Source organism: Gasterosteus aculeatus, chromosome 15 (genome assembly GCF_964276395.1).
Source record: "Gasterosteus aculeatus chromosome 15, fGasAcu3.hap1.1, whole genome shotgun sequence".
In the NCBI taxonomy this organism is placed as follows: domain Eukaryota; kingdom Metazoa; phylum Chordata; class Actinopteri; order Perciformes; family Gasterosteidae; genus Gasterosteus; species Gasterosteus aculeatus.
The window spans coordinates 5611265-5751778 of record NC_135703.1 but is presented as its reverse complement, the minus strand read 5'-3'; the positions used below and the strand labels follow the sequence as shown (position 1 = coordinate 5751778).

Genomic DNA, 140514 nt, shown 5'->3' with positions numbered 1-140514 from the left:
CCTTTTGAAAAAAGACAACCCCTTTGATTCAGCATTTACCCCAAGACTCAAAGCTGGAAGGAGCTGACAATCCGGCATCACGCACCAGACCTGCATTCCCATTTTAACACCTTAAATTTACTCGAATAATCCTGCTCGCAGTGGTAATTTTACAGTATATAGACCAGATTTACACATATACCAATACGCCAGAACAACATAAATCACTACAGTATAAAAGGGAATTGCTGTGATATATTTATCGCATTAATGTGTGAGGTGGTAAGAAATAAAAATGATGTTTTCAATGGATCATTGCCCCTGTTAACATTTAGCATAAAGGCCATTCCACCATTGCTCCGACCGCTGGCTGTGTATGACTGCAAACAATTGCATTTTACTAGAAAGCCCTCCTCCTCTCCTATGACAGGCTTTTATGGCGTGACAGTTGCACTATACCTCCACAATTACTTTTCAATTAGCGCGATGAACATTTCCAACACTGCAGCGCAATTATTTTATAGCCCAGTGTCTTAGCCCATTAATGGTGCTACCAACAGCACGGGAAGTGATAAACCATCTGGCCGGGCTCCCAAAGAGATAGCGCACACTTAATGGAGTGAAAAAGTAAAAGCAATTAATGTCACATTAATATAATGATAATAATGCCTTCCCTTACAGCTTTGGCAGGCTGAGCAGGGGGACTGCGACGGCGCTTCCACGAGCGCCGCCAAGCCGTGGAGAGCAACTCTGCACGGTTCCCCAAACCGTCCGGAGGGCCGGGGAGACAAACGCACAGCTCCTGCAGCCGCGATGTGGATGGAGACGTTACTCCAGCCGCTGAAGAAACAGTCCGGATAGAGCCGGATGAATCGCATGTGGGCGCAGGTAGTCGATGCCTTTAACGCCGATCATCAACTGATTTAAGTCCTCACCCAATCGACCGTTAAGGTCCGCCATTGCCTTGTAGTGTAATTCCGGCATAGATTAGCCGATGCTGTGTGTTAGCATGCGTCCCTGCAAATCAATGTGTGTATCGATGAAGTGTGAGTGCATAAATAAGTAATAGAGCGTGTATGAGTATGTCTGTATGGGCAAAAAGCTCAGAACCACCATCGTGGGCTTCGTTTCATCTGAGCCTGTATTTATGTGTGTGTGTGTGTGTGTGTGTGTGTGTGTGTGTGTGTGTGGCAGCGCCTGTCTCAGGAGTAGCTCCCCTGTCCTATCTCCTGACCCCTCTGTGTTCCCGCCGCCCTGCTCTGTTTGTGTTAATTCCTCTACATCTCCAGGGTGGCTTACATTAGAATATCTTAACCACTAGGCTGCATTAGCATAGCGTGATGGATGCCGCTGAATCTCCATGCCAGATAATGTCCACATTTTGCATTTTAAACTAAGCTACGCTATGGACGTGCTATCCATTTTCATAGGGGGAAATTAGGTCCTGGTGGGAGAGCGCCTGGCACTCTGTCATCCCGAGCAAAGCTCCCTGCCCAGGTTTCATGACACCTCTGGGGCACCACGCAGAGACAGGTTGAGGGTCATTGTCTAGCACTGGTCAGCTGTGATGTCACATAAACACTTAGTAAACTTGGGTGTCAGTTTACTTGTTTGTTTGTTTTTAAAAGCTCGCCAAAGTTAGGGATGGAGTGCAGTCGCCTCCTGCACACACGCGCCCCTCTGCACCTCCACCTATCCAGCCAGTCCTTGTTAATTCATGCATAATATCCATTTTGATCTGCATAGGCAGACTATGTCTCAGTGCAGCCAGACTGCCTCTGCTGTGAGGGAGTGTTGATTTCCGTTACAAGGCTGTCGCCCCCCCCTCCTCCGGCAGTTGATCAATAGGAATAAATCAGCGGGCTCTTTTATGTGACATGAGATAGTTGTACATTTATAAGCCTCTTTATGAGATAAGATCTCAACACATGAGCTTGCGTCATACACACACGCACACAGAGGGTAGATGCAGAGAGCCGGGGCCTGGATTCTTATTAAGCAACGGAATCACATCATGTCCTTATACTTCGCCCGAGGTGGGATGTTCCTCAATAAATATCCACATCCAGATTATTATTTTTTTTATCCTTATTGGCAGTAATAACAGTACTCAAATTACAGAGTGGAACTCTTAAATATGACAGTGTAGGAAAGAAACAAATATAAATTGCTATGCTGTTTGAATAAATAAATGCTCTTTATTGTGTTACACTAGATCATCCGGAAGGTTTGCGGCATGTAAATTATCAATATATGTCGAATTTGAAGCTCATTGATTTGTCGTCGCCTGGCTTTCTCTTCATACAAGCATGAAAGGCATCGCTGTGGAGCACCAGTGATTCCGTAATGTTCTGCTAATTACGTTTGACTAATTACGATTCTTTTATGTGGCTGTATAAGATGGGAGTTTCCCCCCTTATTACGATACAGGTCCTCGCTCTGCGATTTTCAGACCGAGCACTCCGTTTTCTGTTTATTTTCTAATTAAATATTAGCTTTAACCACTTTGGGGCGAGATAATTAAACTATTACACCACCACCCCACCACCCCCACCTGCCCCCCACCAACCCATTGACCGCTCCGGAATGTGATCAAGTGAGACTCGAGCTTTAATTAGATGCTTTGGACATTACTGGGCTGGGATTTTTTTTTTTCAGGGTTAGGAAAACCAGGCAGGATGCTTTCAACACCGAGCACATTGACTGAGCTCGAATTACATCCGCCTTTAAGTAGCGGATTGATTGGGTGAGGGGAGGCTGTCTTTTACGAGCTAAGTGTTTCTGAATGGAGCGTGGGGCGCATACCTCCTCTTCTGTCCTTTCACGGGCTCCATAAAGAGAGCTACCCCCCACCCCCCCCCCCCCCCCCGCCCCCCCCGGAATGGAGTGTGCAGTATGTGAAGAACTGGAGGGATAATTTAACAACACACGTGTAGATGGAAACAGCAGCAAAGACAGGATGTCTCAACAGAGAGAAAAAAGAAAGGAGTGTGCAGGGAAAGGTGAGTGTGTGTGTGTGTGTGTGTGTGTGTGTGTGTGTGTGTGTGTGTGTGTGTGTGTGTGTGTGTGTGTGTGTGTGAGTCAGGTAGGGGGGGTGCAGGAAAAGGGGGGAGAGGGGGGGAAGGTGGAAAGCAAAGTGCCACTGCGCTCTTTTTCTCTTTCTCCACACATGATGGATAGCAACAGTGGGGAGAACAAAACCAAGCATTCCTCATGCTGTCACCACAATGAAACAGGGACATAACAGGATTTGGTCACAATGCGAGCGGAGCACTTCAGAGAGATGCCAGGACCATCATGCCACTTCTGCTGGAAGTCAAAGACTCCATCCATCACCTGTAACGTCCCCTTAGCGTTTGACTGGGGCTGCCGCTGCTGTCTTCCCTGGGACTTCCCGATCCAACACACGAGATCAATTTATTGCAGCGGCCATTGTTTTGCTGTTCCGTTGAGGAGAGGGTTGTGAAAGGACGTTTGATGCAACATAGGAATTCAGAAATGAGGCAATTTGGGTTGTTTGATTGGTGGAATAAATAATGACTTTTTGGAAAATACACTTATTTTATTACAATTAGATGAAACGATCAGTATCACTTCAATATTCTTCTGCTAAATATGTAAATAAAGCAAAGTCCTGGTTAACTTAAGCATAAAGAGTGGAACCGGAGAGGGCGTCATCGATTAGAACCTCTAAAGTTGACTAATTAACACGGGTATTTCTTTGTTTAACATAAAAATAAATAAATAAAATAAAACATGTGAAAAATTATCAATTATGTTTACCTGTGAAATTGTGTGTTTGTTTGGCTGTTTCTAAGCTACGCTAACCAAAGCTAACAGGCTGAAGGTGATGGTATTGAAGCCAGTCATGTTGCTCTTCTCTCATAAATCTCCCACAGAAAGAACATTTGTTTAAAGCTGATTTGTCATTTGATTTCAGTGTAAAAAGTATAAATAATTAAATGATTTCTTAATACTCTGTTATAGATCTTCACATTTGAATGAATATTGAGTAGAGGCAGCGCAGGGAATTTTCAAGTGACATCTTCTCAGTACATCTTGTTTTATTAGTTGTATGTTGTTTTTTTTCTATTGATAGGTTTAATCTCCGGCCGGCGTGCTGGGGTCTCTCGTCTTTAATGGGAAGCCCCCCCACCCCCCAGTCACACAACACACAAAACGTCGACTAAGGGAGAGGACAACACGTGCAATCAGGCTCTTGAATGGCTGGCACCAGGTGATAAACATGATTGTGTAATACTGTAGGTGATAATATTGTGCAGTGAGCAGAGGGGGCTGGGTGGCTGTTTTTTAAGTTGGGGGGGGGGTGACTATAAAATGAGGGATTGGAGGAGGAGAGTGTTGAAGGGGGAGTTGCATTCTCAAAATTAAAAGTTGTAGCCTATTAGTCTGTGTTTGGTAGCTGAGCACGCGCCCATGCCTAACACGGCTGCTAATAGGAAAAGATGTGTGGAAGTGTATGATTTATGGTTGCACGCAGGCAGGGGTGGAATAATTTGGTGCAGAACGGGTACTTACTGAACGGCAACAACTCGGCTACTTATCCGTACTTTCTGGTGATAAATTAGCTCTTGTTTAAAGTAGCCGGAGACCCATTTTTCATTTTGATTACTACACTTGATATCTCTTTCTTTCCTACTCTCTCTCCCTCTTTGTCAGCAGTGGTTCTTAGCATTTCTTGTGTATGGTTTGGATGCGTTTTGTGTGTGTGTGTGTCCAGGCTTAACCCCTCGGTGGCTGGACACTGCATCACACCTCCCATGTAAAAAAAACAAGGTACCGTTGTTAACTGTGAGGAGACCCGATACGGCCGGAGTGACATGGCTTTTCTCATTGACCGTGAGCTGTCCTGCTGCCAGCTGGATGCAGGGCTCCTGTCAATCAGCGGCCGACCCCTGCCGGGACCTTCCCCTGCTCAGACAAGGTTCCCATTGATCCCCCCCGTCGCCCCTCTGACAGGAAGCCGCCTCAGTGGGGGAAATAAGCACGTGAAATATTAAGTTATAAGTCAGCTTCCAATCAATAAACAGAGCCCGGAGCGGGAAGGGGCAGGGCCAGATCCCCGCAGCGGGAGCCTCACCGGCCGGAGGGGGGGCGGCGCGGTAATGCGATTGAGGTCTGTGGATCACCCCCAAGGCCCGCAGGCAGAGCCGAACTCATCTTTTTCCCGATTCCCTGACTGGGATCATCGCGGGCAGCTCGCTGCCAAGTCCTGCAGCACTAGCTGGCACGCGCTCTCATTGTCCTCTTCTTGGCAGTGCCACCCATGCCGTTGCCCGGGCAGAGCTGGACCCTCTACAGACGGCGTAAATAAAACATATGAAAGCTGTAATGAGGAAAGAGCTGCGGGGGCCGCAGCCGGGCACATGAGAGCGCTGCTCGTTCGGTGTACGCACACCGGTGGTTTGTCTGCCAGCGCGCCGCAGTTGTGACGTCGATCGCGCGTTCCGCACGCGCCTCGCCTCCGTTGTCCAGAGCAGTTTGCTTGAATCGGGCCTCTGGCCCTGGGGTTGGGGAGCTTGGCAGGTGTCAGCGGTTATCTCGGGGCCTGTCTTCGGCGGACGGGACGAGTGAGGAGGTGGCGGCGAGCCCCCTCCTGTCAGCCCCCACCCTGTTAGTCCTGGAAGGGCCAGGGGCGTGGAGGGGTGGGGGGGGGGGGGGGGGGTGAGGGGGCAGCAGGGCAACTGCGAGAAAGCCCTTTTTTTTCCTTCGGGGGCTGCATCTCCGGGGCCTGATCCTCCTGCCCCCTCAGCTCTCATGCTGCTGACTGACAGCTATCTTCCAGCTGCGGGACACGCGCCCCCCCCAACCCACCGCTGATAAAATGTTAATGTAATTAACAGATAATGGCTGTTGTTTTTAGCTGTCAATACTCGGACTGGGAAGGGATAAAGGATTGGAGGCGCACAAAGTCACATTCAGATATCTGCCAGCCATTGTAGAATTCAATTATTTCAGCAACGCCACCCCCCCACCTGTCTTCAGCTACTAACCGCCACGCCACCATCAAAGGCCCCCCTTCACTTCCCTTTAGTGCGTAGAAGCACACATGTGACTGTCTTCACGGGATATCGGCAGCGTTTGACTGGCGGGCGGTTTTGGGTGACGGCTGTGGAGCGAAGACACACTCGCTCTCGGGCCAGTTTTGATGAACTTTTTTGTATTCAACCACGTCTCCCTGCTCGCTGTTTTATGATCATAAATCATGTGACTGCGGCGCTCCTCTCACCCCGGACAGCGCGTCGGACAAAGAAGCGCCCAGCCCGGCCGCCCGCCACAAGACAAATGTATTTATGTTTGTAACCAAAAAACCTGACGCCTATCGGGGGAATGGCCAGCGCTGCTGTGGACATCGGCTGCCTGACTATTCTGGTATTTTAATAAGTATCAAGCCCAAACAAGATTAGACGCTTCCAGTTTACAAAATGTCAGTGAAGGCAGCGCTATCACTCATAATAAATGGGTTTATGCAAACACTGGGTTTTTTGCCATGCATAAGAGCTTGTTTGGTGCGCACCGCGGTGATGCTGTATGCTGATATGCAATTATTCTAAAGAGTATCAAAGTTCAGTTGTGGACTACCATCTTGTTGTAGCAGTGGGGGGACGCTGCGAGCTACTCCAGATTGCCACAGGCATATTCCATGAATAAAGAGGAAAAAACTTGGACGATAAGGGGAGAGCCTGAGAAAATGATAAAATACATTCCATAATGGATGGTTCTCTGTGTATTCCCATTTTTTAGTTTTCGGTCCAGCTGTAAAGCTGATATGACTGATTATTCTGCAGCCCTAACCCGCCGCTGGATTTGGGCTCAACGACGTCAGACTGGAACTTTGATCAGTCCGTCTCAAGTGTTTGTGCTCCCGCGCCCTAATTAACCCAGTTTGTATGTGCTAATGACATCTAATTATCATTTGTGTAACAAGATTGCTCTCGTTGCCGTAATGAGAAAAACTCCTTCAAATGTTGCGCCGCTTACAAGGCGCGTTTCTGCAGTTATTAGCAGAGTGTTTGTGCAATCACATCTAATTGTAGTGTTAATTAAATTAGGAACACCATTTTGCTAAACAAAGACGCTAAGTAGTGGGAGTTGTGCTAATAATCCCAACACCGTCTTCCAGAGCAGCCATCACTGTAGGTACCCTTCAACCCCCCCTCAAGCAGCAGCCACACCAGAGGAAGAAGAGCCAATCAGAGCTGATTGGGTCTTTGACTGGTTAGTCAAATCAGGCCCCTCCCTCCCACTGCTTCAACGTTAATTGCTATGCACGAGAAGGTGGGAGGGCCGCTGGCTCTTGACCTTGTCCACCCGTCAATATTCGCACAGCTCTGGACGAGGGCAATCTCTGGTGACCAGATACGCACAGGACACAAAAGGCGCCATCAGTAGTCGGCAGGCAAAGAGGAAACGCGACAGGACATTTCGTTTGAGTGTAGTCGATTGGTGGGTTTGGATAATATTCATTGTGTCTTTGTTTTTATTATGACCTCCTCGCTCCACAAAGAGGCTTTTTACACACTTGTTTTTGTGGAAGGAAACGGGAACTTGACCACTGTACAATGGCAGTGGCCATGATGAGCTACTCACATGCACTAAAAGGCAGGCGATGTAAATAAAACACAGTGAAGCTCGGATTCAACCGGACACACACGGAGAGTGACTTCATTCCGTGCTCAGGTAGATGTTGCTCCACTATTTCCTGACGCAGCAAACCGTTGTTTGCTGCCATATTCTGAGTGTTTCATGGAGAACCTTTAAACCCAAATGGACACGGTCATGTCAGCCGACACTCCACATAAATTGTCAGTCAGACTGATGTGTTCGGTGGGCGACTCTTGAGAGGCACTCAACAAACAGAGCTGGTGAAAAAAGGGTTGGAACGGTGTGAAAGCAAAAGCTCAAACTTCAGGCACTCGTATGTAGAGGAGAAGTCCATAGTGTAAAGGCACTTATACAATATGTTCCGCATAGTTGTTTTTCTGTAGTCCAATTGATGCTCTTTGGCAAATAAAATGACCAATTGACACAATCAAATCTTGATCTATTAGTCAAAAGATACGTCACAATGATGAGGAAATCAACCCAAATAAATCTACAAATGAAGGTTGTTTTGGGTGTCTCGTAATGAGCTTATTTTCCAGTTAATTTGTAAGATTCAACATTTTAGTCAAATTAGGTATTAACTTCAATCAAACCTTTTTTTTATCTCTTATCACTAATTGTTCTGTACATCATTATTTATTTTTTTCTGATGCACCAGGGAAATTAAATTAAGAGGTACATGCCTTCCCTTCAACACCAAGTGTTGATGCTACATGCGTAGCTCCGTCTGCACCTTTCTCTGCCACAGCAGGATGATCAATTTCTCTCCTCTGTCTTTACGTTCCCCTCCTCCTCCTCCTCCTCCTCCTCCTCCTCCTCCTCCTCCTCCTCCTCTCAATCTCATTTCATACCCCAGTCATTATGTCTCTCCCCCTTCTCCCATTCTGCTGCTGAACAGGACCCATTGGCCCTGATTAATCTGTTGCATTTGACTTAATGAGAGGTCATTCACATATCTGATCACAATGGCTACAGGAATCAATGATAGATGGCCACTTGGCAGAAATACTGAGGTGCTTTGAAGAAAAAACAACTGAATCTCTGAAGACTTTATTAGATATTCTTCCTCCGCACCGTGTACCCGAGTGTGTTGTATCACCGGGTGTAAAATTTATATTTCAAACCTTTAAAAGGGCTCCGGGATCGTGGTCAATTCCTTCAACGCAGCTGTGCTATTTGGATTTCCCGTCCACCACTCTGTTGTGACTGGAAAGTGTGGTGAGACTCGATGCGCGATAGGTCGTCCAATAACGTAGCATCATGATACACACATCTAGAAGAAGATGGAGGTACGGCGAGTACACACGCACACAGAAAAACCTTCAGTTAGGAGATTATGAATTGATTTTTCCGCCCTATAAAGCCCATGTCTTCCTCACTGAATGCAGTAATGTGTCCACTTGACCTTTCTTGGTGGGCTCGTTTCTGGTGAATTGACTTCTAAGTGTTTGGTCCTGGCCTTTTCAGCACCACGGGCCGTCCTTTGTCCGCCGCGTGGTCCGGCTGCCAGACATCGGCAGCATCACGCTCGCCGTACAAATGCGTACAAATGCTCTCTCACTCACTCTCTCTCTCTCTCTCTCTCTCTCTCTCTCTCTCTGAGTGACGGAGCGTGGAGCTGAGAGCGATACTGTTTTCCGTGTGGATATTTCCACTAGTTAATGTGGAGAACCTAGAGAGTTTGTGTGGACTTGGTTTTTAGAGGTCTGTGTTTGTGCAGTGCGCGTTTTTTGCGGCTGATCGGCTCGCGCTGGTCGGCGTGCTAAACGCCGCCATGGACCTGACCCGACTGACGCGGAAGCACGGCGTTAAGGTTCCGCCGGGCTTCCCGTGCTCGGTGGAGGACTGCAGCCTGGCCGTGGGGGAGATGGTCGGTCACGGCAGCGTAAAGTCCGCCGCCCGCATGAACAACGCGGTGGTGATGTTCATAGACAGCGTGGACAAAGCCAACATGGTGGTGGAGAAGGGGATCGTGGTGAACGAGACGTTCGTGCCCGTCCTGCCTCTCGCCACGCCAGCGACCCGAGTCACGGTCTCTAACGTGCCCCCGTTCATCAGGGACGAGATGTTGACCAGAGAACTGTCGAGACACGGGGTGGTCGTGTCTCCCATTAATAAGGTGTCCTCGGGTCTCAAATCCCCTCTCCTGAGACACGTGGTATCTCACAAGAGGACGCTCTACATGATCCTCAACAAGAAAAACGAGGATCTGAACGTGGTGTTCAAATTAAGGGTGGATGGGTTTGACTATGTGATGTTTGTCAACTCTGACAGCACGAAATGTTACCGGTGTGGCAGAGAGGGACATCTGAGCAGGACATGCCCAGAGAAGACCTCTACTGGTCACAGCCAAGGTGGGCAGGAAAGACAAGAGGGGACAGTTGGGGTCCAACAGGGAGGTGAAACGGGGACAGGTCAAGTCCAGAAGGGTGCAGTGAGTGAGGGGGGGGGGTGCAGAGTCCAGCTGGTGGAGAGAGGGACTGACGGGGTAAATGAAGACACGGGTGGGGCCCAGCAGGTGGGGCAGGCGAGTGACGGAGTGAATGAAGGGGTGAGTGGGGCCCAGCAGGTGGGGCAGGCGAGTGACGGAGTGAATGAAGGGGTGAGTGGGGCCCAGCAGGTGGGGCAGGCGGGTGACGGAGCGAATGAAGGGGTGAGTGGGGCCCAGCAGGTGGGGCAGGCGAGTGACGGAGTGAATGAAGGGGTGAGTGGGGCCCAGCAGGTGGGGCAGGCGAGTGACAGAGCGAATGAAGGGGTGAGTGGGGCCCAGCAGGTGGGGCAGGCGAATGAAGGGGTGAATGAGGAAGCAGACGAGGTCCAGCTTGCGGGTCAAGGGGGCGTAGGGATGGAAGAAGGGGCGAGTGGGGTCCAGCAGGTGGGTCAAGGGAGGCAAGAGGAGCCGGGAACGGGTTTGGGGACCTACATTGAAGGGACCCTGTCCACGGACAGCGACATGGACATGGAGGGAGAAGAAGAGGCGTTAAAAGTCCCCCGCCTGAAGAGAAAGACGGAGAGCAGAGGGGGCTCTCAGGCCAAGAAGGGGTCAGGGAACAGAGAGACAGAGGGGGGAGGGGCAGCAGGAGCGGAGTCTTCTGCGCACAGCGTCTCCTCCGGCGAGACGGCCACAAATCGGTACAGCGTGGGCAGGGTGAAACTCTTCCTGAAGACCACCAAGAACATGAAGGGGATTAAGCTGGAGGACTACTTTCCGGATATGGAGAAATTCGGTCGTACTGCTCGGGAGGGTGCGAGCAAACGAGGCAGTTCCCGATACACGCAGCAGGAGGTCTTCCGGCTGCGAAAGATTGTCCAGAAGATCAACAGTGGCAACGAGAGGGCTGCTGGGGACTGAGTGGAGTACCGGCGGAGGTGAGGAGCCAGTGACCAGATGGACTACCAGTTCATCGGCGGAGTGGGCGGTGTGCGTTGATGCTGCAGAGGAGCCTGGTGTGGACTGGCTGATAGGAGAGCGTGGCGTTCTTCTGTGTATTGATTGGACCTTTATGTCATCAGGCATTATTCTTGTTTGTGTTTGTTTTTTATAAGAAAATAAAGGTTTATCAAAATCAAAATCAAATCTCTCTCTCTCTCTGTCTCTCTCTCTCTCTCGCCTGTAAATAGGAAAAAAACACTTAACTGCAGAGACATTACAGAGAATGCCTCAATGCAGGAGTAACCATCTCAGATGCATGCAGACCTGCCGTGTCGGCAAGAGGAGAGCGCCTCATGACATTTTACTTGACTGACCCACGCCATGTATGTAGCCTATTCTACTGCACTCCGGGGGTAATTCTACACAGCACGCCAGCCCGTCACTGATCCATTCCGCTTCGTTAAGCAGCGGGAGACACGTGTATGGGGTTTGTGCTGCCATTGAATTTCCTGGTCTTCGTCCAGGTGCCATCTCAGGTCCGTGGAGTGCGGTTGGAAATGAGACTGGTCAGTGACACCGAGGTCTCGGGCATCTGAACCAGCATCTGTTGCAGACGGGAGCGGCACAGCAGCCGCCCTGTCCTCGCCGTTGGCCCGACACCACCCCGCACCCCGTCCACTGTCTGTCACACCAAGGCGCCCTGCGAAGTTAATTGTGAACTAGAGTGGCGCGTTGGGGCCCTCTCGCTAAGCAGCCCCTAATGACAGGCGGAGAGACAGCTACACATGTTCGCCCCGGCTCTCCCTCTGGAGGAGGCTACAGATAGCGCTCCGGCAAAGACGCTGACCTGTCACAGAGCTGTCAGCGGCCAGCCTGTCAGCCCGCGCAGCCCAGCACGCAGCCCGGCTATCCCAGGTGCTCGGCTGACAATCTCCACACCCTGTTCTGTCGGCTGCTCTGCCAAGCCTGCTGCCTCCTGGGTTCATTAGGGCTTTATTCAAAGCGGCCACTTCGTCAGGAACGCAGGGACGAGCGCGGCGGGGAGATTAACAGCACTTTTGCCTTGCTTTGAATTGCTGGTCCAGAGTCTTCCGGAGTCGACGTTGTTCAGTCATCTTGTACTCTGGTGTTTCATTTCCAGGAAAGCTCTCGCTAGCACTGTTCCACTTGGTCACCCTGGTTAAGAGACTCCTGAGGTGTGCCTTTTGTGTTTATGAAGGATTCTCCTAGTTTAATGGAGCTCAGCGCAGACGTACGGAACACATGTGCTAATATCTCCTCATAGGAGCCCAAATGAGCCATTACAGGAGATAATCTGACAGGCGTACTGCATTCAGTTCCCCATCTGCCAGCCTTGGTGCTGAGAGCCCCATCGTGTTCCTCCTGAATGCAGAGCCGGGATGGATGGGCCAGATGGAAAACACCCTACTTTAGAAGCAAACCACTGACCATGGATGCAGAGAGATGCAGGGAGGAAGAGGACAACTGCGAGCGCGGTTACACACCGGTTAATTCACCCGGTGAAAGCGACAACAACATCCGATTCGGCAATTTAGTCGTTATGTGAAATCCTTTTTGTCTGGTGCCGTTGCACGTTGGCCCTCTGCCGCTGCCTCTTCCACGCCGCTCCCCGGGTTCTTCCGCCCTCTTAACCCGCGGAGAGCAAGAGGGAAAAATTGCGGGGGGGGGACAAAAGGCCAATATACTGCAGGCTTCCGCCTACCTCTTGGGGAAGAAGACATATAACATTAATGGTATCCGTTAACATCTCCTTAACCCCAATCCCCCTCGCTTGCCGAGCACCTCTCATCCCCTTCTTTTCCCCCCTGCAGCCAACCGCAACCCACTCACAACCCCACCGCCCCCCCCCACCCCCTTCCCCCCCTCTGCCTCAACCCCCCCCCAGGCGCCGCTCCCTGGGGGCCTGTTTGTTTCCCTGCCAGGGGCACAGGCGGCGGAACACTGATGAGGTGCTCAGGCCACCGTGAAATGCGCCATAACCTGCCAGCGCGGGGGCCTGGTGAGATTGCCGTATTTACTTTTTAATCTGGCCGCCTTAATACATGTGATAAAAACTTTGTCACATTAGATGGTGACAGATGGGCCCGGAGATGTTATTACTGGTCGAGGGGAGGCGGTAGGGGAGAGGCTGCTGGGAGGAACGGGGGTGTGGGCCGCGGAGCACAGGGCGGCGGGGTGGATGAGAGCGAGGCGAGGCGATGCCCCCAATCACGATAATTTTTCATCACCCCAATTACATTGTTGAGTGCGCCTCGGCGGTGGCATGTGCGCGCACCCGGTCTTGCTGCTGGGCAAAGAGCGAGGCAGAGAGACATAAATAAAGATAAAATGAGGTGCCCTGGGTCTTCTGTCCCGCTGACTACTCCTCTGCCATCTCTCCAAACTGATGGAGGCCCCTGTTTAAATGAAGGGTAAATCTTATTTAGATAAGAGAACCCAACTGCTGCCCGGGAACGAGGGCGTCATTGTTTGTTCCTGACGGCTGGAGAGCTGGAGAGCGGCGGGCAGGGGGGGCTGTCTTTGCATGTTCTTATGCTGCATGAGAGATTGATTGTTGTTTTGTGGGTTTGCAGGAGCGCAGGCGTACAGACCACATGCACAGGATATCTGTCACTATACGGATAGACAGGTACGCGTAGGGATCTGTAAGTGCACATTTGTGAACTGAGTCCCCTGGTAATACAATCTCACTGTAGTATATCCATCCTAACGGCGTTCCCTCTGAGCTCGTGGTTGTGTATCGCACGTAATCACAATATCAAAACACAGCCGTTGTTTACGCCGCCTCTTTACAGCTGAACCTCCGAACATGCAGGTTTAGCACGCGGAACTCAACCCCCTCAAATCAACACAAGTTTAGCAACTGTTTTCCTTTTTTAATTGTTGTGGAAATTAAATAAGAGTGTTTGTGACATGGGTGTTGTAGGTAATGAGAGCCAGAGAGCAGCTGGGAGGCTACGGTCCTGCGTATGCATCATTAGGGACTCAGAGGCTCCCAGGCTCCACGCTAGCGTAAGCCGCTAATGAAAAGAATGTAGTCACAGATCTCATTTTTCAGGCAATTCTTGTGTAAACTGGAGATTTTCCAGTGTATGCACAGTGGAACAGGGCGCCCCACATAAATCACACAGGCTGGCTGCCCCCGGTGAAAGAAAGAGGGGGCTTTCCTGCACATGCTAACCACACAGACATATGCTGCGGGAAAACTGGAAATCTGCGGCGGCGCGGCTGGAGAGACAGCGCCTACACCTGCCTACACCCCCGCTCGCTTCTCCCCCGTCCCTTCCAGCTCTCTATCCATCTCCACGGCGCTGTCCAACAGCCCAGCCCCCCCCGGCCCCCCGCCCCTCTCCAACACCCCCATCCTACCCGCAGGCGGAGCAACCGGCAGCGCCTGCATGCAAGCCATCGAAATGGGTCACTTTATAATTAAATACAATATTAATTACTGCGAGCATCATTACCGATATGTGAGATTTGACTAATTAGTGTAATAGTTTTGGAGTCACGCTCATTAAATATGAAAATTACAGCAGTAGAAAAGATTGGTTCCGCGATCAATCTTGTATGGACAGAGAGGAAATGATTTAGAGAATAGCTTTTATTGTACAATTAACTCCATTACAACCTGCCAGACAAGAATAAAGTGAGCAGGGAATTTGGTCGGTGTTAAGAGTTCCACACAAGTGCTGCCTTCGGCTGCCGCCTCTCCCTCACTTCAAATGCAATCTTTTGCCTGTAACTAGATGAGACACTTGCCAAAGCACACAATACCCTCCAGAGGAGCCGTAGCCTCATCACCCACTCAATTAGGACAGCTGCCTAATGGAGGACTTGTTGATCCCTTTCCATTTGACACCCTGAGAGCTCATTGTGCTTTAGTTTGGCAGCTTAGCTCAGATAGGAAAGCAGGTCATTGTCAATCGAGGGGGCAAAGCCGTCCTAGCGAGCTGGAACTCATTTTGAGCTTCGCGCGAGCATTTTTTTGGCACTCGAGCGCTGATCTCTTACCACTAAGAAGAAGAAGAAAGCGCTGACATACGAAGACCATCGCGTTGAGTTTGGAAACGTTGACTTCCTCGTAAACAGAAACAGAGTGTGGACGTTCTCCAAGGCGGCCAGTGGGCGCCGAGCTTCCCCCCCGTTGTTTGCGCGGGTCAGAGTTTCTCTGCGGTGCTCCAGGGTAAACACATTGCATAGGACCGCGGCCAGAGCGCAGGAGCTGAACAGAGCTCCTCTGTGTCCTCACCGTGTGTACGACTAAACACCGAGCGACAGAAATTGGCCCCTTTGCTGGAGTGGATTTTGTGTGTTTAGCATATCAAAGCTGTGAAAATAACCATGTTTGCGTTGCCCGTCCTCTTTCCAGGTGGTCCGTCATATCTGGGTCCTCAGACCGGATGGCACCGACTGAGTGTTGATCATCGTGGCATCTGGGTGAGGGGAACACCCCCGGCTGGCACCGCAAGTGCGTTAGTTTCAATAGAAGTGATGGCAGCCGCGAGAAGGCAAACATGGCGCAAACCACAAATCAGGATACTTTTTACACAAATGGGAAAAAAAGGGGTAATAGACAAATGGCATCAGGTACAGTGCTGAGCGTGCCCTTGTGGCGGTAGTTTTACCATTTCTTTTTTTATTTTAAATAACCAGATCAACCAGCAGTTAATTATTGAAATGTTTTTGTAATGCATTGATCCCTCCTCATCGATACCACTTGAATTGGGTCGTCATTTAAATTAAATTACTGTTTATGAGGATCATAAGTGTTGATGACAATTAAAACCTCCATTGCTTGTGACCTTGGCTCTTGAATGTCTTTGTGAACCTCTGCTTGTATACCTATGCACCATAAACATTTCCCCCTCTTTGAATATATGCAATAATCCTATCTCCAGCCACATGAATACTGGCCCTCCGTATTATTGTAATGCTAACCTCCAGACTGCATGCCTGATAGCCAATACTTTATCACAGCTTTGCCTTTTTTATGGCTCTGGTGTCTCTTTAAAATGATTGCCCCTGTTTTGATCTGATTAATTTTGTGTGAGCACAAACAATTACTTTTCATCTTTATCTGCTCAAGGAATCACCCCCTTTTATGGGTATCATTTATTACGGGTGGACAGCTACTTGTTTATTAGAATTTCAAGCAGCCTATCACGTCCGAGATCTCCCGCGGTCTATATTTACATTTCAACTTCAGCTAAACAGACATGACAAACGCACACACACACACACACACACACACACACACACACACACACACACACAGCAAAGGGCCGGCCGCAGCCACTCTTCATTTTCATATTGCCTCCACAGAGGCCAGACACACTGGACTTACTGCAAAAGTTCCCGGTGGCAGGAGGGCGCCGAGCAGGAGGGTGAGGAGGAGAAATAGAAACTGAGCGAGCGAGGAAGCGAGAGAGAGAGAGAGAGAGAGAGAGAGAGAGAGAGAGAGAGAGAGAGAGAGAGAGAGAGAGAGAATGGGGTAGGTTGTAGGATGGGAGGAGAGCAGGTTGACTAAGTATGTATTTGAGTTTTCAGGTGAGTGTCCATCATTCAGGGAAAGAGGATGGGTTCATGGCCTCTGAAATCCATCCTGGCAAGGGGGTTCTTCACAGTGAATATAAATATATGTCTGTGTGTGTGTGTGTGTGTGTGTGTGTGTGTGTGTGTGTGTGTGTGTGTGTGTGTGTGTGTGTGTGTGTGTGTGTGTGTGTGCCAGGGCCACTCTTGACAAGCCAACAGCTGTTAATTATGAATTGGCCTGCAGAGAGGGAGACAGGCTGGTAAATATGTAGAGCTAAAGAAGCGCGCAGAGCCCATGCAACACAAGTGTCAGACCCCCATTGCACCCGGAGTGTCAGCAGTTGACCTGCGTGTCAATCACTGGCACCGGCCAAGCAACACGACAGGGATTTGCTTGGATTTGACCCAAAAAACTGCAGTTTGACTCACGAAGAAATTAACTTTCCTGACAAATATTGGGATTTGGGAAGGAATATTACAAGACAATCTAGCATCCAATGTACTATCAAAGGAATATAGAAATTTCTTTTTGTATTACCTATGGTTACCTTATGTGTAACCCACCGCCAATCCACATTGCACTACATGCAGGAAGGTTGATGATATTATATATTTACATATATCTGTATATATAGATAGATAGATAGATAGATAGATAGATAGATAGATAGATAGATAGATAGATAGATAGATAGATAGATAGATAGATAGATAGATAGATAGATAGATAGATAGATAGATAGATAGCGGGCACCTGTTGGATGTGTTTCATTCGGATCACTTTGGGAATTTGATTGGAATATAAAGTGTTATAGTATCATGTAAGAGAACAAAACTGGACAAATACAAAGGTTTCTAGCACCGAAACCCCTAATAGCCCCAAGTGAAGGGAGGATTCATGAAGCTTATTTCATTATTTATTTCATTATTGTCATCACTTGAAGCCCCATATATCTCCCTGCAGTCTGCAGAGTTCCCACGTGTCTCCACGAGAGCCATTCACAGTAGGACCAGGGTGAACAGGGCCTGTGCCTTTAGTGACAGGGATTTCTCCAGGAATTTTAATTAATTTCCCACTCTTACCGGCTGAATATGCGTTAATTTCCCCCTGAAGGACTTTTATAAATTTCATCATTAATAAAATCAGACATTCAATTAGTCCCAAAATCCAGATTGCCAACTGTTTCATAACAGTCCCGGTCTGATTTTCCCTTTTTCTATTAGGTTTGGTGAAAAAAAGTTAAAACTAATTTCATTAATCTAATTGTCATAACTTTCAACCATCTCTTAATTAGTTCAAATTAATATGATTAATCACAATAATGACAAAAACTCATTCAATTACAGGTTTTCAATGGCAAGTGGATGTGTTGGGGGTGATAGGGGCATAAAGGATGAGGGCGGGAAGCAGAGCTGGCTGCGAGGGACGGGATTGGTCGTGATTATTCCAATGACTGACAGGTTATCAATCATGCCGCACTTTTAATAAAGGCTGCTGGAACTTGAGCAAAAAGGCCCCGGCTCAGTTGCCTTCTCCCCTGTTTTATTTCTTCTAAATCCTTTGGAACTCTCCTCATTCCTCCATGAAATATGATCCTTTCGTCGAATGACTTGAGCTGCACATTTTAATGAAGAAACCGATGTGCATAAAAACCAAAAATGGACTCATCCATATGTAAATAAAATGATGGCAGTGCACATGCCCATCTCCACTACCCCATTATTGCAGAAAATCGCATACGTTTATGCGCTGGAGTGATATCACTTTATTTTCATTTGTCTGAGCGTTTGTTAAAGCTGCAGATGAGGCCGTCCCTTCTCCTCGTTCCTGTCCCTGCGTCCCTCTGCAGACATATGGATCTGAGGGATGCCTGCTGCGCTGCTTTCAATCAGGGCCACCAATCGCACAAAGCAGGGGAGCAGAAGCATGTCACCATTTGTCACATGCCACCGGGGCACAAGCTGAGCAGCAGGCACACCCTCGGGTGGGCGTGCTGCAGCTGCCCGTCTCGAGCAGGTTCCCTCTTGTCCCCGCGCTGTCCCCCTGGGACCAGCCACCCAAATGTCCCCACTCAGTTGTCTGGGACGATTTGACCTGTGATCCACCCATCTGGATGGAAGGCCGCATGCATTGAGAGGGCTGCTTAGCTTCCATCACCCTGAGGAAGGAGTCTGACTATCGGGAGGCCCATCTGGGGGTAGACACCCCCCCGCCCCCCGCCCCCCGCCCCCACCCTTGAAGAGTCCCCACCTCAGAGTCCTGAAGACACCCCGGTCTTTCTCTGTCCCCGTTTTTCAACCACTGCTGCTTTGATCCTGTCAGTCCTGAGCTGTGGCACGAAGCGGGAGGGATTCACCTGCCACCCCAGGTGAAGTCAAGCACAGCTTGCTGGAGCGTTAGGCAAAGCACAGCATAGATACATATGTTATGTCTCGTTGACAGTGCTTATCATGCAGCTCAGGGGCTCCAATCCTTTACCCAATGGTTATATCTCACACAGCATTGGATCCGTGTCACATCTTGGCTGACAGCACGGTTGAAAGCCCGCAGCATGACAGACATGTAAAAAGTGCGCCACTAAAAGTGAGCCGAGACTTGAACTCCGCGGCTTTTAAATTCCAATGCTAGGCCCGCGGCGTGTGTTTACTAGTGCATTGTTTGTGGAGCCTGGTGGTCGGTGGCTTTTTGGAAGTGGTGCCGAATCAGACAGTGAGCCGCGCCATACTTTCAGGATGCCGTGACCACATGGGGCAGCATATGGAGCTATTTCCTCTTCTCTCTCCAGGACGTTTTAGACATGTCGGTTGGGCCTTAATCATGCATTTTTCTGCATGAGGGGAGAACTGGAGTATCTGTGCCGAGCTGGCTTCTGTGCCCTAAGGCTCTCCACCAACACAGTCAATCAATAGCGGCCAGCTCCACTGTGTGCACAACATGCGCGCACACAAACACGCACACAAAGGCAGAAACAAAGAGTTCACCCGAGTCCCATTTAGGAGCGCGTGCTTATTCCGTCCATTATTCAGGCCGACATGCTTCCGATCATTTCCTTGTTGCGCTTAGAATTAGAGGAGAGTGGAAACAGGCGGACAGGGGACCATACCTTAATAGTTCAGCCATCCAGAGACTCAGGGACAAAAGGGGCATTTTTCAAGGACTAAGCCCACCCTCCCCTCACATGAACCGCCATCTCTCTCCGTCCCCAGCCACCCTTGACAGGGAAGCACAGACTTCCATGTGCATAAAGTTGAAATAAACTGCAGTCTGTATTTTCATTGGGGAAAGTGAACCCAATTTACACGCTGCTCCATTGGAGATGAGCACTGTAGCGTAGCCTAGCTGGTAATCTCGCCCAGATTCCCTCTTTGTCCTGCATTATTGTTGAAATAAATAACCTTTCTGCGCAATCAGTGCGGGGATCTTCACTTAAATTATCACCCCGCAGATAGCTCACTCATGATCTGCTTCTATATCCATTAACTATCTGGGAAAGTGATTTATTGATGATGGGTAAAAAAAAAAAAAAAATGAAGAGGAAAACAAAGGAGTCAGTTTGGTTAGACAATAGTGCCCTCTGCTGTTTGCAGAGAGGATGGCTTTTCAAAGGCTGTTTCATGTGAGCCTTTAACCGGCCCCTCTAATTACAATGACCAAACTAGGGAGGGGCCTTTCAGAGGCCTTCCTTTAAGAACAATTAAAGGGCCAGTTTGGGCAATAAAAAAAAAAATACAGATAAGAATAAAGCACCAGAGAGCCAACAATTTGTTTTCTACCAAAAGCCACCCAAAGCACGTCAGATGGATGTATTGGCATGGACAGTATGCCCTTCCTCAGTAGCAACCCCCCCTCATCCCTCCACCCTCTTCCTCCGTCGCCCCTCCTACCCCACACTCCCGTGATGTGTCGTTACACGCTCGGCTGGCCCCTCTTCCATGACAGACTGTTACTTCCTGGAGCGGAAACGCATTTGATTGTTAACATCTGGGCCATTACAATTGCAAACTAGGGCTCTGTACATCAATCAGGAAGTGATTTCAAAACAAAGAGACCGTCCTCCAATCAATCTATCGGGAAGCGGGGGCATTACATGCTCCTGTAATCCCGGCTAATTAGCGGGATAATGGGAATGAGATTTATGAATCTGCTGAGATGAGTGGAGGTGCGAGGGCACACTCAAATTAGCAGGGATGCGCGCCAGCCAGGGCTGCAATAAGGAGGATGTGCTGTTGGTTTTTAGCAACTTCTTGCTTGCCGGGGCCACCTTTGGCTCAGTGTCAGCTGCGAGGGGAGCATGCTTCTGTTAAACATCTGGTATTTCATCAAAGGGAGTAATCACAGCATAACAGGTAAAGGTAAAGGTGGGAAAGTTCAGCTTTGTTTTCCTGAACAACATGTTCCTGTCTCCCGTGCACGGACACCCTTTAAATTTAGAATGACATCATGCATGTTTGTTTGAATCTATTATTACATTACAGAATCTATTTAAACAAACCCACAAAACGAATATCTCGGTAGAAGGTATACAACGAACATGGACTGAATTTAGCACGAAGTGCAGTAATATTGTTCTGACGTTCTGAATCACCCAGAATCGACGTGCGTCACACCAAGTTGTCGGTTTTTGGAAATTGAAAAGGAGAGACTGAATCTGAGCTCTTTTTTTCAAGCATGCCACAGTTTGCCAGCCACAGACGGTGTAGCTGATTGCTGATTACGGATGCACTCTTGGATTATCCCTGCGGTAATGCCGGGGTGCATTGCACCCATTTCATAAACCACTGCTTTGTCAGTCAGCGTTGATTTGAAGGTATTACGGTTTTAAACGCTGCGCAGTATTGCGTTGGCTTGCTTGCTTGCCTGCAGTGCAATTGGTGTGATGAAACATTCTGGGGATTCTGACCTGAGAGTTTTGAGTCGTTTTGTTCTCCATCTGTTTTCCCTGAACTTTCCCATCATCCTCCGAAATAGACAAGGAAAAAGGGCACAAAAAAAAGGAATTCGACAGTTCTCCATTAAAAGTTCTCCCAGAATGATTAGTAGACTGTGTGAGCGGTGCAGAGCTTCTGTACAGCACGGACTACGTGGCAGTGTGAATACGGCACCGTGTCCCTGCAGGCGGCTGCTGTTGTGCCACCCCGAAGCCTCTTCCTCCCCAGCGGGGCCCCGGGGCCTGACCTTGCCCACTGGTGGGGGACATCTCCCATTAAAGCAGCGCATTGTGATAAGGCCATTTCTTTTCCTTCAGCATCCCTTTAATGTCATCCCTGAAATATGAAGTCATTAAGCGATATTAAAACAGTGCTGACAAACTAATTAACAGAAGACATTATACGGGATGGGCTCGATTAATCCGCTTTAATTGCTCTTTTAAATGGGGGCTCCAATTAAAATTAATAAAGATTTACTGGTGATCACACCAAACTACACCAAGAAGTGATTGTCTGAAGGGCAGCCTAAAGTCAGCGGTCTCCATTCTCAAGTTGCACTCCCCACTGCTCCCTGCGCCCTCCCAGAGCTGTGAGTGGGAGATTAAACAGAGCAACCGTCCCAACGCGCCCCCCCCCCCCCCCCCCCCGCCCCCCCCCAGTCTCCCAGCTGCTTTTGTCTGCAGCTCAGGGGTGTTTGATCCTGCCTCAGTCTCTCCAGGACCCTGTTGAGGAGACGCTCAGTTATTAATGTCACACCACACACACACACACACACACACACGTTGTCACGCTTTTTTTAAACCTCAAATGTATAAAAAATACGATGTTGACAATTATGAAATATTTTTCGCTTCCCTGAAGTTCTGGCTGGGAGGAAGAAACTAGTTCCCTTCTCTGCACAGCGACAAGTGCGCCTCTCTGTGGAGACTCTCGTACTGAATCCGATGGTATTTAATAGCTGATTTAAAATTGATTTAATGGTGAAAGAAGACCAGCGATTGGCTAGAATGTCAAATCCAAACAGTTTGTCGACAGCAAAGCGCGTGGCAGTGCGAGGCCGTCCGAGCTGTGTGCACTACAGCAGAGACTCACTAGATGATGCTGTTACTCTGTTTAACTACCAGAACTAAGCGATTGGTGTCAATTAATTTGCTCTCCGTCAGTGTGCGACTGAAAAAAAACTAAAGGCTTCCTTTAAAAACTGTTCAATTGGAATGTTCATTTTAAAGATGTCAAAAGCTCGACACGACGCATCTGTTCCAACACGGTGTTTGTTTGAGATTTTCTGTCGCCTTTCACTTTTCATTTCATCTTCATTACTGTGTTTTATCTTTGACCGTAGAGAACATAATTTCATATTGCCCGTTTGAGTTGAAGCCTTGTCAGCCAGAGGCAGTGGAACAGACTGAAGGCATTTCACTTGTTTTCTTTCATCATATCAGAGGTCACCAAGTCTTGTTCCGAAAATGTTACACAACAAATTAATTTGATTAAAGCACTTTGGTTCTACCAGAGGCATTTTTAATTGCGTTAGAGAATGTAAATCAATTTACTGAAGAAGACAGATCTAATTGAAAAGAAATATCTATTAAAAGATTAGTGGGGTTTATTGTCTCCAGTCTTTGTCATCAACCAATTCAACTATTGTTTTAATTTCCTTAATGTTATCATTTCTGATGTAATTGGTGCTTGGGTGCCTAATTGCTTTTCCTATTAAATGTTTGGTTTTGCGCACTGACAATGTAGTCTAGTGATAAGAAACAAGGTACGTTTGTAAAAGTGGCCAACTTTGTTGTGCATTCCCGTCTGTATTCTCATTATTTCAAAGGCACCTTGTTGCTTTTGTTCTAAAATGCAAACGCAAAATAACGGTTTTAAATGTGCCGGAAACATTAACGCGGTTCATTCACGATACAACGAATTCGAATTCATCGCATTTAATTCACTCCTGCGATTTTTTGTGGTTTATATCCGCAAAATCCGGTGCCGGACGAGCAGACCGACAAGAAAGAGAAGAAAAGAGTCAACGGGTTTGTGGAATTTTGCTTCGGTGGCACAAACTGTGATATGAGGTCACCTCGGGCGTTAGTCATGAGGAGGGAATGCATTGTGGCGGTTTTTAAGACATGGCAGTTGTCCGCATCCGCACCAGCCACACAATGAATGCAGGCCTTAGAAAGTTGACTTGAATTGGCTTCGGTGAACAATGTGAACGGCATAGTTTGGGGGGCATTTAAACTGCTGGCTGCTGGACGTGGATTAGAGGCACCTTAGGGGCACGGCACTGGCTCGCGGTATTTTCACAGGGAGAGTTAAACCATTGCAACAAAAAAACAAAGCTTTTACTGTGTTTGTTTTCTTTAAATGTTGAAATATGTGAGAGCATCATCAGAGGGAACCATAACACACAGAATGTATATTATAATTTAGTGCATATTTCATTTTAATAATCATCCAGTACAGTGTCGATGAGCGAAATATCTGAAAACGATCGTACCTTACATGAACTTTTATACAAGATAATAAAACCCACAACAGTCGCTTGCATTATTTCCACATGCACATTTTACAACATGATTATAGAATTGTAGAACTATGCAACATCAAAACATCAGCACATGTACAGAACACACAGCTCTGAAATAAAAATGAGCCAAAAGCAAACTAATACTGATCGTAATTCCCCCCTAAAAAAATCCCTCTTCCAGTTCAGCTAAACCCGGCTAGGCTGGCGTCATGATAACACGTTTTTACACACCTACAAACTCAGCAACTCTCTAAATGCGTTGAGGCAGATTATACAAGTACAACACTTAACCATAGAATAAACCACAGGCGCATTAATGTTTTACAACAATTGGTTGTTTGTAAAAGTACAACATACAGCATTTTAAAACTTATTATATCGAAAACAATGCGTATGTGTGTGTTTTTACAAATACAAAAATGATTAATTATCCAACATCTACAGCTCACCTCACTAAAAAGCACTACAAGAAAGGAGGATTCTGGAATTGTTAGTGACTAAATGTTCCTTCAATGTTATAAGTATCCACTCATCCGCCTATAAATAGGAAGATGTCTTGAACTCCTCCGGGACGTCACTGTCCAGTTTACAGATCACCTTGTATATGGCCTTCTTCCAAGAGGGGTCTGAATCTTTGGCTGCAGAAATGGCCGTGTAAAACTCATGCAGGGTGACCTCAGAGACCTCCAGGAATCTGTCTGGAACCTGGAAAAAAGGGAAAAAGTGCAAACCCAATTAGGTGAATCAATCCAGGTAAAATCCTATTTTAATGACTTAAAAAAATGCTGGTTGTGATGTTGTGTTTCGAGCGTACTGAACAATGTATCTCGAAAGACGTGTCTCGAGTTTGTGTCTTTGTTCTCTGAACAAATACAATAAATGCAATGCTGCCATCATTTGGATGCCTCTTTCATTAGCGAGTCTAGTTTTCTTAAACCTAACCTAACTACTCTGGGCTTTCTTTGCTGTCAGGGTCCGTCAACAAAGCATCAGTGTGAATCCCGATCAGAAGATTAAAATAACTCAGTTTAACACGATTGGGTATAAACCTGTGATTAGGGCCTATAACTACAGCGGCGTCCGTAAGAACCCACCAGACAGGAGGGATGCTGGGAGAAAACCGCCCTGCGGACCTCGATTCCCATCCGCTGACCAGTTAACACAGCAGTTGTTGGCACAAGTTATTTTTCTTTCCCCTCATCTCCTGCCACAAAAGCAGCCCTGGGAAAGGAATGTCTTGGTCCCAAGGTAAAGACAACGCTCCCATCCCATTCCCACCAAACGGCCTTCTCCCTCGGAATCCACAGCGTCTTTCTCAGCATTCCGCATCAGTAGCAATCTCAGTCTCGCTCAGGCGTGCCGGTCCTCTAATCCTGAGTTGTTTTAGTGGGATTTTGCGGCTTCCTCTTCCCACAGTTTGATAAAGCGTCACTCTGGAGTTTAGATAATGGCCGCGGAGGCCCGGCCAGCCACAGGTGCGGTGTGACACGCAGGTCACTGCGCGGTGACAGGAGGACGCACTTCGGCGGGTCGGAAACTGCCGTGAAGAATGCGTCAACGACAACGTTGTGGATGAAGAGTTGGAGGTTTTGTAAAACACGCTCTTGCTTCCACTCTCACTATACGCACCCCCGCAGCCCCCCTGATTAAAAGCTTCATATCTCTATTTTGATTTGAAGAGGAAACAAAGAATTCAACATGTTTTTCTGAACAACCGCTACGAAATGTAAAAACGTTTAATAAATATTTTAGAGGGTTTTGTCGCCCTCGGTGGGCTAGCTGTTTCCCCCTGCTTCCAGTCTTTATGCTAAGCTAAGCTCATCGGCTAGTGGCTGTGGGTTCCCACCGAACTGACACCAATGAGAAATCAATCTGGCTGCCAGAAGGAAAATAAAGGGATGTTCACCAATGTGAAATGTGTGGTGGATGAAGAATAAAAGTTTAAATATGTTCCTTTGGTTTAAGGAAACCCGGTTCATCCGTTGCACACATTGTACATACGGAATGCACGAGCTCAGCAGGTCAGAATCATCTCGACGAAAGCAAACACAACCGGCCACATAGAGGTGGAATGACTAAACACTTACGTGGAAGTCGTTGGCTTTATTGTAATGCATGTTCAGTGCCCGGAACAGCTCTGAGTCCCTGCTGACCGTCATGTCTTTCACATCGCTGATGCCGTCGACGATGGCCTGCCGGGCAAACTTCTCCATCTGGATGTAGTAGAACTCCCTGAAGTTGCTGAACCATTTGATGAGCTGAGAGGTGATGCAGCGGTTGAACTGGAGAGAGAAAAAACATATATACAATCTACAAATTTGTGGAAATCTGTCCAAATAGATTGTCCTTGAGCAAAGCAATGAATCCCCGTCAGCTTCGAAAAGGGCTTTTCTGACCTTAAGGGAAATGAAAGCAGGGATCTTCCTTTTTAAGACAAAAGATATATGCAATTCAATTTCAGACATCAATTAGAGCAGAAATTTAAAAAATATGAATGCTTTTCATTTAGAAAATAATTAACTGCCGCCTCCCGTTCCATAATTGACTGAACCCCATCATTTGTACCCGTAGGGCCAAATGGCAGCAAATGGTCTGTCGCTCTACGTGACGTTAAATGCTCTGAGCTTTTCCCACCAATGTCCAGGGTGAAAAAACGTCTGTCGGGGCTCTGTGTTTCTAAACTCAGTCTTGGTATTAGACTTGTTATTCTATCTCCTCATCCAGAAAGACAGGAAAAAATGCCCAAGGGCTGCGCCGGCATCAAAGACGCTTCTTCTCTCTGGTGCGCTGGGTGAGAAAGCGGCGGCGTAAGGACAGAAGGAAGCTTCCCTCTCGTTGACTCGGGCTGATAGGATGGAATCAGACACTGGGATTAGGTGCTCTTTTGTTCGCCGCCACTTCCCACCGCGGGATTGTAAGCAAGGAGGAGACGTCCGCAGAGCTGCAGCAACAGCTTTCCCCCTCCCCAACCCATGACCCCCCCTGACCCCCCGGGGGTCAGGGCAGATTGAGAGGCAGGGGCCCGCACTGGCTCCGAGAAGCCCAGGACCCGCGGTGGAAGGAGAGCCGATGGAATAGGGGATGGAAGGAGAAACTCGACAAGAGCATTGGGAGTTTGTGACATTACTGGAAAAGACTAAAAGCAAAGGAAGCGGAGATGAATCTGATTTATGAGAAGAGCCAACGACGGGAAACAGAGAGACAGATGGGGAGACAAGAGAGAGAAGACAAAAAGAGGAGATAGAGGAGGAGGCGTGACACGAGCCCAAGGCCAAAACACACAGGATGTTGTGTTTAGGGCCGGCTCAACGCCGCCTGGTTGCTGCCGCACAAGTCTAATACCAACTCTCTGTTGACACTCAATAGCAATGCCTTGCCTACAGAGTCCTTTGTCACTCCATTTGCTGACTGGAGTGGCTTTTTTTTAAAGAGAGAATGCCCCCGTATCTCCCTCTGCCCCCCCCCCCCCCCCCCCCCTCCCCCCAGGACATACTAGCAGCTCAGCGGCTTTGCTATTTAAACCCTCTGCGTTTTTTGTTTCTCTCCTCCGACACACTGCTGATTTTTCCGTCCCAAACACACACTGACAAGTCGATGCCGGGGAGTTAAACACGGGACAAACAATCCTGCGGGTTGTTGACCTGGTAAAAAAAAAATGTAAAGAAATTACCTTGACATCGGGGAAGAAGGTTTTCAGCACATTGGAGCTGGGGTAGCGGGTGTAGAAGAACATCAGCTTTGCCTTCTTCAGATGGCTCGGGGTGAGGCCCTCCTGGATGTTCACATTGAAGTTAAGGCAACAAAAAAAAAAAAGAACTAAATACAGCAGACACAGCATCAAGTTCTGTGCGCAGTGGCAGCAGACCGGAGTATTGTGTTGCCTCGATCTTCAGCTAAATTGAATTTCCCCAAAGAACAGCTCGGCATTAACCAGGGAGTCAATAATGACCCTAACATGTGCTTATTGGCAAAACAGAATTACGAATTAGATTAGGGATTTTTAATTAGAGCGAGAAGCACTTCATGCCTGGCAGTTAAGGCAGCTTGTTTTGAAATGTTTTTGGGGAAAAAAGGAGTCGATTTTCTGATATAATTAAGTTGATTTAAAGAAGACATATGGCACTGTATTTTCTTTTTTCGGGAAATAGGAAATTTGCTAAACGTGACAAAAAAGTAAAAGGTTACAGATTCACAGTTAGTGGTCATTTTATAAAAACAAACAGTGTGCAATTTCCACATGGACCGATATTTCCTCAAAAATCAACAATGAATTCAACACCTTCTCAAGCTTCTCTCTGATGCTCAGGAGCATTTCCTCTGTAGTCCACCACCCCGCCTTAGGTCATAATATTTCCCCGTCAGGTCACCACGTCATACATTTATTAGGGGAGCCTACCTTTGAAATATGGAAGTTGGGATGAAAGATTTATGTGGTATTGTTCAAAGAGAAGCGGAGCTCTTTGCTCTGTAAAGATAAAGCGAATCTGAGAGGCACCACATAATAGTTTCATCTAATGCGTCGCAACAAGAGAGGCAACATTTTAGGATGATTTACCTTACAAAGGCCGACGGTGAAGGGATTATTTATTTCAATTAATCTAGACGACGAATGATGCAATGCAGAAATGATCTGATATGAATGTCAGCAAACACGCGCTAAAAAAAAAGAAATAACGCATTCTCACCCTGTAGAACAGAACAACTTCTCCCAGAGGGATTTTCTTGTAGGCTTAAAAACTGTTATCTTGCACTCTATTTCAATCATGTACATTCTGACAAAGGTATCCAACAACAAATGCTCAAGACAAGAGCTCAAGTGTTATGGTTGGGAGGCACTGTTGGCTTCCACCAGCACTCAGATGTGACCTTTTAGATGCACCCCTATCACTCTGATGATGGAGAAATAGATCCACCTTTTCAAGTCTGAAAAAAAAACGACGCTTCCTAAAACAGAAACCGATGCTTTCTCTGCCTTTGAAAAATTGGCTTTTGTTCCTGGCAATTCTTATCAAAGCCTTGTATTCCTTTTTATTTGTCTTTTTCTAAACTTAAAGTCATTACTCTGCTCAGATTAAAGAAGACGCTATAATTTTCTATGGGGTTAGCTAGATCAAAGAAAAAATTCTCCTTGAAGTTATTGCAGCACTGCCCGTGCTGCATTAAAGCCCAACCAGCCATTGTTTGAATAGAAGAGCTGGAATATAAGGATTTGTATATAATAAAAAGAAAGAATATACTACGTCTGAGATATTATTAAACAAACCATGCTATAGAATATTATGATGTGACAAGTGTCTCACTGCAAAAGTCAATTTTTAATAACTAAATAAAGGTATATAAAATGTAATCATTTAAAAATAGCTGCTTTGTATTTTTACAGTTGTTTTTCAAGTCACTGCATTTTCACCTACATATTAGAAGAAAATATAAATAATATTTTGTTGTCATTATTAAACATTATATTTCTATATCCTGCATTAGGAAAGGGCACAACCCGAAGGCGCTTTCCCTCAAGCGATTTCTTTTTTAAACGAAAGGATATGTTGAGGGACATGTAGGGGTTTCGCTCCGCCATGCCCTGCAGTTCGCCGCACTCGATCTTGACGTGAGGGAGACACAGGTTGTCCACCGTCACCGCCCCCAGGGCCGAGGCGCGAGCGTGGTGGCCCAGGTGGCCGGGTGTCACCTTGGACCTCATGGCGATGGTGTCCCAGGGCAGGTCCACCGAGTCTGGGGAGGTCCTGTCCATTGACGGGGGCATGCAAGGGAGAACCCCAAAGTTGGAATGGGGCCCGTACTTAAGGAGATGCTCTAGGATCTGACTGTCGTGCAGAGGGGTGCTGTAGTTGAACTGAAACGGCGTCTGGTGCACGGGGTAGGGCCTCTTCACGGTCGGGGTGACTGAGCTCAGGGGGGCCACGGCCGGCTTGCGGACCACCAGCGACAGCGCCTCCGTCTGGTCCTGCGGGCTATGCGCCTCGGAACTTTGATAGTACTCCAAAGAGCGGGGTTTCGCCGCCGCCTCCTGGTCCTGGGGCTGTTCCTGTGTGGAGCCGGCCCGCTGGCTCTTCCCGTCTGCACCCGCGCTGACCTCTGGAGACGAGCACATGCGCTGCTGGGGGGACAGATCCAGCCCCGTGGAGGACACCTTCTTGAACACCCTGTCCACGCAGTCATTCACGGCCCTGGAGAGCTCCTTCTTCAGGGCTTCCTGCAGGTTCGGACTTTCCCTCTGGTGTGACACATTACTCTGTGCTTTCATTCGGTCCTCGCACTCTGCAGTCACTCTGCTGTTCTTCCTGTCCAACTCGTCTTCAGTGCTTACATCAACAGCGACTTCTGCCTCGTCCCCGCCGTTGTGTTCGGGGTCTTCTTGGTTGTAGACTTGAAGGAACTTCTCCTGGAGCTGACGCAGGAGCCTTTGCATGCTGTGGAGCTGCTCCTTCAGCTTGTGACACTCCTCGTCCTTGGTGTTGCAGTTGTTGTCACTGCTGCTGCTGCTGCTTCCGGGTCTTCTGTTTGCCGGTCCTGCTGCACTGTGTTCCTGATGCTGGGGCAACCGCTGCTTGCGTTTGTTCTCCCTGTATGCCTCTCTGGCCTCTCTGGCGTCTGTGTCGGACCTCTCGCTGTCTCCATGCTGCCTGCTGTTGGGAGAGCCCGCCATGACCCTGATAATGTTCTCCACTCGGGCCCTCTTGGCCTGCAGGTGGTCCGGCACGGGATGCTCTGCCTCCGCGCTGGCTCCAGTAGCGACGTGGGCACTGGGAGACTGAGCTTCCACCGTGCTGTCCTTTGAGGAGACGCTGCACTGGTCCTCCTGACCGGAGTCGGCGGCAGTGGAGCTGGAAAGGTAGAAAAGGCTTTCATCTAGTGCCCGCTTGTTGTGGATTGTCTTGCGGAGTTGGGAGATGATGGATCCGTTGGAGTACAGGGCGAGAGGCTCCTCGTACATGTTTCTTCGGAAGCAGGGCAGCATGACGTCGGGTTTGTCGTCGTCCAGGCAGCCTTCGCTGGAGTTGTGCATCTTTCTCGCCGGCAATGCGGAGCTTCAGGCTCAGTGAGAAAAACTTGCTTTCGGCTGCACAGTCAGTGTAATGAAATGCAATAATCTGAAAAAACAGAAATCCAAAACACAATTAAGATGATGAACAGAAATGTTTTTTAAATGCTCTACCACATTATTGTTCTTAATTTCTGTATGTGTATTTCTTAAATTGTTTATTTAATGTTTTGAATCTTATTAGTCTATATGCCTGTTTTTGAAAAGTGGCATTTAAATAAACAGTGATGTAATATCCTGTAACGTCTCTTTCTGCTTTAAAAAGAAATACATTCTGTTGAGTAACGATCAGATTAATTTAATAGATGTCTCTTTAGAAAACCTTAAATTACACTTCGACTTAACAAGAAAAAACAGAATTAAAATTACATATGACAGAAAGAATACTACATTATTTGTTGAGCTCTTGAAGAAGAAAAAAGAGAGAAAAAATGAATCCTCAATCTTACGCAATAAGGGAGTGCGTTATTTTGTGTTATTTCATCTCGGGGTTGTAATAACGGACAACACAAAGGATAAAAGAACCACCTTTATAATTCACAAATTACAGCTTCTGAAAGCAATAGATCACCGCGGACCAGAAACGGCTGTGTGTACATTATTTACAGGAGTATCATGAAAAGCTTTTTTCTGCGAGGCATCTAGAGGAATTATCAAAAGATGATCTTAGTAAGAAACAGACAAAAGCTCTGATGGTCACTTATTTCATTTTCATTCCTTTTACGTTTTTTCTTTAGCTAATATGTTCACATGAGTTGAATGATCCAAACAGATGAAGTTGAAAAAGACAATATACCATTTTTATTTCTCTGTCAGTGGATTCTACATCAATTAACTAAGTCTACTCTTTCTTTTGATTTAATTAAAAATTATACCCCATGAAGCAAAGTTTGTACTTTAAATTGCCCTATTAACTGTGAACAGTATATGATTAATTCCAGTGTATTCTTTACTCTTCTTCGCAGTTTCAAAATTGCCTTTAAGTATAACATGCAGTTACTTGTTGTGGAAAAATGTTTAATAAGCAAATGTTTACTGGAGAAATTATTATTTTTTTATTTGAAAACAAATTTAGAAACTATTTTAAAAAATTAAAAAACTGAACAATTCAATAAACCCTTGATAACTTGAAACTAAAAACAACTCACCAAACATTAGATTGTAATTCTCAGCTGCAGGCTGTTAAAACACGCGTGGGAGTTTCATAAAACACAAAAAAACGCCAAAAGTGATGAATTTTTTGAAGTGGTGCGAGCTTCAGGGGTGCACGTACATCATCCACACTCACAGACGGGACCTTACCTGTTGCGCCTCGACGTGGTGCCGCGCTGACGGCCTGCGCAGACTGTCGGGTGCACCGCGGGAGACGAGAGGAGAGTCGGAGGCACCGGACGGAGGCGGGGCGTGGCCACGTGCAAAGGCAACGAGGTGGACGCGCATCACCCGCATATAGTGTGTCAAGAGGAGGAACATGTCTGTCAGCTGTTGGAGTGAAAGACTACTCACAGCGGTTGAAAAGGGGGGTGGAGGGGGGATCCGAAACGGACAGATTGAAGCCCATTGAAATGTAGAAAATTACAATTGAGGCGACTGGGAGATATTGATGGGTCAGTAGTTCTGATTGTGGTTGTACACGCAGGCTTACACAAATCAATATAAACTAATGTTGCAATCCTTGAACCAGTCATTTTTAGTAAGCACAAAAAAAGCATTACGAGTTCAAACTAAAGGAATCACGTTAAATGATAAATAAAATGTAAATTGTAAAAAAATGTAATGTTAAGGATGTATCATGTACACCCTCGGGTTGAAGTTAATGCCATAAAACTTCTGAAATGTTAGCTTTGAAAACTCATATTCTATTCTGTCTGTTCTCTGTAGCCTGTAAAAGTGGATAAATAATTATTTTAAGTTTTGAGAATTTGGATTCTTTAGTGTCCACTGTTCGTCTGGAGGGATTCAGACGGGACCATAATGACCCCCCCCCCCCCCTCCGCACTTGGTTTATCCCACGATGTTTCCCAGCTTCTTCCGGCTTGTCGCTGTGACCGGAGATCCTTTCCGCTGACAGGCTGCTGTCACACAGCCATCATGTTATCCCATAGCCGGTGTCTCACCAGAAATTTCGGCCGTTCCCTCTCCGCCATCCGTCAGGTAGGCGACATGCAAGTAAACGATGGTCCGTCGCCACAACGACAGGACTCTTCGCGTCCTTCGGCTGCCCGAAGAGGCGAAGCTATGTGCGCGGCTCTATCGGAGCTAGCATTAGCATTAGCATTAGGCCACGGTCGGGCCGTAACATTGTAAGCCAAGGACAGTGTGACACTTCCCTTCACGAGTGCTGGTGCTGTCGGTGTGATAGTTAAAAAGGCGTTTCCCTTTCTGGGCCCCTGGTCTCGCTTAATGACATGAATGTTAAAGGTATTTGACTCAAAGTATCTTGTCCATTGTCAGTTAAAACAAACCTACACAATTATACGAGGCTAGCAGGCTAGCAGGTGCTAACTAGTAGCTAAATGAACGGACAGGTTAGCTAGGAGCTCCTAGCTGTCATGTTGAGGTCATGTTGTGGTAATTCGGAAAATCAACACGGAACATTTTAGCAAACTTAATGCGGAAGTCATATGTTGATGTATTTTTGTAAATATGCATTGTTGAGGGTGCAAAGTAAAGTGTTTGTAAAGCTTGGAACTTGTCACAAAGTACTTGTCAGTCAGATTAACGTTAAAGTTAGGACGAACGGTTAAATTATTCAGCTGTTTATGTGACGTTATCTGCTAAAACATTATTTAAAATGATTATGTATTTTCTCGTGCGTCTTACTGTAAAACCGCAAAAACCCGTGTGTGGCGGACAAATATATTGATCCTGACTAAAGTCATATTTGAGCTCGTAGACGTGACCTTTCACCCCAAGCCTCTTTTTGACTCCCATTGCCTTTCATGCAAAGTGTCACATGTTATTTCTTACAACTGTTCTTGATGTCAATGTTCTAGACATTGAGCTATTTGCTTCATATTTAAAAGTTGAAGACGTTTTGTAATCCTCTACTGTATCTTGTCACAGGGGAATAATGCATTCGCCCGTCAGGCCACGGCAGGTATGTGTTGTCACTGTTCAAGTTTAAAGTCATTAATCTCAATCTGTGATTGTCGTGCTGCAAGAATTTAACTTGATGTCCCTGCGTTTGTCTTACAGCTCTATCAGCTAGCCATGCTATAACTTTAAACAACAATGTGTAAGTATATTAACCTATTAAAAAAAACTCTTTAAAGGGACAACAATGTTTAGGATCAGAATTTAAACTCTCAACGTAGATCTGGAGAAGGTCATGGACGGTCTTCAGTCCCTCAGGTGCCGACACTCACTCTCAAAGGGTCATAAATTTGATTAGGATTTAGACTGCAGTGCCTTGCAAATGTATTAACCATCCTTGCTTGTTTTGCTAGTTGTTGCATCTCAACCTTGTTGATTTAGTTTGATTTGATCTAATGTAGAGCTACACAAAATAGTCAAAATTGGTGTAGTGAGAAAAATAATAAAAAGTGTGTGCAAATATATTCTGCGCCTTTGCTGGGAAATCTCAAAATACGTTCTGTCACCACAAATTACCTTCAGCAGCCACCTACTTATTTTGATCAAGTCTGTCTGTGTGTGATCCCAGTATATGTACACACACACCTGTTCTGCGAGGCCATAGAGCCTGTAACACGACTAAGAGAGCAGCACCATGAAGACCAAGGAGCCTTCAGAACAGGTCAACAGCTTTGCAGAAAAGTTCATGGGTGGGTTGTACAAAATCTGCAACAGTGCAGAAAGCACAGTGCACCACTGGGTTTTAAAAAAATGAATATAATGTGACACTACAACAAACCTGCTAAGGGAGGGTAAACCACCAAACGGGTCATTGCAGTGGGGCAATTAATTGGTGATGTGACCACTCTTGGAAGAACTTCACAGAAGAGCCTTTTTTTTTTTTTTTTAAAGCCAATGGTTTTATCATAACCCAACCCTGGTTTCTATTTCCCCCAAATTCTGTCTGTGACCTATTTGGAGAGCTCCTTGATCTTCATGGTGCTGCTTAGTGGTTTGACAGGTGATGGTGGTTGCATGTGTGTATGTGTGTTTGAATATCCATATAAAATACATAAGATGCATCACGCACACACATATGTGGACTTTATTTGACTAATTGTGTGAAGGTGATTGGAAGCACAAGATCATATTTGGAGACCTCAAAGCAGTGGGGGTAAATACATAGCACACTCCTCTATTTTGTTATCACAATAAAAATAAACATGCCAATTCTACCTCACCATTTTCCACTTTTGTGTGTAGGTCCATTTGCAGAAAATCCAAACAAAAATCCATTTAGATGACAGGTTGTAATGCAACACAAGAGGATAAACCTAGGGAAAGGATGCGTTTCAATGGCATTATGGGTATATAACGTGTCCAGATGTCCCATACACACAAGCCACATCTGAATCCGTCATGTTTTTAGACTGTAAATTAAGTTTATTTATTTTAAATTTCTTATTTTTTCAGAAAATCTGATCCCCGGTCCAGCGTCTTCCAAATCCAGTACTTTAGGACGACTGCAGCCTACAGTATGTTTTAGCCCACTTGCCTTTCATATCTGCACCTGTGTGTGGAGTGAAGCAATACATTTGACTTTTGTTTGTTTCCAGGAGATGAAGTTGTCACAGTAAGGACCCCGGCGTTTGCAGAATCGGTCACAGAGGGGGATGTGAGGTGGGAGAAAGGTAACTCTTTCTACTTTAAGCTGATCAAAAGGTTGTCAGTTTGCTCTCAGACAATAAAATTAAACTTTCTACTCACAGCTGTTGGAGACACCGTCTCTGAAGATGAGGTGGTGTGTGAGATCGAGACTGATAAGGTAATAATATAAATGTTAAATGTGATACAAATTCACATGTGTTTGGGGTAATTATTCTTCCAAATAGTATTCCTCTTTACCCAGTAGAAATGTACGTTTGTCGTTGCTTGGGTGACTGAGAAAATGTGCAAGTCAATGCTGACAAAATGTAATTATTTTCTTTTATAAATTGGTCATTTCTAAAACTGTAACAAAGACATTGAACTTGAGACCAAGTTTAAGCGTGAATCCATTTCGTCATTCATTATTTAGGCACCTGGCAGTATTTACTTTTCTTTTAACACAAAATCTATTTTTCTGCCTTAAGACGTCAGTGCAGGTTCCCTCTCCTGTTGCCGGGGTGATCGAGGAGCTTTTGGTCCCTGATGGAGGGAAGGTCGAGAGCGGAACAGCGCTCTTTACGCTTCGGAAAGGAGGTCTTACATATTATATTTTTAGGATGTTAATTAAGATGCTTCTCTAAAGCATCCGCCTATCCTTACTGTTCACCTCTGTACCTTCAGCTGGTGCTCCTAAAGCTGCAGGAGCTCCAAAAGCCGAGGCCCCGGCCGCTGCAGCCTCTCCGCCACCTTCTGCTACTCCGCCTCCTCCCCCCTCATCTGTGGGCCCCATTCCCACCGCTATGCCCCCTGTGCCACCTGTGCCAGCACATGCTATGGACACCAAACCAGGTTAGTTGTCACTAGACAGACGGGCCGTGTCATGTGAGAACTGTTTTGCGTGACATCTGTGCTCTTGACCTCCAGCTTACATGATTAATCATTTTAGCCAAAGGCTTTCACCGCTTCCACTGAACTGAAGTCGACTAAGCGCTTCGTCGTCTTTCTCATAGTTTCAGCCATCAAGCCCACTGCCGCTCCAGCTGCGCCAGCGGCTCAAGCTGAGGGAGGGGCTAAAGGAGCCAGGACGGAGAGCAGGGTAGAGTGCAAAAATCCCCACAACACCCAAATAACATTGAAGAGTTTCTCCACGACTTTTAAAGTTGTTGTTTTTTAGTTGGGAGCTTTTGACTGAATCTGATCATTCTATTTTTTTTGTTTTAGGTTAAGATGAACCGCATGAGGCTTAGAATTGCCCAGAGACTGAAGGAAGCCCAAAACACCTGCGCTATGTTGACGACGTTTAATGAGGTCGATATGAGGTAGGAAATTCTAAATTAGTTGACCTACATAATTGAGCCCTCAATGCTATTCTAGATAACAAATGTGAAATGTACTCCACGTACATCCACAACATGCAAATTGGAGCCATTGAACGGGCAAAAAGAAAAGACCTCGTAGAGTGTACGGTCCAAATCTGTTTAAATGCCTATCAACATGTTTGTAAGCAGTTTGTATACACTTTACATAGTGTACATTAAAGGCCCGAGCAACACTTGCACAAATGGTTATAGATTGAAAACTGACAAATGGGAAAAGCTTTTTGAAACCTGATATCCTCTTAAACACTAGAATGTAAATATTTGGTGGTAATTCCATCTAAAACGAAGATAAGAATTGTTAAAACGGGTTTTATTAATTTACAAGGAAATGTTATTGTCCGCTCTTGCCCCCTGTGCTGAAGAGGACACTTTGAGGATTTCTTTTCCCCGCAAATGTGTGGTGTCGGCTTTCGGCTATTCAGGGTTTTCTATGTATCCTAATTAGATTGACATTGACGGTCTGGAGCAAGACTTCCCATGCTAGGGCTCATCTGGAGCCGAAGGAGCTGGTCAGAGCAGGAGGCTGGAGCATCTGTAGGGGCCCACAGAGACCTGCGCTCTGAGTGGAAGAGCTGCCTCAACCGATATGGGCTTTTATGACAGCCCAATAAGATTTACAGGCTCTAGAAAGTGAAGATTTTTATCGCTTCTTCTCTCCTTTCTCGGAGAGTCTGTGTCTTGGGAGGGGCTAATTATGTTAGCGGAGAAACCCTAGAGCTTCAACAGGGTTAGAGACAGGAAAACAAACAATTAAAAAAAAGCGAGCGATATACGAGAAAAATGAGCAATGATGAAACGATTAGAGGGCCGATTTCAATAGCTTTAATTCACCACGCTCTGTAACAGCGTTCTTTTATGCCACAAAAATACCTGCTGATTTGAGATTGTGACCTGGATCTTTCACAACACTGTTACGATACAGTTAATACATGCCATAGGTGGTTTTCAGTCATCATTCATGAAAACATTTGTTTTTGCAAAGCGGTAACCAGCTTAGTTGATCTCTCCAAAGCTATTGTCACACATCATTGGCCTTTTGAATTTCACATCTGTACTTCCCATATTTTGTATGAATGTGTCATACAAGTCTTCAAGGCCCGTCGATTCTTTTTCATAACTACCATCATCGAAGTCCCACATTCGATTGATCTATGTGTTTCTGTATTCTTTGGTTGATTTCATTGCAGCAACATCACAGAGATGAGGAAGACTTACAAAGATGCCTTCCTGAAAAAACACAACATCAAGTTGGGCTTCATGTCTGCGTTTGTGAAAGCTGCTGCCCACGCGCTCGCTGACCAACCTGCTGTCAATGCTGGTATAGACCTCCGCAGACTGAGAAACGTTACTTTGTGGTGGCACTTTGACTTTTTCTTTGCACGACTGGCTACAAGTTCCTGCAAGAGTCTGTGGTGAAAAAAAAGATGTTAGTTTCAGTCCGTTTTACTGCCAGACCTCAAAACCAACACCAACTTATTTATTTCTTTTCGACCACCATGACCTATAAACATAGCCCTCAATGAAGGGGAGTGGGGGAGGCTTCTGCTGCATGCAGAAAAACCGCACACATGAAAAGGAACTTAATCTCTGTGGAAATATAGTGATTTACAGATATAAGCTGCATATGTAATTGTTCTACCCTTTTTCTTTTTTCAGTTATTGATGACACAACCAAAGAGATTGTGTACAGGGACTACGTCGACATCAGTGTTGCCGTGGCAACGCCAAAGGTGAGACAAGTGCATTATGTTGTAATGCTAAAGTGCTTGTTAGCCCACTTGTCCCTAATGTGAAGGGCAAAGCATTCAGTCATGCAACTTCTCTCTCAGGGTCTGGTGGTTCCTATAATCCGAAGCGTGGATGGAATGAATTTTACTGATATCGAGAAGGCCATCAATTTGTTGGGAGAAAAGGTAATAATCTTCAGTGAGTGTGATGACAGATTTAGAGTTGTTTGTAGCTATTTCTTTTTCTTAATCCTGACATTTCCTCATTATGTGTTCGTAGGCCCGTAAGAATGAGCTGGCTGTTGAAGACATGGACGGAGGAACTTTCACCATCAGCAATGGCGGCGTGTTCGGGTCCATGTTCGGCACACCTATAATCAATCCACCGCAGTCTGCTATTCTAGGCATGCATGGAATATTTGACAGGCCTGTGGCAGTTGGTGGCAAGGTTTGTTAAACGTGCAAATACATACAATAGACAAAATAATCTGTTGTATTTAGCAAGAGAGTAGCTCCTCGTGGTCTTTACGCTGTGTTTGCTAATCAACCATTTAGTATTCACTCGTGTGTGTGTGCGCCTCTAATCTTTAATTTCCTCTTGGTTAGGTGGAGATCCGTCCCATGATGTACGTCGCCCTGACGTACGACCATCGACTGATCGATGGAAGAGAGGCTGTCCTTTTCCTGCGCAAGATCAAGTCTGTGGTGGAGGACCCCAGGGTGCTGCTCCTTGACATGTAAATCCTTGTGCACTCCAGGCCCAACCAAACAAACGGTGTCTGTCCCCGACTGATGAACATGTGACTGCAGTTTATGTATTGTTGTATTGGTTAACTAGGGGAAAAAAAGCTGAGTCGTGCATTGGGGATTTGTTAAGCTGGCAGGGATATAACGGGGTCGGTGCTGCTGTGGGACGATGTCGGGCTCTGGTTCTGGTCTGTAGATCAAAAATTATATTCTATTACTCATTCACCATGTATCATTTTATGGTATCTCAATTTATTGTGAGATGAATGACCAACATGAAGATAAACTACGCCGGATCATTTGATAATTTTGGTTGAGAAGAACAATGAAAACATGTTGGGTCTGAAACCAAGAAACACTGTTTTAAAATGTCCAAAGCGAAAATCTTTTGATGATTTATTCCATCTGTTTCACAAAAAATAAGAAATTCTCTTTATGTTGTGTAAGAAAGATTATTTAAGAAAGTTTTGAACAATAAAAACTGTTCGCCTTTCGCTTTTGTTGATTTTATGGTTATTCTTATTTTGACAATGTCAATGTTCAGCAATTGACCGTAGCACAAACTGTTTGAAGTAGTTGTCTTACTAAGGTGTTTGTAGTGTGGGATTTAAATTCTCAACTGGTCTATTAGCTTAATGAGCATTTGCACACAAACACCTCAACCATGAATTAAACAATTTATTTCTTATTATTGACAATATTTAATGGCTGACGGTCCAAACATTCTAATATGTTGTCAGCTTCCATGCATGGTGATAATACCTTTATTAAAAAAAATCACAAGAGTCTCCCAAGTGATGGTCCGTTTTTATTGTGATTCTTGGGGAAAACGGGGGGGGGGGGGGGGGACACAATGTTCTGTCCCTTGAGGCCACATGAGAGGTCCCGCTAGCAGCTCAAAGCCTTCCAGGAGACACCGCTGAAGAACGGGTGACACTTGATGTCGCTCACGCCTCCGCCTCCGGACCCCAAGCGGTAGCCGGCATCGAACTGAAGCAACTGCGAAGCGGCACAATGGAGAGTGTGACATTTAGATCACACTGTGTGTGTGTGTGTGTTACAATTAAAAGTGTTATAATTAAAAGAAGGAAAACCTCCGTCAGAAGAGACGCAGCTGCCGCGCTCAGGTGGTTGGGGATGATCAGCTGGGTGTGCGAATGGATCCCTGCTGGGTGGAGCTGCCACAGTGGCTGTTGGCACAGTACGCGCAAAGTGTGACAACCCTCGAACCCGATGCCGCAAATGTGCAGGAATGGAGCGAAAAAAAAAAAAAAAGTTGCGCACAACGCCTTCACTTACCATTCCTGTTAAGAGTTCAAACAACAAAGCGCCGAGGCTCCACCAATCACAGGCCTCCGTCACCCTGGACACGCCCCCGATTTCTGTCCACATGCAATAAACTGTTTAGTTGTGTTCGTACAATGATGTCTCCATATCTATCTTCTTCGGTGTAAAATGGCTCGAACTTAATCTCACCACCAGGTGGCAGCACACAGCACGCAACACCCACTGGTTTCAGTTTACAGTAATGCAAATCTTTACCCGGAGCACAGTACATCTGTTCCATGGCTTTGGAGCTGATCTCTGACTGAACCTCACTCCACTGTCCGAAGAACGTCAAGCACACCTTTCCTGTGAAAACATCACATTTTAAATAAAAACTAAAGCACTGCAGTTTTCCACATGAAATCATTCGGAGGTATTTGATGGACTCACCGTTGCTAGTGAGCAGAACGTTTTTAGGGTTGAGGTCCCGACAAAGGACGCCCTGCTGATGTAGACTCTCCAAGGCCAGGAGAATCTGAGCCGCCCAGACGCGCACTTCCGCCTCTGGAAGCCCCCAGCAGGTCGCCGTGCCCTTACCCGTAGGCCTGGAGGACTTCACGGGGAACCGAGGCAGGTGGCACCAGCCATCCACCTCTATGTCCTGGTCATCTCCCTGCCCCTCTGATCCTTCTGATTTAAGGAAATCGTCCACGTCCTCACTCCCCATGTGGTACGAGGCTCCGTTGGGGCTGGACCAGCCCGCAAACGATCGCTCTTTTCCCGACGCCACCTCATCTCCAGGACACAGCAATTCGCAGGCCTCCTCTACACCCTCCCTCGTCCCGCCGGAATGTGTTTCCACTTTGAACTTCGCCCCCGAGAGGGCCCCCTGTTTCCCTGCAACGCCGTGGCAGAGGGAAGCAAAAGGCAAAGGGCCGGAGCTTTCTGACGCGTCTGTGTGGTCGGAGAAGACTGCTCTGTCTGTGCTCCTGATGACCACCATGCCATTCCTCTCCTCCGTGGTGGGACTGTTGCCGTCTCTTTTTGAGTCCGTCACCACGTCCGCCGAGTACCCGGTCGAAACGGGTCCTAGGTGTGAGCCGTTGGTATCCCACGATGCCCTGCCGCGTATCTGGGTTTGGCAATAGAGAGGAAGATGCAAAATGGCAGGGGACGAACTCAAAACATCGCTTCCACTTTTTGGTGATCCTGCTTTTACAAATAAGGTCTGATTTGTGCGAGGTGGAGTTTGTCCTGGCGTGCTGTTGCTCACTGCATAGGGGTTGGTTTGTACGCCGTTATGCACCGGGTCCGCAACCTTCCAGGCCACTTCAAACTCAGAGCTGCACTCCGTCAGTCCCAACGCAGCTTTGTTTTTATGGAGTTCTGACATGACATCGAGGGCTTGACTGACGCGAGAGCAAGACAGAGGAAGAGCGGGCTGTTCCTGAGGTTCGCCGGAGAGCAAGCACAAACTCGGGGCCGGCGGGTGGATGCGGGTGTCGACCTGTGTCCTCGCCGGGCCAGAGGTCAGAGTCAGCCGATCAAGCTTGTTACGAAAGGACGCCGCGGAACGCGTGTTCTGCAGACAGCCCGTCTCCTCGATGTAGGTGTGAGTCCCGCAGCTCTCCAGCCGCTGCTGAGTCTCATCCCACGAGGTGGGGAAGTCGTCGCCGGGGCTCTCGTCGCTTGCTTTCTCCGGGAGCCCTCCTGGGCTCGCGCCGCTGTTGCGCCGGTAGTCCGTGCTGATCGTCGGTGAGGTGTAGCTGGTCTTCAGCTTGATGCTAGGTTGGCCAGAGGTGATACATTCCGGGTGTTCCTTGGCCTTCTCGTTCCTCAACTTGTGCAGCTTGGAGAAGAGCCTCCCACCTACGGGACAAGAGGAGCAGATGATGAGATGAGACATTAGAGCAAATGTACTGCTTAAAATCCCACTGAGGACAGAGCAGTTGTGAGCTGCTCACCTTTGAGGTGCTCAAGATGCAGGTACACGGCATCCTCGCTGACATAATATCTTAGCAGCTTAACCATATATGGAACCCCCTGAGGAATGATGGTTGGCAGATCTCTGCTCTCCCAACTCGACTTTACCAGACTCTGCAAGAACACACACACACATGCACAAACACGCGATGACTGGTCTGTTAAAAAAATACACATGTTCATATGAAATAAATAGGCAAATTAATCAAAAGTTGGTCAAAAAAACAAACAGAAAATGAAGCACGGGTCGCCGCCTTTGAGATTACTGCCTGTTTCCATGTCTCCAACAATCCATGTTGCTGAAATTTGAGGTGCACTTGCACTGGCTAAAACGGGGAAAGCTTTCAGGCAGATCAATGCAGCATGATACTCAGGGAGACAGGATGCACAGAGCTCCTGTCAACCGGCCGGCCCTGGGATATAAGTACTGGCTTTCTGCTCGGCAACAACCCCCCAAAACATCTCCGCCTTTTAGTGGATCGCTATATGTAGACATATGGCCGTGTCTTTAATTTAGATGCATTAGAACACAGAGGAAGGCACCATGATGGGAGTTTTTTCTCAAGGAAACTCAATACTCACCTTAACAACAAATGTCTCCTTGTTGACCATACTCTGAACAATCAGGACCTATTAGAATTAAAACATATTGTAACGTCAATGAGTGTCCATACACAAAGGCAACCGTGATATGGAAACAGAAAGGTAGTTAGTGTTACAGTCCCACCTTATCAGTCACTCCGACCACCTTACACATCTCCAGATCCTCCACAGGTGAGCTCAAGTGTCTGATTGGACGGAATCTCAGGCTGCTGTAACCCTGGTGATGAAAGCCAGGCGAGACGTCCGCAACAGAACAATGAAGGACAAAGCAACTCACGGCGTGTTTTTCTCACGGCGTTTGAGATAAAAACGTCCTTGTGTGAGACAGAAAGGCACTGAACATTTTTCATCGAATGTAAGAAACAATGGAGGATGTGCCCTCTTGTCTTCCAACTCAAAGAATACAAGCTAGGAATGCTGATTCAACCAACGGCAGACGCATGTGAACACTAGACATGCCTCATAGCGAATAAAAGACAAGAAGATGTAGTTTTCTTTGTAAAGGGATGACAGATTGTCTTACCCCTAAATGAGAGCTTCCCTTCCCCAAGTTGTCCTGCAGATGTGTAATGAAGATTTCTTCAGCCCTCTTCAGATACTGGGTTGTCTTCCTTTTCACAGCCTCCCGACGTTCCTTGTTTGGATCCACTATAAAACAGTTCAATCGTATGAGAAAAGGAGGGTGTCTGGCAAGCTCGGAAATGTGTGTTTATACTCTGGTTCGTCACTTCCTGTTTTTATTTTTACTTTTGTCCACATGTTCCCGTCACATGTCTAGCGCAAACGTGCCTCGTCATTTTCCCCATTCAAAGTATCACATGCCAACTGTTGTCCACTTACGCTGAACCCCATTCAGCAGCAGGTCCACCCCGTTCTTGTAGTAACTGAAGGACGCCTCGTAGTCCTCATTGACCTCGCTGTCCAATGCCATGCGGATCTGCTTGGCCGCCTCCACCAGGTAATCTCTCTTTGCCATCGCTGCCTTGTTTTGGACCAGGTGGGCCTAAGCACGGCGCAGAGAGAGTTAGACATGACGTGTTGATTAAGATGGACCTCGTTCAGACGTACGGCCGGTGTAGACGAGCCGTCTTGTTAAACTAGAAACTGAAACTACACCGTACGTCGCCGTAAGTGAGTCTCACCGCCGCTGCTCAGTGGCTGCTCTGTGGCCTCACCTTTGCTCCCCAGTCTTACGAACAACGGGAAACATCTCTGTCCGTCGTCTCTCGGCTCGGTGTGCGTCTCCCCCGAGTGACACCGCGGCTCAGGAGGAAAAGCATCGTCAACTGAGCCAGTGCAAACAAAGAGTTAACCTGCAGCACAGGAAGTGAGTACGAGCTTGTTCCTACTACTTCTGATGGATGGAAAGAAGCTGAGTTGCAAACGTCCCAGATGACAAGCAGATGACTCAACGAGCAATGAGGCGCATTGTTGTGTGTCTCAGATAGTTGTGTAGTATTGTATCTTTAGAGGATGGTGGCAGAATAAAGATTACACCCAAATGTCACTGTATAATCCCAAATATTCCATCAACACTGATGTACATGAATTCCATTATTTTTAGAGGAAGAAATTCATTCTCTGCAGACTCAGATAATATGCAACTATTTCATGTTTACATGACACAATTATAATAGCAGGCAGACAGGGAAGACTTATGGTGACTATAAAACCTCCTATCAATGCAAAATATGATGTTCCTATTCTCTGAATTTGGGTACAGCCTGAACCACCAACATCACACAAAAACAACACGCACGCACACACACCTCATCCTGGCTACAGGCATGGAGGCGACATCATCTAAGGAGTGTTATGAAACACACAAAGCCATCTTCAGTCTCCTCCATCACCATCTTCTCAACATGCATTTCTATAGAAAAGGAGTTTGAAATCACAATGACAAATAAATGGGACAAATAGCTTAGTAAAAAGACACAGATACACACATCCTGTACTTGACGGGAGGCGAGCTAGCCCTGGACGCTCCACCCGCAGCAGCATCAGCAAGCGGCAGCAGCAGCAGCCCTGTCTTCAGCAGCCTGAACCCACTCCTCTCTGGAGCAGGGGAGGAGGACGGACCTCAGGCGAGGCTGCTGATTGGCTGAGCGTGATGTCACTTTAGGGTACCGTTTCACACAAGGCGTTCACTTCCCCCCTCTCATCCCGACAGATGCTGGTCGAGTTAAAGAGACAGTACTGTTTTTCCTGTACACTGACTCAACCGTTGACTCCTTCCCTAATGGATTGTGTTTGTATGTTTTAGTCGACAAATCACGTCCGGATGTTGCTGAATTTATAAAGATGTTACTAATTAAAGTGTTTCTTTGATGTCTCCCATCCACTATCTACGACTCGCAGGATCACCCTGCCCAGAATACATAATCTGCTGGTGCCCAGTGCCAGATGGAGCCAGGCTCCAGTCACAGCACAAAGGAGAGTCCTTACCCCCCCGAGGGAGGGCCCGTTTACAGAAGGGGGTGCGCGCTCCAGCACGGAGCAGGATGTTTGGGAAGAAGGGGGGGCGGCGGAGATGTTTCAGCCGCTGCAACCTCATCCAAAAAGAAGGGAGTTATTACCTTACACCCTTTCAAAAATGTTCAATCAGTCACACTTTACCTTGAATCATGTTAAAAAAACAATTAACAGACTCATGCAAATACTTAATATTATTTCCCATAATAATATTTTCCCAAAACAAAAGTGAAATTCTTTTTTGGATTCAGGCAGATTTGCAATAATCACACATCAGACCATGAACAAGAGGCGTCGTTCTTTGTTGAAGATCATGGCGGCGGATGCATAATAGCCATTGTTGTACATGTGAGGCCTCTGATCAGTGGGGTTGCGGTGCAGCTTGACACGTTTCTCACTCTTGTATCTTACCTCTCCAGTCTTGGTGTCGTATGAGTAATAGATCTCCTTTGTCATCAGATCTTCTGGCCTGGTAGCCGACACACTGTGACGCCACGCAGCGTGAAGGCCTTCCCTACTAGATGCTCGAACGCACCAGTGGTCCATTCATCTTACCAGATTGATTTTTCCATCTATCTTAGCGACCGCAATTCTATTCCTCCGGGGCATACATTACCCACAATCCTTTCTCATCAGCGGAATAGTCCAAATAGGGGAATTTGTTGCTTTTGTGCATTTGTCGGTGACCATAAACACAGGAGGCCGGATCTAATGTGGACATTTAGATTGGGTTGCAGACTGGTAAATCCATAGCGTCACCATGGACATTGCAATTGTTACCAATGCCTTTCAACCCTTGTGACAAACTGGTTTGTGAAGAAGGGTCTTTAAATTAGTTTGTCGTAAATAGAGTACAATACAAGGATAATTCATACGCACCGTACAAGTACACAGAGTCACAGCTTCGCACTGGTTTTTACCCCGTGGTAGTGTAAGAAAAGTAGAAATAATTACCATGACATGCAACCTGCTGACCAGCTGCTGACAAACCAGAACTGCATGTTGAGCCACACCAATGGGCCCCCCTCCAGCTTCCTCTGCAGCTTAGCAAACTCAAGGCAGAAGAGCTCCAGGTTGCTCTTGTCGTGAGTCTCCAGCTTATTCACGACGAGGGGTCGTGGTAAACAACAAAATGAGGACCGAAAAAGCTGAGTCTTGAGGGAGTTGAGGGAGTCCTTGAGCTGAGACACCAGAGCCTCAAACACTCTGAGCTCCTCGCTGAGCAGCTCAAAGTCCAGTTTGATGGGACTGGCCACTCTCCCAGTACATCCACCGGCTCCTAACCCTCCAACATACCCTCATAACTTATCATCTAAGAGTGAAGAAACACAAATCAGCCTGATGATTTTTCACCAGAATGCTGTAAATGCTGTAGCACTGCTCAAACCTCTTAACAGGGCTTACTCCATATTGTTCATTTGAATTTGTATTGTAAATGTGAAATAGGTTGTTTCGTATTGTTTTGTTTTCCATATGGTCACTTGCATGATGTCATGCATGTAACTCGGGCGTTGCCTTTGAACAGCAAAGGAGACACTGTGAATTAAATGCTGACTCAAAGAACAGGAAATCCCTTGAGTCGTTTTTTTTCATTTCAGTAACGACACTGAACGAAAATACCCAGCTGAAAAGATAAATATTGGGAAGTATTTCAGGATTTCAGTTCCTCAAACAGTTTCCTCCACAGTTGACATGTCCTTGTAGGAAAAGCACAGATATTACAAATAACAATAATGAATGCTCTGTAATAGTCTGCATGCTCAATACACTGTGCACATGTCATTGTCATCTCAATAGTTCAAATGTATCTTTATTTCCTAATTATGTGTTACAAAGTATAGCCAACAGTCATAACACTTCAAACATTAGATACAGCTTTACTATCCCTTGACTCTCGAGCGCCTTGAGTCTTTAATCCTTTCGTTTGGTGGATTTCTTTTTCTTAGCTTTCTTGGATTTGGCTTTAGCCGCTGGCTGCTTGGCACCGAGAGCGGACCGGGACCTGGTCAGGGGCAACGCGGTGGGACTCGCCTTGCTGTAGGCCACCTCCGGATCAGAGTGTACGCCCTGTGCGGAGACGGGCTTGCCTGGAGAAGAGCGAGCGGAGTCTCCCAGCAGGTTGGGCTGGGAGTAGGAGCGCAGGGCCGGGGAACTGGCGGGCCGGTACGGCGACGCGCCTCCCAACGCGGGCAGGTGGACGAGCTCGTTGCTCAGGTTGGTGACGGAGTAGCGGCTGCTGTTGGACATGACGATGTGGTGCCAAGAACTCAGAGGGGTGGCGGAGAAGTGCCGAGGGCCGCTTAAATCCTCTTTGGCCCCTCCAGGAGATATGACGATGGAGCCGTGCGGCGTCACGGCCTCCACGGCGCTCTGGAAGGTCCTGAGTATGCGGTCGCTCTTCTGCTTCTCTTTTTTCTGACGGGACTCCACTTTCCTCAGCTGGCGGCGGTGATCCCTCATCATCTGTTTCCTTGTATCCGCCAGTCCCCTGCATCAGAGAACATCATCGTTTCACGGCGTCATCCGCGGTGAAGATCTGGACAATTTAAAAAGGCACTCATACTCACGATCAGACATTAGGAAACACGCTCACCTGTAGTCTACAATGCCCGTCCCATCGCGATCAAGTCTCTGAATGAGCTCCTCGATCTGGTATCGATCCAACGGGATACTTGATTGCTGTGATGGTTTCACAGGACAGAAAGAAGCACTTACACGGGTTCTTATTTCAGCCATTCGCCGTTTGCACAGTTTGCTTTTACTGATTCAACAACTGGTGATGAAGGATCAGCATCAGAAAAGATTTGTGAAGAGTACTATAGAACTTTAATCATGCGTGTTTTCAAAAGGTCACTTTCATGGTACTCTCTCCTGAAAATGTCACCGATCAAAACAATATCTCTTTAGAAACCTGCACCGCCTTCCTGAAGTCAGCAACAGGGACTCTCATTGTGCCGTCTTTGTCAATGTTCCTAAAGAAATCCCAAAGGCGAAGCTTGCGTTGATCCAAATAGTCCTTCAAAAACATAAGGAAACCATGAAATCAATGTTAAACCACACAGAAAGAGTTGTGATCATTTGACCGCTTCGTTAATTTAACACTTAGTCTATATATGAATTGATTTTAGATTTTTAGGACTAAATATTCTCATTACGTGACCAAAACATACCTGAATGACTTTCATCGGATCAACACGTTTTGGTGGCTTTTTGGCAATGAAGCCTCTTACTCCTCCAAACCGTACATCCAGAGCGCGATGCTCCTGACATGTGACCTCCAACAGACGCACAAAGGTCTCATTCACCTGCACATTCTGTTCAAAAGGTAAAACAAAACGATGGTGCTGACAAGATGGCAACACGGGACCGACTGCACGTCATTTGATTTGGTAATGGTTGGATTTCTTTGATCTTTGATCACACGCTATGACAGAAGAGTCAGATCAACAGCGGACAGCGGTTCCACCGTTACTCACACATATGTTGATCTCTTCCAGGGCAGTTCTAGGTGTGTTCTTCACCACATTGACCAGGGCCAGTGCTCCCTCTACTGTTAACGTGTTGAAAGCCAGCTACAGGAGGGTTAAAAACAAACACCACCTTAAAAGGCAACTGCGTCTTACTGACGATACACGTTCGCTTCACGCAACCTCGTCAACCCACCAGTAGGACTTGGAGCGTGTCATTGAACTCAAGACCCCTGCACAGCATGCCGACGCCCTCGTTGGTGATGCGGTTGTTGTTGAGATTGAGGTGCACCAGAGTGTTGTTGAATTTGAGGGCCTCTCCCATGGCCAGGGCGCCCTCATTACTGAAACCGTTCCACGATAGGTCGAGGTGCGTTAACGTCATGTTCACCTAAACACGCAGAATGGGATCAGATGTTCGAATGCAAGAGTCGGAGACTAGATGGATCTCGCGTTTGGCCGTACCTTCAGTCCAGCACAAAGAGCCACAGCCCCTTTCATTCGAAAATGGTTCCAGCTAAGATTCAGCACCTCGAGACCCTCGTTGTTTGCTGTAGATTGTAGGCATTACCTTTATAGATTACGGCGTAGTGGATTTGGTCACATCAACAAAGGCATTAAGATAAGTAAATGTTTTACAGTACCCAACAACTGTCCCAACTGTTCCCCGCCTTTTCCACAAAACTCATTGTGGCTCAGGTCCAGCTCCTTAATTCTGGAATTGGTCTACAGGTAAACATATAAGCAAAATAATAATCGCAAAAGTGATCAAATAGTCTACTACAACTTAACAACAAACCTCAGCTAAAATCCCATTTGTCATGTAAAGCATAAAGGTAAGACTGATTATTAATCACTTACCAACAGGGCATCTGTAAAACATTTTGCATCATCGTCAGTAAATCCATTTCCTGATGGGACCAAATATGAAATGTACAAATAAAGAGAATAAATTCACAAATGAATAACACAAAGTAATCTTTCATTTACAACATTTTCTCATCTAGTCACAAAGAGTTTTCTTTTGTCATGCCTGAATTGGTACCACATCAATACAGTTAAAGCCATTAATGCTACCAGAAATTACCTGAAAGTTTGACAGATTTTAATGAAATGTTGTTCAGCAACACATTAGTTACATGCTCAGCTCCTGCGGACCTCAGACAGTTGTTGGATAAATCCTGAAATTGAAACAAATGGTCGTATAGTATGATGCTACTTGGATAACAAATGCCGCCTGTAAATCTCTTCTGCCCTCTAGTGACAGGTTTGCAGTGTGACATACCAGGTGTGTTATGGTGAAATTAGCCCTCAGCATCTCCGCAAGGTATTTGGCTCCCTCTGCTTGAATGTGATTGTCTCCAAGTTCCAGAGAGTTGATATTCATATCAGCCTAAATACAAAGAGCTTATCAGAAATGTACCATTTAAAAAAAAAAGAAGGTCTTTACTAAGTTGGGAGAATTTTAATTTTACCACTAAAGCAATAGCAAGCGCCTTGCAGCCCAAAGGCCCCAGCCCGTGGTGTGTGAGGTCCATGGCTGCAGAGTCATAGTTTCGTAAGAAGTAGGAGACCGGCACTACGCCCACCAGCTTGCAGGCCTGGAGGTACACGTCAGGTACAGAAACCTCCTTGTCGCTCTCCTCGTTTTCTGGAAGTTAGTAGAAGTCCTTATGAGTAAGAGGCTGTGTAATACCCGTCAAAACAAGCGTTTATTTGAAGAATTTACCACACGATTATGAATTAACAGTACAAACTTACATCATTACAGCAGGAACAGCAAAGTGGCTTGTATCCTCTTTACCCAACAATGAACCCAAGAATGAGCTGATGTACTCACCATCCGACTCCAAGTCCGTGTCAAAATCATTTTCCATGGCCTGCGGCTGAGTTGAGGGTGTACAATCGTCCTCTTTTAAGCGGAGCGACTCAAAAGACAGCGTTGACATTACTGAATGCCGTCAGCGCCTAAATACAGTTTGAAACCACTTCACAGATGCAGAGGGAGAACCGTCTTCTGTTTATTTGTTCCCTGGTGTTCTGTGCAGCACCAGGAAAGGAAAGAGGCCCTGGCTGTCCAGCGGGTAATTCTACCCCTCAGGTAACGTTTCATGTGTAGTGACATCAACAATTTATGCTCTAGTGTGGATACAATGCTGTGTTTTTTTGTTATAACACTAAGTAAAACTGTCAATAGGCTTCTAGGGCGTGATAGCTGCGCTGTGTGAAATTATAAGGCTTTAAAGTAAAGTTTCATTTTATAGTTGTTATCTTTATCATTTTTATATTATCTTATTAAAAAAAAAACGTTCCCATGAATTAACAAACACATCCATGAGAAAACCACGCCAGTGACCCCTGACCTTTCTACGTCACGACCAACTTCAGAACACGCATGCGCGGCAGCGGTATGAGGAAGGAACTACAGAAACATGATTAGTTTGTTGTTTTATGTCCTCTACCCGATATCTCGCTACGTGACAAGTCGACACTCAGGTGGGTCTCGCAGCACGTTGTCGCGTAAGCGTCCGTGTTCAGTGTGTCAATAAACGTATTTTAGCCGCGCAGCTGTTGCAGCTGTTGCTCACAGCGAGTTTATAGTTCCCTGCTGTCCGAGCACTTTGTCTCGACGTTTTATTTTGGTGACTGTAATAAAAATGTCTCGTGGTTCGCTAGTGTGAGCTACTGGTTCGTCCTTCGCGAAAACGGACTCGTAAGGCACATTATCTTATTGCCTTTCTGGCAATTTTTCCGAGCTTGCGCCCGCCTCCCTCGTGACGTCACTGCGTCCCCACGTGGGACTGCAGACTGTGGTCTGGGTTCAGTAAAATGCATTTAATTGTAAAATGTTTTTTTTTTTACCGTACTATGAATGCACAAGAGTTTCTGACTCCTTTCTGATCTTGCATTCTAGAGTCCTTGCAGAAGGATCCTCCTCCTGCACAGGTTCATGGCAAAGCGGCGTGGGATGGTGGCGCCGTCTCAACCAGGAGCTTCGCCCAGTGTCAGAGCTCCCCGCTGGCCCAGGGGCCCAACCCCAGCCCGAGTCTTGGGACGAAGCGGGAGACAAAGGAAAGGATGAAAGAACCGAGCCCAGGACAGGAAGATGACACGAGGCCTGTGCCAGAGGAAGAGCACCTCGGGCCTGTCCCGCGCGGGGAAGCCAAGGGCAGAGCGGCTTCAACGTTGGGTGAGGGGAGATCCACGTCGACGGAGAAAGAAGCAGAGACGAGAAATGCACTGCAGAAAGACAAAGGGGAAGCTCCCACACAAAACTCCGGGGAACTAACTATTCACCGCCAGGCGCTCAGTAGGATGCAGAATACGGAGGATGGAATTATTTCTCCGGCTGCGGACATTGGTCCAGAAAAGGCTGTCGGGGCGCAGTTAAACTGCCTGCAGCCCGTGGGAGACAGCACCCTAGAAGCCACCAGTCCAATAAAGATGCCAAGCTTGGAAGAGTTTTCATCTCCGGCTGAGCAAAGCGTACAGGAAACTACCCGCGCAGTAAAGGAACAAACACCGATGCCCTGTGCCGATGCGTTGATGGCTCCGGCGAAAACCGCAGCTGAAGTAACGGAGTGCTGGGATGAATACGTGACTCTGACCGCCGACGAAATGGTCGTTGGGGAAAGCGGTTCTGAGCTGGCATTTCCCTGCCTCTTCTCTAACACTCAAAGCCCCCTTAATCTCAGTGGGAAGCACAGCACACAGACTGGCTGGCACTTTCCTGCAGGACCCGGCCTGGCAGAAGAGGTGCACTGCCCACTGTGGCAATTCCCCGTCTCCAGCTATTACCCTCCAGTAGAGGCCCCTGGGCCTTTTGAAGGTGACACTAATATCCCCCTGAACTGTAACTTTGTTGTCTTTTCTCAACTCCCTGGAAGTTGACCATCCAGCTGTTTAATTAACAGCTGTTTTCCAACCAGTGAATTGGAGAGTATGGGAGGAGACGGATGAGAGTGCCACTGCAGCAGAGGCGTCCCCCCCGTATACCACGGCCTCGATGGACCTCACCGTCATGTCCTACAACGTCCTCGCTCAGGACTTGCTCGAGGCCAACGGGGAGCTGTACACGCACTGCCCCCTGGAGGTGCTCGACTGGAGCAACCGCTGCAGACTGCTGCTGGACGAAATACAGAAATGGAAGCCAGATGTGAGTCAAGTGCTGGCTGAGTCTCTTTGTGTCATTCATAAATGCAGGTTAATTGCAATCCTAACATGTTTTTTTTTGTGGTCTTTGGTGTTTTAGATTCTGTGTCTCCAAGAAGTTCAGGAGAACCACTACCACCAACAACTGTGTCCAGTCCTGTCTGATATGGGTGAGTTTGTCTGTGACGTTGTCGGTGGTGTTTGGTCGACGTTGCGGCCCACGTCATGCGTTGCCTGTTCATGCTGTCGCTCCAGGCTACACCTGCGTGTTCAAGCGGCGCACGGGCACCAAGACGGACGGCTGCGCCACGTGCTACCGCAGCAACGGCTTCTCTGAAGTATCGGTCGCCACGCTGGAGTTCTTCAAGCCGGAGGTGGCGCCGCTGGACCGGCACAACGTGGCCATTGTTCTGTTGCTTCGGCCGGTGTTCACCGAGGGGTCGGAGGTCAAGGCGCGGGGCCTTCCCCTGTGCGTGGCCAACACCCACCTCCTCTTCAACCCCAGGAGGGGCGACGTGAAGCTGGCTCAGCTGGCCGTGATGCTGGCCGAAATTGACCGAGTCGTCAAATCCTGTAAAGCCAAAGGCGAGGACTGTAACATTATATTGTGTGGAGACTTTAACTCGGTCCCCCAGAAGCCTCTTTACCAGCTGATCACCACCGGCGAGCTCTACTTCCAGGGACTACCGGCATGGATGGTGAGACCTAAACACCGCGAAGAATAATTCCCATAAACTGTCTCCATGCTGCTCCTGCGTTCATGACTGTTTGTTTCATGTTTTTATATTTCTGATCAAAATGCTCACAGGATTGACCTGTATAACCATGCACTTTTTTTTACCATGTCCGATAGATATCGGGTCAAGAGGAGCTGTCAGAGAAAAGCCATTGTCGCAGACTGTACGCCCCCCTGTGGTCCGGCTCACTGGGAGTCACTGATGGCTGCCAGTACACAACAGCCGAGGACGCGTGGAAGAGTCGGAAATCAGGTCATTAACGTGTAGTTTGTGGCATTTTCTTATTACCTCATTGTGTTTTCCCCTCATCTTCATCGATGAAATGAGTTTGTCTTTGTTTTCATTTCAACCCGCATCACTTCCTGTCCGGTATTTGTTGTTCTAAATTTAGGCAAATACCAGTACAGCTATGACTTCCTGCTGCAGCAGCGCTTCTGTCCAGCCGCATGCCTCCGTCCTGCGTACTTGGAGGTGATCCGGGGAGTGACGGACAACACGCCAGGTGCAGACTCGCAACGCAGAACGCCACAACGTCACGTCTCGCCGAAACGGTTTGAATAACTGGGTCTTCTTTGTTTTTCAAATGCACAGATGCTTTAAGGGGTCCACCTTGGAGTCCACCTTGTGAAAAAAAGTGAGTTTACGTTGCGTCATGTGATTTTTAAAAAGAGGCCCGGTGAGGTTAAATTGGGATGTGCTTTTACACGTAAGTTTTATGTCACAGGTTTGGACACACCATCAGTCACCGGTTTGACCTGCAGTCGGTCTACAAACACATTCTTCCCGGCTTTGGCAATCCGGAAGTCACAACCCTGCACTCCGAGGGGGCAGCTACCGTGGACTACATCTTCTACACCCCGAAACGCGCCTCCACCTGTGATCAAAACCGTACGTGAACGTGATACCACAGACAGCTGTTGCAGCTCTGCATGGATTTGCCACTGTAGATGACTTGTTGGTTCTTGCTGTTTCCTCAGCTGGTGACTTGAGTGCAGGCCTGAAGCTGATTGGTTCTCTCTCCCTCCTATCGGAAGATGTCCTATGGTCGTTGAAGGGGCTGCCCAATCACATGTTCCCCTCCGACCATCTCAGTCTTCTGGCCAAGTTCCGGCTGGACCTGAATGCTGCATGATGGGAAAGAGTGGGTGGTGTCAGGGGGAGGATGAGCATGTTTACATTTATATGGAGCAGATTTAAATGAACACGTTAAATCTGCTCTTTTCTGCTATTTTTGTTTTGAATAGATGCCAACAATGGATCTCGTTCTCCATGGTTTTCATCAGATAAATGACGCAGAGCAATTACTTGAATATGACAAATCGAATTAGGCTGTAATAGTTCCTTTTACAAAAATACAGGCAGTGCTCGCTTTAATTCTTACTGCTGCGACAATGCACTGACCTGCTCAGCTTTCTTTCACTCTTTTTACTAATTTTTAACCTAAACCATGTTCAGTCGGTCATACTTTTGTTGGATGGTAATTATAGAATAAATATTTTCCATTATCTTGCGGCTCCTCTGTGATTTCTTTTCTCTTCAACATATTCCAGAAATGTGTCGGCCTCCAGCGTTGTGTAGCTTTTTCCAACATTTATGCACGAAATGGCCCAGTAGGCTGTTGATAGTGAGCCGAATGCTGGCTCCGCCCCTCCCATCCCGGTACACTTAGGTGCTCCTCGGTTTGCAGGGGGAGGATGTCTGGCTGATGCATGATTAAATAATTCATTTAGAAAGTCGAGTGTTTTCATGCATGATGGGGCTCAGTAAGAGGGCTGTGTGTGTGTGTGTGTGTGTGTGTGTGTGTGTGTGTGTGTGTGTGTGTGTGTGTGTGCTGTAAAATGTCTGCTGAGGTGATTACCATCAGTAGGCCGCCCTTTACCGAGCCCTCACTCGTTCTTGTCAATGTAAACATATTTGCCACACACGGTGTCATAATAATCCATTGAAAGTGGTGACACTAATGTATAGAGGATTACGATCAAACGCACCCACGTACGCATAAAAGTACACAAAGAGGGTCAGTAGGTAGTTATTCTCAAACAGGTCATCGTGCCTTCGGTCTCTCTGACTTACAAACACGGGCTAACGAGGCGTGTGACATTCGGACGGAGGGGAGGCGAGTGGGGGGCTCATCTTCATCGGGACTTTTCTCATAGTTCAACAAGGCAACTGCTCGAAGGAACAAATCCCACCACTGCACCATGAAGAGCTTTTAAAATGGTTACTTTGTTCCAGGACAGTACAGTTTCCCTCAATCGCTACCTTTGGGGTTCCGTTGTTGGCCGACGTGTGAGAGTGGTTCCCTGCTGCTAACTGGGTTTACTTTTAATGCAGCTGCCATTAAGGCTCCTTATCTGATTGCTGTGCGTTGGGAGGGCGACTTACTGTACGTCCGTACCCTGTGGGATCCATCAGGCAGCAGGATGCCTGAGTATGAGCACAGCGCTCTACAGCTGTTACCTGATACGACTGCAGCAGCACGCCCGCAGTGAAGCGGATGGAGCGATAACAGCAAATAATGAAAGATTTACTTTTGTTTACGCATGTTTGAAACGTATTCTCGGATCCAGAAGGCGAACACACTGTCCCACTTGTTCCGACTTTAGTGTTTAACTCCGATTGAAGCTTCCCTTCAGGGAGTTGTTGGCGTTTTAGAGATCTCATTTGCATTGGTGCCAAAAGCTGCCCTTCAATGAGGATATTGTGCTCAGTTTAAACGGTCATTCCCTTTCTCACAACTAATGACAGCGTGCTTACTGATGAATCAAGACCAACGCTGCTTAAGGGAAAGGTTATGAAATACAAGAAAAACTATCACAAATTGTAAACAGAACATCAAACTGTGTTCCCCGTGACCCTTTATTGTCGTGATCCGTTGAATGAACAGTCTTTTGGTACAAATTTTGACATTAAAGCACTGAAATGAAAATGGACGACGCCTACTGTACACATAAACATGTTGGCTGTGGCAACGTGTTCCCAAGTGAGCGGTACATTTTGGTCCACTGGTGATCGCCCACACTGAGGGAAGTATAAAATGACAATAAAAAGAATACAAAATGCAGATAAAATTGCTGTAAACAAAAGTCTTTACACCGTGGCCTAAATGGAAGTCACCCCACTTAAGGCAAGTGGAATATGAGATAAAGTCGCTACAAATAAAAGGTAGAAACAGTGTGTATATAAAGCAGTTACACATCGACTTCCCGTCTAACTTTACATCTAAAAAAAAAGTGTGGAAGCGGTCAGCGATGCTGTGAGTCACCTCGCTGATCTTGTTGCTTTTTATACTCATCCGTCACAGTGACTCCTGTTTCTCATATTATCACGCTGCAGATGATACAACGTACTTCTGTACATCGCGTGTTCAATCCCGTGCTCGGTGAATAGCATGCTAAAACTGTCCCACATACTTTCAACCTTTCGGGAAGAGCACAGATGATCCTGCTGTGTGTTCAGCTCAGTTGAATAACGAGAATAAAAAGGGTGTGGATATAAAAGGTCTTTGAGTTTTCATACAAGGCACGTGGGTAGTGGTTTGCACACTGGTCACTACACAAGCGGTCGCTGCCCAGCAGAGCAGAAGTGGTCCTAAAATGACATTACATGAAATTGCACACTTACGGTACGACGATGCAGACAGCAGAAGAGTCTTTGTCACCACGGAAACCTGCGACGCGTCCAGTGGCACATTTTACAACTTAACTTAAAACTCTGCAGAGAAAAAGCCTCTTGACCACGTCGATGGAGGGACGCTGAATGAGCCTTTTGTTTTTGAGAGGGAAGGTTGCTGGTGACCTTTTTTTTTTTTCTTCCAACGTTGCATCGCGCGAGCCGCACAATGCGCACAAAGAAATAAGCCTCACAGAGTGTGTGGTACCGTTTAAATTTACAAGCCAGCTAAAAGTTCTTCAGACTCTGATCTGGTATCCATTGATGTCTGCGGAGGATTTCTGCTCCAAAACCTTCTTCTCTCCGGAGGGACTGCAACGAAATGAGACACAGAACACGCGAGACGTTGACTTTCATTCATATGAGAAGGAAACTGTTGCTAACTGATAAACTACTTCTCCTTCCTCCGATCATTTCCCAGTAGACTAGAACAAGAACAAGTGTTATCTGGATCACATGACGGTGCGTACCGTCTCTCGCCACGGCTGACCCGGCGTACGGGGCTGCCCGGTCCGCGGAGGGGGGAGCCCATGCTGTTTCTCCTGTCTTTGGTGGGAGAGGGTGGCGCAGGCTTTCCTATCTGCGAACACACAAGAGACATCTTCGTCGGAAAGGTTTACAACTCCGGCCGTGCAGTCGGGTCTGAAGTCGCTAATGTGACATCGATGGACGGGGGGTAAGTGGGGGGGCGGCCCGGGCGTGCAGAGTCAAGCCATCACATTACTTTTATTACACACAGAGCTCGGCATCAAGGCCGCCCTCGTTGTGTCGGCGATGAGCGAGCGTCGTTTGAGAGAAATGGCGCCGCGTCGCCGCGCATGAAGAGGCGGCACATCAACGGGAATCTAATAAGCAGTCGAGGAGCGAGAGCCCTTCCGCCGGAGGGGATGAATAGAATTCATCATCGCCGTCCGCTCGTCCCGCTTGGGGCTCCTTCAGCTTGTACCGCCGCCGCGACACTTTCACAAGGCCTGAGAAAACACGCACTTCCCGATGGCCACCTCGTCCCCCTACCTTCAGCCTCATGTCTCGGGTGTGTCTCTCCAGCTCCTTCCGTAGCTCCTCCTTGGTCAGCTTGTCCACGTCGAGTACGGAGTGTTTCCATTCGATCTGCTCCACGCTGTGGGGGTCGTGGGACACGTACTGGCCGATCCTGACCTTGCTCAGGGTGTGCCAGTAGCCCCGGTAGGCGCCCTCGAACTCCTGCACCAAGTCCATCAGTGTCCGGAACTCCAGGGGCTTGAACATGAGGTCCTCCCTCCGGCTGATGCCCAGCGCTCCGAAGCGGCCCCCGCTTTGAACGCCCAGCACGATGTGGTGGAAGTGGTTCCCTGAGAAGTGCGACTGGAAGCTGAGGGGGAAGCGCTCCACGCCGGGCATGTTGTTGGTGAGGTAACTAGGAGGAAGGTCAAGGAAACGGACAGAAGGACGCGTGGAGAGACAACGTACAGTAGGTCCGGCAAAAAGCTAAAACCCGCCCCATCTACAAACTGGTCAAAGTACACGTGAGACAAGCTGAAAGTGTCTCAGGCTATGAAAAGATACAGTACAGTCAGAAGACATCGTAGCGTATCTAGCGGCATGCAACATGACCTGCTGAAGTAAAGATACATCCCCAGGATCACCGCCTCCAGGCATTTGATTGGCAGAGCCTCCCGCGTCATCTCTTTAGCAATGTCGATCAACCTGTGCGGAACAACGGGTTATCTGTGATGCAACGCAGCACTGAGGGTCACTACAAATGACACGCACACTATTACTGTACAACAAAAACAAAAATATTTTCCATGCACCACGGGAATAACATTTGCACGGCTACGTCTAATGCAGTGGGTTTAGGAAAATTGTGTCCTGTTGGCTGCTGGTTGAGATTAGTTTTTCTACCCACAAAGCCTCGGGGTAATACACATGCACTGGGCGTTAGCAGCACAGGCTAAACATTGTACAATGAACATCCCGTGACTGCTACCATGAGCTCCTGTGTCCCTTGCTGGTGAAGGGTTAAGAGAGAAATATGCTCACGCAGTAAGAGGCCGGCTCTTCTTAATTTCAAAAAACTGTGTTCCGGTGTGATTGTACCTGAAAGACACAGTTAAGGTCGTAAAATAACAGAGCAAAATGCTTTGGGTAGACATTCATAGGTTGTTGGTTAATTATGGATGAAATGTGTCTTAAGTCTATAATATAGAATAGAGTAGCCAATGGTGGCCTACTTTCCTGTGTTAACCCCATAATTATCAGCATGACAAAACAGTGGTCGGTGGGATTGATGTAATTTAGTTTCGACATTATTACACACGTATGTATATATCATTCCCAATAGATATGTTGTGGTTACACCAACTTAGTCAAAGGATACTGCAGTTCCCTGATGTATTTCTGTATGGCTTCCAGGCGCTGTGGGATGGTGGCGGTAGGTTGGTATGTAGGCACACTCGGCATCGGAATCTGTGGGACAGAGCATCCAAACAACTGCATCACCGTTGCGTAATCGACCGAAACTCCCTGCGCCTGGAGTGTTCAGTCTCGTGACCTCGGTGCCTTTAACTGCTCTCAAGACAAGTGATGGACGCAACTGCTCTCACGCAAGAACGGACAAAACATGCAACATTTTATTCTGCTCCCTGTGATGAAGTGGCACGGGTTCACGGGGGGCTGCATAGCAACGCTGTAAACGCCACATTTCCCCACAACCAGGTGCAACGCAACGCGCATCGAACACCTTACCTTGGGGTGCTCCGCGTTCCCCCGGATCTCCCTCCCCAGAGCTTCTCCGTTGGGGTGTATTCGAGCCACGTGGCGCCACATCCTCTCCCAGGTGTCCTCGTCCACCGGGAGGCCTCCTCTGTTCACGTAGAAAGGCACCCCTCCATCCCGCAACTCTTCTTCGCCCTCCTCCTCGGGCTCCTCGTCTCTCTGCTCCAGTGAGCCCACGGCGACGGGCCTCAGCATCCCTCCGCCAGCAGGAGGCCGAGGCACAGAAATGTCCACGCCGATGCCTTGAACCTCTCACCGGTTAATCGGCTTGCAGGTCTAAGCGGGTTTCCACAACAGATGGCCAGCTCATGACATCAAGCAGCTCGCGCCTCCATTGTGAACAAAAGGAATAAAATAATAACCTTTTTTTTGGAACAAAGAAGGACTTTGCAGTAACTATTCAGCTCTTTGGTGAAACGATGTACCATTCAAGGATCAGAAAAATGAGGTGAATTTGCCGTTAGACGTGTGGCCTATTTTAAATGACAATACTATGAAAGTTCAACAATAAACACTAATGTAACGCTAACACTGACAACAAAGTATTAGAAATGACTAATTCCCGGTACCGTTAGAGGTCAATCACGCCACAGATATCCAGCTAAATCTGTGCTGCCGAACAACCCCCGGACCCCCCCTCTGCCTCCCCAGCCTCGACACTCCTCAGGCGTCCAGTTCATCTCCGTTTCGCCAAAATCATCCTCCGGTCAGCCGCCGCTCGCCGGTTCATTGTTCATGCGGATGCTCCCCGGGTTCAGCGGGCTGCGGGTTGGATTCCCTTCCAGAGAGCCGCGCAGACACTCCCAGAGCCGCGTCCACTGCGCATGCTCAGTGCCCGGCGGATGATCTCAGCCGTCACAAATGTTGCATTCAGGTCCTGGCCGAAAAGTGTTCATTTCAGAGCCGCTTTGGGCAAGCGTAGCAGCGACAGGGGAGTGCTGATATTAATGAAAATATATTTAATAAGAATAACTATAAAAAGGTGAAAGAAAAAACATCTTGCAATCCAGCATTCTTTGGTCGGTAAAGTCGAATTATTAAATTAGGGCCGGAGGAGGACCTATTGTCCTTATTATAATTATTATTATTATTATAGTGACCCTTATGCCTATCAAAAATAAGGTCACCTCTGTTGGTGGTAGCTCGTTTTGACGCGTTGAATAATCTTTGTAGGGGCTATTCAATCAATTTCAGCCAGAATGATTTAAAGCAAAAACGGAAAAATATCATAAACGCAATACTAAATGTGTAGGTCGATACTTACCATCAAAACAAAAATATGATCTTGAAAAGTTACGATTTGGCATGAAAAAGTCCAGGAAAAATTACTTCACTTATCTAAATATGTGCAAAGAAAGATGTTTGGGGAGTTAAAATGGAATTACAATAGTTTTTAAATTGTACTTGTAGGTGAAGTTTTACTAATGAAGGAATTATATGAGCTCATTCTAGAGCCAGGTTGTAATAAAAAGTGATTGATTTGACTTGAAGTGTTTTTGTATTTAATGTATTCCTCTGGACGTTTTTTAATTTGTTTTCCATATGAATGAATAAAGTCTGGAATTTCTCCTGGGCTCTTTCCACTTTTAATCCTCCGGGAGTGATTTTCCAGTTTCCTGCAGATATTCACAAAGACAAACACACACACATAAACACACATACACACACAAGCGCGCGCACACACACACACACACACACACACGCACAAATATATCGTTTGCCTATTTTTCCGAAGACATTTTCTTACCCAACATGTTTTGACGTTTTTCTGAAAACATTTTGACGAAATATTATTTGACTTTTTTTAAATGACATATTTTGAAATCTGCAAGAACATTTTTTGCCACATTATTTTTCTTTCTCATATTTTTTCCCTGACATATTTTGAGCTAATATTTTTATCCTTTTTTTCATCACATCTTTGGCCCTTTATTTCATAACATTTTTCTAACTTTCATGTTCTTTATTATCCTTCCATTATGTTTTCACTTTTTCTCCAAAACATTTTTGACCTACTAAAATACCTAAAATAAATATATATTGGTTCAAACATTTATACCCTTACCTGTTTTTACTTTTCGAACCTTGTTTTGTTGGATGTAATACACTTATTCCTCACAGAACGCCGTCAAACAAAGGTCCGACTGAAAAAGAAGTTCATTATATTCTGTGACCACCAGATGGAAGCATTTAATACGTCTGTACATCTATAAACATGTTGGGGAATATGTCATCTTCCATGTCACAAGGAAGAGTTGTTTATCATTCATCAAGGTAAGTGGTAAATATCAACCTGTGCACGCGACCTGACCGCATTGATGAAGGCTGCACGTGTTGGGGCAGTGCAGGAAAACTGACGCAAGGTAGTTGCTTGCTGTATTGTCTGCTCCTTGTTACATCAAAGACAGAAATAAATGTTTTACGTGTTTACGTGAAAATATCCGACGAGGATGGGATTCGAACCCACGCGTGCAGAGCACAATGGATTAGCAGTCCATCGCCTTAACCACTCGGCCACCTCGTCTCACGTTGCGCTTACCTCGTGTAGATTGACAAGTACCAGAATGTGTGTCACGGATACACTCTACGCAGATCCACCAACGTCTCCTGGGGAAAGGAATACTTTTTAACAGCCGAACACGAGCAACGTGTGAAGCGACATTAATGTCTATTGACAACAACGTGACTCGCGAACCAAACATATTTCTGTCCTCAACAGGGAGCCAGAGACCAACTGTAGACCTGCACATTCGACTATTTGGATTAAAATGTAAGTAGTGTAAAATTATGCAATGAGATGTGCGCATAATGTGCTAAAAGGATAGTCTTGAAGCTAATGAATATCTAAAAGGTTAGAAATTGATAATGAAATGTTATTACAAGACAGTATTTGTGCAGGTATATACAGGAGTGTTATATGCAGAGCACCAGTCAGGTATGACTCAGCAAGTGGTTCACGTGCTCTAATGCTTCAAGCCCGCTTGGAGTTACCAAGCAACAGTCAATTCCTTGATTTTCAGAATTAGGATATTTAATGCATTTAGAACTGGATATCGGCTCACAAGAGGGCATTGCATCATCCCACTCAAGAAAAAGTGCTTTCAGTCAGCATTTTCAGTACAATGTGCACCACAATCTCCATCAGTCAGTTTAAAGAAATGGTTTGTGTTAACACTAGAATATAACCGCACTCAAGTCTGGGTTCAATCATCCCACATTTTATTTTAGTGTGGGTTGACTTTGAGAGCCTCATGTGTTGCACGTTACTTAATGACAGTTCAGTTTTATTATCACATTTCTGTGGACGCATTGTACAAGCGTATCTTCTTTGTAAGTTATTCTTGTAACATTGGCGACTGCCAGTGAAAAATTGCATATTGGCTAACCCTGGTGCATGTTATTTTATTAATGTGCACTTAACTGAATGTTTGCACATGCACAAGGCTGGAATAACTGACGCGACCACATAGTCTTCCGTTGCGAATGAAAAAGGCAAAACACAGACAGAGGGGATCGAACATTTATTTACCCTTATTAAAAGTTACAATAAAACCATTAACATCCTCAAACAATAGCAAAATAAAGAGAACCAAAAATATTGGCCAAAACATATGTACAGAGACGGTTTTGCAGATAAAAAGCTCACATTTTGTACACAACCCTTGCATCATAAACTCTGAAATGCGAACGCTGCAATACTCATGAAGCTTGAATGTGTTTGAAGCAGAAGAAAAAGAATTGAAACGCATGAAGAAAGACATTGCTCATTTTCCACCTCCCCTCCTTGATTTTTCACTTTTCTATACATGACAAAATACTTGAAATTTGGGGGGGAGGGGGGAATGTAGAATTCTAAAATGAATGAATAAAATGTCCATATAACAGTCATTTTGGGTGAAGGGGATGCTCTGCCCCTTACGGTGACAATTTTAGACCCCTCCACCCCAAAAAAATAAAAATGTTATAGGGCTGCCACGCTGTTAAAAAAAAGGATGCTTCTCCGTGAACTGGGAAAATAAGTCAGTATTCCTGATTCGTTCCACATCCGATGCATTTACCTTTCGCCACACACGCCGGCCCCCGTGTGTTCCACGAGGGGGGGCGACACACGCCGACGCCTTGATCACGAGGGGGCTCGGGGAGGTTCCGTCTGTCGAAAAAAATAACTAATAAAAAAGGCAGTGAACTGGTGGTTGAATCAGCAGACGTGATATATCCTTTGTCTTCTTTCCTAGTTTTGTTTTATAACTTTTAACTCTTTAAGAACGTGGCACGCGTCTCTCATATATATATTTATATACTTTAATCTTGGAAAATCAGTTCAGGTGCCACGGCGAGGGAGTGGAAGGGGGAGGGGAGGGGGGCTGGGAAAGGGGGAGGTGAAGTCACTCCGCCTCGACCTCGGCAGCCGCGGGTGTCGTATCCTCGACGGGGGCGGCGGCGGCGGCTGCTGCTGCTGCTGCTGCTGCCTCCTCCTCGACGGGTGCGGCGTCAGTCGCCGGGATCGCATCCTCCTTGGCCTCTGCTTCGGGTGCAGCCTCGGCGGCTGCGGCGGCCTCCTCCTCTTCTTCCTCCCCTTTGGCCTCTGCGGCCGGCGTCTCCTCTTTGGCTTCCTTGGCCGCGTGGCCGTTCTCCTCGGGCTTGTCCTCGGCTGTCGGGGAGGCCGCCTCCTCGCTGACCTTCTTGGCGTTCTTCTTCAGCGAGATGCCCTTGAAGTTGAAGGAGTTCTTCAGGGAGAACTTCTTCTTCTTCTTGCCCTCCTTGGCGCCCTCTGGCGTGGCGGCCTCGCCCTCGGCCGCCGGGGCCGGCTCGATGGCGTCGCCGGTGCCGTTCTCGCCCTCCTTGGCTGGTTCGGCCGTCCCGTTTCCATCGGCGGCGGCTTCCCCGTCGGGCTTGGCCGACACGTCGCCGTTGGTTTTGACGTGGCCGTTTTCCTGCAAAGAGAAGAGAACTCGTCAGCCGCCAACGTCACCGCTCGAACGGGGCGCGAAATAACAACGTTGCCTCCACAAACGAGGGCGTGTGGGTGAACAGATGGACGAACTGGACCAAAACGCCCAAAGCGTTCCAAATACATCTAGGAGGCATCTGACCGATTAGCCTAGTTACTCCCAATAGTTAATCCCATTTTATACTTGAGCGAAGCTGCGCGCCCTGAAACGAGTGGCGGCGTGTGCGCGTGTGTGGGGGGGGGGGGGGTGAACAGCTGTTTGCAATACCACCAAGCAGACACGCGGGGGCAGTAGTGCTGCATTCAAAACCTCGACGCTGCCGGCAAGTTGGGGAACAAAGGAATCCCCACAAAAGCTGCTGCTTCCGTCCATCAGCCGTCGCTGCTCCGCAGAGAACAACCGGCACACGTCGGCCAAAAGAGTTTTATTCAATTAATCGACTATAATCATAATGTGGACCCCCCCCCCCGTCCAACATCAGCGCCCCCGACTTTATTGGATAAAGCAGTCTGATCTGCGTTTAATCAAATAAACTAAACATTCCTTATCGATAGTAGTCGAACAACCAGACACTATGCAGGAGGCGTTGGAGTTTAGTGAAACCCTCTTGCTTTGTTTGCGAATACATTTAAAAAAAAAAACCGCGCCTCCACAGCAGCGCGGATTTGCATCGCTGCAGCTTCTCGCGTTTTGTTCGACGTGGAGAGCGATCGCGCACAACTCATGAGAGAGAACACGTTCGGAACACAATCGGTCGGGTTTATGCATCGAATTGTGCGGGTAACTTTGCTCCCCCAACCCCCCCACCACACACCACACCACCACACGGGCACCGGCGGTTCTGGTGCGCGCCGAGCGAGGACGCGCATCGCCTCTCACCCGCATTTTTTTTAAGAACCCTCGCACATTATTTCACTCATTCATTGTGTAGCCACGCGGGATCGCGCAGGAATGGGGAGCTGTGGGGGGGTGGGGGTGGGGGGTGGCGTTCCGCTCCGTGCCCGCAGCTTGGTGGAGCAACAGCTGGGGGTTCACCTCGCCGTGCCCCCCGATGCTCGCCGGTGGGCGTCGGGTGCCATGTGGCTCCCCGCTGGTTCGGAGCACGTGCGGGCCGTTAACTTTTAACTCACCTGGCCGTTGGCTTTGGCGGCGGCGGGGTCCGCGGCGGCGGCGGCTTTCCCCTCAGCAGCTACTCCTCCCTTGGACAACGGGGCTCCCATTCTCTACGAGGTTGCCGGGAATACACACACACACACACAAAAAAAAAGAAAAATCGAAAAAGAAAAAACCTCGAGGTGTAAGCGGTTTAAAAATCCAGCGCCGGGATGGGGAAGGTTTTGCCCAAAGAAATGAAAAAAATCCGCCCGGATGTCCCTCTGTCCCTTGGCTTGGTCTGCAAATGAGAAGATCCCCCTTCTTCGGTGCGTGCGGACCCCACGGTGGCTGAGCTCAAATTAAAGGAGGTCGCCGATGAGGCTGTGAGTATTTCTACCGCGCCTCGAACCCGACGGGAGTCTCCTCCTGTGGGCGCGGCCGCCGGGTTTCGTCCAATCGGCTGTCGGAGGACTCCCTCTGCGCCCCTCCCTCTCTGTCACTGCAGCGGCCTGCTGTCCCGCATGTCTGGCAACTTTTTTTTTTTTAACTTTGTTCATCAGCTCACTGACGACATGTCGAAACGTACGACGGAGACACGATGGCATAAATCATATGATTCATGCTTCGCATGTGGTAGTGAGAAAAACACCGTATCATCAGACAGTTGGTTCCTAAACCTCAGGATCTTCAGACTCCCCTCGCTGTGTGTACCTAGGCGGTAACTTCTTTACGGTTTCAAAGAAAAACCTACAGATGATTTCGACGATCAGATTTTTTTGTTGTTGTTGTTGTTGTTGTTGCTGCAGAAAATGCTTTGAAAAGCACCAAAGAGTCCACTGGTGGCCTCCACCCTGGATTTCTGAGTGACGGGCCCGTGCTCTCCGAGAGTAAACGGGTTGCATAACGCCGTGCACTCGGCGGAGACCCTGAGAAGGCACCGGGCCCGCTTTGTCACACCAGACAGGGAGGCATTGAATCAGCCCGTCAGCCCGTAATGAGGTCCCCCGGCCAGACGAGCGAATCACCACAACCGCAGAAATGACGCAGCGTTTTTTCTTCTTCTTCTTCTTTTTCTTTCTTGCTTTCCTCCTGCAACCCCCGGAGAGGTCAGGGGGATCACTGTGTTTTAGGCTGAGAAATAGGCCTCGTTTGCGAATTGTTGTTATTAGTTGTGGCGCTTTAACCAAGTTATCCCCTTTTTCCCATTTCCCCAGACCCTCATTTGTATCCCGGACGAACCCGTCTCGACAAAATGCCTCTCTTTTCATCTTTATGGGACCCCATTAAACTTTACTTTGAGGCACTTATAGCTCCACATCTCTCTCTCTGTAACCGTTTCCACCGGACCGATGGAGCAGAGGGCGACCTCGCACGCTCACTCGTCACAGCCGGGGCATGCCCCGAGAACGGGCTGCATCCGGCTGAGCTTCTCTGTGATGTGGGCCGTCCTCGTTCTGATGAGGTCCGTATATTGAGCTTGTCCCATTTCAAAGGGATGATCCTGGTTTGATGAGCAGAAGAAAGAGATATTTTCACAGCAGGGCAACCGACCCACTATGAGGAGACTTGGTTTTTCCTCATTTCGTCAGGCATTCATCGTAGACTTCAGTGATATCTTTATAAATGTGGATACGTTTTAGATCAGATTGGATTTCCATTAGTATTTCAGACAACCAAAATGCATATAAAAATCTTCCTTGAAAGTAAATATAACTGAAAAAATGACAAAAACACCTTATTTCGAAGTTCAAATCAGGAATAGAAACTATCTTACTTGTGTAACATCTGTGGCCCATATTGTTTGTATACAACTCAGTGGAGGCAAAGTTTTGTTTTATTGTTTATTGTTCTGTAAATATGAAAAGGTTGAGAGGACCTCGTCTTTGTACGCTAAACGACTAGCTTAGCTTATCATGCAGACCGGAAACAGCGAGATGATGCACTTTCATTGACGAGCTTTAGCGTTACAATTTGTTTCCCTTAGACGGCGTCGGCAAGCCATCAAACACACACTCGTGTTGCACGTACCGAGGTGATGACAACGCCTAATTTCATTGAGGAGGACTTTCTCTGTTCTCGACCTGCCTACTTATTTCTCTCACTTTTAATAACATGGCACTTCTCCTCTGGTCAATGCCCCTGTCTGTGCGATTGGCCACTTTTCATGCCCTGACACAGGATGAGCTCTCAAATCCTGCTTAAAGCCTTCATTGTTCTTCTCTTTCTGCCCCTGCAAGAAAACTGATGAGCATCACAAGTACAAAGAGGGGGGTAAAAACAGCGGGAGGGAGGAGAAGTGGAGCGAGGGAGAACGATCTGAAAAACATGTCTCTGGGGGTCCTTTTCCTTGAGGGAGAAGAGAAAAGTTCTTCATCAACAGTCACCTTGAACTCATTACCTCTGCATATGAGCGGGATGAATATGTCATTTCCCTGGTTTCTCCACTTACTCAGTTATTACAATCCCAAAAACAAGAGTGCAGCTTGTGTCCTTTGTGTTTTTTATGGTGACACACTACTATAAATCTGGTTCATCAGTTGAGCCCAAAATCAAATGCATTATGCTATTCCGTGTACGATAAGAAATATCGCTGTAAATGATTATTATTGTCAGTATTACAGTTTCAAAACATGTGAATACAAGCGTGGTATCCAAGCAAACATGTGCTTTTGTCTGAATTACTGAATTACAATATTTGCATTGCCAAGCACCTAATTACAAGGAGAATCAGGTGCAGAGGCCTCTTCACTCGGGATAAGGGTGCGTAGACTTAAAAGAAAGCTCTTTGTAATGCTAATTAATTCAATCAACTGGCATATTGACTGTTAAAAAGGCCCTCGCCAGCAGGCAAACAGAGCGCTAGGCATGGCTTCCGCAGAAGCAGCCTGTCCGTCGGGCTCTGGCAAAAAACGAGGAAGAGGAGGAGGAGGAAGAAGAAAGGACGGCAGCAATGTTGAGCAGAGCCTGCATGTTGGACTCGTTGAAGCCGACAAAAACAGCCATCATTTTGATGCTGGTAGAATCAACGCCCCCCCCCGCCTCACAGTGCCTAAGGTGGCAGACATGACGCGACACACTCCCTCCCTACATATCTGCGTGCGTGCAGACGTGCCACGGTTGCCATGGCAACTGCTGCTTCCAGCCAGGTCTCTGGCTGAAGCGGTTTAGCTTGGAAACCAGTGGAAGGGGATTGTTTTTGTTTGCCTTATCGCGTCTGGCTTGTTCACTTCAGAGGACTTTTAACCCCCACAATCTTTACAACCGAGGCCCCTCAAACTCTGCAGACTGCAGAGAGACGGAGCGTGGTTTCCATTTCACCTATACCCTCCACCATCTCCCGCACAGACTCCATCTTCTTCTTTCCTCAGCATAAATTATTTTTTTCCCCCCCCAGCGTTGCCTCTCCATGTGCTCTTTTCCTTGCCATCGGAGCGTGAGCATTCACGGGGAAATCCACCCAGCCAGGTGGGAAGGCAACGAGGGATGGAAACAGACGGCGAGACGAGCGAAAGGAGATTTTGAGGGGCTTCGCAGTCACAGAACGCGCTGATGGGCGAAGCAGAGGGAGAGTGCACGAGGCCGGGCAGAGTGTGTGTGTGTGTGTGTGTGTCTGACAGGGCCGTACAGTAGTGAGGAGGCTCATCCCCGCTGCCAGCGGCACTGCGGCGTTACTAGGTCAGTGTGCCATCATATCATTCATCGTTATCGCGGCCCCGGCTCTCGCTCTTCATCCCTCCCACGCGTTTTCTCTGTCTGCTCTCTTCCTCCCACGTTGGGAGACACACCGAGCGTTGGGCTCCGAAAGGGAAAGCAAACGCACAGACCTGCAAAATCATCTCCCTCTCATGAGCAGACAATCTGTGCGCTAAATGACGCAGGAGCCCGGGAGCGCTCAGCTCGGCTCATGAAAAAGACAAAAACTGACTAGCGAGCCGGCTATTTTGTTTGCTTAAAACAACATAAACCAAAATGTAAAAGAACATTTTTTTTTCTTGTCCTTGGCCTGGTTCAGGGTCCGAGTGGTACAGATCCTCCGAATGACTGAACCCAACACAAACACGGCTGTCAAGAGATAAAAATCACAGAATGTCAGATGCCCCGTCAAGGGTCAAAAAAATCAATCATCCCCGGGGAATTCGTTTAAATTTAGCACGACACACTCCAGGCCGACGGGGCATAATGGGCCGTAATTCGTGACAGCTTTTGCATTCCTGCATATCGGAGGACGAGGCCGAGCGATCTCCCCTGCTGCTCGGAATAGCTGGCAGCACAAGTGCCGTTTGTTTGGTACACACAAAGACACATATACTACAACAAACACTTGCGTGCAGCCACATGCAAATTCCTTCCTCCCCACCACCACTGCTGCTGCACGCAGACACACACACACACACACACACACACACACACACACACACACACGCACAGAGACTCATTAACTCAGCTCGGGATTGTCTGCTTGCCGAGGCTTTCGTTTGGCCAATCTGTGAGATCATCACTCTCTCTGAGCCCCCGTCAGTTTCTGCCCCCCCACCCCCGGCTCCTCGTACCCCCCCCCTACTCCTCCACCATACCGCCTTCATTGTAATGCAGATTTGAGGGTGGGTTGGGGGATGGGAGCAGAGCGAAGAAGAGGGGAGAGGCTGTGGCTGGTGTTAAGTATGACCCGGCAGCCCCGCCGTGCCTCGGCGGGCGGTCCGGCGTGGGCCGGGGTGGGGGGCAGGGTCCTGAGACAGAGAAAAGAGAAAGAGAGAGAGAGAGCTTTGATGCTTATCCGAAAAGCCCGTACACATGACTCAGACATCAGATCGCAACATCCCGGCCCTTTTGGAATAAAAGATGGCACTGTAATCTCATCCAGGAGTGGAACTGGGAAGAATAGGAGTTCTGCTCCGTCTAGACATAATGAGCTTAATGTCACAGAGGTCCCGCTGTTGTTCCCCCGCCACATCAAACTAACCCGGGAAATGAATAGAGATCATAATTTGCAAATGGCAGTGTATTCATCTGTGTATTCTCCTGTGTGACGGCAGTGAAGCCGTTGCCGAAACATCACTAATTTGACCACACAGATTGCTCAGGCTGTTGCTGAATGAGCTGTTGTGGTGAGGTTGTTTTTTCCCCCCCCCCCTCTCCTGCAAATGTGTCAGAGTGCCTCTCGCTGTGTGTCTGTCTGGTTCTTAAGACCACGGCTTAAGCTACGGCCACGCTCGTCCCAGCTGTCGGAGAAGTCGAACGCTGACTTATTTACCGAGCCCTTGTCCTCTTGAGACAATGCACCACAACCCCCCCTTTGCAAAGACACACATGCAAACACACAAGAGAATGGAGGGCAGAGTCGATACTGCGCCATTGTGTTTTAATGAGGCCTGTGTGGGACGGATTCATTGACTCTACACCTCTTTTTGTGCTGAAAAAAGTAGCGTGTTGTTGACTCCTGATCCCACCCTATTTGATTACACTGAATTGCTTTCGAATCACAAATTACGTGCCAATTTTTAATAGGGTTAGACTTCTAGTACAACAATTACATTCATGTCATCATTTGTAATTTCCTGGCGGCGCACGTGGGTCTGCGAGCACAGAGTCAAGGGTACATGAGAGATGGATGTTCGCCAAAGGGTGCAGGTCCTCCCGCTGAGGGATGCCCTTCCCTCTCGACTTAACTCAGTCAGTTTTGCGTGGTTTGCACAGCTTTTGCGCGGCTCATTCTTCGGCTGTGATTTTGTTCAAGTTTTCCAGTTCCCCCCCCCCCCCCCCCCCCATTCTCCCAGCATGGAGCGCCATTGCAGCTTGTTGCGCTTGTTGGTGAGTGAACGATTTGTAACCCGACCCTTCAATTGCTTGCCTCCGAATTCCCTTTCTTGTCCTTCTCCAGTTTATCAAAAAAACAAAAAAACAGCTGCTACTGAAGCAGCAGTTATTAAATAATTCAGGAGGGTGAGGTGTTGAGTCTGGGTTATTGAGAGATATTCTTTGCTGAAAAGTGGCATAACAGAGACTTGAGTGCCACGTGTTCATTTGAAATGTAGAAAGTCACCTTTAAACTGAGGCCAAAGCTTTTTCCTCCTCCATAATCTGATGTGCTGTCTGTTGGAGTGAAATCCACATATTTGTATTGTTCGATCAGTGGAGATTAGAAAGCGCTGCTACAGCTACAATAATCTCTCTGCTGGTCTGCAAAGGCCAATGAGCGGTCAAGTGCAGGTTTGTCCCAAATCCCTATTTGACATTGTACATATTTATGTGTAAGTTCTACAATAGTCTTATTATTAACCCTTAAATGAAAATGTTTTTGTTTCTCTGCATCAGTGAACCATAGATGCTGCCCTCTGTTTAATTTGTGCTTGAATAGATCCTGAATTGACCGACTGTGTTTGCAGGGCAGCACTGACCTCATCTTCACCGGTCTGCTGAGAGAAGCTCCCCTGGATCGATTCGAGCTCGACCAACCTGCCCAGTTGAGCCTGCAATAATCTCCCGCTAGCCCACCGGTTCGCCCCTTGTTACCCGCCATACGCAACGACCCAAGAGGGATGCAAGTGATTGGCCAGGGATTGATTGGTTGACACAGAGGGGGGTGTACTGAGGTGAGGATGTTGGTGCCACGGGGCAGTTATTTACGCTTTGTGTCCCATCAGCAAGCCGAGATTTACGGTTACTGGCCGTATTATTCTCTGTAAACATTCACTCCCTGTCAGCGCAGGGAGATACCGCCCTGGCAGAGAGATACGTTAAAACCAAAACGGGATGCATATATCTCCCGCCGACAGGAACAGTATGAAAGACACCTGCTAAGACAAGGGGAGAAGAAAGCCATTTGTCAGTTGCAGAGGGAGAAAAGTCACGCGAAGGAAGAGTCTCCCTCTGTCGGGGCTTACAAACAAGGTTATCATGGGTCCGTGATGAGCTGGGACCGGAGGGCAGGGGTTAGGAGACCTTCAGTATCTGCGCACGATGCGGCTCACACCATCGGAGAGGGACGCTGCGTTGACGGTATCGGGCTCAAGGGCATCCCTTGGCGTAGGGCAGCGGGTTTGCCACCATACAATCAGGTTGTTTCCGACGGTCTTGCGCAGCATCCGCAAATACCCAACATGTAAGCCGATCACGCACCTTTCAGGCCAGTGCGGATTTTAATCGGCTTTAACCCAACGACAATGGTTCTGACATATGTAGGAGGCCGCAATTTGATGAGATGGTCAGTTGTTTTTTTTATTGAGCCCATGGATGTGGAACAGAAGCACATTACCTGTGTCACAGGGAGTGGGCCGGAGCGACGCGCCTGCTGGCGAGCCTCGGGGGCCATGGCGAGTGTATTACGGTAAGCAAAGACTGTTGAACTATCAAGACTATTTGGTGTCATAATTTTGTAGCGCACGGTGAATGTGGCTGGTTACGGAGCGGTTCCTTTTCCATTGGGAATTTTCCCAAAAGGGGCTCATTCCTGAAACATTCCAGTGGTGTCCGATTTTCTCTCAGTATTTGAAAGTATGGAGACAAACCAGACCATAATGCCTACTGGATTCCAGCTGTCGGAGAGCTTGGGGAAAAAGTAGAAGTTCAGAGGAACTGCCAGAATCTTCAACAACCTCAGACTGTTAGGATAAAATATACGGCAAGCTAATAAACGGGGCATTTAAAAGGGCTGTCGTTTTTTTTACTCTCTCTGCGGAACATTCGGAGGATTCTTTAAGGGAGATTTATGTGACTGTCATGGGGAAAGTATGCCCGGGCGCAGGAACGTGGTCCTCCTAATGGGCCGAGCGACCTCAGTCTCCTCAAGGAAAGGGTTATCCGAGGTAATTAACGGGCAGTCGCTCCGACTGTCTTGTTGTCAGCTTATCATCAAACACCTCAGACGTTCAAAGGGTCCTGCTCGCCTCGGAGTCGACTCAACAATCCTCCGCCCAACACACACACACACACACACACACTCACACACTCAAGGTTGTCCAAGGACGCAGTCTCGGGCTTGATCGATGAGCATGTCACACACACAAGAGGTTGTTTCAGGGCAGTAAATAGCCGGGCCATACAGGCGGAGATAAAGCCTGACGAGCTGAATGCCTCTGCAGTCACGGCAGAACGCATATACACATCGCAGTGAATCAGCGACTCCAACTGCTTGGCGTGTGTCTTACGTCCTGTAGACCCATCACCTTCCTTCCATGTCCAACCACAGACTCTACCGCCTTATACGGGGCGAGAGAGTTCGGGGGCGAGGGACTGTAGCTCCTGATGTAGGGCCTTGTAACTCCAAATAGAGAAGAGGGAAACGGACAGATTTTTCATATCCGCTAAGAGTCGGTGATGAGTAATATGGGCTGTCCGACCGAGCAGCTGTTCACTGGCAGGTGGAGAAGCTCAACAGCAAGAGACACCTTTCAGAAGGGCATAAAAGATGAGACAGAGAGAGCGAGGGGGGGGGGCCTGGAGAAAGATACCCATCTTTTGCTTTGGCTCGGCCCTCTCCAGCAATTTCACAGCCGGCGAAGACAGCAATGGCACGGTGGGGATGGAAGCCAGGCCGAGTGACGTCGCATTTCAGAACAGACTGTGTTTGACCGCCGGTATCTGTGGTGCTGTGAAGGTTTGCAAACAGGCAGCTTTCCTTTTCGTCGATTCACTGTCAGAGGCAAAATCGCTCCCAGAATGGAATCAGCGAGAGCGACGCGTCCTCCATTTGTCTTACAGGCTCAGATGCATCCTCGGAGAGGTTAAGTCAGCTCTCCCCGGCTGACGTGAGGCACATTCCTTCTCTTAACCCCCTTAGCATTCTTCCGTCAGCTTACGCCATTACATGTCCCATCTCATCCACTGCTTTGTTACAGATGTGGGGGATTCGTTTTTTGCGCACACACACACCCAACTGTGGTTGGTAAGATCAGGGTACTTGACTTCTTTGTCTGCCTTATTGTCACCGCCAGTGTTAAAGATACAGTCTTTGTTAAATTACAGAAAATGACACATCACAACTCCACAACTTGCTCCCCCTCTTTCCCCTTTTCTTCCTCCCCATGTTTGTCCCTGTGGTGGCTCCTCGATTCCCTCTGCTGCCTTGCAAATGGATTAATCTTGTAGCTCCAAGTCTGAGGGGAAGATAGAGTGGTGCGCTTCTGTCAGGGCACAGTGAAATATGCATGCGCATGAATCCACGTTTTATGTGTGTGTTAGAGTGTGAGAGAGTGAAACAAAAACAAGACAGAAAGAGGAAACGGAGGAAGAGGGATACAGTGATTAAGGCTGGCAGAGAAAGAGCGAGGGAGATGTTACACAACATTTAGCTATGAGATATATATGCATATATGTATGTACATATGTGCATTTTCTCTGCATATTTTTGCGTTGTGAAAAGGATGAAGGATGACAGAATGGTAAAGCCATGAAAAGATCAAGTGTGATCGGTACAAATTTTCCTCTTTCAGGCAAACGTTCATCACGTCGAGTCCTAAAATAGAGTCATATCCATTAATAAACCATGTACCTGCTGTGCATCTCGTCTCTCGTAGCCCCGCAGCCAGGAGCGAAGAGGGGACAGTGGAGTCTGTGAACAGAGCTGGATCTGTGTAAAGCCCTCAGTGACTGCTAACACTCGCCAGTGCCCTTCATTATTAAAAACGGTTCAATGGTGAAAGCACATCAAATATTGACTCTCGCCTTGTCATTCAGTGTAAATCTCCCTCCATTATTTCTGACTTCACATCTTCCCCTTGCGGCCACCTGCTGCCCTAATATTGCTTTCCTCTCACTCTCCCTGTTGACTGAGGAGCGGCATCATTGGCAGGGATCTAAGTGGATGCCATGACAATGCCATGGCAACAGTGATAGAATCAATTTGGCGTTGCGGGCATCACATGAATGGACAAGATTTAACCCGAGGAATCAGCTGCCTGCAGCCGGCGAGAAAATGACCGCAGAGAATGAAATAAAAGGCTGCGAGATGGAGTCAACGCGTTTACCTCGCCGTGCTCCGCTGCATATGTAGTGTACGCACTGTACAATTCCATCAACGTCATATCAAATGTCAAAAAAAAATGTTTGAAAAGGGTGCGGCAAAACATGAGATATCGCCTTTTTTATTGCACGCATTTCTGTCCTTACCCAGTTACCCAGAACGCAACTTTTATGTAGAAGGCCGATCAGTGCTCACGGTAAGTGTCTCAAGGACACCCCTGTCCGCTCACACGTCCCATTAAACATTCTCTTTCTCTCGCTGTCTCGGTCTACTGAAAATTCATCAGAGCAGAATTATTCATTTTCTGTTGACATTAGGTCGATACGAGGCTACTACCAGTATACGTGTTTGCTCTTGGCAGCTCCGCGTCTGGAGGCCCCGCACTGCGCCGGCCATATCCTCCCTGGCGGCCTTTGGTGGCCCCGAGCCGCCTCGCACAGCCTGACTGTCTGAATCATCCAAAAGCACTGAACAACATCTGCCCCCAGAATAAACTCACACATGGTTTGCTTTTTCATTTTCACTAGTTTGCAATATCAGCAAAGAGAACAAGGACTTTTTGAAATGGTATAGCTACCACAGCTAAAGTGTAACTCTGGTTATTGCTTACCTCCGACCACGCCTCGTTGGAAGAACAGATTTTGCAACATCGGCGAGAATTGAATATACTTGAACCATATCTCTGACATCCAAAATTGGCAAATTTGACTTCAGCCCAAAGATTTTGGTAAAAGTTGGGGAAAGATTATTAGAGCTGAACATACATTTTGGGGGACGTTCACTTTGGACGTAATTCTCAGGGACAGAGATTGCGGGACAGACGTCCGCCTTGTCGAGGCTCAAAAATATTTAGGATGTTCCGAGTACCTGAAGCGATGGATATGATTTTTCCTATAACAGCTGCGGCGTGTTCTCTTTACCGTTTTTTTTTTTTTCAATGGACGATGTCCAGACTGCATAGCACTCACCACTCGCCCCTCCTGGAGCCGGCAGCAGATGAGGAATCACGGGAGGTCAGGGTGGGCGGGAGTTGCGATATGACATCACATCCATCATGGCTGCCACAGGCTCTCGGCTGCCACCAGCTGCTGTACATTAAGCAAAGTGCAGCAGGCGGATTTGGCTGAGCCAGTTATGGGATAACTCAATAACATTACTCTGTTAGGGTCTCGCCTTGAGCTCTTTATTTCATAATGCATCGTGGTTTTACCACCCGACCCTCCATCCAGCCCCTCATGAGCTGTGGAGAACTTGTAAGCTGATTATCGCTCATGGCTCATGGCGATTGGCCTCTGCGCATCAGTCAAGTCTTACCACACCTCGTCGTCTCTATCTAAGAAACGGGGCGTTGACGATAATGTCATCGAGCAGACGGAAGTGCTGAATTTCATCAAGCAAGGCCACCAAATCAAATGCTCCATGTTTGCCCCTGGCCCCTGGCTTGCACCTTCAACCTGACCGGGTCGGGATGCTTTCATGGAACTAGGTTAAGGGCCTTGTGCCGACACACCACGAGGAGGAAAAGTTTGGAAAGACACACCAACCCCTCTCGAACGTGTTCGAATGTGTTCGATGTGTGTGTGTGTGTGTGACTGAGAGGAGCAGAAAAAGTGGTAGAGAGTGTGTGTAATATGTAGCAGGGGCCTTTTGACACTAATTGCTCGGGATGGAGGTGGCAGCTGTGGGAGCACTCGGGGGCAGAAAGGTGATAGTTTGACCCCGCGCACCCTCTGGGCTCCGTCAAGCCGCGTCCACACTAATGGAGATACATTTGAAACACCATCTTCTTCTCTTTTCTCATTTTTAACCTTCATACGTTCTAAATACAATAAATAAGCCTTGGCGACAAGAGGCGATAAACAGCAGATCTCACACTGATCACATTAAATCAGCTAATAAAAGAATAATGATCTCAATGCACATAAGTGAATATGTGGATATGGACAGGTATACTGGAGTTGGGCAAACTGAAATGAACATGTATTAATGCTAAAAGTATACTTATGGTTGGTGTCCGGTCTAAATTGTTGACTGTTGTGAAGGCACAGGCAGCTTATTTTTCACATAGCCAGTATGCTGGTCTTGTTGCAATTATTCTGTCATTCAGATTATTCAACACAAAAACGTTTTTCCACCAGAAATTCCCTTTTAAGAAATCGGCCAACCCGCGGCCTCAATGATGGTTTTCTTCATGCAGTATTTTGTCCATGAAGCACGAAGGCTTGTCCTTAAGCAAAGACTTGATCCGGGCAAAGTAGTTAAACAGTGCCAATAAAACAAACCATAGTTCTAATTAAACGATAAAGATTTTAGTTATTTTATAGGGCTCTGGGTTGTTGCCCGAGTCCCCAGCCTCATTATTCTCGACAAAAACTCCCCATGTTAAATATCACCCCCTCCCTCCAGACTGCATTAGACAGGCATGGCCTGCTCTTTGCTGCTAGCGCCCGTTACATGGTGTCTGGCTTTGGCTGGGCTCACGGAGGCTTCGCCTATCCTAAAATGCCACCCTCGGCCTCTCCATCTCTACTTCTGATTGCATTCCGTCTAGTTGAGCCAGCTGGCTTTATTCCTCTGCCTCTATATTGGCTGTGCAGGCTTGTTAGTCTGGCTCCTTGTCTGTCCTCTAGCCGGCCCAACAGGAGGGTATAAATACCTTTTACAAGCTTCCCTCCAGTATCTTTCTTTACCTCATCCTGTCCTTCACATCCTTCCCTTCGGCTTGATTCGTCTTTTTGTCTGCCTTCCTTCCTTTCAGCTCTAGTTTTAGTTTTTTTTTGTAGTAAGAAAAACAAGCAGTGGCTGAGACATATATATCATTCTGAACATTATATGTGATACTTTTGTCTGAAAGAAATAAAGCCAGGCTGCACAGGTTAACATCTTTACATTACGTGGAGCCTGCAGCATCCTGCAGCGGCATGTGTGAATGTCATCAGTGGTTATGGTTACCCGGGGACACGGAGTGGTCTTCAGTGACAGTTCCACAATGATAAACCCAGTAGGCACGAGTAGCGGGAGAGGAGTGTGTGGCTCACATGCAGGCCTGGGGGCCCCCGCTCTGTCCATGGCCGTGTGTGTGTGTGTGTGTGTGGGGGGGGGGGCTTCAGGCGTTACAGGAATCTGGGTCAGTCAGAGGCTGAGAGAGAGAGAGAGAGAGAGAGTGAACTCTTTGCTCTTGCATTATCGTTATTTTCCCAGTCATTCCCTACGCTGGGACTCAAGGAGACCCTTCGCCAGGAAACACGTCTGATTTCCCCCATGAACGCACATGTGCGCGCAAACAAACGCGCATCCACACAGAGGGGAGGAAGCACGGGTTACGACAGCGGCGGACCGAGGGGTCGAAGGTTACCATTGCAAATGGCTCACTCTCTCACGTTCATTCGCTCAGCGGGCGCGCCGAACTCGGGGACTCACACATCGAATCTACTGCGCGATCACACATCACGGGGGGGTGGAGGGAGGTTTTTAATTTCCTCCGTGAAAGCGGGGCCCCATTTTCTCACCGCCCGAGTTCCTGCTCTACAATCTCTCAGACTCCACACTCAGAACACTTAGATGAAACACCACCGGCTACAATGAGAGAGAGAGAGAGAGAAAAAAGAAGAATGTGGCAGCTCTTCAACAGCACATCTGCTTAGATCTCGAGGACACAAACCAGCAGGCTTTTCCTCTCGCGTTGCCTCACCGGCACCGTCTTTTTGCTCCGTTCCTGCAGTCTCTCCCTCCCTCGATCCCTGTAGGGAGAAATTCTGATTCGCGCTGATTGCATTAACATTCTCCAGATGTTTCATAGTCGGAGATCTGACATCTCTGTCCCGCAGCTGGGCAGTCACGGAGAGCAAGGAGATGCCAGATCTGCGAGCGAGTGCTTTCCCCCTGAACGGAGCAGGAGCCGACGAATGAGATCGACTTGGATCGGGTTTAAAGGAAATGAGGTGTGAGCTTTAAAGGAAAATACAGGCAGAGGTTTACTGGGGGAGAACGAGGAAAAGACAGAGGGAAGTTGGACAAAAAGTGACTGATACAGAAAATAAATGAGCCGAAATAAGTTAATCAGAAATGTGGGCAAGAATACAAATGAAAAAAACCTTAATACAGGGAGGAGAAAGGAAATAGTCAATTCCCCAGAGTCTTTCCAGTCCATCTGTTTGGTATTGTCTTTAAGGGGTCTGGTGCTTGCCGCACGGCCACAGGAAGTAGCCCCCCCCCCTCGGGTCTTCAGCAGGGAATGTGATCCTTTTAATAAGCTCTGAAAACGGGCGCTCCGACACTGCCTTCCTCCTCAAAAGTCCCCTCAGGCTCCGCTCTAAGCCTCGCTGAGAAGGCTCCACACTCAACGCCTCGGAGGGATCAACACGGAACACAAAAGTCAACAGAATTTTGAGCTGCAAAAGATGTCAGACAATTGCTTATTACAGGGTCACACGTTTGGTGAATTGTGGGGTGACTTGTACGCGACCTGTACACTCTCACCCATAGCCTGATGGGCGGTGTTGCTATCCCGTGTATCTTTGAAAGAAGGTCATGAATAAACCAGAGACGTTACATCTTGTGGAGGAATGTAACTTCTATCTGGGTAGCGCAGCACTTAGAGAGATGGGGCATGTTTGGGTTTATCCAACAAAATGATTTTGTTAGGTGACTAAAAAACTGGGAAGTGAGCATGGCGTAACTCAAAAGAACTTTTGGCAAAAGTAGACTTATATCATTGAATGGTCCAAGATTTTAAACAGTTTCGACATCTTTACTTACAACCCTAAATAGGATCTAATTTAAAGTCTTTGTGATCATGTTTCCGCCTCACTTTTTCACCCAGCACCCAGTCTTCCATGTTCATGTATGTGTGTCGTGTAAAGCCGTTCTTTCTGTACGTAAAGTGAAACTGAAAGTTAGATTTGAAAAATCCTCAGCCGTGTTCTCCAGTATTCTGACACGTTTCAATAATCTTTATTATACTTTTGCTCTCTTCTTATCATCTTCTTCACTATACTGCTAAGTGGGACTGCATTGCATAGTCCCTTTAGCTCCAGTACGCTATCGTCCTCCCTTGTGGTGGTATGAAAGAGGAGCTAGACAGCGAGCAATATATAAAAGAGCATTTATGCATTGGTGGGAGATGAATAGCAAGAAAATGACATTTTGATTCCCTCCTCACTGGCGTCAACATCTGGCAAAAACCTTTGCCGGTATCTAATCCCCAGCATTCTTTCAGCCTCATCTCAGGATGGAGGAATACGACCGGAGGAGAACCTCTATCTGCCATCTGTAAACAAGCACAGCCTGAGGAATCTGAGCTATGAAAAGCTATAGTTTACATACTGTTTACACACGCATGCAAAAGCGGAGATAGCACACGCACACACGCCGATAACAATGTGGTGCAAACAATTCGCCACTTTTGGGCAGGGGGCAATTTGCACAGCAGGCATGTGCATGCCTGACCGCATTCTTTGTCACGCCTGTGTTAGAAAGTAACATTTTTTGTTGCACCAGGACTGGGAATCAGTGACCGGGACTCGCTGGGTGGAGATTCCTTTGCACAAAGCAGACGACAGGATACTTGTTGTGCTAATTACGCTGATCGGCCGTAAGCGCATTCTTTTTTTGGTTTCGGGATTCCCGGTTGACGAGGCCCGAGAGGAACAACAGAAACATGCCGCTCGCGGTGGCGCTGAACCTTGAGCGTCTGTTTAAAGGTGAGAAGTCCGCCGCTCTATGAGAACAAAACCTCAGTGAGTGGACTGAAATTATTACATCACCAGAGGAAACGAATCATTGTAAGCTATTGCGAAATCATTACATGTACTATACGTACATCGTTATGAGTCATTCTATTCATAATATATTCGTAGGTGTGTTATTCAAAGCTAGAATTAATTGTAGTCTGATGTTTTATTAATCTTGTCATTCTATTATACTACAACGGAATTTGTAAAAAATACTTTTTTGCTCTTCCATCCAAATGCACACCCTCTGCACTTTTGTTGACTTGAGACAATAAAATCACAGGGGTGCCTCATGAGACGGGACTCAATGCTAACTCAATGCTAAATGTTGTTATGAATGGTTTGGTTTGGCAGCGTCTGCTGCATGACAGCAAACAACCGTTGCCCATCCATCTTTGCAGAATATAATAAATCATTCAATATAATTGAGCCAACATTCTGTAAGTGCAAAACCGACCTGTGCTACATTAATACTGTTTGGGTAACGGCTGCTTCAGGCCCCTTTTGGACATGATGAATTTTTGATTTGGACAGCCGTCTGCACTTCCTGAGAAGGGGCAGTTGCGTGGACAACTCTTAGCATTATACTACTGACCCATAGCGTTATTTTTTATTTTATTCCTCGTGCATGTCTTGTCATCTATTGTCATACTATCTGCTGTCACGCACCAACCGCCAAGTCAAATTCCTTGTATGCCTGATATATTATGGCAAGAAATGTTTCCTGATTCCTGATCCTGAAGAGACACGTTAAAGTTGTTAAACATGATATTCAGAGCATGTCGATTGCCTCCACACGCTCCATGCCAGTGCATGCGACAGCTCAGCCAGTAACACAGTAACGGCTTTTACTCGGGACGGATTAACTTGGGAGGTTGGGGGTTATTGCTCTGAATGGCAAATACAAAGTGTGGGCAGGTTCTCCAGGATCGGTCAGCGGAGATCAATTTACTCTGGAAAAAAAACACCCCATATTTGCCATGGTCGTTGTTGTTGCCAGAACAACGACAATGAACTATTAGCATTAAAACATGGAGTAAATTAAGAAACCATGTTTTTCCCACCTTTGATTCATTTGTAATGATTACATTTTCTAATTATTTCTACAAATAGATTTAGGTATTGTGGGTCCTACGGGGAGCTTTGTGTATTTTCCCCAGCTGGGACCATTCTGATTGAGTCCTAAAATGTCTCCATGGCGGCAACAAAGTGCGACAGAACCGTCTGAATGACAATTAGCCGACTAATGACTTGCACGTATGCGAGTGAGGAGCCGCCACCAGCTCGTTAATTTCAGTCTCAGCATCATCGTCCCCGGGGCTCTATGAGCGATCACGTTGTGATGATGAGCTCTACTCAGCCTCACACAACATGCTGCTCACACTCTCAATGGCGTTCACGATTTTACCTCTTGGCCCCGCCCTCCTCCCCGGCCCCAGGTCATACAGGAAGCGACAGCACCCCGCTGAGCATGAGTCAGGATGCCCGGTCAATCATCCCCGCAGGAAGAGGAAGAGCCTTTACATGTTTTCTCCACGGATAGGGGAGGGATGACACGCGTGTGAGGGATCGTCGGGGAGATAGAGAGCGGGATTCGAGGCGCCGGAGTGGCAGGCTGATAAACGTTCAAGGAATTTACGACGTCAGCTGTGGGCCGGGGACCAGAGGAAGTTGGGTAACGGTGGAAGCTTGCGTCACAGATTCCCGACGCGAGACCAATTACTGACAGCTGACCGCTCGTTCGCGGGGACAAAAGGAATGAGCCACAGAGATAAGTGGAATCACCGAGGTGGCAGATATGAACAGGCGAGGAAACGCTTCTGGCCCCCGACACCAAAGAGGAAATCCTTCAATAACCGACGAGCCTCCGCTCGAGGCCGACAACACCGCCCGATTACTGGGCGGTAGATTAACGAGGCGCCTTCTTCACCCCGTAACGTGCCTGCGCGTTTTCCTCTTTACAGCTCACTAACGTGGCGTCACAGTGACTGTCCCGTTGGCCTGATCCTCCCCCATCGAAGAGATCACGAGACCGCCGCAGCGACATGAATGTGGCCCCGTCCCGGCTGCCTCCCGAAGGCAGCCGCCCCCCAATTAGAGTCTCATAAATAAGAAGTGGCACGTGGGGGATGTTTAGAATGATGGGGGAGGGGTATTTTAAGGTGGTCAGGAATGGGGCGGGGGGGTGGGGGGGGGGAGACCCTCTGTCAGACTGAACGACATCCACCAGCAGTAACAATGAGATGTTTTGATAAACATCTCATCTTTTTGTCTGAGTGTCCCAGTTATCTAGAATCTTCGACTGAACCACATTCTTTCCAAATGAAAAAGACATGACTATCACTTCAGTCATCTTACAACACACAAACACCCCCCCACCCCCCCGTCATTCCGTTGAGATGAGTGTTTTTTTTCTTTTCTCATCAGACGAATCTCAGCAAACTGTCTAAATAAATTCACGACTAATGCACATCGACGGCCCAGAGGCCAAATACCTTCTCCGTCGGTGACGTGCCAGCAACAACAACTGTTGAAGAACAAATAACTCTCTCGGCTCAAGAGACCAGACGATGCTTTGGTGGTTTCATTAATTGCGGCGTTTTTTAAAGACGGACTTGTTTACAGCGTCTCCATCCTTCGTCCTGTGTCTGTTTTTTCTTTACATTCCTGAGATGCTTGAGTGCAGCGATGACACGCGCCCATGAGAATGCCCACTGAGGATTTAAAAGATCTGATGTGTCTCTCACTTCTCTCTAGGCCCCTTAGAATCAGCACGGGGAACGTTGGATGGATTAAACAGGGTGGGATTTGTGTTTCCATTTTTTCAATAACTCTCCTAAACGTGAAAATAAAACTCTAATCATATTGGACACAGAGTGTGCATCCAATATTTCGCCGGAGCAAAGGGTGTTTTCCCACAGCGCTTGACAGCCCAGCTGTGTGAGCAGGGGAAATCAGACATATTATGACAGGAAGTTCCATCAACACACACACACACACAGGCAAACACACACACGCGCAAACACACAGCAGAGTCAGGAAGCTCTGCCAGCCGGTTCATTCATACACCGCAGCACAAAAGCGCGGAGCATAAGCAGCAAGCAGATGAAAGCTTTGTCTCCCAGCCTGAGAGGAAGCAACGTGACCGGGATATGGGAAGGTGGAAGGTCAGCCAAGAAATGGGTTGGGATCCGCGTGGCAGTAGTGGGGGGCTTAAAATGGAGGGGATGGTGGGGAATGGACGGTCCGTTGACTTCCTCATTGTCTTCAGATGGAGCTGAGATAGGAATTTCTTGGAAAGATGCAGCTCACAGCTGTCAATAACTCCACCGCTCGTCCTGCTTTTGCTCATTTCTTCTTAAACAGAGAAGGTTTATTTTAAAAGGTGACGACGAGGATTGATACATTTTACTGTGCGTGTCGGTCAGTAGATCATCATAATCTAAATAGTTTGATTTCAGGGGCCCTTTCATAAACATAGCGCATTTCAGAATTCCTCAGCAATTTTATTTTTGGCAAGTCAGCTGTTGAAGGGCACCATAAAAGGACATTACTAGATTAAAAAATGACTTCTGAGCATCTGGGTGAAGACATATCTTTAAAAAGCTGCGCTCGTGTACCTGTACACTCGCATACTCCTTTGAAGGTGACGTCACAGAATGTTTTCCACTAGAGCGCCTCTTCCCCAGAAGTGCAGCAACAACAACTTCTCTGCCCGGGCTTGCCCCTCACTTGGCCCGTGGGCTCCTGGCTAATGAATGGGTCCGTGGGAGTAGGTGTGCGTAGTATGTGTGACTACACGTGAGTATGTGTGAATAACTTCCGTCTCGTGCCCCCGGTGGGTGACAGGTAGGACGGGAACGAAGTTTCTTTCCAGTAAGAAATATGAGTCAAAGCTGGGAAACAAACAAGCAGGGTTCTCTACGTCACATCATGACACACCATGACTTTTAAACTCTGGTTGCTCCAAACAAGGTCAAACACAGGCCCGTTAATTCAAAGAAGACTGCACCGATTTAGCATTGGACTTTTATAGCATTATTGAAAAGTTACCAGATGTGAGAAATTAAGGGATGGCTACAGACTAGAAAAATAAATATAAATTGTGGTTTAAAACCCAACTACCCAACGCTGACTCAAACAATATGACTGGAGCACAAGTCTCTCTGCAGACACAAAAGGCAATATGCAACTTTTCTTTCACATGTGCAAACAGACTTTGCTGGGTCTTTATGCTAAGCTAAATGGCTGCTTGCTGTTCGCCTATAAGAAAACAAGCCTCTACAACGTTAACCTCTGGCATTATGATACATGCTGCTGGCATTATGTGAAACAAGCCACTACATGGCGCGTCCCCCCTGGTCCTCTCCCCTATTTCCAGGATCGTGACCTCCTCCCTCCACCACTCCGAGCCCTCTCTGACCCCTCCTGCCCGGGATGCTCATCCTGTTTCCTATAGTTTCCTCTTCCCCCGCGGACAGGAAATGGCTGGAGCAGGAACGGATGCTCCCGCAGCAGGGCGCCGGCAGGAAGTGATCTCACTGCAGCACCTGCAACCAGGAAATAGTGCAGCCACAGTGAGGAGGTGGAAGAAGAGTTAACACACACACACACAGATGAATACATGCATGTACCGTATACATAAACAAGTGCCGAACCCACAAACACCCTCTTTCTTCCCCTACAGCTGTTGGCACTGGAACCACAACACAGGAAACAGAATGTGAACAAACTCCCAGACGCACCAGCACACATTATCACCCCGCCTGTTTCAGAAGGCATAAAGGTTACAGATAAAGAAAACGTCTGTTTTTTTACAGACAGTTTTTGTTGTTGCTCTCTTGAGGTAAACACTGTAACTTCTTCATTAAAAACCTTGATTTCTTTGTCTACATGCAACTTTATTCGTGCCATCGGGTTTTTACCCCCCAAGTGCTGTCAATAATCCCAAAAAGTTAGACATTCAGGAAATACAGATTGAATAATGAGGGCTAAAGAGAAGCGGCGCGCCTCCGAATCCACGCTATCGTGAGATGAAGCCGCCGTCCAACATAGGCCGCCAAACATTGCAACTGCACCCGTCACTGAACAGTGGGAAATCCCTGCAGCCGGCCTCCAAAATCCCAGAGAAAGAAACCATTCAAGTGAAGAAGGCCTGCGATTTCCTCATCGTGCAACCAAAGCGCCCGAGTGTGTGAAAAGGGATGTTGCAGGAGAGTGACTGTGACTTCATGAAGTGAATATGCGCTGCCCAGAACTCTCTCTCAGTCCATCCATTAGCCGGTCAATGGGAGTGTGCAGTTTGTGCTGTAAAGGAGAGCGGAGTCGGCACTCTGGATATGAATCGGCTTCGTTGGCAACAAGATACTGTACTTTGCTGCACTGAATCAGCCCCACTCACAAAGGCTGAGGGGAGAGAAAGCGGGAGAGTGTGAGAGAGAGTGTGAGAGATGTGGGCCAGGCAGATACTGCAGCCCACTGACATACATTCTCCAGAATGGGACATTTATTCCTTTCCTTTAATCAGCTTCAAGCTTCATTTCTCTTACGCGATTTGCTTGTCGCACTTATGCGAGTTTCTCTTTTTTTTGCTTCGTCTTCTCCCGCCACGAAGATCATCTTTCAATCTCCTCCAGCGTCCACGGCAGCACATTTATTCTCATTTCATTCTGTCATCACACAGTAAAAAAAGTGCAACAGCAGGGCTTCTCCTTTGCCGAAAACGCCACATTTTTAGTTCGGTGCCTCCCTCTTCCTCCTCCTCCTCCTCCTCCTCCTCCTCTCCCTTTAATCCCCTCTGCGGCCCTCTTGCCTGTTGTCAGAATGAGGACCCTTGTGATTCCTGAGATTCCAGACCGCCAAATGCAGAAACATTTTTCCACTAGAGCTCTCGTATATCTCCATGTGTACATTATAAACATGCCACTGATGTTTTTGCGCCGCAGGCAGAGGAGTGAAGGAGTAGTGTTGCGCTGCCAAAAGAACACACCGCATATATTTATATAAAACGGGTCACCCAGAGTGTTTCCTTGACGTCGCACACAGGATTAAACACGGGAATGATGCTGCTGATCAGGAGAACAGGAGATTCACTAGTAAGGGAGAGTGGAATTAGATACAACTGAATGTTGAGCATGAAGTAGGAAAACACACAGCGAAGAGGTCAAGGCTGTAAAACGCACCAAAGCTCGGTGACGAGCGCCCACGGCAGATGTTTTATCCTCCGTTTTACTGTATATGGGACCATAGATGACACAATGTTTACCAAGGTGATGGATCAAGTGATAAGCGGGGTCAAACTCTCAGTTCTTAAAGTCAGACCTTTGTTGTGGCTTTTACAAAGTAAACAACTTCAAGGCATCTCACGTTTTTGAACATTGTGTTGTTTCATCTGTCAAATGTGTCTGAGATTGGCTGTAATCAGAGCAGAATCAGAGCAGAATGCCGTTTAATAAGCTGTGCCCTGACTAATGTTGTGAACCGTCGGCTTAACAAACGCTCATCTGTGTTGTTGGGAAGGGCGGCTTTGTTCTTTTACTTTGAGGACTTGTTGTGGGAATGATGAGCACAAATTCAGCATTAATGATCCTTTCGCAGTCTCCTAACAAAGCCTAAAATCCATCCTCTATTTGTTTACGGGAGGAAATAAATAATTAAAGGACAATAAACAGAGAAGAGCCGTCTTCCTGAGTGGACCACTGTCATGAAACATGGCTGCCTGCCAGCAGAAGGACTGAAGAAAGACCCTCAACGCTTTGGAACCGCTTCCATTAATACCGCAGACTAAAGGGAAAGAAATATTCTGAAAATTGGAAAGGTGAGAAAAGTAATGTCTGCAAAGTTAAAAGGACAAAGGTGCCCTGCCGCCCGCCTGCTTCCTCTGGCAGCTTTCTGTTGCTGCATCACTCCTTTTGTGCTGTTTATCTGCACACCACCATCGATTTCACCCCCCCTCCCTCTGTGAGTCTGTGTACGGTCAGAAAGGTGATATCAGAAATTTTGACTCGCGTTAATAATTATCGACCGCCCTCCCTTCCCTTCCCCCCCCGTTGTTTATTTTCCTCTCCCTTTCTCTCTTGCCAGCTGTCAGCATTGGAGGAGAGCCACACCGGCGCTTGCCGCTCGAGCGAGTGACAGATGCAGCGGCAGTCAGGCAAAGAGGAGAAAAGGGAGCCGAGGGTGGAAAACCGAGAGAGAAGGAGCGAGAGGGGAGGACAGAGAGGGGGGAGGGGGAGAAAAAGGGATAGGAGAAGAAGAGAGGCGAGCGAGACATCAGAGAGCCGGCCCTCCCCGTCGTGTCAAAAGGGGACACAGCGCTGGATTAGGCCACGGCCGATAATCAAAGCCAGATGGGCTGTGGAGGGGCGTGGACACAGAGCGAGATAGAAAAAACGAGATAGCCAGGGACGCGTTCAGAGTGAGGTTACGGAGCAACTTTATTCTGACATCTTTCTATTTACTACCAATTCAACAGCGCCGCGACGCAACGCCGCGGATGGAGGCGCTGCGACTCATTCCCTCGCTAGACTGCACAACTGATAGGCCACATCTGTGTGGCATTTAAGTCGTGTTGGCCTTTCCCCCCCCAGCCCCCCCGCGCACTTATTAACATTCCAGAAGCCGCTCCTGATCCACTGACACTGTGAGATTACCTTGACCGGAACGTCCCATCCAGCCTCGACATAAATCGCAGCAGTCGTTCCTGTTATTGAAGGAGCGACTGTTCCCGCGTATAATGTGAAGGGGTCAAATGTCGGGGGAGGGGGGCTCGTAGGGTCTTATGTTACCTCACAGGAGAAGAAAGTTGCTGGAAGAAAGGATATCATAACATCATATTAGAAACAGGTTGAGAAATAATCCACTGTGATTTTCTGTTACTTAGTATCTCCTTTTTAGCACTTGAGGCAACCTGCCCCCCCCCCCCCCCCCCCCCGTTACTGCCAGCTTTTCAACCAGTAAACAAAGCACAAATTAGCATGTTTGAGCAGCTTTGATTATCATGAAAATGAGAAGAGTTACCCGTGCGATCTGGTCTATTGACGATTGATTAATGGGCACGATCGCAGTGGACGGCCCTGTGAACTTGTCTCCCATCGCACCAACAAAGACACGAACGAGCAAACAAACAAAGTGAGCTCATACGAAGCCCAACGCCCCCCCACACACACCACTTTATGTCACTGTTGTTCTCGCCCAGTTTCTTTGTCTTCTCTTCTAACCCCCATCTGGTGTGTGTATGTGTGTGTGTGTGTGTGGACACGGCCTTTCGGTGCTAATTCGCTTCCTTGGACACCATCTGCTCTGCGACTTTCTACAGTAAACCGAGTCCGGCTGGCCGTCCCGGGGAGGGACGGGGCTGTGTTTTGTCACCTGTTCAGCACGCCGCCTTCTGCCGACCGGCATCGCCTTTCGCCAGAGGCTCGGCGCGCAGGCGCAGAGGGCGCAGCGGCGAGGCCTGTTTGTTATTAGGAGTGGACCTTCACTTATCTGATTTTCAGCCCCTGATGACTGAAATGAGTCACGGAGCACTCAAGCGGAATCATTTCAGTTAAATCACGCTCCTCAACGCCATGACGAAAAAGTGAAGAAATTGCAAATACAGTAAGAAGGAAATGTTGCACGGCGTGTTTAGTGGAGGGTTTTCACTATTTCAGTGTCCCGGCCTTCAGTAAAGAGACGGACGTGTTGGCTTTGGTACCAGGTGGTTTTTTGGTACAATATCCTCCACCAAAAAGAGGACAATGTCCCGGTGACTTCAAACATTTCCTGTCTCCTAAGTGAGCGCGGTCTTCCCCGTTATCCCCCCAGACGCCTTTCTGGATGGCTGACACATGTTATAATTTACATATCTTTTTTTTCTGCTGACGTTGGATATTTACAGAGCGGGCAGCCATGTTTAGCCTTGTGAACGTTTGTTATTTAGGACGAGCGTCAGTCGCCAGAAAAGTCTCCAACAAACTTTTTGTGGCCTGTGAGAAACGCGTCCAATATTTATTTATGTGACTGTGGAGCAAAACAATGGTTCATATGTTGATGTTCGCTTCTCCCGTTGGAGTTAAACTACAGAAGTTATAACATGTGGATTTGATGCATTCAGGAAGAAAGAAAAGGTACTGACTAACTTTTATTGTAAGTACTCTCAGAAGGTATTATAATTAATAACGTCAAGTCATTCATTATATGGAGTTATTTTCATTTGCTGGAAGACCAAAAACGTCTAACAATGAAATCCTCATGACTATTCCTGTGAATTTAATTATATTTCAGGTCCCTAATGAGCTAACTTAATTACCTTAAGACTTCATTATTGAGCATGTCAGACGCTCAAAGGTGAACCGGGATAATAATAGCAGAACAGCGCCGCTCCATTACGACGCTCTGAAAGCGATTCTCAAACAGCACCACGAGGACACACTTTGCTTTTGCAAAATGTCAATGCATCGGAAGCCTTTTTACCCAAAGGTCCTTTTGACAAGAAAGAAAGACATACAGGAGTGTGGTTGATCCTATGATCATATGTGTGTCGCTGCTAAAGTGACGTTGACCCTGGAAATTAGGTGTGATATGTTTGAAAAATGCTTTGAAAGTCTGCCTCACGACCTGTAGAGCAACACCGTCTCTAGCTTAATCCTAATGGATGTGTTCCAGCGTGTTTCTGTGTGTGCGAGCCGGGTTGTGGAAACAAACGGCCTGTCTCTGCTCAGTTTCCCCCCTCCTTTCCAGATCCATTTATTTTTCCCCTCTCTCTGCCTTTTCGACCCTCTAGCTCTCCAGCCCTGACCAGAGTTGGATTCCTCCAAAGCTCGGCCCGGGTTCTGCCATCTGTGGCTCGTGCTCTTGACCCTTTTCCACGGCCCAGGACGTGAGGGATCTGTGCTCCAGCGGAGTCCAGGGGGACGAACCCCGCATTGCTGCCCGAGTGACCGAACCTGCCGACGTGACAGCTGGGATTGGTCGAAGTCCAGAAACGGACAAGGCGCTGGTTTGTACCGAGCATGGATCCAGTGGCGAGTGACAGATGCGTGCACGCGTGGCCGGATGAGGCGCCAAACAAGCGCGCACACAGTGGCGACTGGAGTCTCGCAGCTGTCGCCAGTGGGGCGTAAAAGGCTTGTGTGTCTGCGAGTACGACCCCGGTGGCAGCATCCCTGCTGATAGCCGCAGCAAAAAGCCACTGTCTGCTGAATATCTCTCCTCCTCCTCCTTCCCGCTGTGCTCCAGGAGCTGATAGCAACCCTCCATTGACCCCCCCACCGCCCCCGCTGTCAGGGCAGCCTGTCTCCGGATTGCACTTTCTTCCCTTTAATCTTTTTTAACAGGGCAAGCCGAGTGCAATTTATGACACTGCCGTCTAGTTCGGCCCGTTTGTTCTCAGTACACGATCGCAAACAACCAGTGATGTCGGTGCCATGCTTGTGACATGTTTCTGTTTCTATACGGGGCCATAAGAAAAACACAAAACTTCAACTTTTTAAACCCCTGTCTTTTCAGTGTGCACCGTCTCGTCTTTAAATAGCATCTATTTTCTCCTTTTTTTTCCACTCATTATGCTCTTGTTCGCTTCTGTCCACATGCTGCGGGTTTGCTCGGCCATGTGGAAAATGTGCGTCTTTTTTTGCCGTGGTGGCACATCATGTGATTTACACGGTAGTCTTGTACGAGTGGAACCATTTCCCCTCTTCCTGCTCCCTGAGGTCAAGTGTGCAAAAGTAGCATGTGGCTGCCTGAGTAGTAAACCCCCCCTGAGCAATCGATCTCAGAGCTCATTTGATCCGATCAATTCTTATTGAGAATCAATCTACAACTGATGCTGCACTCAAACCCGTGCATGTCAGGAATAAGAGTACCCCCCCACCCCCTCCCTCCCCCCACCGCCCCCTGGACGTTTGTCACAGCATAAATGGACTGGGAGATGTGGTAGACGCTGGCGGGGCTCGAGGGCGTCTCAATATCGGAGTGCCGGTGAAGCGGGACGCCCCCCCGGGGGGGGGAAATCGGCAGGTGGCTTGCTGATGCGTTCCTGCGCGGTGAGTTAGGAGCCGGGGAGTCGGGGGAGAGTTAAAGCGGAGGGATGGTCTCCATCTGTCAGCCTGGCCCACTCTAAAGTGGCCATCACTCAGGATTGATTTGCCAAGAGCCCATTAGCCCCGTGGCTTCTTCTATCTTTCCACTTCTTACGTCTTTTTCTTTTTTTAGACCCTCTCTCTTTCTCACCCCCCGGCCATCCATCTTTCTTCTTTTCGCTCAAAATCATCTCCTTCCATTTTAAATGTCTCCTATTATCTTTCTGCCGTGCTTCCTGAACTTTCCTTTCCTGTTTCACGTCACTATTTTCCAACTTCTTCTCTTCCGAGCACTCTTCTCCAGCATTCTTCTTCTCACTCTTACTTCCTTCTCTCGCTCTCGATTCGCCAGTGGGGAGGGGCTCTTCTCCACCTCACTCTGTTCCAAATCCCTCCCTGGGACCCCCTGCTACATCACGCCGCCTCCCTCTGCTTTTATACAGGTCGCCTTGATCGTCAGAGCGGTAAAAATCACATCAGTGGCAGAATACACCCGGACGCCCACTACCATTGTGCTGTCATGACAACGCGACGCTCTGGGGCACGGAGACCATTACTCTGCCCGCCCATTTAGGTCATTGTCCTATGGGTTAATAGCCTGCTGGGGGGGTATGACGGTGTGATGTGGAGTAGCTGGAGGGGTATTTATATTTATATATACTGTTTATTATGCTGGTGATGGGGAGCAGGGCGAGTCATTTATGTGATGTAGGATTAGACATTAGGTTATACTGAGATGTAACCGATTTAAGCTTTTGCCACACGAGCAGCCTGAGGGTTATACTTGTATTTGTTTTTGAGCGACCTTTGTTGCTCAGATTGTCCTGAAATCATTATGCCGAGCTCCTGGATTCTCATCTAGAGACCAACTATCACTGTCAACAAAATGTAAGGTGCATTAGTTTCTGCCATTGGCCCTGAGGCTGGATGTGTAACGTCGACCGAATGCCACAACACAATTCCTGCTACATCCCCTCCAGGGTTCTCTCTACATTATTAGACAATACAGGTTAGTGACGACCACGGCCACTGACAGGAGGCCCGGCAGAACGCTCTCAGCAGAGGAGGTGACCCTGTCGGCGTGCGTGCTTTGTGACAGGCCTAATGGCCCCCGCGTGAAGACGTGGCCCCGCTGACATACAAGCTGGGTGACAGCGTGAGCAGAGCTCCTGGCCTCTGATAAGCCCGGTGGAGTGCTGATTGAGTACTAAGCGGTCTGTCGTCCGCCTCTCCCAGAGTGCTGACAGCCAACTTCTACTTAAAGAGGAGGCTCGTGAAAAGCAGGACACACACACACACACTCACGGGCATAGGAGCATGCTTCAGTGCTCTACTTACACCAAAGGTGAAGTGGATGTGGCAGGAACCTGCATTTGGACCAGAGGGCACACGAGGGAAGCCAGCGTTCTGGGGGAAGACCACTCACCGGCGTCACCGCATGTGCCTCCACGTTGTCCCTCCACCTCGCACCACCAGCACCTGTCCTTCCCCTGCTGCAGGATGGAGAAGCAGCGCCTGGAGTACAGGGATCGTACGGGCTCGGGTGAGGATCGCTTTGGCTCGGTGGCAGAGACAGAAAATCCAATTTGAAATCATTTCCCTGCCGTTTGGACTTCATTTATTGCAGACATGAAACCAATTGTCTGCACGCTGAAAGCTCTTCACATACAGTATTTCAACGGAGGCGTAGGAGTTGGAAAGTGGTGGACGCCTTTGTTTTTTGATCATAAGTGTGTCTACAGGAAGTAGCGAGGCTTCCCATCATGACACATGCCAAGAAAAGAAAACAAACTCCCCTTCTTCTCGTTCACCCTTTTCTTTTTCACTGCATGAATTCGTGTGGAAGCAAACACACAGGCCCACGTCACGGCGCCAGCTCTCAAGCTAGTGATAAGTGAATTACCTCGTTGGCACATTGCATCGCTCATTAGCGGCATTGGACCGGTGATAAAGTGCTACGTACTGTAGCATTGGAGAAGAGGATTAGAGTGAGTGAGTGAGTGAGTGGCTCAGCTCAGGGATCCCGTACGTACCGACCCAACTATGATGGTGGCGTGCATGCCGTTTTTGCATGAGAATGTTGAGCACACTTTGACTGGTGCGGTCCCACGCACACGGAGTACGTTACATCAAAGCGTACTGCTGGGAGAGCTCAGACGTACACACACCAGCTCGTCTCCGGTTGCTTTTCGGACTGCCTATAGGTGGATGTTCGAGGGCGTCCCGCGTGAGCGCCATGTCCCAACCACGATGGCGATGTAGGTGTCTGATTTCAGCGAGGCCCCTAATGAACTCGGCGGCCGGGCCCCCACCAGGAGAGGCTGTAATCAGACAGCAATCAAGATGCGCTCGGAACAGCATCCGTCTTTCGTTCCCTCCGTCCGCCTTCGCTAGGTCTGCGCACGCCCTCCGCTCCTCCAGCTCCCCCGGGGTGAAAATGACAGCCGCCTACGGTCGGTCTGATGAGATGCGTTTTCAGTTTTCATCTCAGGCCGAGACGGGAGGGAATCAAAAAGTCAATGTGGTGACAAGGGATTTTTATTTCTGACACACAGGTGGAACAATGTGGTTTCATGTAGCGGCGCCGGCTCGTGGCTATCATTGCATTTCATGCAGAGATGCTGCAACAAAAGGGAAGCACAGACAGACACTTTTAGGATGAGCTGGATGGCGGCGGACCGCGACATGGTTTCGCTTTAAATCGTAGTTTCAACTTTTTTTTAAACCCATGTCCCCCCCCGACAAAAACAATGTGCCACTGTGATCCAAACTGAAACAAACTGCCTGCCTCTCCACTGGTAAACTCTGCTTTACCGACACCCATTGAACAAACACCCGAGTCATGTCGCCACTTTGTAAACAACCCATGTCATCGATTATGGACACAATGGCCACGTGCAAACTCCAAACGGTAAACAAGGTCTTATGAGGGAGCAGTGGCGCACCTCAAGATGTAATTAGCCACGTATTACGCTGCACATTGCTGCCCGTGTTGTTTTGACTCTTTGACTATTTTGTTTGTGTGCTTGTTCTCCTGCCGTACCAAAGGGACAGTGTGAGCCCGTCTTTTAGCAACCAGGCCCCCCCCCCCCAGGTGACAGAAGCTTAAGCACAGTCTTTTCAAAGCCATGTAATGACCATTGATCTTCGGGCTGGTTTTTCTCTCAGGCCTAATGATTCTATTTTTTTGCCATCACTTTATGCTAATTGAGCTTCTGTTATTTAATGTAATCTGTTCTGCGGATCCCAAATATGAGGAACCACTCTTGAGTTAATGATGCCTGAATGATTGTCCCCCAACATCGCATTGTGGCTCGATCTAATACACATTGGAGATGAAAAGGGGTTTTGAGATTTAATACGCTGTAAGCCCACTCAATGGGATTACATTCCAAAAACGATCAAACGTGATTAAGGCGGCATGCGGTAGATGGGACTCATCTCTGTCCTTCATTCAGCCGTTAAGCATCCTCAGTATAAAAAAACTTTCACAATTGAAAGAAAGCCTACGAGAAGGAGTTATGTAGCTGCATGTCAGAAGAGAATGGAGTGTGTCTTTTAAAAGGAGCTGCTCCGCTGGAGGAGAAAACATAAGCTCGTCGTAGAGCGATATATATATATATATTTTTTGCTTCATTAAATCTGCAGACGTGCCCTACTTTTCCTCTTCCTCCTCCATTGGACTCCCATGCTTGCGAGCAGATTTGGCGGAGGATGAGTGTGTGTTAGGGGGGCGGGGAGGGGTGTTTCATTAAATATCCATACACCCCGAGCCGTTTCTCCAGTGGTACTCGACGTAATGTGAGTGTGTGTGTGTGTGTGTGTGTGTAAGCCCCTCGGTCCACCACTTCCCTTTGGATTACTTGTGCATCCTGTTGTGGCTCTTGTGAGGCAGCCTGCTCCCTTCCATCCTCACAAGCACACTGATAAGCTTGTCCTTCTAACCTCCCCCCATCTCCCCTTTTCATTTTCCCCTGCAGTCCTCCTTTAGCGTGACATTGAGCAGCCCAGGGTTTCTTCTCTGCCACGCCCGCCCAACCCCCCTCCCTAATTTCTCTCCCCCCTCCCCATGCTCCCCTCCTCTTTTCTTTCTCTCTCCATCACCGTCTGAAAGCTGTCAAAACACAGGGCTGCCTTCTCCATATCAAAGCCTGATGGAAAAAAGAAAAGAAACACAAGCACATGCACTGCGGCTTGGATTGAATTCCACAGCGCGCCAGAGAAATGTTTTGACTCTGCTACCTGTGTTGAAATCAAATATTCACAATGCAGCCGCAGCAGAAAGCTGTCACCCTCCCACAGTCACACGGAGGGCTTGTTTTACGGCCTCGCGGTGCCGACTACAGCGGAGCTGCTAAAGAGTCACTGAGGGAAAGTTGATGGAAACCCCAGAGGTTCCTCTCTCTCCCTCTCTTTCTCTCTGTGGTGCAGAATCAGCTGCAACAATTGCCCCAGACTCTTTTGAAGTGAGAAAGAGGAACGGAGCAGAATCTGTAGAGGAACCACGGAGGTCCCTTTCGATTTGGATTTCGAAAACCTCGGGAATGCTCAAAATGTCTCAATGTGAGAGAAATGTGGTGCTGATGTTCTCGTCGCTCGTGCAGGTGGCCAGGCCAGCGTCGCGGCCCAGCGGGTGTTATGAGGTTTCGCCCGACTGTAAACAAGTGGATTACTGTGAATTTTGGAAAAGACATCCTTTATAGATGTATTGATCCCTTGTCTTCTGCTGTAGAGCCACTATGAGGTTGGAACTGGTAGTTTTGAAAGAATCTCAACTGTTACAGGATTACTATAAGATTTAATTGAAAAAATACATGATCGGGTAGTAAAATATGTTCAGATAAATTTTAAAAAGCCAAAACAATGTGACCGAAAAACATTTATTTGAATGAGTCTCAGCTTTTGCCGGATTGCAGGGAAAGACGCAGCAGAAGCGTACGTGCACTTTTTATCTCACAGTCATTAAAAAAATAATTGCTGACGGGATACATTTCCAGGGTTCCAAAATCCTCAAAAAGAACTTGACTCGTTGGATCGTATTTCACCCTCAACAAACTCAACACCGGGGGCTCGAATCTCGTTCCAAGTTTGTGAAGCATCTATAAAAATATCTGCCATCGGGAGTCCTTCAACACCTTTAAAAGATCTCCCTGCTGAGGGTCAATGTGACATTTGTGGTTTTCCTGGTAATTCCTTTATGGTCAAAGTTGACTTTTATCCCCGATCAGTTTTCACTGCCTATCGCAGAGCTGCAGGGTGTTTCTTATTAAGTAATAAAAAATAGAGTAAAAAACAGCTCCCTGGAAACATTCATCACTCTGATGACTTAAAGAACATTTGGGGTGAACGATGACTGCAGTGTACTTTGGTAAATATTTTACAGTGCGGTCTCTGGCACATATTTAATCATAGCAGGGGAAATTGTATTAGGGGAGAGACTCTCACCAAACAGATAAAATAAAAGGTGATTGTGATGCTGCCGAAAACGTCAGCTTGAATATACAGAGTAAACTTATGATGGCCAGTTGTCCGGAGGTTCCAATCCTTATCTAACCACAAAAAAAGTCCCAGAGAAAGGTTTTAATGGAAGTTCCAAGCTTGAGTTTAGATCACTATCAATTAGCTTTTTGAAAAACATTATATCCCAAACACCACTGGGACAGAGTAGGGAGTGTTTTAAGGGGAAACGTTTTTTATTTATCAGTCTGAAACTACTAACTTCTGCAGAATATTTATCAGATAGAAAGTAAGGCTCACTGTTTTGAGGAAAATCCCTTTCAAACTGCGGACTGAGACACAGTGCTGAAACCTACAGATGCTTTCCATCATGTACGATGACACAACAGTTCTCCCAACAGTATTCACCAAGCTGCTAATTACAACACTTAACAGTGCTGCTTTTTCATTAACATTTGCACTTAGGCCCCACTGTTGCTCACATTAGGGGACAGTGAAGAGGCAGCACGATAAGACGGATGAGATGCATTTCTGTCAGAATGAAACCTCCGTTGACAGGATTTTAATTACATCAATTGTGAGGAGTACAGTCGCATTGGGTGGCGAAAAATGAGAGGGAGAAGAATTGAATTGTCCCGTTTACTGTGATGGATTATGTTCATCACGCCAGCAATATGTCGTTTTAATTGATTTTTGGAAAGATGGGGGCCTATGATTTCCGTTGAATAAGACTGTGAGTTTCGGAATCTGGCGAACACAGCAATGGGAAATGACGCTGTAGTGAGTGGCTCCATCCATCTGTTTTTCAGCACAATTCAATACAATTCAATTTATTTTATTTTGTGTAGCCCAAAATCGCAAATTATAATTTACAATTTACAAATGACATGGGGCAGGCAGGAGTCAGGAACAGGGTCCAGACGGAACTATGATCTACGGAGACCTGCAAGGCGAGAAAGCACAAAAAACTCTTTCAAATGGGGCGACTCCACTGGTTGTAATGTCCGATTGCATGCAAGTGTTATAAAATGACCATTTTTCTCACTTCATTTACTAGTAAACATGATATGCATGCAATATGCATTCATGATGTCAATCCCTACACTTTTTTGTCACTTCTGGTTGCTAAAAATTAAGATAGAGGTGATCCAACAGCAAGAAGGGGGCAGCCAAAATGCTCAACGGGATGCTACAAAACTTGAGGCTTCATCAGCCACTGATTTATTACCATAAGGGCTTATGAAAACACCAAAAGGAAGACAATTACATTCATCAAAAATAACACAATCACCTCTCAGACGAAGCAAGGAAATGCCACAATGTATCAAAGGTGCTTGTCCATGTTTAATGAACAAGCACCTCGTGCTTGCTTTTAAATGAATCCAGACATTAGTTGAATACACTGGTATGACCTGGAAACAAAGCAGGTGAAAGTGAAGTGAATGAAAAAATTACAGCTGTGGATGAAAAAAACAAAACAATGAGCTCCATTGTTGTCAAATAAAAAAAAAAATCAATCATAGCGGCTTTGACTTTGAGTCAAGGCCGACCACGGAGGACACTGAGGTCACGGCCTTAGAAAATTTATTCTGGAAATCCAGAGTTTCATAACATCTGGAGAATCTAATATTATAGGATTAGACATGTTGTGTTTTCTCGTGTATTTTTAGATACATTTACTGAAAAAGCATTTGTACTCAAGCAAAACACTGAGCTATAAAATGAAGGATATAAAGGGAATTTAGGGAACTGGTAAATGGATAGCTACTGCCGAGTGGTCGGAGGAACTTCACCCACCACCGGGAGCTGAGTCAAAGCAATCAAGAGGGCGCGCCGCCTCCTCCCCTCTCCCCCCGGTGTCCTACCAACCAAACCATTCATCACCAGGCAAACCAGTTGCAAGGAGGTAGCGAGGGAGGGGGGGAATGGGGCTTGTGGGAGGTTTGAGGTTAACTATGACATGACTGGGCTCTGATATGAGTGTGCGTGGGACACGATTTTCCCGTCTGATGGGGTTTCACGCCCCCTTCTTGCGCAATGGAGCCGCTGCCAGTCAGTCAGGCAACTCACAATGACCAACGGGGGCCTGACTTGCCACACACACTCTGCTTCTCTCTTCTGCCCGAAACCCGGACAATGGCCGCTCTTGTGAAACGTGGGGTCGAAACTGTCCGTCGCCGTGTAATGAGCGGTGTCTTCCAGGTCGAGGGCTTGTGTTGCACTGTTGAACGCCCACGCCGCATTCAAAATGACAGGAAAGCAAAAGCAAAAAAAAAAGGAGGAAGTGTATTTGTTGTTGTGCCTTCATTCACTGTGGCGTTTCCACTTGGTACACTAGTATGTGAAAGAAAAGTCCCCGATCCTTCCAGCCTCCGCTGTGACAAAGACTTTACAAAGGTAAATACGCAGCTAAGAAAAACGAAGTCCCTAAACTAAGAGAGCTTTAAACTAACAGACAATTTAATCCTTCTTTGTTGCATCAGAGGCGGAGACAGACAGACAGGGACGGAAAACACACACACCAAAATCCTAAAATCCCTCAGGCCACTTATTAAATGTGGTTTAAAATACAAAAAGAATTGTTATAAGGACTTATGGATTGCATCACTTCCAGGGTCAGAGATGTCATGATTTTAACAAGGGAAAGATTGTCGTGAAGATTGTCTGTGTGTTCAGCTCGGAGCTTCATATAGCAGATGGTAGATCGGGGACTTAAAAGAATGAGGAGCGTCTCTGCCCTTTGTGTTCCTCACACAGTCAAGTTTAGGGAAGGCTTAACCCCCAGGGTCTTTGTGGAGTCTTGCGGGCTGTTATCCACATCGCTGAAGCGGCAAACGAGGCCTCCTGTTGAGCTCCCTGGGAGCCGTTGCGGGAAGCACTCCGGGAGTTGTGGTTAGTCAAAGTTTGTTCGCCACCGTTACAAAGACAAACGGTTTATTCTGCAGCGTGGCGATGAGATTTTCTTTTCATCAGACAGATCTGACCTGGGGGAGCAGAGCCCTTTTCAAGCAGATACAAGTTCTCTTTGCTTCCAGCAGCAGGCTTACGAGGAGCAAACTAAGAAGAAGTGCCCATCAAGATCTGACCTCAAGAGTGCGTTAAAGGAGCAGTTACCCGTTCGCAAAGCCCCCCTTCAGCGTCTGCATAAAGCACGCCGAAACCGAACCGCCAAAATACTTTAAACTCGTAGCTCGGTAAGTCGGGGGAGGTAGTTTTACGAGCTGTAGGATGGGATGGAATGATTGGTCAAAGAAACCAAAAGTCAACATTTACTTGTGTAGATTGACTGTTTAACTTACTTAGGCTGCTCTACTTTACTTGCGATACAAACTTCACGCGCAACAAACAAAGAGGTTGTGTTGTCATTGTGTAGTTGTCGTTTTAAATTTCTGGTGCAACGTCTGAAGGGCTTTTTTTGTGTTTTTCGTCCAAATGTGACAATAACGGCGATAACAGGCCCTGTAACACAATTACTAGATGAGTAACATGAAATACGTGTGGAAAAAGTTGCTCGCTTTAAAAAAACAAACATTTATTGGCAGTAGTAGAACTACAGTGCGTTGCAGCTGGCACGCTCACAAATAGTGTGCATGTGTTTTGGGGGTTGAAAAGCGCAGCACTCACACTGTCAACTCATAAATAGTGGAAGTAGGAGTCAATAAGAAACCCAACCACAGCACATTTTTTATTTATGACAAAACTTAACTCTCAGCTGCTCACATCCTCTTCTGCACATCGGCTGGATGGAGTGAAAAGGCCGTCAAATTTAGCGGAAGCCGCTTTGTGGAAGTGTGTGCCCCTGTGTGTGTACATAGGATGTTGCCTCAGAGTCACCCATGCGTCTCTCGGCCATCGGCTAAGCTCCACGCGCTGATGTCACCTGCTGGCACGACTTTGCGATCTTTGGACCTGGTCAGCAATTCCGCCGCGGCCCACCAATCGGATTCAGGGGGTTTTGAGCGGCCTGATGTCATGCAGCAGGGAATGCAAACAAGTGGGCTGCTGGGGCGTGTGTGTGTGTCTGTGTGTGTGTGTGTGTGAGTTGTAGGGCAGCGGTTGTGCTGCAGTGTTGTTTGTAGAGCGTGACTGTTGTCAGGGCCGTACAAACAGCCTGCCAGCTGTGACACTGTTGATTTTTCACTGTAGTATATTTAGTGTACTTCACAGTGTGAAGTTACCATGCCAATGTTTGTTATGGTGACTTACACATTGCCGCCGTTTCAAACTCTCCTGCACTGACCTAAAGCACTCCTTTTAATTTTATTTACTATTTTTACTATCTTTAAAAAAAAAAAAAAACAGATAAGTCACCATGGCAACGATACCAATTAACTTGACTCCCCTTTAAGCCGCCGCTGCTGCGACTGACACTTCCTGTTCTGCAGAATGTTATGACTCAGTTGCATTACAAATCAGCATTTCACCGAAGTTTTGAGATGAATGTGCGTTCCTCCACCCTTTGTCGGGTAAGGTGGTGTGTAAAAACTGAGTTGAGGTACGTTCAAGATCACTGGCATCGGGAACCTTGACTTACGACTGCGTTACACTTTGATGCCCGTTGTCGGTTATGGCTAAAAACACTGGTTTTAAAGAGGGAATCCAAGTTAGTTGTGTAACCAGAAACTGGTTGGCAGCTTAAGGAAATACCGAAATAAAATAAAAGAACCGTGGTGACTTGTGGCTAACACTCTAAAACAACTGCACATTAGGTTCCCTTCCTGCCACGAGTTACTTGTGGTTAAAACAACAAAAGAAAAAAGTGATAACAAGGCACGCAGGCTCTCCCCAGACTTCTCTATAAGGATGATTCGTGTTTTCACGAATCACAATTTTCTTTGCAAGTTTGCTCTTACTGTAAAGGGGAAGCTGTAAGTTCGGGGGCTGAACCAAGGGAAGATTCAAAGGGAATCCTGTGCCTACCACGTCCTCATCAGTGGCCTTTTCCATATTAGTGGGGTTCTTCTTTGCACAGTCTTGCAGTTGTTGATTCTTGGAGAGATTAGTGAGGCAGAATCGTGTGACCCGGAGTTTTCGTCGGTTGGCAGCTGCCCCGCGCTGTGGTGTTTAAAGTAAAGCTCTACATATGGCTGTAGTGTATTTGACTGAAGGTCCATAAAGACACATAGCTTACTATAAACAATAATAATAATATGTTCCTTTTTGTATGTCTCACCAGGTACATTTTATTTACACCGTACCTGTCACAAGTCCAGGACCGGAGACAGGAGGACTCAAACGCAGATTTAGCACAGAGGACGACTTTATTCAACTAGTAGTAAACTACAGAATGACTTAGGGCTACGTAAAGGGTCAATCGTTTAAGAAACAGTGCCACAGTCAAGTGTGGGACTTCAAAGCCTTCAATTGTCAGATTTATCAATTTGTTCTGCAATGGATCACAAACATATCCTCTGTATGTTTATGAAATATGACATTCATAGCATTTAAAGAAAAAAAGAAAAGAAAAAGCCAAAGGGGCTATCTGATATTCAGCTGTTGAAAAACAAATAATGAATAATTCATGCTTTGTTGATTATCTCTGCAAGACCTTAATTAATCCATTATCTCCATGTATAACGTTAGCAGTCGTCTACTTGCAAAAACATTTTTTTTTTTAAAAGAATCTTTTTAGCACGCAATAACAACCAGTGACCTAACAATTACCTCGTCACGCCTAATTACACAGAGCAGCGGTGTCTATATAGGCCCGGTTTAAGCCTGGTTTAATGGCCATGTAAACCACTGCGAGGTTGGTGAAGTCGCTTCTGGTTGGCTTCTCCCACAGCATTCAATGGAGGTCCTTGGAGAATAGGCCCAGGCTAGTCGTGGTGAAAATGCATGCCAGAGTGGGCAGCACCTGGCAACCCAAATATTAAAAAGGCCAATAAGGTTTTACTTGGCCTAATAAAAGAGAGCGGCTACCTTTTTTTTCCACCCATGCCGACCATAAGGAAACGCATGCTGGGGCTTAGTGTCCCACTGTCTCCCACGTGTGTTAAAGTGTCTCACGTCATTAGGATGAGTAAAGTGGCAGTAAAGCCATCTCTTTTTACTGGCTGTCTTTAAAAGTGGCAGGAATTGAGGTCTTTGTTGCTTTTATGGACTCCTTTACCTCATAGACAAGGCAGTTTAGATGAGGAGAAAGAACTGAACCGGTGGTGCAATTTGAACTGAGTGACGGCCATTGATGGCGTTCCCATAATTGACACAGCTAATTGAAAAGGGAAAAAAAGGAGGGTGAGGGGATAATTATCAGTGCCTCCAAAGGCAAAAGTGTTTATGTTCGTTCACAGCCGCCATTTAAAGCTGCAGCAAAACACCTGCCACGATAGAGAGGCCAGGACAGGATAATTGTCCAAAAGGGGTCACTCGGTTCTACACACAGAACGTTGAGTACAGACGTTGGGTAAAAAAGCACGGTGGACCATTTCCGCATGCAACGGCAATGCTTTTCAGATTGTTCTCTTTCAGATAAAATTGCTGTGGAAGATTTTTGTGTCCAATAAACACTTCCGTTGAAACCTGCAGAAGCATCAAGTGCCAATGACGGAAGAGATAACCTGTCAACATACAATAATATGAAGGTGAGCGTACGATGAAGTAATGCGTTCCAACCACACCTGCACACAATGTTTTTTTTTTTATCTCATGAAAAGCTTTTCCTCATTAATTAAGAATTTTACAAAAGATATCCAACAACATGGGTCAATTTCCACTCATGGTCTTTTCTAAATAATCTACCATCTCCAAAGGAAACAAAATTGATGAGTAGTAACCATGGAAACGGCGTTATGTAAGGGACGGTAATAACAACTCAATGGGTTAAAATGACACCGGCAGTTATGTGACAGGTAACAATGATGTGGCTACACAACAAACAAAGCACCCATCCACCCCGGCTTTCTAACTCCATGGTAACCAATTTATAAAATAAACCGTTTCTGTCTCTGGTTTAGGTTAGGTAATTTTCTTTGTGACATAGTTTCTGTTCTCTGGGTTCATCTCCATAGAGCAAGCAACAAAGTGTAGTTTCAGGGATGAAAAACCAATAAAAAAAAAACTCGTGCCCCATGAGTTCAGAGCCGGAGATTAAACTTGCATTATTCAGGGGGATCTGTGAGGGACTAGTAACTACCAGAGACTCAAAGGCTACCTTGTTACAAACCCCATGTGGAGGAAAAGGAGGGTGTAGTGGTAGTGGAGGCCCACAAACCCAATCACAACTTAAACACCAGGACGTCCAGCCACCCCCCTCCCTCCTCTCTCTCCATCGTCTTTCCGTGTGCACGGATAATGTTGCTCAAAGAGGTACCAGCTTGCAAAAGCAACACAAAAGCGAAGAAAGAAGGTTTCTGCGAGGTCTAATCCTGGGGAGCTGGAGAGAAAAAAAACTGGCTGAGGTTCCTCTCTCTCTCTCTCCCTCTTTGCGGCTGTCCGACAGCGCTGTTTCTTGATGAAAATGTCCCGCTGGATCAGGGCATTAGACGCCCGCTGTAATCCCGTGTAATTTCCCACAATCCCCTTTGCTTGCATCCTGCCAAGGAGGCCTTCGGCGCCCCGCTGAGCCCCTGGCTGCTGGCTTTGGCGTTCCCACACCCCTGCTCAAGCAGCGTTTCCTCTGCTGGCAGTCGAGGAAGCGCGACACTCCGTTCCTCCGTTCCTCCGCCCTTTCATCGCCCTTTTCATCGGAAACCAGAAGAGCAGCAGAAAACTAGCGGCCCACTGATGAGTGCGTCCTCCGAATGTGACCTTTGGCAGACACCAAGAGACAGACAGGTTTTAGTCATTAGCAGAATTAAAACCATGGTCCACTACTGGTTGACCCAAATCACCCCGGTGTGTGTGTGTGTGTGTGTGTGTGGCCTTGTTGCATTGTTGTCCTCTACTAAGAACAGTGCGTTTATGTGCCAGACTGCGTACATTTGCCGCCGCCATAATCCCATACAATCTCCTTCTTACGTAAAATGCTTTATTATTATCTTCTTTTTTTTTTTTTTCATCACTAGGCGCATCAAAGGGTCAGCCGGGGAAAAAGCCGAGCTGACTGCCCTCTTCTCCAACTGTCCGTTTCAGAGGCGTCCGGCACTAGTGTTGAATCTGTTATACATTCTATTATATATTCTATGGTGTTCTCAAAAGTCACGTAAGATGCTGCTGAAAGGAAGCTTTGGATAGAAAAGACAGTGGTGTAAAAAGCACATTAGTTGCTAATCAATGACCAGTTCAGACAGAGGAGAATCATAAAGATTTAGTGTAATCTCTTTCAAGACTGATTTGATGAAGCATCGGTGGATGAAGAAAAAGAGAATTCACATTCTCTCTCGTCCTTGGAGAAGATAATGTGACAAAGTTAGTGAAAGTTGTTTCAATACTAATAACAAAATGTGAGTCTTTTACACAGCTGATATTCAAAATGAAACCAAAGTAGTAAATAGACTGATGTCCATCGTCATCCCTCGAGCCGTGCCTATAGCGAGACACAACAAAGGAAAAAACACAGACAACATAGAACTGTCTTTAACCTTAAAATGATCCTTGCCAGCAGGGGATACGAGAAAATGACTCTAATTCTCTCTAGATTCATTACCTCACTAACACCGAAAACATAATTTAATGTGTCAATTGCTAGTTTCAACCCGTGTTCAATACAGCATGACGGTATTAGGATATAATGTTACCACATGTAGCTTTGTATGGTTTTTATTTGTTACCATGAAGTAGGGAATGTCCTCATGTACCAAACTTATTGTTTTTATATAGTGACAATTAAGTGAAAAAAAGGTGTCCTTACTTGGCCTGGCAGTTATTAATAGAACACGCAGAGCTGACTTACTTCACGTATGTGACACCGCTAATGAGTGTGAATGCAATAACATGTCATCACTCTTCTCTACATGTCCAGTCAACAACAAGTGTTTGAAAGAGAGCGTTACCAAATTGCATTCCTGAACATTGCTGGTCCTGTGCTCGTAAGCAAACGGTTATCCGCGCATGTGTGTGTGTGTGTCTCTGTGTATGTGTGTGTGTGTGTGTGTGTGTGTGTGTGTGTGTGTGTGTGTCTCTGTGTATGTGTGTGTGTGTGTGTTTTACTCTCGCTGGCAGGCGGTGACACCTCTGCTCTGCTCCTGTAAACACGCCGGTGACTGCTGCTCAGTGTCATGCAGAAAAAGGAAGGACGCAAACAGCTCGCCATCAACATCACTTTCAGTTTGTGTTGCGTGTGGGGTAAGTACACACACACACACACACACACACGAGAGACAGTTATCTTGCCCCCGGCCATAGGGCTGAATACAAACAAGCAAAAATCAACACAAACACTAACAGAAAGTTATTGTTTTGTCATGTCTTCCTCTTGTTTTTATTTCCTAATTCGACCTTTAACCACTGAGAGTAATCCAGTGAACGCAGATTCGTAATTACACAGGAAATCAGTTTGAGGAGGTCTGTGTCACAGCTGTGACAAACGTCTGACCTTTGTGTGATTTCGTCACCAGACGCAGCGCTGATAAAGCGCAAGAAATAGTTGCTGTTGAGCGTTGAAATACCAACCTCCATCCCTCTGCTTCCCGTGGATATTAACTTTTAATGACTGCAATATTACAAAATAAACAACGCGGCAGATGTTGCCAAGAAGTGTAGTTATTGCCATTTGTGTGGGCATCGATTTGAGCTTCACTATTTCGCCCGTCCATGACGTGTGCAGGACGACGTGCTGCAGTCAGTGGGACACGCTGCAAATCGTGTCCCTCAGATACGCTGGTCTTAAACGTCAGCCAGAAGACATCCTGTTTCCATTAACACTTTCCAGCGGTGTGATTGAGCAACCCGACATGATAGCCGTCTGCGGATCATTACAGGGTAACGGCGGCGCAACTGGCCTCCGTCTCCTCGCACCAATCACTGCAGACAGCCAGGGGTCAACTGCGGACGGCAGATGGACGACTGACGACGAGGGAATCCGCACGAATGCAGCGAGGAGAGCTGACTCGGGGGGAGAAAGTTTCCCCTCGAGCGAGTTCACTGTCATCACTTCCTCTTTGTCTTTAAATGCTCTTTCTTTATTTAGACGCGTAGGAAAATCTTGAGCTCAGCGGCAAGTAAATGTGGGGCTTTCATTTCCTTCAAGATGGGCTGCGCTGGTAGAACGGAACTGGGCAATGGGACTGTGTGTGTGCGTGCGTGCGTGCGTGCGTGTGTGTGTGTGTGTGTGTGTGTGTGTGTGTGTGTGTGTGTGTGTGTGTGTGTGTGTGTGTGTGTGTGTGTGTGTGTGTGTGTGTGTGTGTGTGTGTGTGTGTGTGTGTGTGTGTGTGCAGGACAAAAGCAAAAACGGCTGAACAACGTCTCGTGCAAATTCATTTTGATTCACAGCAGATGTGGAACGAATCTGCAATTTCAGTATTTTGTAAATGCAAGATTTGTTTGGCTTTCAGTTGATCCCCAACACACTTGACATTGTCAACCTGACACCTCCTGAGGGTGTGTGTGTGTGTTTGTGTGTGTGTGGCTGCAAACAGGGCATTTTTGGCCCAATTGTGGGAAGTCGCCACCTTGAGTTAGCGAGAGTAGTTTGCGCCACATGTGATCTACTCTGTCAATCGTTGTTGAAGCCACCTGAGCAATGTGAAATCCAAGACGGCGGCGGTGGTCGGTGGGTGGGTGGGTGGTGGTTTGGGGGGTGGTGGTTTGTGGGTGGGGGGTAAGGGGGGGCTGTCTCTGGGGTCGGCCGCGGCTGGGAAACGTCGAGAAACTCTTGCCCCCTCATCCTCTAATCCGAGTGGACCCTTTGAAGGGATGGCGACACGACCGCCACTCTGTCTTATGAAAAAGTGTATTTCCCGACGTAGCCCGGCTGATCCCTGCGGGGGCGAAGTTGATTGAAATCCATATTTAAAAAAAAAAGGAAATGTACTTAACCGGGAACGCATTTAGACCCACAAAAGCAAATCCTACCATCCATCTTTTACTATCTCCGCTCTATGTTTTCAATCAATCATCCTGCCACATCCTTTCTCCTTCTCATCCCTTCATCCCGGCCCCCCCCCGACACCCCCGCCGAGTTGCCCTGTCCCGGACCCCGTGGATAAACCAGTGAATTAAATTGGTGTCCTCTTGTCTCTGAGCTCTGAGACTGTTGGCTGTCTTTGGGATGTATGGTGTGCGACTAACCCTCTAACCCTTTCTGCTTTGCTGATCCTGCTCGGGCCGGTCACGCCGGCTGGAGGTCACTGAGGGGGGGTTCAGATAGCGCTTGGCAGCATCATCCGTTACCTCTGCGCCGGGCTTACCGCTCGATCGATGGACTGTGCACGCGGAAGCTAAAGCACTCACCGAGACCGCCCGATCAAACACACGTGCAGCAAAGCGTTTCGTGCGTGCAAATGAGCGGCGAAGACACGCCTGACCTCCCTCCTTTCAGAAGCGATGTGCCGTCGCACGACGCCTCGCGCGGCTTCAGCCTTAATTGCCCCGACCTTTCGCGCAGTAAATGGCGATGGCGAGGGGAAAGCAGGATCTCTGTCTGCACGTGATGAAAACGTCCGTCGAGGCTCCACTAGACACTTCTTCTCACTGCGATACGGCCTCAGTGGGCGCACGAGAGGATTCGGCGAGGCAGCAACTCGATACTGTGCTGTAAAAAGCACTAAAGGGAAGTACCGTTCACAATGTGCCGATCTTATTGCTCTGGCCTGGAACAGCACAGTCAGCATTGTAGACATTTGTTAATATTAACATTTTCCTTCCAAAACTTGCCAACTTGCAATTGGACAATATTACTTTTGGAGAAAAAGGCAAATCAAATAAGTTCAAGACAAATAAGTAATGGATTGTGGCTACTGCCTCGGCTGATGTTTTTTCTAAGTTCATTTGGTTATGAAACATCTGCTATCAGATCTGCCACAGTTTCATCAAAGTATTTGATTTTCCGAATCACAGCAGAGAAACAACGTCCGTGCAGAATACGTTCACTAGCAGAAGCCAAAATGTCTGAGATCAAAAGAGAAAAACACATTTCATGGCTGACGTTTGGTGGCATCAGAGAGGACCAAGAGTAATAGCATGTCAAGCGTGGTGCATTTTAAAATGCGCTGCAATGAAAATGTTACTAAAGTGAAGAAAAAAAGAAGTTGCAGACCATCTCTATTGTGACGTTATAAGAGGCGCAGTTCTGTAACCAAAAGGCTCAGGAAAGTATTGAAAGTTGAGGTCATATGATCTGATTAACCGAGTCGCTTTTAGGAAGGAAACTATTCTGGAGCCTTTAATATATAATATTAAGATGAGACAATCCTTATTTCTACAAGACTCTGGGCAGGACTCTACATTTAATGAAAAAAAACATGTAGGCTTCTTCACCAGAAAGTTGAATCTTGTTTGTTTAATCCATTCAAAATCTAAACTGTAAGGGGGGACAATGAGCCGTTTTACTGGGTTTATGTGTCGGAGCCAGTGGATACCTGTGAATGTGGATTTATTCCTTTACATTTACAGGGAACCGCCTACATATCTGTAAAAAACATGCACACACAAATACAGACTTATACAGTCCAAACTTATATGTATAAAGTTCAAAGCCATTTTATCCGAGGTGGATGGAAGATGACGGTCCCCTACTGATTTCAAATGAATGGTTAAATGGAGGAAAGCTGGATTAGATAAAGATGGAACTTGTGGTTTCCCTTAAGATGAGCTCAGGATGTCTGAATGGAAACATGTGATGTCTTCTTATCGACCTCATTACAATTTATTTATTGTTACCTTTTAATTCTCACAGATTTATTACATCACATGTCATCGCCGCGGACCTAAAATCTTTGGCCGTCCTCCATTCCTCCATTCCGGGGCCTAATCTTAATTAGAAACCGCTGTGGGCGCGGTGGGGGAATGGGAGAAGTGGAAGGTGGGGGCGCGGAGGGGAAAGGGTTAAGGAGGGGAACTTATGGAAAGAGAAAAGAGACACACTCGGGGGACGACAACATAATAAATCAAAATATGAGACTATCCAGACAAGCGGCAAATCACTCGAACTCCACTTCTCTCTGTTCTCCTGCGGCGCAGCTGCGTCCTGGACTGCACAACTCATCTTTAGAAGCCCTATTCAGCGCTGAATGTTGGGCACTGGATGCAACTTAACCAGCGGGGGGAGGGACCCCCAACACGTCAGCACCACACCGACGGGGAAGGGTGGAGGCCCACGGACACCATGACGGGAACTCCGGAAGGTCATTACGTGGGATGGGCTGACATTGGACTTACACCCGAACCAGCATTAACTTCACATCCAGCAGGTATACAGAATAAAGATGGTAATTTCATTTTGGATTTTGTTTTTTTTAATCAGAAAAAGAAATCCGTGAGGCTGAAGGGATAAAGTTATGTGGGCAAGACAAACCAAAACAATGAGCTGAACGAAAACAAAGTCTTGTTTCGAGTTAATCTTCTTTATGGGCACACAAGTAACATTTCTCCACAACAACACTTACGATCTTTGTGACAGAGCACATCAAATGTTCAAGCGTTCGAGATCTGCGTTTTGAAATCAAACCGTTGTTCTTGCGTCCGTTCGACCGCGCTCCCTCCTGAGCCGGGGCCGTGGTCTGGGGGGAGGCTCGGCTGGATCCAATAGGTGATAAGAGGAGACTGAGACGTCCTGAAAAGCTGGCCTGGTGCCAGAGACGGTCATAAAGGGGGAAACGGAGGGGTCACTTTTATAATTCTATTAAACTCTGTGTTACTCTATGAGATATTAAAGGAAATTCATGGAGTATTGTATTGTTAATCAAATTGTCAGCTTGTATAACTTCTCTGCACTGGACATATTGCCCTCGGCTCATCTCATTAACAAAGAACTCACTGCAGGAAAAAACAATATCGCCTCTACGATGCCCCCCCCCAAATGAACTGGCAGTCTGGTTTGTAAAATAGATTCACGGTTTAATAGCAGGCTGGAATAAACACTGGCTCTCCAGCTCCGTGCCGGCTGAATTTCCCCTTTAACACCTCGAGAAACGAAGAAATGAGCTTCGGGAAACGGGGACGCTGTTCATCAGTCCAAAAATGTAATCTCCGTGAACGGCATCACGGCGGAGCAGTGGCCCCGTGGACGCGGCCCATCGGCAGTCCTCACCAAAGGCGGCTCGACCGGGACCGCGGCGCGTCTTGGTGGACAACGGTGGACGCAAAGGTGTGTGTACACGGTGCACGTGGGTGGATGAGCGGCGTAGGAGGTGACCGCTGCCTCACCGGCTCCACCCCGTCAGCTCGCGGGAGCTCCGCTGCTGCTGCCGGGACAGGGGAAGACAACATTCCTGAAGGGTCAAAGGGCGAACGCCTCGTTTCCTGCGTGGCTGGGATCGGAGGAGGGCGGTGGGAGGGGGGGGGGGTTATTTGGCACAGCTGTGACCGTGTCCGTGTCCATCTTCCGGTCTTCTCCACCCATCCTGCCCCCCCCCCCTCCACCCTTGTCTGGAAATAAGCTGGGCTCAGCTGAAGGGTTTTGGGCCATTGCGAGTACCCTCTCTCTCTCTGCCTCATAGGTTTCACTGGGACCGATTTCGGGGTCGGGGCCGCGGGTCCCCCTCGTCCACTCCCAGGCCCTCGGAGCCCTCCGCCCCCCCCATGCGGTTTCTCACAGGGCCTCCCCGTGCCGTCCAATACCCGGTAGGCTGCTGCGGATGGAGGTGATTTACTGGCGGCCCCCGTGTTTGTTTTACCTTCCCCGGCTGTTGGTTCTGCTAAGCACCCTGCTTAGCTACTTAGCTGCCTAGGGGGCCCTTTGTGTGTGTGTGTGTGTGTGTGTGTGTGTGTGTGTGTGTGTGTGTGTGTGTGTGTGTGTGTGCATTTCACTGGTCTGCCTGCAATGAGCAAGTCCAAGGCTATACACCACTTGTTTGCAATAAACCTGAGCGTTGACGTTTCTGAAACGGTCAAAGTGGGAGGCGTTCGCCTTTTTTATTGAAATAGCCTGTTGGAAAAGAGGACCCATGATTTTGGGGGACAAAGCTGGCTCGCAAACTCAGACGGTGGACTCGAGGCAGCGCCCGAGTGTCGGCCACAGAGCGCCAGCGGTCTGTTAGAAGTGCCAATGTCATCATTTGACACCCGCTGCCCCAAAAAGGCTTCCAGAGCAGGTGGCGAGGACTTGGCCCCCATCAGGGGGAGCACGCACACACACACACACACACACACAGACAGAGGGACCGGCATACAGACACAGGGACATTGGTACACTCTATCGTACAGACATAAACAATAGGGTCCATTTAATTGGCCGCGTGGCCGAGGTCACGCTGCCTCCTTCCCTCTGGGCGCCCATTACTCGCTCAGTTAAGCGACGACCCGGGTAGGTCGTGGATACAGCAGAGACAGCACAATTAGAAGCAGCCGTCAACTGTGTTATCCCCTCTCCCCCCCCGGCCCCAGGGGGGCCCCGGCCCGGCCCCACCTGTTCCCTATGGACGCCTCATGGAGACTTAACCGCCCTCACAAAAGGATCCGCCGTCTCTCGCTCTGCCTCATTGGTGTTCGGTGCTTTTGAAATCCCATTAAAGGACTCTTAGTCAAACAGCACTTTGTCACATTTGGGATCACTGACAGGTCGTTATTCAGAGCAACGTTTGCGTGGCGGACAGGAAGTTGGGATTTTCTGCTCTATGTTATACAGTTATTTCATTAAAATGTTCGTTCTATTTCCATTGATTTAATCCGGGTTTAAGTTTTTGTTGTTTATTCATGATGAATTAAAGAGGTACAATATATTAATATAACATTACTGTCACAAGACCTTTTTGGATATTATAATATTTAACTCATCAATCATGAATTATCCGACATTAAAGCGAATACCTACATTAAGTGTTCCTCATCAGAAGGACAAACCAGACAAAGAGACACTGATCGTTGTGGAGTTAAACGCAACTGTTTTTAGGGGGGGGGGCGCTGGAAGAGACACAGGAAGTGGAGGCCGGGCCCTGGCACACATTCAACTTTGTGTCACACCGTGCACTCACATTCCAGCACTCGAACATACATTCCAGCGGAGAGAAACGCAAACACCACCGTGAGGCGGGGGTTTAAAACCCAAGATTAAAAGATGCTTTTATTTTAGACTAAAAACCAACTGCAATTATGTTAAAACTCCAGGTAAAAACTGGGCCACCGGGAGGGTTCGTCCGGTCCTCAGCCACTCATACGTCCTCTTCAAACCGTCCAGACGCCACCACCTCGCCCCCACTTACTATTTTACAACTCACAGCCACAGAGAAAAAAAAACAAAAAAACTCAACATTAAAGGTCTCACCCTGTCCTTTAATTTGCGGCATTACTCGCCTCTTCTGAGGAGGCAGAGTGAATTTGACGCAGGGGTCAAAGGGTCAGCTGGTAAACGGGGTAAACAAAAGCCGAGAGGTTGGTCTCGCCCTCAGATGTTGCTGCTCATTGTGCGCTGTGGCTCTCTCGTCCTTTTCGTGTGTTTCTCCAGAGGGACAGCGTTGTGAAGGACGCAGAAATAAAGATAAAGATGATTAGTATGATTATTACATAGATGAAGAGTGGGGAGGGGAGGGGCCTCTGAGGGCAGAAGCTGGAGCTACGTTTAATCCCCCCCCGCCCCCCTGCGTTATTGATGAGCCTGTCAAGGTCACTCGTCATCGGGCTGTGGGAGGCCAAGAGAGGGTGGAGGACGGGGCGACGGGTTTGACTATGAGGCCGTCGATAAAGATGGAGACAGGAGCGAGGAAGAGACGGAGTGCGAGCCAGACGGATGGAGCAAGAGGAGGAGCGAGATTAAAATGGGAAAATAATAATCATGTTTAGGGAATTGAGTAAGTAAGTAACGGCGATCCGATGTGATGCCGCCGCTCGGCCCTCAGCATCTCAAGTGTGTAGTGCTTTATGGATTTCTTTCAACACAAGGGGGGGCATTTATTTTTAATGCCCAAAAGTCATTCAGACGCACCTCCCAAAGCGGAATAACCTCGGGCTAAACCCTCCCTCCCCCACCCCCCCCCCGATTTTCTGCCGTCGCCACAGAAAAGTGACTCATCCCTCCGGCTGCTTGGCTCGTCCGGGGTGACTGAGAGGATTCAAACATGACTTTGATTATTCTTCCAAATTGTGTGGCGTGCGACTGGGAAATATGTGACCTATTTTTCTTTTTTTGTTCCCCCCCCCCCCCTCCCCCTCCCCCCCGCCGCCCTCTCTCCATCTTCTTTAGCTCGATATTTAGGTCACGTGGCGACAGGGGTTTTCTGAGCAGAGGCCAGAGAGCTTACTGTCCACTTGCCCCCCCCCCCCTTCCCAAATTTGTAATTTAAAACATACAAATGGATTAGCTGGAGAGAGTTCAATGCCGGGGGGTCTGCTGGCATTGGTGTGGCCGGTGGATTCGGACCCTCTAATACGCAAGGGAAGGGCGGGAGGAGGGCGGGAGAGGGGAGGGTAGGGGGGGCAGATCCCGGGATTTAGGTTCTCGTGGGACCAGAATTAAAATCAACAGGCCCACAGAGGAGGACATGCAGACACACACACCTGCTAATGTGTTTTACGATACACACAACACAGAATTGAGGATACTTGGGGTTTATTTTTCTTCTTCTTCTTTTTTTTTTTTTTTTTGTTTACTTATAATTCCAGCAGATGATAACATTGTAATTGCCATGGCAACTGCTGAGAGGAAGGAACACAGCAAAGAGCCGATGGGGCAAGAAGCACCAACTGTGAGAGCAACCGGACAGGAAGAAAACAAACACCCAGCTCGGCTCGACTTTCATGGAAAAGAAAAGGCATGCAGTCAATTTCCTGTTCATTTCATCTGAACGGTTGTCCCGCTTCAATGAGGGATAATGGCAGCGTTGATCTGCTGGTGTGTCATAACGCATGGGAAAGTCCCGACGCCACTTCCAGTTCTGCTGGTGCTTGTTTTAAAAGGAAGAAGAGGCGACGGTTATTTAAACAAGCCTGTTCCCGCTCCTAAAAGAGTTTAGTGAGCAGTTGTCTCACTCTCATTCCCATTTAATGTGAGGCTACGGCCAGCAGCCTGTTAGCTTAGCACAGCATTAAGACTGTAAACAAAAATGGAAAACGCCTGGCTTTGCTGCATTCAAACTAAGATAATGAGACCTCAGCTCATCTAATTAACACGTCACATTTTGTAGTAATAAACTATTGCCGGAGCAGAAACTACTACGACGCTGGTCGTTGGTTGGCAGCCTCACAGTGAGGACACGTTTATGAGAAGCCGGTCAGTTTTGATGTAACTTCCCATTTACTTTACAGGTGTGCGAGTCGGATCTTCTGGACTATGTTCTTTTCTGCGCTTCGTTCCTTGATCCCAGGGTTACTTTAGAGAGTGCAACAGACTTAAAAGTGTTGTTGCAGTTGGAGTTGTAGGCAGCTCAAACACGACTCTCTTCTTGATGTTTCTACAGTCCGTCTCATCCTCGCCGACACACACACACACACACTCACACACACACTCACAAGGTCAGCCTCTGCTGATGTGTTGCTCGGTGCGCCACAGTTGGCTTGGAGATGGTTGTAAAAGCAGTGACAACACGACCTTCTCCCTGACGGATGATGGTCAAGAGGGTCGTTAATATGATGTACTAGCTCAGCCGTCTGCAGGCGTTAAACGGCGGTTATGCGTGGACGCAGACACGTTTTAGGATTTCCCGAGATGGATGGCGATAAAATGTGACACCAAACGCCCGACAAGATATGTATTGTATTGAGGAGTTTGCGCTCCTAAAGCAGGGGAAAAATAAAACATGCCAATGAGAGTGAAAAACACAAGGTGCAGGAGAGGATGGAGCTGTGAGGAGATGAGAGGGCAGAAGATGAGAGGAGGGAAGAAGCAGAGGAATACAAATGAGAGGAGAGGAAGAGGGGGGTGAAGAGGAGGGAGGGGGGGGGGGGGGAAGAGAGAGAGAGGGGAGACAAGTGGGCGGAGAAAAGAGGGAGACGAGACGACAAAGAGTAGAATACAGAGCGAGAGAGAGGTTTAGAAAGAGAGCGAGCGCAGAGCAGCAGTCTCTGAGACTTGCCAGCGCATCCGTGACCTAGATTCTCTGCTTCTCCCCAGATCCCTCTCCCTCATGAATGTTTGATTACGCCTCCAACAATAGCGCTATTTAAACCAAACGCTTTTTACATTACAATTCAGCCGCGGAAAAAATAAAAAAATAAATCCATTTGAGGTAGTCGGGAACACGGCAGAGCGATTGATTCGAGAATGCACAATTCCGTGGAGGCGAGATTTGAGTCTTTAAAGACCAGACGGCAGCGATTGGTGCAAAGTTGAGCTGTGACGTCCACACGTGCACACATGCACACATACATACACAGAAATAAGCTATTCACACACGCGGCCAGAGGAAGACAAAGCATCCCTTCCACTCTTGCATGCATGTGTAATACATAATACGACAAACCACAATACAAAATGAATTTTAAAAAATACTTGGAGATTCTGCTCGTCAAGGTGTGGCTACGGTCACCAGTCCAAGATTACGTCTCCTTGCATCGGCCGTCGCCATGGCCACTGATAAACCTTTGTCAGTGTTGCCATGGTAACCATTCTGGGAAGTTAAGCCGCTACGACTGCCACGAGAAAGATAGAGAAGGGCCATAGATACCAGACAACAAAATGGCGGCAAGATTAAAAAACCGACGACTCGCGGCTGAGCCACATTTTTCAGGCCCGACAACAAAGGATGCTGGGAAAGCACAAACGCACGTGTCATTTCCCTCTCTAACTCGCCCGGCTATTTCTTTTTTTTCACACGTGGACATATGTGCACGGATACATAAACATCAGCGCGCCAAAGGCGCTCGCACACACACACACACAGACACACAAATCATACATGAGGCAGTTAATCCCATTCCAGTAAGCAGAGAGAACTGGTTCAGTCAGTAATCTCCAAAAAGCCCCGTTTTTGGAAGCTGTGCGACATCCGGCTCCAAGTAGAACAAGCCAGGCCGCCAGATAGTCAGCCAGCTCGGCCCCGTTTTTAAAATCGCCTGCTCCAAAAAGAGCAGGAAGACTAGTGTTTTAAACGAGCAGCAACATCGTTTTACGAGACCTCAGTAAATCAAAAGTGAGAAGAACTGCTGATGGATTAATGCTCATGAACATTAGCTCATAAAAACAAGTGAACAAAAGTTAAAAACTTTTTCGGGGGGGGGCTTTTACTCAATTCTCCTTCAATCATTATTAATATGCACAGATTAGATTTTATTCTTACAACAGGACAGTTGAAATACCCCCCAGCCCCCTGCTCTCTGGCGGAGTCTGGCTCGCTCCGTAGACCAAATCACTCCGTCTACCTCCTGCACCACAGTTGCCACGGAAACCCTGCGTGTGTGAGAGTGTCTGTGTGTGTGTGCAGCACTGGTGGGGGATTGGCTGCCAGGGGCTAGATGCTTTCCAATCAAACCTGTTACTGGGGGGTACGGAGGGGGAGGGGGGGGGGCGCTCCATGAAAAACAGGGCGAGAGTGGAGGAGAAAATGCTGGGGGGGGGGCACTGTGTCCTTGTGTTATGGGGATGTTTTGACAGCATTAGGACAGGTAGAGCCACCTTCACCATGAAAGTTCACTTTTCTATTTCAAATGGGAGATCATTTTCTTTTGTGTTACCCAGGACCCAGCATGCTGTGTGTAGCTGTGGTATGCATATCAATACAAGATGTGCTGCAGTCTATCAAAGCCAAAATGTAGGATTAGGGTTACTCATCATTATTAATTGTTAATCTGTATTATTACAACATGACATCCATCAAATTAATGACCCGTTATATCGTGATGCTTACAAGCCTGACACGGCCGTGAAATAATGTGAGTTTCTTTGCATAACGCGTGCCACCTCAGCTCCACTCACAGCCCGACATGACAGCACGTCTGATGTCGTCATGGCCGCAGCAGACAATCCGCTGGTGTGTCTGCTGCTCGACAGTCTGACAGCTTCTCCCCTCTCGTCTCCAACGGCGATCACGGAGGCGAGCGGTGCTGAGGCGCGACGGGACCCCCCCCCCCCCCCCCCGGCAGGACCAGCAGAGGGATGGGCCCTCTGACGCCCGGCCACGGTGCGGTGGTTTGTCTGAGCGCGGAGCCTGCTGGCAAAACTAACGCACCTGAACAATGCGGATGAGTGCACCGTTCTGATTGCAGAGGGAGGTGATTCACACCTGTAGCCTGATAACTGGACCAAAATCTACTTTGTTTCACTGCATTATTCAGTCAGTCACCTTGCCGTCATAACCGCACCGTGGAGTCAACAAATGATGATTGGAATAGATTTGTTGTTCCTTCTGCCCGATGATTTATTTATTGTGCCGTACGTTAAGTTAAGTACAAGCAACACAAAAAAATTGTAGTTACTGTGATGAACTATCAACTGGTTATCACAGTATCTAGTGTATTCAATAACGAGGGCTCTACAAAAGTAAGCGAGACCATCGGCGAGATTGTTGGCTAGTTCTTTATGTGCATTATTTGATTCAAATAAATTACTACATTCAACCCCTGAGAGTCTTGTTTACTTTACTGTCCACTCGTGAAGCTTGTCCGATCTGAACACTACCGACTAAGCACCAGCTAGTTGGACAAAGAACTCAACATCAGACATTTTTAGATCACTCAAAAGAATGTGCTGAAGAAGAAGAAATGTCTGAAGTCAGATTCCCTGATGCCTTTCAAAGCCTATGAAGCGAGCATCTGCAGGGCCCTGCAGGAGAAACGCAATGATGTCTCATTAACAGAGAGACTATAGGAGGAAGTGATTGGCTCTGGTCTAAGTTGGACCCCGTGGGCCATTAACTAAGACTGTCCCATTTAATCCATCGATGTCTCTTTCTCTTACTGCACCTCGTTCTTGCTTATCGGATCCACTCCACTCTGCCGGCCATCAATCTCGGCCTGTCTCTGTTTCCGTCTTTGTCTTCCTCCTTCTCTCTTTGTCTCTCAGCCCCAGTCTCTGTCAGGCCGGCTGCCTTCTGATAGCCTATCTCCTCCTAATCTACTTCTAAATTACAGCGGAGCCAGCGTCCCGGCGGAGCGCTTTAGATTGCATGTGGAGGAGAATGGGATAGAGAGAAATTGAGTGAGCGAGGATCAGATTAAGATGCCTCTTAATGAGATGATGTATGTCGTGGAGAAGAAACCTAAAAAGGGACGCATTGATCCTCGAGTCAGCTGAGTACATTTCACAAAATTACCAAATGGCCCGGGAGAGTTGTGAGTATAATAGGAAAAAGAGAGGTTGATAGACGCATTGTATTTCCACTTTCCATTTACAAAAGCCTTTTGAACAAAAAAAAGAGACAATTTGGTTCAACTGATTGCTGCTTGACACACAACGTGCGACTAACAGACCTCATTGTCCATCGCAGCGCTTTCTCGCCGGGCGAGATGACGCGGGAGATAATTGCATTGTTCTCCGGGCATGTAGTCTCTTGGATCTGTCATGGTCAGACACCCGGCATCATCTCTCTCTCGCCTGACATTCAGGAAAATGAGGATGTTGCCATGAGCAACCGCGGGAGGACGGCAGTGACGCTGTGTGGCACCTCGACTCGTTATCCTCAGAATGAAAAGCGTCCATATTTACAACATACACTCTGACAAGAGGACTCTTCAGTCAGCTTGGGTGCATTAAGCAGTCAATAACCACTTGCCATCTTCATAGTACAAACGAAACAGTGGGTTGGTGGAATGGAAAAAAAGTGTTTTGACAGCCGAGTTCCGGCAGAGGCGGAGACACCATTGAGTCCCCATCGGCTCCCTGCGGCCCCCGGGGGTCACGGGGCCAGATGTCCAACAGCAACGTGCGCTTCACAGTGAGTTAAGCAAAGGCTCTTACTTGTGTTTCGGAAAAGGAAATTCCCTGAGTCTAAAAGATTGGACGTACTGAACAATTCAAATAGGAATAGCAATATATTAGCTGCTCTCTCAGTGCAAATCGCTCAAAAATGTCTTCTACCATCCAGCTGCAACCGTCCCACGGGGAAGTTTCTTGCTTGGATATTTGTTTCGCTCCTTTTTTGCATAAATTACAACTAGTTCCAAACAGCTTTCAGTTTCTGTCGTTTCAGACTGATGGATGGATGGTAAAGTGTGGTAAAGTATCCCTCAGAATTTACATGCATAAATAATAATAATGCGCCTGCGTGTCTGGAAGCATTTGTTCAGACGTCCTTGAGGAGACGGCAAAAACCTGCGAATGCACCCTGGAGGTTTGGTGACTTTCGTCAACTGTCTCACACGCGGTGTCTTTAAACATTACAAAGTGAGTCTGGACAGGAGAAACCAAATACACAGGGTGACAAAACAATCAATCAATCAAGCTCATTGATGACACAATGAGCTCCCGTCTGCCACCGGTCAAATGTCTAAATAAACATTTTAGGTACATGCATGTTTTATGAGGTGGATAGAGTGGTAGACTATTGCACCCAAGGAAAAGTACACAGAGAGTCGGTTGTCCATTTGAGGAGGAAGACGACAGCTCCACAACCGCTGAGGGTTCTGGGAGAGAATGTGGACATGGAGGACAATTTCCCGGGTGTCTCAATCGACAGTAAATAGACCGAACTGAAAGACCAACTCAAACGCTCTGTACGAGAAGACGATGAGTCACCGCTTTTTCTTGAGAAAGTTTCGATCCTTCAACGTATGCGGCAAGATGTTGGAGACACTCGGCCACTCACACTGTATTTGCCACTGCATCCATTTTGGATGATGCCTCACCTCTGTCCAATGCCAATGTTTCATCCGCCAGTGCAGGAATTAGCAGACCTTCAGTGAAGCAAAGGGAAAAGGAAGGGTAAGGACCCGGATGTTATGGGCGTGTAGTGAGTGCAAATCAAAATCCTATTAGTGAGGACGTTGCCTCGGACTTTTACACAAGAGACCTGAATTTGCGTCTCGTCAAAGACCTGGTACGTGACTGGCTAAAGTCAAACAACATGATATTTTTGCAATCTAATAAGGTCTAAACAGATCCAAATTGTGTCAAGTGATTGCAGTCAAACTCAAGTCAACTTTTTTTTTTGCTGGGCAGAAGGTGCAGATGGTATTTCCTCTCCTCTGGCAGGCCTAACGCCAGAAATTGAATAAGAAATTCTGACAGAGTTGGGCCGGAGCACGAACAGCAGACAATTAATGTAATCCAACCCAACAGGCAGCCATAAGCAAGCTTTTCATTGCATTGCGTAATTACTCCCCTCCTCCCTAAAGAGAGCTGGGGACCAGGCAGCTGTATTTTAGACGATGGCTGGACAGATGGATGGATGGATGGATGGGTGGATGGGTGGATGGATGGATTTGTGGAAGGGCGGATGGATAGATAAAGACCCATGAGGTAACAATTGGTCATGGGCCAGTGATTAGAGACCTGGGACCGAGGGAGTTGATTATGGATTGAAGGTGGGGTTAATCTGCTTCGAGGCAGTCTTCTTGAGCACACTGGAGAGAGGACTCATTACTCACGGTTGAAGCCATCCAAGTCTCCTTCCGCAGTCTCTCTGTGGACGGTCCCGCCCGCTCATCCCAGCTGCACGCATCAACCCCACAACCCAAGAGAGGAGAATACAACAACACGACACATTATTATTCTTTCCGTTCCGTTGAATCAGCCCGAGGCAAAATTCCCTTAAAATAAGCTACACTTGTCCGATGCGCGCGGGCAAACCAATCAACTGGTTCGTAAAGGGGAAACAATCGAGCGCTTAGGCACGCCGCTGCGGAGCCTTGAATGTGAGCGGTGGACTGCCCTTTGTGTCTCTCCTCAGCACCAGAAAACAAACCAAAGGTCATTGGAGCTAATCAGCTGCAGCGTTCCAGACACCTCGGTTCAGTAATGAGATCATGGAGATTCACTGGGGGACAATGCCATGCTCAGTCAAAGCTGTTGGGCTGAATGTGCTGCGAGGGCAAAGGGACACAGGTTGAATTAGAGACATGTGGACAGCTTGCTAATCTATCGGCAGCCGAAAGTGACCGGGAGCCCGGACTCCTGTATTCACCCAGCGCGAAGCTTTCCCTTCTGCTGGCCGAGCCGAGGTCCAGATAGCAGCGGTAAGTCCAGGGGCACACCAACAGGAAGAGGAGCGGGACAGGAGAGAAGAGTCCCTTTTTCTTCATCTATTTGGGAAGGGATGATGGAGTAACAGAGGTGGAGGAGGAGGGGGGGTGTATGAAAGGTGACAGGAAAGGAAAATTCTGATTAATTTCTCAGGTTTTGTTGTCACGATGGTTACGGATGAGCACAGGCCAGGTGTCTAGCAGTGCAAGTGGAAAACAGAGTGAGGGTGGGAGGGGGTGAAATGCAGAACAAATAGGTTTTGCTCGGCAAAGAACAAACTTTGCCTTTACGAGCACAGCGTTCCATCTTCTTTCTTTTTTTCTGTTGACCGAGTGTGCAAAGAATTCCGCTTTTTCCTACATCCTACATTCAACCCTGCAGCCTCGAGTGGCTCAAACCCTAAAAATGCTTTTTCTTTTCTCCCTCCGCCGCATGTAAACACTTCCATATGTGTGTGAAGCACGTTAAGGACTGGACCTCAGACGTGTTAGACGTCCAACCAAACATCTGTGATGATTCACAATCAAAGTCATTTATCCGTGCAGCATTGCCCAAGCGGGGATGGATAGTTCGCAAGTGAGGAGATCGAGAAAGACTGGGGCGCAGTGAAGGGGCGGGAGGGGGGGGGGGGGGGGGGGGGGTGTTGGAATGAAAACTGTCTTGTCGACAAAAGTGAAATATGTGAGGCTTGGCCTGGGACCAGAGTTCGGGGGTGGGGAAGTTTATTGTGATACTCTTCTGCGGCTCTCCCTCTCTACTCAGGAGCATAGCGTGGTCAGGGGCAGGAGGCCTCTGCGATCAACGGCCTCCACAAAGGAATACTTTGAGTCTCTTCTGGTGGATTGGACGCTGAGGACGGAAGCGATGGAAGAAGGATGCAGTTTGATCCTGTTGGAAGGGTTCTTGTGGGCCTTGAGTGACACGCTGGTGACGGGGGCCAAGGAAAGAGGAAATTGATCACACAAAGGAAGTTGGCTAATGGTTAAATTGGACCACGGAAAACAAAAGAGGACTGGTTCTACCTAGTGACACCGAAGGCAAAGTGATTTTGGTAGTTTAGATGCACGGTCTTCCAACCGTAAGTGACTTTTTCTGATTTAACAATCGGAGTCTAAGAGCTCTGCAACAGCACATCTTTGCCCCTCTCCCCATTCAGCGGCCCTTCCTGTTACCCCTTGCCACATGATGGATTGAGGCCGTGGTAAAAAAAAGCAACTCATTGTCCTTTAAAGATAGTTCTGATTTGACCACAAAGCTTAGATTTGGGCGGGTGACCTATTTGTTGGTTATTAATACCAGACCATGACAATGGAGAGATGGTGTGTAAAAAAACAGATCCATGAGCATGTCTTTATGTAGAGATTCTCAACTGGATCAAATCAGACAGTTGGGCTTGTGACATCTATGTGGTACTTTTATGTGGGACTCAGCAGTCCTCAGACGACTTGCACCTTCAAGCACTTCTCAACTGTCTCCACTACTAAACACCTAGAAGGTGCGACTCTGATTGCACTTCAGTTATTTATCATTCATTAAATTCACAGATGAAAAACTTGTGAATCCACACTAAATGTGCACCAAACCAAGAGGTAGAGAATAAGAATGCAGACATATTTTATGAGAGTAATTGAGGGTATTTTAGTGTGTGAACACGTGTTTAGCTGAGTGTGTGTGTGTGTTTTTGATGGTTTACATATGTAGTTGTTGGAGGGGGCGAGAGTTCACACGCTCATCACTCTTTTTTTCCCTTTTTGACCTCATCTGCCTCCGTGAAATTTCCCCCAATTTGGGGAGAAGGTGAAGGAGTTCAACCCTCCGCCCCCCTCGACTAAGCCTCCAATGCAGCAAGTTTGTAACACTTGTAGCATGACTGCATAGTCCATCTGGGATGTAATGTGGTTAAACTTGGAGCAGAGATTCCCAACCAGGTGGACTGGTCTCTCAGGAGAATTGTTTGTGTAAATAATCACACTGGAGACAGCAGCAGGTGTTGGTCCTTATAAATGTCTTCTGCGGTTGCCACAAAGATTTGGGAAACTGTGTGCGCTGCAAGTATGTGAAGAATAAAATAATAATTGTAAAGTAATGGATAAATGTTTAAGTAGTTAGTAATGGTGCTCCTCCTGTCTCTATGTCAAAGTGTCCTTGAGCGTGACGTTGAGCCACACGTTGCCCCCATGCGCGTTACAGCAAACCCCTGCTCATATTAAGGGATAATCCATCCCGTTAAACTGTATTGGAAAGACTTTTGTAACATGATCGATTGAGTCTGCTCCTGCTGCCTAAACCCTACACGCATATGTGAAAATGCAAACAATACATGCACGCCAGAACGTATAGCGTGATACAGTATTAAGTTCCCTCCGGCCCACATGTTTTTGTTTCTAGGTGGAACATTTTCACAAAGCAAGATCCACTCAGACATGCCGGAGGGCTGCAAAGGGGTGGTAGGAAGGTGGTGACAGGAAAATGCAAAATGAAAGGTCGTGTTTCACGCTGCCATCAATCAATTTTTTTCTGTTAGGGTTGCAGACTTTGGGTTTTGCACTTTTAGCAGTGAGGGGTGGGTAATAAAGGGGCGGTAGAGGTGCCAGGGGAGTGTGTGTGTGTGTGTGTGTGTGTGTGTGTGTGTGTGTGGCTGGAAAGTGTGCACTTTTAAGATAAACTAGTCTGATGAAAGAGGAGCCCTTGGCCCTGCAGTGGCCCCCATCATCCATCTGGTGATGTCACTTGGATGCGATGGCGAGAGAGTGTGCGTGTGACCCTGCAGTAAGGCCTTTGGGAAGTAAAGGGAGGGTGCAGGGGGGTTATGGGTTGTCAGGTGGAAGGATGATGCTGCAGCTCTCCTCGGTAGCCGTGCACATCTTAGGCATCGCCGTATTGTGGGATGGAGCACTTGTCAAAGACAGACCCCACCGGTGTTCGGCGGGAACCTGAAACCTCCTGGAACATGGTTGCAGGAAAGGAGAGGGGAAGAAGAAAACGAGCCGAGGAGACGTGCAGGGGCCCCCGGAGTGCCAGACGCATCATTACCTTTCTATTTCACTTGATGAAACCCATTGGGCTGTTTCACACTCTCAATGGGACCCCGAGTTGAAGGAAGCCTCGTATCAGGATTAAGGGGTTGGAGAGGAAGTGATGATGCTGACAGCCGGGTGATGAAGAAGGAGCTTGTTTCTGCAGTGTGTGTGTGTGTGTGTGTGTGAGAGAGAGTGTGTGTGTGTGTAGCTGGACTGACATCCATGTTGCCAGTCTGAATGAACAAGGACGGTGATTGGACCTGCCGAATTGGAGGGACTATTAGATCTATGAAGACAAAACCACTTGATACGTTATTTTGTGTGCGTGAGTGCACGTGTGAGTGCATGTGTGTGAGGGTGTTCACACCTGTGGGCTCTGTGCCTCATTAGCTTATATTAGCATAAGTAAACGGTAGGTGCGTTGCCATGGCAGTTTGCGCCAGGGTGCTGCCGATGGTAGCAGGATTGTGCCAATGCTATTTCATTAACCTTTAAAGGACTTGGTATTAATTTTAGTAGAAGGACCATGAATATCAATGTGTAGTTTTGTCATCTCTCTCTCTGCCAGGTTGTTAGCGACGCTAGCTGCTCGGCTCTCGGGACGGCGATAGCGGTCTGTTGGTGACTTGGCCGTTCCACCGTTTTGGTCCCAACGGAAATATCTCATCAACTATTGGATGCATTCCCACGTCCCCTTTCACAACTTTGTCGACACACTGACTTTTTGCCTCAGTTCAAACCAGCCCAAACTTTGGTTCATGCCTAAATATACAGTCTCATGGCTTGTGCAAGGAAATGAAACACACCTGCACCACACCAACTCATAGTCGCCATAACATATGCCCTGGGTTCCTTGTACAATTCTCTCATATGCATCAGATTCAACTGGCCAGGAAGAACATCACTGGGAACCGACAACCACTGGTAATTCAATTGTCCCACATGACTTCATGGTGAGTAATCCACAACTGGGCACTCAGTGAAAACAGCATGGCATGCAGGCCTTATGAGCCGGGGGCAGAGAGGAGGAGTCGGGGGTCAGGAGGGGGTCGGAGAGGGGCTGTAAAGGCAGAAAAGAAGGATTCACATCAATGCTGCGGACAGTGACCAAGCGGGACAAATAACTACTAATCTTCTTCATGGACGCGATGAAACAAATAGGCGTTGAAAATCCGAGCAAATGAGACACGCCTGGCATGAGCCGTTTGCTGATGTAAGAAGCGGGGTCGTGCGTCCGCATACTCACACACAGACAGGAGGACAGACAGGAGGGCAGCCATTAGGATGGCTGTAAATGCTGTGTGGATCCAGAGAGAGATCTAAGTCCCCGGCTTCAGGGTTCTTCTGCAGGCACATTCAGAACTCGACTCTCAGTCATACAGCGTAGATCGGAAAACATGATGCTGTCGACAGCTTCAAATTCGCCTTGATAGGCTCAATATTATTGATTTTGAAACTCAAAGGAGACCGAGATGAGTGAAGGAATGGACTTTAACATTGACAGAATTGTCCCAGTAACGGTATTAGCAGATCCAGGTTTTGAACGCTCCAGGGCTTTAAGAGGCATTATACAGGAGACAGGGGAGTGCTAATTTGTACCCACTGTTACACAAAAATGTGTCTCCAATTGCAGTGGAAAGGAAGGCACAGTTTCCATAGTAACGGTTTTCAGACTAAGTGGTTATCTTCACTCGCTCTCAGTTTTTGCTCTGTTCCTCCCACATTTTACTCTCCTTTTTTTTTAAATAAATCAAGCGCCAGGGAGCTGGGATACATTTATTAAAATCTAAAGAGAGGACATGGGAGGAAGTTCTGGATTAACACAAACACATGCAAAATACAAAAAAAGGACCAGGGGGATCAGCAGAAAAAGAGATGCAAAAAGGGACGGATAGAAACAATTAATACATTTCCTAATCCAAACACCTGGGAAAATGTTGTTGCTGTGGCATGAATTCAGAGGGGCTACACGGCAAAACAGAATCTAGACATGCAGCAGCTATTCCTGCCCTATATTTCAATATTAATCTGCCACGCTAGAGGATTTCTTGGCCAATCGCACAGTGTAATCTTGTCAAGGGGCAGATGGCACACTCGCAGTGTCAATCGGATCTCCTGGATTGGAACGATGGAGGACGAAGGTTCTCCAGAGGCTCGCCAAGCAGCCGCCGCGCCAAGGTCAGTGGGTTCGCCTGACCGACGGCGCCATGGAAGCAGACATTCACCTTTTTTTCCCCCGGCTAAGCCAAGACCTGGAAGTGACTCGGAGCAGGAGGGGTGGACATTGGACACAATTGCAGGCTAGGATTAGGATTAGCACGATGTAACAGGCCCGTCTTGTTCCCTTTTCCATCTCGCACAAACACCTCATGGATTCAACCCTCTCTGTCACACACATGGACGCTGCCGTTCATCTGACTCGCTGCCCGGCCGAGGATGCAGTGTTTACTGCGGATGGAAGAGGAGATGAATGCCTGTTGGCCACTTGCCAACATTGAGGAGACATGTTGTGAGAGAGGACACATACTAAATGCTCAGCATGTTAGCAGTGCAATGTTCAACTACCTTAGTTTAGCATGCTAACATTTGCTTATCAGCACTGAACAGAAAGTTCATTGGAGAGGCCTGTGGGAAAGCCGTAGACCTTTGCTCATACAAAAAGGTGACGCAAGCTTTGACATTCTGCAACCAGCAGGGACTACAGGGGATAACTTGTCCCCAGTGAGGAATAGTCAGGTGGATCAAACCCGACCAACCAACCAGCATGGCCATCCGCAGGTCCCCAGTACACTGAGCACATGGCTAATGGGACAGAATGTGGAGAAAAGCATTTGAAAACCAGCGATGTCTACAACAAAAACTTTTGTAAAAAATATTGTAAATAGGCAGGAAAATCACATCCCTTGTGTATTTCAAACTACTAACGTAGTCCAACAGCCCCACAGGTTCACCTCTGCAGAATGCTCCAATTTACAAGGCAGATGTATTAAACAGGCCAGCTAGTGACAGTGTAATTTGCATGGCTGCAGACCGCTCCACTCGGCTCAGCCTCGCCGATCCTCCACGACCAAAACAATCTCACCTTCCATTACCAGATGCTCGATGAGATAAAGGAGTGTGTCGTCCTCTGATAGACCAGGCAGGCAGGGAGATGAATGCATCCGCTGGCGTGGCCGAAGCAGTGGAAAAGAACAAGAATAAATGAATGAATGGGACAGTAATGAAAAGAGGGGGAGGTGGAGGGGAGAAGGTAAGAAGGGGCGACAGGACATTCAGAAGGGCTGAATGCATTGGGAAAGAGGACAAAAATGAGTAAAAGACTCACAGGCCGCTGTACAGTTGTGTTGGTTGGGCTCAACGAGGGGAATGGGGTCGTTTTTTTTCTAAGGATTCTGAAAACTTTTTAAGAGGAGTTTGCAAAGTCCGACCCTGCTATGAAGGATGTCGCACAACCGGCGCAGGAATGCGCAGAAGAATTGAAAGGACATCTGTAAATGAAATGTTAGTAGGTTAAAGACCTGGTTTGTCAATTACTGCTGACAAACACTTTGATGAGGAATCTAATCTGAGATTGGGAAGGACACACTTTTCACAGTTGACCAGCTTTCTTGCCGGATTTGTTGGTGATAAATCAAACAGCGGCTTGGTCCTCTCCGACACTTTCTAAATTCCCCTCCTGGCGCCTCACGCTACATCTCGATCGTGTAAAAGGCAGAATATTCCACGGCCCAGCAGCAGGGATTTTCCCAGCCTTTGAACAGGGCGAAGCTAGCCTTTATGCTAAGCTAACGGGCTGCTGGCTGCGGCTCCATCACAGCGAGGGTGCTATCGATCTTCGCATCTAACTCCAGGCAAGGACGCTTTCATTACGGCCAACGCCTGGTTTATAATGAGGTTACCACAAATGTCACCGTGTGAAAGCTTCACGGGAGAACAATCACCCACTTTTCCATACGATTGCACAGAAAAGGAGACAGAGGAAGGGAGAGAGAGAGCGACGCACAGAATAGCGAGGGTTTGCTCGGCTAAAACATTTGCTTTGGCAGAGGGGTGGTGTTCTACTGGTCCCCTGACATGCATCCGGAGGAGCCCCTCTGTCTTGACCATAAATCTGAATGGAGTGGGAGTTATCATACACCCCCCCTCTCGGCTCCCCGGCTAAACCCCACATTCCTCCCAGACACCGCTTCGTACAAACAAAGTGGCCCGTTCCCACCGCTCGACATTGGGAAAGGCGATGGTCTGTCATGGAAAAATCCTGAGGCATCTCAAGAGTCCTTTAGAAGTTGTTTTCTTTCTCTTTTTTTCCCCCTTCATTTGCCCCCCCCCCCCCCCCCCTCCACCCACAGGGCTCAGCAATGGATCAGCACTTTGTCTAGTGGCTGAACTTTCTCTGTATGTGACAGGAAGGAAACCAAGCTGGACATGGAGTTCACACATAGATGTCGTTTCCGATTAATTGGAGATTAAAACCGAACGTCTATGCAATGTGAAGAGAAGTGAAGTCTGTGAAAGAGCTGAAAGAAATACTGTACAAAGAGCGAATACATTTGAAACAACAAGACATTAGGATGCGGATACACACACACACACACAAAATGCATTGAGGGGAGGAAAGTCCTATCGAAGCCCCTGGTAACACATTCCATAGGAGTCCGCCTGCTCCCTCAAAGGGAGCCTTTTGTCATTACTGAAAGGCGGAGGGGTTACAGGGTTTCTCGCTTTAGGGTGCTGAGAATAATACTCGCTCTCAAGACAGCGACCTCATCCTGACTCTTTTCCCCGCGCATGTGGACGTGTGCATGCGCGTCTCGGAGACGCTGGAAATGAGTGTGACTGCGTGTGGGACAGCTCGCTGTACGTGCAAGAGAGACAGAAGGAGAAGATGGAAGTGTACGGTCGATAATGCATTGCAAGGGTAAGGGGAGGAAGAATAGATCCTCAGGAGGAAAAGAACCCCCCCTTTTCCCCTCCCTCCCCATTGTCTGTCCATGGTGATATGATCTGTAGATGACATTGGCAAGAGCAGGAGGTAATGTAAAGCGCACACATGCAGCCGGGCCCAGGGAGCGGTGGGCTTCAACAGGAAATTCCTTTACAGCCTTTCTGCTGACTAAGGCCTCCTAGTGGGAACAGAGTAAGAACGAATGTAATGTATATGGCGTCTGTTATTTGGGGTCCGGGTAAGGCATCTTGTAGCATGTGCATAAGCCATTACCACAGGGGAGTGAGGAGTGACGGTCTCAGAATAAAAGAGCGGTAAAACCGTTCCAACAAATATGCAGGTAAAATGTCATCGCAGCCACAGAAACACAGCGGAAGAGTCAAATTATTTATGGCTCATGTGATGAACTTCAGGTGCCATTAAAAATACATTTCTCCATAAATATGCCCACTTGCGTATCAGCATCAAGATCAAGGTTAATTTATCCTCAAAGTTCGGCAAATTTGAAAGGGAGATTGGCGCCTCGTTTGAATTGATCCCGTGGTGCTATGCTGGTCTTGACTGATGCTCATGCTTCGGTTTCATCATCCACTCACTCATTAATCCCCCACACCAGTGAAAGGGGGGGTGGGGGGGGGGGGCGACAGGGAGGCACAGACAGTAGCCATTTGCAGGCAGCCTCCATGTTGCAGAGGCAGCTCGCTGCACAGGTGTCCTTCCACGGTGACCTAAATTACTCCGTCTGATGCCACCACAAAGACCGCGAGCCTTACTTTGATCGCCTCGCTGCTTCTCCGCGGGCCTCCGGTGCGGCGGAGAGAGATTCTGTCCAACAACCACAACAAAGGCGACAAGAGAACGTTGCCGGGTTGGTATTAATAAAGGCGGGTGATGTTCTGACGTACCGCTGTTCATGTGAAACCCGTGTGTGAGATGGATGCTGCGCCTGAGAGAAAAGGAGTGGCAGGTCGGGAGCGGCGCGCCGAAGCGGAGTAACAGCGCCACCCGGTGGATCACGTCCTGTACTGCATGCTGTCATAAGCACATATGTATTAGAGAAAATGTATTAATATATAACTAATTATATATTCACAACACACTACTCAAAATGCGAAAGAACATGACCAGAAGCGGAAGATATATTATGTAGAAAGAGGGTATTTAAAAAAAAAAGTAAAATTCATAGTCACTTAAGTCTTAAACAAGGATTAAAATTGAAACGCTTTGTATTAATGACAGTTAAGCCCCCACTCACAAAGAACTCTATAAAACATATCATAGCTTCCTGCAGTGAATACAGGTGTACTGTTTCAGCGATGCTTTATTTAAGGTTTTAAACAGAAACTAACTGCGGTCCTTCATTCAACATTGACTGTGAAATTCCACATTTTGAGCTGGAGAGTGCTGATAGTTCTACGCAGTAGCTAAGCGCTTAGTTGCAAATAGCTCTCATATTGAGTGGTGATTTCCTGTTTCAGCCACCAATTAGAATGCGTCAGTAGCCCAGACTGGTTTTCTCCTTTAGTAGCATAATGTCCATTTCCCAAAGCAACACACTACGCCCACTAGCCATGAAGCCTTTAATAACAATGATCATTTGAAAATAAACAAAAGGGAAATAATTGACTTTGGGGGGAAAAAAAAAAAGAAGAAAAAAAAGAAAGAACTTGACATCTGATTTGAAAACAGACGAGTGTGGAACAGCTTCGATTAGTTCAACGTGTGAATCGGAAGGGAATACACAGCAGAGAATTATAGACATGCAACACATTGTGAGAACACAAGAACCTGAAGAACAGCCTGTGTCTTCACCAGAAAACATACAACTCAACGTTGACACATCTGCACAACGTCCCGCATGGTATTGCACAGACATGCAATCCAAAGCACATCATACAATAATTAAGCATTTATTTTAGTATAAATATTACATCTCTAGTACTTTTGCCTCGCGCACATTACAGATGACAGAGAAGGAAATCAGAGAAGGATGGATAGTGCGCCCGTTGCTCCTCGGCCTGTTGGCACATTTCCTGCAACCCTCAGTTTCAAAGCAAAGAATCTGCCGCCGCGACAACGGGAGCGACGTGCATTCTCTCGGTTTGCTCGCACGCCACCTCGCTCCAGCAAAGTCAAAAGTAATGAATTCCCACGACCCAAATAAGACAAACAACTTATTCAAAAGGCGACACAGTTACAGCCTGCAACCAGCTCACATTAGTCCAACGAATAAGATGATATGACAAAGAGCGGGGAAAGAACCAACGCCGGGTCAGCCGGCGGCGCAGCGGAACCTTTGGATAACATCACACTGCAGAATGTTTTACAAGGCCGTATGTCTAGAGTTGGGAGTGAATCCAAGATGAAAAGTGCTCTGTGAAAGAAGGCCAATATATATATATATATATATATATATATATATATATATATATATATGTTTTCATTTTGAAGATTCTCTCGCATTGTAAAGATGAGAAGGAAACAACGGGGGCACGGGTAGAAACGAAGCATTCAATCATCAAGCGTTGACAAGCAGCATTATAGTTTATGGCTATTTTGCAGCCTGCCGTTACATCGTTGCCCAACCTGCAATGCACTGGCGACATACGTTTTATTATGGCATAATGAAAAGGGGGAAACGGCTCCTTACTTGCTGCAGGGGTACCTTTCACATTCGGACTCGTCGCTGCGCGTCCTTCAAGCTTTGAAAAATAAAATAAAGGAGTGACTAGTGTTGTAGTGTCGAAGTCAGAAGCTACAAGAAACAGCAAAGAGCCATTAGTCTGCGCTGGCCTGACAGAGCAGTGTGATTCTTATTGCCTTACTCTTTTTAACAGGTTCCCCAATATGGTCCAAACCCGCCGGGACATCCCTTACTGACAATCATGACATGGTGACAGTGTGGACAAAGAGTTAAAACACGGTAAGCATAGTTCGTCGGCCGAGAACTAGCGTTAATGGTTGAACAGAGTTTCTGTTGCAGTGGCTCTCATTCCCAGTTCTCCCAGTCTTCATCCATCTGGTAAAAAAACAAAAAAAAGGAGCTTAGTAACAAGTTTAATTTCTCATATTTTAAAGTGGAAACCGCTAATAGTGATCATCCACTATATATAAATATATATATATTATTACACACACACACTCACACACTTATTTTACTCCTGATCTGGCTGGATACCTGAAGCTAGTGCTGTGTGCATTTAAAAATAAAAGATGGGGGGGGGGGGGGGGGGGTCCTATCTCAAAAATAAATCTCCTGGAAGAAGACGTCAAAGAGACCCAAACAGATGCAGCAGCAAAACTCCTCAGACGGCCGTGTGCAGTCTAATGGGCGCACCATGGGAACGCCGCCACCATCAAGTGGATTGATAAATAATGTTAACGTGACGTTCCCTTAAAATAAGACTATGCCACCATGGCATGTGCAGCTGCATGCACCGCCCACACGGATCCGTCAAAAAAAACGGATCCTCAACCAAAGCCAGCACTTTGTCAGGGAATAGAATACACAGATCAATATAACGCAGACAGCGGTGATGATTAGGAGCCGTTTCCACTGTATTTTGGTAAATGTCACAGCACCAACCTCTCCAGAAGCTTCTATTTTAGAGAGTGCCATTTGGACTTCTTCTTCCGTCATGTCCAAGTCAAAGTCCTTCTCCCAGTCCTCACTCACATCGGTGCTGGACCCTGGTGACGGGAAAACACATTTAGAAACTGTGTGTGACCTCCACCAAGCAGCTCCTTGCCTGAGCTTATTGAGTGGAAAGCTCACGACCACGTCGCTAAACTTAATCCCGTTTGCCGTTACACTCCCTGCCTGGACCAGCGGGAACTGGACGCCTGCCACTCACTGACAACTGAGGAACACCCTGAAGTCAGCTCACCTTTCTTGCCATTGTTAGAGGGCGAAGACTTCCCGCTGTCGGAATTGAGCTCAAACACTCTCAGGTCCTGCAGCCCCTCCTCCTTTGCCGCGTCTGGTTTGTCGGTGGGGGCGGACGGCCGCACGGACGCCCCATCAACGGTGACCTCTGGCGAGTCCCTCTTCCCGGGCCTCTGCTTTGCTTGCATCTTGCCCGCGGCATCTTCCAAGCTGGCATCGGTCAGCTTCTCGGCAAGCTCCGTGGCAACGGGCTGCACGGCAACGGGCTCCGCGGCAACGGGCTCCGCGGCAACGGGCTCCCGCCACGCCGAAACCTGCGTCGGCAGGCTGACGCTGTCGCTGCTGCCGGAGAGGGCGGCGTCGCGCTCTTCGGCGGGGGACGGGACGGAGCTCAGGAGAGCCGCTCCCGCGGGAGCACTCGGGGTGATGGGGGGCCGGGTTGAGCTGTTGTCCCGGGGTGGGGTCAGGTTCAGTCGAGATGATGACGTAGCGCCGAGGAAATCATCTGACAGGAACGGCATGAACAGAGAGACTGTAAGGGACAGGTCTTTAAAGTCAAGCGGTTTAATTGAGATGATAAGCAGGAGATCGCTTACCTTCCTCCTCTTCCTCCCAGCCAAGGGTCTCTGTGTGTGTAGTCTGCTCCGCCCTTTGCTTCAGCGCCAGTCTCCTGGCCTCCTCCTAGAATAAAAAAAACAATAAGAGGGAAATTTGATTGTGTTTATTGTCAAATATGTTTCCTTCCATATCCCATTATTTATATTTAGTTTTAGCAGAAAACATGAATAGGCTTAAATTCTGTGCCACCTTTAAGTGTTTCCTTATTAACACCCTGTCATGGTGCTCTTGTTGTTGTACTAGATTATTCAGCTTATTTTATGGTATTAAATACATGTGGTTAAAAAAAAGTATAGTAATACTGATCGTTCATCAAATACAGCTAGTGTATTTTTCAAAGTTTAACATGCTAAATAAATCTGGGACAAGATAAACACACAACCAGTGCTTCCTACAGTCCCACTGGGCATGTGGAACCACTGGCATGTTCCAGCCAGCAGGTGGCGCCCAAGATAATCGTTTCATGTGATGAAACAGACACCTTCTGCTGGTAAGAACACACCAAAATAGCACCAAAACACCAATAGCACAACTACCTGGTCCAACTGAAAGACTCTGTAGAAATACCGCTGCCAGAATTCTGAATGTGTTACAGCCGCCGGCACCTGGGAAACACAAAACAAATTATAAAAGAATGTCCTCCTTGTCTGCACCGCCAATTCTCATTATGACGTCTCATTCTGATATTAAATGGTCAGCGGTGATGACAAAAGTGATGACAAAACCATTGCTACACACCATTTTTGTGTAAAGGGCTCGTATAGAAGGACTGGTGACCAGAAGCTCTGAGATTTCTGTCTTTGTGTCTTCCAAGCTGAATCTGGACAGCCAGTTGTCAAACTGCTCCGGGGGACCTGGAAAAAAAAGACTTCTCATTAAAATACATCGTAACCTACAAAAAACAACGCAATCACATTATGATTTAAATGGTGCGTCACCACACAAATCTAACTCATGACTAACATCAAAAATACATGTGTGCAGCAAAATTAATTTGAAAACCGATGCATAGAAGAAGTACTAGAAGAATAAAATACTAGTTCACTTTAAACACAATATAACCAATGACAGTCCAACATTCTGCTTCCTTGAGTCTTACCATCCGGCTCATTGCAGTACGTAGCAGGGTCCGCTTGCAAGCTGTAGAGACGCGCCTGCAGGACAAACAAATGCTACGCTGTGGTTAATGGTCTCAACATGCTACATCATGTGCTCACTTTCACGGTGGTTAATTGTCTCAACATGCTACATCATGTGCTCACTTTCACGGCCCACAGCATCTTATGAGAAAACATACAAGAACTAAATCCGCCCTGAATCAACTTCAACAAACGTTTGTTCGACAGTCACGTCTCCCATCTATTTATTTCAAACAACTCCTGCACAAAGATCTAGTTAGCCGTCTAGTCATTTAAAAAAAAAACTCAAGGTTTGTGATACAGTGAACTTTCTAACAGGTGACATTGAAGTGTATTTCTCAGCTAGAAGGACGAGAAGACCTACCTTACAACTGTCGTAGACTTCTGTAGTTCCTGACGGCGTCGCCACCAACGTGATTACATCACAGTCAATGGTTTTATCGGGTGGCGGAGCGAGCGTGTCAGTTATTACTCCTAAGAAACTAGAAAGGCTCTTCTTCACTTTTTCTGAGGTCTCAGAGGACCCTTCCACCTGGAAAGCAGCATTAATAGATTCCTAAATTCCCAGGCGTACAGGGGACGATAGTCTTTTGAACACACATTCAACAGAAATTTGAAAGAAATAACAACGAACAAGGTGAAGGCTGCAACTTACCGCGAGCTTATTCCTGACAGCCGTGGCCGTAGCCACAATTGAGCAGGTTGTGTCGTGTTGAACCACGGTGGAGAACTCTGTCAGGTCTCGCTTTATGAATTCTAAGGCCTCCGTGGACTGCAGAGGAGAATACAACAATCATATGCAACTTTAGCATTTTAATTCAAGGGTCGGACAAGATTCAAATAATACAAAGAATTGAATCAAATATGTTGAACAAGAGAAATGTTCAGAAACTGAAAATCTACAACTTCTTTAAGCAGAAAATCTACATCTGCTTAGACTAGGATATAGCTGGCACATTTAAAATCTTGTCCTTCCGCAGCTATAATCACATCGGGCAACCAGGTTTTATTCACAAGTTGTAAAGTTCATAATATTTTAGGGGAAATGACTTTTCGTTTTACTTTGTCAGTCGTAATGGTACGTTTACGCATACCTGTCTGAACTTTCATGACAACTAGTTGGTTAGTGTGTGTTGTTTACAAACGTGTACATAACCGTTTTAAGCATCTACTTAAAAGATTCATGACATCTTTACACGGGGTTAGGACATTAATACAAATGAAGCGGATGTGTTTATGCGGGATACCTTATCTTTGACGGCCTGGTAGCTCTGCTGAAGCCAGCCTCCCCACCAGCCTTCTCTGTAGACATGCACACATTTAGAAACGGGATACTCTCCGGAACCACAACAGCAGAGTAGACATTTTACTTTCAATTGCGCGTACCAACAAAGCGATACATAACAATTTTCGACAGTTGGCTTTCTCGAGCGCATTCTGGCTAACTTAAGCTAACACGTAACGTTAGTTGCCTAGCCAACAAGCTAAACGAGCTAGCTCACGTCAGCTAGCAGCGACATGGTACGTAATCTGTCAGCCACAATTGCAATAGGTAAGGCGGAACGTAACTGCTAGCTAAGAACAAACAGGATACACACATTACGTTGTATATATAAAGACGACTTTGCGTGGTTTACGCAAATTGCTAACCAGGCTGTGCTAACGCTAGCCAGGCTATGTTTTGGTAAACAAACGCGACTTCCTAAACCGATTCCGTGAGTTTTAAAGCACAGCGTTCAAACGAACCCACAACACAAAACTTCATTCGAAACATAACACGTTAACGAACACAACGTGCACACGGCGACGGTGCTCTCTGCTGTATTATATCTAAACGAACAAATAAGTAATTTGCGAGTTCACTCTCACCCTTCAGCCATCTTCAGGCGATGACATCATCAGTATTTACTGAACTCCGACCCGTGTTGCAAGGCTTTGAAATACACGTGATGCAGAATGACTTCCCTCCTGCCACGCCCGGATAGACACATCTACATATACGGAAATGAATCGAATGAAATTCACTGTTATGAATAGTTGTCTTGTACAGTTTGTAACCAAAAAAACAAGTTAAGTTTCTGCGACATCTACGGTGGCCGCAGAGGACCAAAACAGAAGGCAACGCCAAAGGTGGACGTTTGGGAAGCACGGTGTGTAGAAAGAAACAATGAGATGACGCTCGGTTGTTTTAATATGTTTTTTATAAAACAAGAGGTAACCAAGCTTTGCTTGTGACTTCATACTGTTTACGTGCTCACCTCTGCAACAGATTTGTCACAAAAAATGAATTTCCACTTAGTGTAGGAACCTTGATTATTTTGTGTGTTTAACTGTGTGAAAAGTCAACACAAATCAGTAAATGCATCAGGAGCCCCCATTACCCGGTTTAGAAGAAGTATATTAAAAACAAAGGACACCCATCAGTGCAATACTTCTGCGAAGGAGGTTAACAATTTAAGCATATGCAAGTCATTTTCTTATAATTAAACATAATTTAACCAATAAGCTGCACACGAAACCAAACAAATGATTCCAGACCACACCTCTCCTTCTCTGGCCACTATGTTGACTAATCAGTGTTTAGCTATTCCAGCATGAACCCCCTCATCAATCTCTCTGCTCTCAGTATCTGTGAATGTGCATGTGTGCGTATCTCCACACATGCACATTGCATACGGGTGGGTCGACTCCCAGCATCTGTGCTTTGCCCCTCATCAGTATTCTGGGTGAAAGGGGGGCTGTAAGCTTTACTGAGCACAAATGAAAAATAACAGGCAACAAGCCCCTGGAAGTGTGTTCTCCCTTAATTGAAGTCCCCCCTTAAACAGACG

At 47.3% G+C, this 140514-nt stretch overlaps 8 protein-coding genes, 1 long non-coding RNA gene and 1 other non-coding gene across 22 annotated transcripts; 2 read left to right on the top strand and 8 right to left on the bottom strand.

The window, feature by feature from the left end:
- Positions 1-23882: 23882 nt before the first annotated feature.
- On the bottom strand, positions 23883-32629 carry prox2 (prospero homeobox 2). Of its 2 annotated transcripts, none has more exons than XM_078089842.1 (5): positions 32350-32629; positions 29533-31096; positions 27658-27768; positions 26075-26269; positions 23883-24692 (listed from the first exon to the last, which is right to left on the bottom strand). In XM_078089842.1, the coding sequence occupies exons 2-5, from the start codon at positions 31009-31011 to the stop codon at positions 24525-24527; spliced, it is 1953 nt and encodes a 650-aa protein (XP_077945968.1). In that variant the 5' UTR covers positions 31012-31096; positions 32350-32629; the 3' UTR covers positions 23883-24524. The 2 variants fall into 2 exon arrangements, with proteins under 2 accessions (XP_077945968.1, XP_077945969.1); XM_078089843.1 differs by having other exon boundaries at positions 32196-32358.
- A 408-nt stretch (positions 32630-33037) lies between these two features.
- Positions 33038-40116, top strand: dlst (dihydrolipoamide S-succinyltransferase). The gene is made up of 15 exons (XM_040199556.2): positions 33038-33201; positions 34114-34147; positions 34246-34285; positions 35596-35657; positions 35739-35813; positions 35892-35947; positions 36255-36363; positions 36451-36618; positions 36780-36865; positions 36991-37088; positions 38336-38466; positions 38805-38878; positions 38978-39061; positions 39156-39323; positions 39482-40116. Exons 1-15 carry the CDS (start codon positions 33139-33141, stop codon positions 39614-39616), a joined length of 1383 nt encoding a protein of 460 aa, XP_040055490.2. The 5' UTR covers positions 33038-33138; the 3' UTR covers positions 39617-40116.
- A 298-nt stretch (positions 40117-40414) lies between these two features.
- On the bottom strand, positions 40415-45553 carry rps6kl1 (ribosomal protein S6 kinase-like 1). Of its 4 annotated transcripts, none has more exons than XM_078089838.1 (13): positions 45424-45524; positions 45244-45347; positions 44650-44760; positions 44315-44477; positions 43998-44122; positions 43599-43691; positions 43454-43501; positions 42853-42985; positions 41339-42757; positions 41165-41254; positions 40922-41004; positions 40717-40812; positions 40415-40621 (listed from the first exon to the last, which is right to left on the bottom strand). In XM_078089838.1, exons 4-13 carry the CDS (start codon positions 44448-44450, stop codon positions 40511-40513), a joined length of 2334 nt encoding a protein of 777 aa, XP_077945964.1. In that variant the 5' UTR covers positions 44451-44477; positions 44650-44760; positions 45244-45347; positions 45424-45524; the 3' UTR covers positions 40415-40510. The 4 variants fall into 4 exon arrangements, with proteins under 4 accessions (XP_077945964.1, XP_077945963.1, XP_040055483.1 ...); XM_078089837.1 differs by having other exon boundaries at positions 45244-45277; positions 45424-45513; XM_040199549.2 differs by lacking the exon at positions 45244-45347 and having other exon boundaries at positions 45424-45553.
- A 2245-nt stretch (positions 45554-47798) lies between these two features.
- Positions 47799-51493, bottom strand: lrrc74a (leucine rich repeat containing 74A). The gene is made up of 13 exons (XM_040199865.2): positions 51257-51493; positions 50892-51067; positions 50702-50809; positions 50504-50597; positions 50278-50327; positions 50061-50142; positions 49882-49967; positions 49613-49807; positions 49426-49521; positions 49120-49263; positions 48861-48965; positions 48543-48628; positions 47799-48437 (listed from the first exon to the last, which is right to left on the bottom strand). The coding sequence occupies exons 1-13, from the start codon at positions 51363-51365 to the stop codon at positions 47861-47863; spliced, it is 1908 nt and encodes a 635-aa protein (XP_040055799.2). The 5' UTR covers positions 51366-51493; the 3' UTR covers positions 47799-47860.
- A 254-nt stretch (positions 51494-51747) lies between these two features.
- angel1 (angel homolog 1 (Drosophila)) lies at positions 51748-55810 on the top strand. 2 transcript variants are annotated; one of them, XM_078089835.1, is made up of 10 exons: positions 51748-51912; positions 52331-53245; positions 53346-53572; positions 53669-53738; positions 53824-54266; positions 54422-54557; positions 54697-54807; positions 54897-54939; positions 55030-55193; positions 55283-55810. In XM_078089835.1, exons 1-10 carry the CDS (start codon positions 51849-51851, stop codon positions 55435-55437), a joined length of 2328 nt encoding a protein of 775 aa, XP_077945961.1. In that variant the 5' UTR covers positions 51748-51848; the 3' UTR covers positions 55438-55810. The 2 variants fall into 2 exon arrangements, with proteins under 2 accessions (XP_077945961.1, XP_077945960.1); XM_078089834.1 differs by having other exon boundaries at positions 51789-51912; positions 53331-53572.
- On the bottom strand, positions 55347-61582 carry vash1 (vasohibin 1). 8 transcript variants are annotated; one of them, XR_013452802.1, is made up of 8 exons: positions 60705-61574; positions 60337-60425; positions 60000-60056; positions 59523-59663; positions 58992-59373; positions 58448-58557; positions 57930-58289; positions 55347-55429 (listed from the first exon to the last, which is right to left on the bottom strand). XR_013452802.1 is itself a non-coding variant. In XM_078089840.1 (8 exons), exons 2-8 carry the CDS (start codon positions 60927-60929, stop codon positions 58217-58219), a joined length of 1011 nt encoding a protein of 336 aa, XP_077945966.1. In that variant the 5' UTR covers positions 60930-61010; positions 61304-61578; the 3' UTR covers positions 57127-58216. The 8 variants fall into 8 exon arrangements, 7 of the variants coding, with proteins under 7 accessions (XP_077945966.1, XP_077945965.1, XP_040055802.2 ...); XM_078089840.1 differs by lacking the exon at positions 55347-55429 and having other exon boundaries at positions 57127-58289; positions 59589-59663; positions 60705-61010; positions 61304-61578; XM_078089839.1 differs by lacking the exon at positions 55347-55429 and having other exon boundaries at positions 57127-58289; positions 59589-59663; positions 60705-61063; positions 61304-61560.
- Positions 61583-63176: 1594 nt separating this feature from the next.
- Positions 63177-63258, bottom strand: trnas-gcu (transfer RNA serine (anticodon GCU)). Its single transcript has one exon. It is a non-coding gene; the product is annotated as a tRNA-Ser (tRNA).
- A 982-nt stretch (positions 63259-64240) lies between these two features.
- Positions 64241-67211, bottom strand: marcksl1a (MARCKS-like 1a). The gene is made up of 2 exons (XM_040199846.2): positions 66817-67211; positions 64241-65668 (listed from the first exon to the last, which is right to left on the bottom strand). The coding sequence occupies exons 1-2, from the start codon at positions 66904-66906 to the stop codon at positions 65120-65122; spliced, it is 639 nt and encodes a 212-aa protein (XP_040055780.2). The 5' UTR covers positions 66907-67211; the 3' UTR covers positions 64241-65119.
- A 62208-nt stretch (positions 67212-129419) lies between these two features.
- Positions 129420-130520, bottom strand: LOC120833012 (uncharacterized). Its single transcript, XR_013452801.1, has 3 exons — positions 130421-130520; positions 130178-130259; positions 129420-129543 (listed from the first exon to the last, which is right to left on the bottom strand). It is a non-coding gene; the product is annotated as an uncharacterized LOC120833012 (long non-coding RNA).
- Positions 130521-133606: 3086 nt separating this feature from the next.
- On the bottom strand, positions 133607-139798 carry bsdc1 (BSD domain containing 1). Its single transcript, XM_040199765.2, has 11 exons — positions 139553-139798; positions 138931-138985; positions 138339-138455; positions 138048-138215; positions 137644-137698; positions 137283-137398; positions 137081-137149; positions 136523-136607; positions 135928-136431; positions 135627-135730; positions 133607-135059 (listed from the first exon to the last, which is right to left on the bottom strand). Exons 1-11 carry the CDS (start codon positions 139561-139563, stop codon positions 135030-135032), a joined length of 1314 nt encoding a protein of 437 aa, XP_040055699.2. The 5' UTR covers positions 139564-139798; the 3' UTR covers positions 133607-135029.
- Between the last annotated feature and the right edge of the window lie 716 nt (positions 139799-140514).

Excerpts from the sequence above, each read along its gene's own strand:
- prox2 (XM_078089842.1), bottom strand. The coding sequence starts at position 31,011 with ATGCACAACTCCAGCGAAGGCTGCCTGGACGACGACAAACCCGACGTC. Across the intron at positions 27,769-29,532 it reads GAAACCCCTACATGTCCCTC|AACATCCAGGAGGGCCTCAC; the intron begins AACATATCCTTT and ends AACTTCAATGTG. Across the intron at positions 24,693-26,074 it reads ATAAAGCCAACGACTTCCAC|GTTCCAGACAGATTCCTGGA; the intron begins GTAAGTGTTTAG and ends CCTTTTTTCCAG.
- dlst (XM_040199556.2), top strand. The coding sequence starts at position 33,139 with ATGTTATCCCATAGCCGGTGTCTCACCAGAAATTTCGGCCGTTCCCTC. Across the intron at positions 34,286-35,595 it reads ATAACTTTAAACAACAATGT|AAAATCTGATCCCCGGTCCA; the intron begins GTAAGTATATTA and ends TTATTTTTTCAG. Across the intron at positions 36,619-36,779 it reads TGCTATGGACACCAAACCAG|TTTCAGCCATCAAGCCCACT; the intron begins GTTAGTTGTCAC and ends TCTTTCTCATAG.
- rps6kl1 (XM_040199549.2), bottom strand. The coding sequence starts at position 44,450 with ATGGCAAAGAGAGATTACCTGGTGGAGGCGGCCAAGCAGATCCGCATG. Across the intron at positions 43,692-43,997 it reads AGGGAAGCTCTCATTTAGGG|GGTTACAGCAGCCTGAGATT; the intron begins GTAAGACAATCT and ends TTTCATCACCAG. Across the intron at positions 40,622-40,716 it reads CTGCGTCTCTTCTGACGGAG|TTGCTTCAGTTCGATGCCGG; the intron begins GTTTTCCTTCTT and ends GCCGCTTCGCAG.
- lrrc74a (XM_040199865.2), bottom strand. The coding sequence starts at position 51,365 with ATGTCAACGCTGTCTTTTGAGTCGCTCCGCTTAAAAGAGGACGATTGT. Across the intron at positions 49,808-49,881 it reads CTCTTTGTGCTGGACTGAAG|GTGAACATGACGTTAACGCA; the intron begins GTACGGCCAAAC and ends CTGCGTGTTTAG. Across the intron at positions 48,966-49,119 it reads ATCCGATGAAAGTCATTCAG|GACTATTTGGATCAACGCAA; the intron begins GTATGTTTTGGT and ends ATGTTTTTGAAG.
- angel1 (XM_078089834.1), top strand. The coding sequence starts at position 51,849 with ATGATTAGTTTGTTGTTTTATGTCCTCTACCCGATATCTCGCTACGTG. Across the intron at positions 54,558-54,696 it reads GTGGAAGAGTCGGAAATCAG|GCAAATACCAGTACAGCTAT; the intron begins GTCATTAACGTG and ends TTCTAAATTTAG. Across the intron at positions 55,194-55,282 it reads CTCCACCTGTGATCAAAACC|CTGGTGACTTGAGTGCAGGC; the intron begins GTACGTGAACGT and ends CTGTTTCCTCAG.
- vash1 (XM_040199867.2), bottom strand. The coding sequence starts at position 60,929 with ATGCTGAGGCCCGTCGCCGTGGGCTCACTGGAGCAGAGAGACGAGGAG. Across the intron at positions 59,664-59,999 it reads AAGAGCCGGCCTCTTACTGC|GTTGATCGACATTGCTAAAG; the intron begins GTGAGCATATTT and ends TGTTCCGCACAG. Across the intron at positions 58,558-58,991 it reads CCCGAGACATGAGGCTGAAG|ATAGGAAAGCCTGCGCCACC; the intron begins GTAGGGGGACGA and ends GTGTGTTCGCAG.
- marcksl1a (XM_040199846.2), bottom strand. The coding sequence starts at position 66,906 with ATGGGAGCCCCGTTGTCCAAGGGAGGAGTAGCTGCTGAGGGGAAAGCC. Across the intron at positions 65,669-66,816 it reads CCGCCAAAGCCAACGGCCAG|GAAAACGGCCACGTCAAAAC; the intron begins GTGAGTTAAAAG and ends TTCTCTTTGCAG.
- bsdc1 (XM_040199765.2), bottom strand. Across the intron at positions 138,216-138,338 it reads CTGTCAGGAATAAGCTCGCG|GTGGAAGGGTCCTCTGAGAC; the intron begins GTAAGTTGCAGC and ends GCTGCTTTCCAG. Across the intron at positions 137,150-137,282 it reads GAGCCCTTTACACAAAAATG|GTGCCGGCGGCTGTAACACA; the intron begins GTGTGTAGCAAT and ends TGTGTTTCCCAG.